Here is a 144,179-nt window from a genome sequence, read left to right as displayed (position 1 = left end):
GAGGAGACAGAAACACACCTGAGCAGAAAAACAGAGCTCCCATAGGTCTGTCTCCATCCCAGGCGACACACCGTGTCTGTGCCTACAACCTGCAGCCTGTAAAGCACTGGGCTGAAAGCAGAGAGGGAGCTCAGGTTTGGAGGTTGGGAGGGTCCTGGGCAGCTTGAATGTATGCAAAGTACTTTGTAACAAAGTGTGTTTTTACTGTGCTGCCATTTTGGAATACATACTTTAAGGTAAATGGAAAGCACTAGGCACTTACAATTTGTCTTTCTTCCAGACACTCCCAGAAAGCAAAGATTTTTTCTTCATTCCTCCTGAACAGAAGTGCCAAATGCTTTTTCCTAAAACAAGTAGTTATACTGAAGTGGCGTGGACATGCAACTAATCAGAATAAGGCTTAAATTCAAGATAAGATGAGATCCACTGGGATGCAATATCTGTATGGCACATATGCCTGTTCCCACTGGTGTCTGTGGCAAGATTTCTCTTAATTTCTGAAGTGCAATGATCCAACCCAGCCAGAGGATTCAAGCCCATTCAGATCCCAAAGCTAGAATTAAGGATACTCTAATTAGCTTACAAAATCGTGTGCTGCCTCTGCCTGCATAATGCACTGAATCACACTTGGCTGTTTCCCTCCAGGGCTTTAGGCAACGCTCCGCCGGGGCCCACTCAACCACATCCCTGTGGGCATTGTGGGTAGTCTTGGGTCGCAGTCCAGCAGGTTTGTGCTGGCTCAGCTTTCTATTTCTGACTAAATCACATCAGATTTTACTTACCTGATGACAGCAGCTTTCATTCCTGGCTAGAAAGTCCTCCACTGCAATTGGTAGTAAGTCCTGATAATTCCCTAAAGCCTTGCAAAGAAGCTAGCAAGAAGAACAAATAAATTGTGAATTGCTTCTAGGCATGTGAAACTTGGAGGTCTGAAAGTGTTAGGTTAGACGATCTCCCAGGATACATCATCTTAAACCCACATTTGAGCATATTACTTATTGGAATGAAGCTGGTGGAAGCAGAGGGAAGAAAGAGAGAGGGAAGAGATATTTAGCTATAGTAGGGGAGAAGGACCACAAAATAAACAAAGACAGCTTAGTAACTTGCATGCAATAGGAGTGCAGGTTCCTTGTCTTCATGCCCTCAGCTGTGTCAAACATTTCATTAGAAAATTAAAGATTTGGCTGAATGCAATTCCGCTTGGCAGTATCTGATTCAGAAAAATCACGCAGCCTTAGAAGACACAGCTGGGACAAAGGCTGCTGTTGGGGTCAACAGACACCACACATTGGGGGTTAAAGAAAGCATGCCACAGTTTGCTTTTTCTTATTCAGACTTTCATCATACTCAAAAAGTTTTTTTAAAAAAACCCCTTCCTGGAAAGCCAAGTACTCACACAGGCCTCTGCTTCATGGGGATTAATGATTCCCATTCAAAACTGCTGTATGCAGAGTAGCAGGGAAGACTATATCCTTTGTTGGCATGAAAGGGTGGGTCTCCTTTGACTTCAGCAGAGTTTTGCTTATTTATTCTAGCAGAGAATTTGGCCCTGAAATTATTAGTCACATTATAAGTACCTCCCTCTGCCAGAGCAGGATTATTCCCTCATTCGATGCATTTTGCAGTCTCACGTTAAACATGACATGTTAAACATTCCAAATAGCAGGGTTTTCCCTGTGCCTCTTGGGATGCTAACTCATTAAGGACTTTTCCTGATTGCTCAGGCCATGCTGATTTCTCTTTATTACCATCTTCCCCCAGCACTCCCAGCTCTACTCCATGGTATCACCTAAAGCAGTTCTCCATCCTTTCTCTGTGGTTCGCTATCATGTTGCAGGAAAAGGAAGGGTCTATTTTTCATAACACTAACCTATGCATATATGACTGTTTTGCAAAATGTTCAACATTTATTATTACAAGAGTTAAAAGTTAATTTAAAAAATAAGCAAAATGTCACCTTTGATCTTCCTCATGTGCTAAAGGGAGTACAAAAATTACTACTGAGCAGGTTGCCAGGAAAAAGAATGGGAAGAAGTACAACGTGCTTTAGTCCCTACATGTAGGTGAGTGGAGACTGCCAGATGCACTGGAGGCACTCTTTAAAAGGCAGCCACAAAGAAGGCGAATGAGGAGCCTCCTTCTTCTCCTCTGGAGCTGGAAGCGGCTCTGTACTCTCCCTGACGCTGTTACTAAATGCCAGAGACTGGGCCTTGCGTGTTGAGACAGATTAGACTAGGAGGACTCTAAGAAAGGCCAACAACTGTTTGGTTCACTTGCTTGGGACTCCCCAAGATTGTAGAGGTGGCCCTGGTTTCCAGTCTAATCTTGCTTTGATTATGTATTTTGAATAGTAATTTTCCGTTCAAGTATCCCTTCAGACTACGAGAAAGCTACTTATGAAGCACAGCTGTATTCCAGTGCCAATAAAGATGGCACACATAACGCTCTGAGCCTTCCTTTTTAAATTGTTAATATTAGGAAGCTCAGCAGGATTTTAGTCAGTAGACAGACTTTCAGACCATCCTGCATTGCAGAAGCTTGAAGTCCCGCTCAGCTCTTCAGAGTAACCTGAGCAGCCCTTTTCAGATGAAAATACACGCCTCATGCCCTCTTTTAATAGATCCATGCAAGCAAATATTTATATCCCTTGCAGGGCACTGCAGGCAGTTCCTCCTAGCACACTGTGAAGTATATCACACTGAGCACAGATCGATGCGTAGGATGAAACGGAGCTCTATAAAGTGAGTAGTCATAGCACTGTAGTTCTGGCCGTGGAGCCTCACCGACCTTCGGCAGCTAAAATGCTGGAGCCCGGGAGCAGGGCTGGTGCCAGACGTTTGTCGGCGCGCTCTCCCCGTGCAACGCGGGCCCAGCTGTGCCGGCACCCCCGGGACCGGGAAGGCGCCGCTCCTCCCAGCCTCCCGCCCCAGCGGGCCGCGGTGCAGGCAGCAGCTCTCGGCGGGAGGAAGCTCGCTGGTGTCCCCGCTGCCGGTTCTCCGCCTTCGAGGTGCTTCCTGCTGTGGTTCCTGACGGTCACCACCTGCGGCAGGTTTCTGCAGGATATGAGCATGGTTACGGAGCAGAGAACTCGTTTTTGTCTGGATGCCACAGAGGACGTGTTTCTCAAACACAGCCTCTCCTCGGCCTGCCCGCTGCACAGCCTACAATACAGAGACAGCAGAATATTCACTGCTTTTAGTAAAAACTAATTATTGTCACGGTGTACTCGTTGCTTAAATTAGGCAAGCCAACATAGAAATCCCTCTGTGTCTTTGGCATCTGAGCTTAGTTTCATTGGAAAACACAACAAAGCTCCTGAAAGTGTAGTCAGCTCTGGTTAAGGCATTCCGCTGATCTAATTAGCTTAAACCTTGAGGATTTACCCCTCCAGGCTCATTTCCATGAACAGTTCAAGGAAGGTACCGTCATTCAAGTAAAATGACACTTTTCAACTCATTGGAATGATTATTATGTGTAGAACAAGCAATAAATTATTCACAAATGGGGAGTGGAGCTGACCTGTTGGAGTTCAACAATTCCAGAAGGAAGAAAAGAGAGACAATAACTCGATAACAGTATGTGGAAATGCTAAATCTGCCAGTGTATGACAAACTGGGTGGTCTTCACTATCTATATGGTTCTATTTTTGGTAACAACGTATCTTGATTTTTTTTATCTAAATGGCACCTTTGTGCCAGTAGAAATCTGACACAATTGCTTTGCTGAGATAAACATATAAATTGAAATCTCATGTTTGAAAAATGTTTTTGTTCCATATTTTATGTTGACAATGGTTTGCTTAACTGATTTTGTAAGGCAGTGACAATCACTTGAAGGTTTCCAATCCCTGACGTGATACACTGGATCACTCCAACCCAAGACAGAGGCCAGCAGTAGAGTCCCACAATGAATTAGTGCAGAATAGTCTCCATACGATATCATGCTCATCCAGTTTCTGTTACAAACACACACACACACATACACACAAACAGCATTAAAAGAATGTTAGAGTTTCAGATTCAATCCCAAAATAGATAGGGAATGATAAAATAAAACTATTTGAACAACTCTAATTCCCTAGAATAGGTTTAAATTTCTAGAGTTATAAGGTCCTTTAGCCCTAATACAATGCTTTATAAGCCTGAAATGATGACCAAAATACAACTCAATAGCAGCAGAAGTCTCGCTGTCTCGAAAGACATATATCAGACAGAAGACAAAAATAAACCCATAAGAATATAAAGCTATGTAAGACAGAAAACAAACAGATAAAATGGCCCAAACAAGCAACATCCTCCCAACCGAACATCTGGACACTGCAAAATCTGAGTAAGTTACTGCATCAGAATCCAGTTTTTGCAGCTGTCTTCTAATGAGCTGAACCAAAACCTTGGATCTGACCATATTTGAATTTTAAAGATGTTTGGATTTGGACATGAATTTGCAGTTCTGGCCCAGTTATAATAAATGCAGTTTAGGTATGTGTGGGGCACTAAAATGACTGAGCTCTGTGAAAAACGGAACATTTAAAAATGTATTTTAAGAGATGCTTTACTATAGTAAGAAATTGGGGTAATTAGTTTTAAACTGTTCCTTATTCCACCTTTTAAGTTATAGAGAAGCAGTGTGGCTCATGAGCATTAAAGAGTACTCTGCATTTATGAGGCAGTTAAATGCTTTTTGTCATACTTAGTTTGCATATTGTATTCCTTAGCTGGATAAGCACAAAGCAGAGCCTGCTGAACTGATTAATTCTTTCTAGCATGGTTTCTCACACATCAGTCAGAATTCTTCACATTTTTTGTATGTCATTTCGAAATCTTGATGCTCTTTGGTATTCATGAGAATATTTTCAGTTGTAAGCTAAAAAGCATTTCTGTTTGAGTAGAAATATAAGTAAAGAACACTTCCTTATTTCCTTGTTTGTTTGCATACAGATTCATTCATTTTGGATCACAGATGGGTGAACTGTGGTTTCTTCAAATGCCATTGCTTTTAAAGCTAATAGTTTTGGTTAGAATGGTGGCATAAAGTACGTACTTACACAGAAAGCACCTGACAGTAGTTGTTCAGAAAATAACTATTGCAGGCCAGAGGTATACAAAGTCCGAGCCCCACTGCAATAACCATGAGACTTGTAGATGTATGAAGTCAAGGGAGACGAACCAAACACCTGTCAATGAAAACAAAAGTTTGAAAGGGTTAAGGTTTTGTCACAAAACAGGACTCAGCATCTGTTGATGCCAGTTGTTGCTGTTTCTCTCCCTCTCCCCTTCCCACCGGCATGCAGAAACCTTTGCCTGAGATTCTGCATCCGCTGCTTCTGTATCTTTGTTCAGGGAACAAGCCTGATTGACAAAACCCTGGGACCTGCCAAGTATTTTTGGTATCTGGAAGACGCTTGGTGTTCATCTCTGCCTTCAGAGGGAAATTCAGTGTGGAGGATCCACATAAGGACTAATGATGTTCAACATCTGCTGAAAACATACCCCCCTCCGCAGCGCTAAGTTTCCTCCCTGAGAAACTTCTGCAGGGCCCCATCCGACCCCTGCAGGACCAAATCCCACCCACACTGCAGAGATCAACTGCGAAGACTGGTCAGCTGTGGCTAGAAAACCCCATGGGCCTGTGTTTTTATAGGCTTCTTCACCGAGAAGGCTAAACAGCAGCAAGGTAACAAGAACGCCTCTGGCAGGCAAACTTTTTCTCTTAATGGAGAGTTCAGGGAAGCAGAATTTTGTTTTCTTTAGGATATGTTTTTGTCTTTCCTGCCTATTCAGAGAGACATGCATCAAACAGCACTGTTAACACTATGCAGTTTAAAGTCACGAGCTGCCACTCAAAAATAGAAGGCACTTAAAAATCATTAGGCTTTTACTGTGAGAGATGTCCTTTTTATTTGTCCCCAATTATCTGAGTCTTTAGGAAGCATCTGGGAAGTCTTAACAATAGTCTTAGCTTCTGTGTGGTCAAGAAACATACTTAAAAGGTTTCTCATTTAACCACTCACATCTAGGCTTTAAGAGCTTTTTAAATAAAACATAAGATATTTGAAGAAAGACTTACAAATAAACTTAGAAATTTGACAGGTCTGATCAAGAGAGCTGAAACAATGCCATGTAATGAACCACAAACATAATCTAACTTGTTTTCTTGCCTCTGTGGCTCATACTTAGGATTTAATGTCTATTGTCAGAGTAATTAGACAGAGGGCAAGTTTAAAACAGTGATTCAAAATAGGATCCTAAACACACTATTTCTCTGATTCATACACCCTTGCTCACCCATTTGTGAATTAGTTTTAAAAATAGCACTAAGAGGTTCAGTATTAGCATAGACTTATGCTTATATTGTCTGAAGTTTTGGTGTGAGCCAAGGTGTGCAAGAGAATTCACGGGTTTGGGACTAAGGAGGAGCAATGAATCAGTAATTTAGCTTCAAAGAGTCCTTCTACATTGTCCCTAGTGTTTTCAGTCAGACAGCAGAAAGAGATTGGACGATATCCACACTGCAAAGGAGATGGGACATCACTTTGCACTTTTTGCTCTGAAGCTTTGGTTACATGAGTGAAATCCAGATCCTCAGTAATCATGGTTAAAGCTAAGAGGATAACAGGCATCTGCACTGGTGGGGACCACCTCTCATTTGGCCATTGAAATAGTAAGTTAAACACATAGTTACTCATCTATAACTATCAGTTAAGTTGCTCTACAGTTCTACCTAGTTATGGCTTGTGAGAAACACAGGAACAGGAGAGGGGAGGAGAAGGAGAGTAAGGGAGACCATGTCTCCTTCACTTCCCATTTCTGCAATTGTTTAATTTACAAGAGGAATAAATGCTATTCAAACGAATCACAGATAACCTTTAAGAAAGCAGCAGGAATGAACTGTTTCAATTATATCCTATTAAAGACTGATATCTCACAAGCCTGGTAATAAGATATAGTTCTTCTTATAGCTAAACCAAAGTCCATTTCCTAAGCTATTGTAGCAATCAAATTTAATTGAAACCCATACTGGCAATTTAAGTTGAATGACTGAGGATTTAATGATACTCTTAGATATAACCCTAGAGCCTAGGGTTGCAGCATGTTAGTAAGACAATAATAAGTTTGCTTTAGAAGCATAGGATTGGAGAGGGCCAGAGAGGTTGTAAAGTCAAGTTCCTGGAATAAAAAGATGCTCTTTAAAAAAAGGCCCAGCTTAGAGGCCTGTCTACAGGATTTCTGTTCTGTATGCCACTTCTCAAAACTCTAATAAAAAGTTACGGACAAATGAAAAACATCCACAGCTATAAAGCAACACAGGAAGAGAGCAGAAAAGACGGAAGGTCTCACTAATCTTATAGTGCCTGGATCTACCCAGGGACCTGCTTATGAAGCTCCCAGTTGATCCTCACAAGCAAATCATGCCCTGCACCATGCAAGAGAGGAGAAAAATCATAATTTTTCTTCCAATTTGGTTTAAGGGAGAGATTACTTGCATATTCGAGATCTGGTAGTTGGTTAAATGGTGAGCATATTGTTTGATCACACCAGTCAAACACCTGATAAAACTTACCATCACTAAGCCATCATTGCTCTTTAGTGATGCCTGCCTTATTTTCAATGCAGTGATTCAGATTCAGATGCAGAGAAAGATGACAATGCTCAGCACCCGATCTTTTAAGTGCTCTTTCGGAGGTGCAGGAGGGAGGAAGAGAAGAAGGGAGGAGAAGAGAATCCTCTTTCCTTGGCAAGGAAATAAACCTCCATAGCAACCATCCAGGAACGCAAAGTACAAATTAATATAGCAAAGACAGACTGCAAACAAACAGTAATCCAGCCTCCTTTCAAACTCCTTTTGGAATTCGATGAACTGACATATCCAAAACTTTGTTTCTGATCTCCTAGGAATTCTCCTATTTAAACATACAACCCTGCCCACAAGTTTCTGAAACTCCATTTTAAAACAATTTGGGTTTCTTGCCCCTCTATCCTACTTCAAAGAGTATTACAGGATCTTGCCTCCTTCAGTGGTTACAAATACTGTTATAATAGTATTTCAGTTAGTGCATTAGCATTCAGTTAGTACTAATTTAGCCATAACTAATGTATAACTGCTTGAACATGCACTCTTATTATCCCTTAACATAAAAAGCTTTTCCTCTTCCTTGGATTCTTTGTTTTACAGATCCTCATAGTAGCCCTTCCATGCATCTGTTCCTGTTCCAACTCATTTTTCTTCAGTGTAGGTAATGACAGCTGTATGAAATATTATATTACTAGCACTTCCCTGACTTTATGAAAAATATCTTTTGACAGAATTATAAGAGGTTTTTGTAGTTACTATACGTTGGCTTCTCATAGACAAACTCCAACTGACTAGGAAACCAGGGTCTCTTTCTTCCTCAACTATCTCCAGTTACTGAGTTTCCCACTTGTAGCATATCATATCATTATTACTAGTGTCTAATTCCATGACTATACACTTGCACTATTAAATTCTACTCTATTTCTCTCTCCTTCCTGTCAACAGAATCATTTAACATCTCCCATTCTTATGTTCGGAGAGAAATTCCATGAGCACCCATAAAGTTGCTAGATATTTGCCTTAGGAAGCATAAAGAATGAGAAAAAAGAATCAAACCGCAATTCCAGACTCAAACTCAAGGTCAATTCTGATTCGGGTATTTTGGTCAGCTTGACGCTACGGCAGGACCCAGCATGACTCAAGAGACCCAGCTCTGGTTTGCGTCCTGCCACCAGGCCACTGAATGCTTTGGTTATTCAGACTCCCATGCCGAACTTGCAGCCCCACAAAAGCACTGCTGCTCTCTCTGGGGAACTGTAGGAGCTTGACTAATAGAGAGGCAACTAGGTAAAGAACATATAAAGGTCTGCTGGACTTTCATGTTGGCCCAGCGGTACTTGACTGTGACACGAGACACCGGGTACCAGTCTCACGTTGTTCAAAGCTGATACCAAATACAGCCAGGTGTTTAGCTCTCCCCTGCAGTACTACCCAAGCTGCACATGAAAATCTAAAACCAGTCTTTACGCAGCCCGTAAGCCCTCCAGAGCTAAGTGCTTCCAAGTGCTTTTGACCTGCTGAGGGAAGAAGGCCAATTTTGAACTAGCTCTGAGACTGAGCCTTCAAGAGTCATCTTCAGCAACTGGCAGCAGTCAGGAGTATAAAAATGTACCAGCCATAGGCTCATGCCAGCCGCTGTGAGAAGGGGAGACCCAAACCACAGGGGTGTTAGACGTAGCGGGGCCTTGCAGAAGTTAGTGAGCATTTGCTATTGACCTAGAAGGAGCAAGATGGAGTCCATCATAAGGAAATTCCCAAGCAGACTAATTAATGTCACTTCTTCACCACGTTAGCTTGTCAGAGTGGAAACATGGGTGACCTAAAGTTTGGTCTGAAATTTTGCAGTGTTTAAAATGTTGATCTTTGTGCATATATTTTATGTTGAAAGCACAGAAAGGTGGTCACACAAAATTCCTAATGGAGAACTGCCTTTGAAATAAATATGTAAATCTGGCATCTTTCTGACTGTAATCACACTAAGTAAATGGAAATTATTACTTCTCTCTGGATATTTATTACTCCAAAGAGGAAGAGGAGTTAAAGAAGGAGCAGAAACACACTGATAAAGCTGGACAATACCCTCTGTGCTAATCAACCCCATTTTAGAGGGATTCATTTCAAAGATTTACCTATTTATAATTATACCAATCCACTATGGAGCAATTTCTTTTAGGACGGTATTTTGAACATTCTATTAAGAGATAAATTGTTTGCAAGAGCAGTCAGAAAAAACAACTCTGAAAATCTTTCTTTTAAAGCATCTTTTTCTTACCAAGACCTCTTAATAGAATATTGTAAGGTTTGTACCAAACATCCCACTTGCAGTAGGAAACTTCCTGCCTTAAGTGACCACTTGAAAACATCCCTAAGTTTTCCAATACCGTTTTACTTGACCTCTAATTAAAACAACCACTGCTAGGCAACCAGTCTTTGCTGGTCTCTTGGGTAGTCACTTAAGACAGATTTTTTTTTTAATATTTATATGCGGAATAACTTAGTTGGCCCATCATTTTCTATATTTCCTTTGCTATTTATTATCTGGCATATTTGTGCTTGGATAAGAATATTTTTGCTGACAGCCATAATCCTGTATTTGTGACATAGCATTTTGTTGCCATAGAAATGAACGTAATGTCACAAATCCAGCATTACAGTAACTTAGACTGCTGGATGAAGTTGGAGGATGCTATAAACTGGAAAAGAGCAAAGCTTTTTAAGCTCAGTAATAGGTGAACAGGGCAAGAGTGCTTTCAGGAAGTGAATGACAAGTTTGTGAGTAGATTTGTTTATGAAGTTTAAAAAGTTGTAAGTTAACTGTGATTCTTCCTCCTTTTATAGCCTTGATCTTCTCATGGCAAAAATTCCTACTGATTTTGAAAAGGCAGAACCCAGACCTAACTGAAGACAAGTTCATAACCTAATATGAAAAAGGATTTGGAACGGATGCAGACAGTAGGATACCCACTGGCAGCTCTTTACACAAGACCTTTTCTTAGAAAATGATCTGTTTATTTCAGAAGCAGTTAGTTAGACAGTGTATATGTGTTGAAACTGACCCAAATATCTCTCATACATCCATAGTGAATCAACCTACAAGCTAATATGTAAAGGGCAGAAGCTTGGCAAGAAGCCTTGAAAGCTTTTTAAGTCATTTCTAGATTGAACTGATAGTGAATCCTAAGAAATATTACTTTGAGGTAAATTTTCTATTCTTGGCCTACCAGGAGTTCAAATCAGATGAGGCTGGGCCACCTTTATCAAGACAGTATAAAAAGAGGATTGGGGCTGTGATGAATTCTGAAGTGTTTTGAGCAGTCGGACACCCATGGTCGGCCCTTGGAGCACCGGATCCAGAAATCCTGCCCCATTTGGGCAGGCGACCCCGGCAGACGCAAGGGTGGGCACCTGCACCCACCGGGGGTCGAGGAGGCAGCAGACAGTGGAAAGCACGGGGATGTTGGGGAGGGGACAAGTCCAAAATGAGAACAAGAGCACCCAAAACAGCCAAATTAAAGGAGCACCAGAGGTGAAAACACTTACATTTCACTGGGTTTGAAGGAAGAAGGTAGATGCTGAAAAATAAAGGGATATTATTTGCAGAGGATTTGAGAGTTTTTGTTTTGGGGTTTTTTTTTAGGAAGTGGCATTCCAGAGGACTGAGACTGTTAGTATCTGTCTGGCTTGTCCTGACTTTCCTGCATTTGCATTGCCTCTTCTCACTCCAGGAAGCTTTGCAACCTAGGTTCCTTTCCTAGGGCAATAGCTGAATCATAATTCTTCCCTAGCTTTTTTCAAACTGCCCTATACACCACACAGCCTTCCACAAAGAAGCCATTTGCACATGATATCTTCATTTATATTGGTGAAGAAATGGGAAAACAAAGGAGACAATAGACAATATTAGTAAATGAGCCCATCCATTAGGTATACCACTAAGTGAATATTGCCTGAAAACAGGCATGTTTGATAAGGTTTGATAAGGCACTTTTCACTATTAGGTTTCAAAGCACTTTATGTATGAGTAAAGTTTGCATGTAAATGTTTTTATCCTAAAGCTGAAAACCAGTGATGTGTCAATAGGCACCTCACAGGCCAAAGGAAAAGGTAGAAAACCAAAAGCCCCAACACATCTGTTTATCTTCTACACAATCTTGCTGAAGGGTAGTTTGAAATCATGAGAAAGGGAAAAAGTTGGGGGGAGGGAAGAAAAATCCTGATTCTCTGATAAGAAGAGGACTTCAAGAACCCTGGATTTGTTTCTGCAATATTTCAAGATGTTTTCACATAGCAAATGGTTGTCAGCCTAATCAGATACATTTCTACCCTTTAGTCCTGACACTAGCTAGTGCCTGTGGCACTGGCTGTGCTCCTACCTCTCCCCTTGGCCCCTGAGCTCCTGCAAACTCTTTAAACCCAATAGACAACAGGATGAAGTTACCAAAAAAAGTGCCAGTGAAGAACAACTGCAAGCTAAACTATTTCTAGGCAGTTGCAAAATCTCATGTTGAAGATGAGCAGCATAAATATATCTTCAAAGAGCTCCATAATCTATCATCTACTGAAATACAACAGCCAGGAAGCATTTTCCTTTAATTCATTGAAACATGGAATGTTTTCCATGCTATACTGGCTGAAGCATGAACAAAGTGGCATTTTACTTCATGTATTTGTGCTTGTACCTAACCAGGAGGAATGGTTATAAGCAGACTAAACAGGATTTTGACTAATAAATTCTGGGTAAAAGATACTTGTAGGAGTGTTTGAAGTATGTAGCTATCATAAGCCATTCTTGTTAAAGCTTCTGGAGGCGGAAGAGTTCCATTAGGTGACAGATCCAGTCATTAGATACAGGCTATTCTATCTGGGCCACTAAAATCCGTTTGACTCTCAGCACAACAAACATGCTTAGAATTATGTCAGTAAGTGCTGTGGTAACTACCACATGGGCAGCTGTGTTTAACGAAGTCAGCAATACCAATGATATTTGATTAACAAGTGCTCCTGAGGTACCCAGAGAATATACATTTTGCTCAGGTGCGCAGAATGAATCAAACCAAAGCTAGATACAAATCACAAATTTTATACCTCATAAATTTGAAATTAATTGGGCCATGTAGAAAGGTAATATTCAATATTTTGCACTAGGGAATCCAGAGTCACCTAAGGATCTGTTAGAATCAATAAGAAAAAGAAGACATTGATTTTATTTTAAAAGAAAGTATTATTTGCATGAAGTTGAATTCTGGTGCTAAAATGTTTAGAATACAGTGGTAAAACTCAAAAGTCATTTGAAGTGATAGACAGTAAAGAAACTTTGCATGGCTACTGTAATGTAGGCTCTAATAGACAGTTTAGTGTAGCCATTAAACCAGATAAGATGTTCTGGACATTATTTTCCTCCTCAGCTCTATCAGCGTCTCAGTACCTGAGACTGTGCTCCAGCCTTTCTGACTCAAATTTACCTTTTCATGAGCCACTTCTGAGACCCTTGGAAGAGAAATGCTGAGTTCAAAGTATTAATGATAAAGTAAACAAAACTCCGTAATAGCTGTTTTCTGAGAACAAACGAAAAATGAAGCAACCTATTGAACACTTTCAAATGCAAACAGTATTTCCCTCTTCATCACTGAGATTCTTCTAAGACAGTTTGACTGGATGGTATGCAAGCCTTTCTCACTGCTCTAAAGGTATTTGTAGGTATCCATTTCTTTCTGCGTTGGCCCGGTGCCGATTGCTCAGAGTTGTTGAAGCTCTGAAAGTAAGACAAAGCCTTCCTAGTTTTGCATGAAAATGAGCCCACAGTCCATTTGCGAAAAGATTTCTCCTTGTCATCTATCAGTTTATTTTGTGTATTTTTAGCCCAAAGCCTGTACGAGCCTTACGTGATATGCTTTAACCACTTAAGTGATCTCAAGATGATGTTTGCCATATTTCGAAGGTCACTCAATTATTATTATAAATATATTTTTTTTACTGTATGAGGAATTCATTTCTTTCCCTAGGTACATCGAAAAAGAACTAGGACAATGCAGCTTCTTTTGCAAGCTGAAAATATGCAGAGAATCCAGAGGTGTGCTAATAATGCTTGACATTAGGAATGTATTTTTTAAAATTGGAAAGAAAAAGCACTTGTACACAAGTGCAAGGCAGAGATTTCAAATGTGATAACATTTCTATTTCACGGTGCACATCTAACCTGCAGTTACAAGCATCCAAATAGAGTAGCTGAACATACTTCAGGGCTACTTAGGGCTAAAGCATCCATTAAAAACTTTGAAATCACCCAACATGTATGTAAATTAACTTGCTTTCCATGTACTAAGGAAACCCAAATTCTTAAATTAATACCAGGTCAGGTAAATTTTCAGTATAGGGATTATGAGTGTAAAATGCTGGAGTGTTTGACTCCATAATGCAAAATGGAATGATTTACATAGCTATCCCTGCTAGAAACATCATTTTATTATCTTTTTAAAACATTTAAGTGTGAATCTCCATCTTCTAAGAATACTAGAAAAGGGCAGGTATGAGAAAAGAGGAACTGGCTATAAATTCCCTAGGAATGGACATGCCTAAATCTAAAAGTTTTAGGGAAATATTTCTGTTTAGTCTTTGGGTAAAACTTAATTTTTATTTTCAATATCAGTCAGAACAGAACATTCTTTCAGAATACGAATTTTGCATAGTTACTGTTAACTATAGTTACAAAAAAATAGATCGTAAGCATTAACAACAGCTCAGTCATTCTCCACAGTTCTCTGCTTGTTCCAAGCATTTGAGTAAAGACTGCTGGTTGTAGTGAGTCAGGTCACATTAAACTATTGCAGGCAACTATGTAGTTAAAAACCCATTACATGCCTATTTTCTTGAAACTTATTTGAACTGGAATCGCAATTTACAATAATACTTTAAATATTGCCATATTTTCATAGTTCCAAAGTGCATTCTTTCAATATACCATATTTTCTCTGCACTTCAGCACCATTAAAGACTGGTTTTGAAGTGAGCTACTATAATAAAAGACTAGGATATTTAGCAGCTTTTTGACAGCATACCAGAGATACAAAATGTGAGTTTTTCAAATCCATTTCAATATTTACCCTTCAGCTGAGGCTGACTTGTTGGTCTGACTTGTTGGCAGTCTGGGACGGTGACCCGTTCAGGATCCCTTTTTGAAGACAGAGGAATTTAGAGAGCAATCTTTGGAAAAGGAATCCCTTAAAACATTATTTACATCATTACAGACAAAACTCTGTATTAATAAATTATTGGTGTTCCTCATTTAACCAAGACAAAGTCACTACCGTGATGTTGCTCTGCCTTCCCCTAAGTCCCCTCTTCTTTGAAGGCTTGGTGCTTTCTTCCTTTACTGTCCATTTTCCTTAGTTTCTTCACTATCAGCATCTTGCCTTTCAGATTTGTAGGGGCATTAGTCATCTAATTAAACCAGCCACAGAATTTCAACCAATTACCATTCAGTAACTGACCCATGAGTTGTGCTTTATTACGCTATACCTTTTGAAAGGGACACAGCTGATGTGAATCCATCTCTTCCCTTGGTGTTTTGGCCAAAATCCTCTCTCCACTATACTTCAGAGCTCTTCAGTAGACCCTGTATGTTTGATATTGATACCACTTATACCAATACATATAATTTTATACCAAAATTAAGTCATTTCTGTTTTCTCATTAAGCTAAAGGGGGATTGGGTCTTGGCAGGATGCTTCCCCAGCCTTCAAACCATTAGCAAATATTTTCCCACATTTCCATTTTTCAGATTCTTTGTAAGTAGTGATATTAGATCTGTATGTCTCATATCAGTATGTCTCATATCAGTTTCACAGACACCACATATTAGACTAAAATCACTTCTTTGCATCTACTGATTACTGGTCTCTTTATATATCTTACCAAGTTAGTGGAAACATTATTCAGAGGGTAGTGTAGCATTTCTTTTGCACTGTTGGAAGCAACTGAAGAGGTGGCAAATTCATTGCAAATTAGTGAATTAGACAATACATCAGCTATTAGATGCTAGCATTTGCAACCAAGGCCTTATTTTGAACACTCCTCCCAGATGACACTTAATGACGATATCGCAGCAGATGATACCGTCAGCTTCTCACCATGTGTTCTTGTGTAAAAGTTTGTGACTTTGCCTTTATATCCATATTCTACTGTTGATATCTGTGCTGTTATCTGTGTGATATCTGTACTGTTGATACCTGATATCTGTCACCTCAGATTACAGTTATTACACTGATATTTATGCTCTGTTTATCAGCCTGTAACAGCAGCCCAGGACAAAAACCACAGTTTTGAATGGGGCAAACTCCTCAGTTCTTTTCCTGGGCCAACAGATCACTGTCATAATACGTAGAGGTGAAGAGTAGAGATACCATAAGATGGGGGAAGAAACCTCATAAGTCTTCTGACATTTCTGATAGCCCATGTGGGTGTGCAGGAATGGAGTTCTGATTACTTCTTAAAGCACAACCTCAGGTTATCACTATTAATTCCTATAATTAAATGCCAGATGACTGCACAGAATTATTGGGAAAGGTTTCTGGATTTATACAGCCATAACACAAGCGAAGCTAGTCAGAAAATGTAGCCATTCTCTTTTAATGAAGTAAATTTTACAAAAATAAAAGCACCCATATCTTCTCAAAGTGGTTATCTATGCTAAGTCTTTTTCAAGACTGTCAGAGACTACGTTAAGCATACAAAACACAGAAGCTCACACAAAATATTTGGACTGGTAAATCAACACTTTTTTGTTTTGTGGAAAGGTTTCGCTTTCTTGCTCTTAACTGGAAATAATGAAAGAAGAAACTATGAGATGTTCACACAAAAAAATGTTTTCAGGTTTGATGTGAAGGGAAGGAGACATCCTGGTGCTTCTCCTCTCCTTCCTCCAAGAGGACAGTGTTCGGTCAGAAGTTTCTTGCCTCCCTTATTTCCTTTTGTCAAGCCAAGCAGGGGCCATGGGTGCCATCCTGCTTGATGCCCCCTGGTCATGAATTTCCAATTATCTCAGAGTTTCCCAGCAGACCCTGAGCCTGATGCATCCCAGTCCCTCTGCCCCGGTGCCAAGGTGTGCAGACGCCCCATCTGGCCCCACAAGCTGCTGCCTGTCCATGGGATGCTACCCCAAGGACATGAACTCCACGGGGTCTGCTGTTCCTAAACTTTGCTGCTGAAAAATACTTAGCTTGTTTTGTTTTCTCTGTAACTGCATGTGAGCTGCAGCATCTGAAGGCTGTCATTATGATCTAGGTTGTCATTGCAACCCTTAGTGCTGGAGATCTTTAAAAACTAGTCTGAAGTGTGGTCTAATAAGTGTAGCTGAGACCATCTTGAGAAACGATTGATTCCTAGATGGTGTCTTGAAGTTTCTCTGTCTGTATGAGTTTGTGAATATTATGATTATTGCTACCCCAGAAGGTAAGTTTAGAAAATCTCAGCAGTTAAGGGCTAGACTATACCACGTATAGCTTTCACAAAACAATGCTGAGAATGGTTTTCCCTTTCTGTTCTAAATGCTGTAGAAATAGAGTGAAATCAGGTGATCAGTTGCCTAGGCATGGAACCAAAATAGTTGAAAACTGGGGAGACAGAGCTGTCCCGTGGCAGTGCACATGTAAGTGCATGTAGGCGGTGCAATGTTTACAGCAAGTGTAGGAGAGAGGTGTGATGATAGAAAAAATGAAAGAAAGAACAAGAATCTTGATAGCAGAGAGTCAGAAATTGCAATTATCTTCATCAAAATTACCTTTTTACACACAAACTTCTGAACAAGTAGACAGGTATCCTCTATACAAACAAAAAGTGTCCTCCATAGAAACAAAACAAAACAAAACAAACCGAAAGCAAAGGCTGTTGCCTCCATCTGTAGGATGAAAAACTGGTAGAGGGGCAGGGCATGGTAGAAGTTGTGCAGTAATTTTGCATATTAAACTTCAGTATCTATAGACTATCTTACATAACACTCACTACATCCTAATCCTGGGCTAAGTAGGCTTTCTGTAGCTAGGTGATTTCTCTCAGTTACAGAGATGCTCAAGAGCTGCTCATTGAGTATTGTTTGCCAGCACTTCTTTTTGTCAAAAAAAATGTTACGGAATTTTAATTAGAAATTGTTTCCAGTGACCTTTTTCCTAGAATAGCTACTCAGAAGAGAATAGCTGGGAAATACATGTTTAAATGTTTCATATATCTTTTTCAAAGCTAGAAAGACTCCCATATTATTTCAGCTTTTTATTTTATATCCTTTCTTTTCTACTTAAAGCCTGGATAAAACATGGCATATAAAAATGTAAAAGAGAGAGAAAGTAGCTGTCTTTTTACTTGTAAGTGTAGCACTTAGAAAGCAGAACATTAAGCCTTTTCACTTTTCATGTTGGGTGAAAAGTAAGAACTTACAGAAAAAGAAGTTAAAAATTTTTTTTCTAATGGTGGTACTTTTATAGAAAATATTTTAGCAGTTAGAGGTGGTTATAGGTCCCTCTCCAAAAAATAAGAAAATATTTTGAAGTAAAATTACTTACATCTTTTGATGAAAAAGTAATGGTTATTGGGAGAAGAGGAGCACCAGATAACCCGACACAGTTGTGTTTGATTTATTAAGTAAACAGAAAGAGGGATAGCCTGTGTCAGATAAAAGCTTTGCACTTGTGCACACACACACACACACACAGAGCTAACATATACATGCTAGCTGTATATATGTGTGGTATATATATATATATATATATATATGTCATATATACGATACCTGCCCCAACTACCACTCCAGCAAGTCAAGCCTGGGTGTCAGATATCCATGCATCAGCGTTTCCCCCGCAAATCTCTATTGCTGGGGAGTTGTATAGCCAGACATCGGCTCAGGTTGCCAGTCAGATCAGACCACGGTACCATGCTGTGCCTTTCCAGCAGTCTCAGGTGTTGCCGTGCTGTCACTTGTTGATCTGTGGCTGGTACCAAGGCTCAACGCACTTTGCTCCTGTTCGCACTGTCCTGTCGGCCACGGCTCATTGTGTCAATTACTCACACTTCACCAGGGCAAGGGCTGTGGTGCTCCCATGACAGATAAAGAAGATTTTGAGACAAAAAACATCGAATTAAATAGTTGAAAAGTAATGAAGGATAAAACATTTAATGAAAAGCATATCACAAGATTCAGCCATCACAAGAAAGTTTCTCATCTGTACAGCCCAGAAATTTTAGAAATTCGCCACAACACAGAACATTCAAATAATTTGTAGCTGAGACTGCCTAGCCCTTAGAAACCCAGTGATTAGTAATCCTGATGTGCATAACCTCTAGGAAATCCCTGAGGTCTCCAGGATCAGAGCCCTGCCTGAAGAAGTGTTGTCAGCAGTGAGGCTTCAAAAGGACCAGGAATAAAGATAGCAACACTGGTTGCTGGAAGGCATTTTCCTGAGCTTGTCAACAAAGCCTTTGTACTTTCCACCTTTAAGATCCTTGTGAGAAATGTGCTGACACTGTCATGCTTGCAGCATAACTTGTACGCCTTTCTTGTGCTGTTGCTGTCCAGGTGGAAGCAGAAGTACACATCTGTGGAGCTTTTTCTCCACACCCATGTTCTTTGCCTATATGTCTATTCTAATTAGGCCTTTCTGTCAGCCTCTTGCATTTTCCCCTCAACTGCTTATAGGAGGTCAAAATGACAGCTAGAGACTGAGAACGTCTCAGACATCGATGTTGCCGTGATGCTGAGCAAAGTGCCCTGATATTCCTCGCCCATCACAGCAAAGCCACAGCAAGTGCGTGGCATACAGCTGCCCCTGCCCCACCTCTCTTCCAGGTTTGGGCTCACTGCCGCACTCAGGCCTCAAAATATCTCTTCTCTTTTTTACCCTTCCCCAGTTCGGTAACTTAACACAGTAATGTTGAACCCTCTCGGAGCCTGGAAATATATGCATTTTAGAAAGTACTGTTGTTGTTGATGGTGTCAGCCCAGATTCCTGGTGGTACCAAACAGGGCACCTATGGCAGGGGTCTGCTGTCACTGCTCCTGTCCCACTGACACCATAATTCTTCAGGTTATCCCCTTGTCCCGCATGCTGTTTCTTCTTGTTTGTGTACATGAGGGTTTTCTAACAAGCTGTTTTTGAGGATGATTTTAAGACTGCACAATGAAGAGTTCTTTTTTTTCAATATTTTAACAGGACCTCGTTTGCTTAGCTGTTTACCCACATGAATAACTTTTGGAATGTCTTTTGAGAACCTCTCTTCACTCCTGAAAACACTTTCCTGGTGTTTATTCTGGTGTTTCTGGTTCTTATTGCTAATTAAATGCTGAGACACTGCTAGTTTCCCCAAGCTTACTGAAGCACAGCTAGGCACTGAAACAAACTACTTCAGGTACACTTTGGAAAAGGTTTGTGTTAATTACTCATGCCTCGAGGGCCCGTTTGTAAAATGGGTATACTAAAAGATTCTACTACAAGAAGGAACTCAATTAATATACATGAAGTATTTGGGGAACTTCAGATGAAGGGTTCTATGAACTGTCAAAACATCCACATTATAATATCTTCCCTGAAACAGTTTGGCTCAAAATAAGTGCAAATCTCCTTCCAGCTAAAGGCTGACAGGTGTATTTCATGATGAATTGTTTGTGCGTGAACGAACATTTTCAGAAGCTATTCTGATTTTTTTTCATGTTTCTGAAGGTGAGCATCTGCAATTTTATTATTATACAGGGGCAGAGAGGGAGGGGAGAAAAAGATACATCCAAGCATGTGTGACTGAAATTATAAAGCTCTGTGCTATGAAATTATAAAGCTTTTTGCTGGAAGGATCTGTAGCTAGCAGACAGCTAAAAATAACTTTATTCAGGACAGATGGATGATGTGATTGTGTGGGTGCTATTCAACTGTTTTAATGGACTTTTCAACCCCTAGATGGATTTCGTTAAGCCGTTCTGAAGATCCGCATTAAAAAAATTCTTACATTACACAAAGATACACACAATTGCACAAAGATTACACACAACGTATGAAAGTAGGTTGGATGAGCTCTGACAGTTTTCATACTTTTTTTTTTAATTTAAATATTCAGGTTTGGGGGGAAATGAGAAAGTGTGTTTTCTGGCCTTTTCACAGTTAACTTTGCGCAATAGCCCTTAGCTGTAGGAACCTCTGCTTTTGTTAACAGTATCTTTTAAAACTTTAAATTTCATAAAGAAAACATACTATTTAAAGCTAACAATATTAAAATAAAGTGCCAGAGTGCCCTCTGCTGGTTCACAGGATCCAGACTGAACAAAACCAAAATTCAAGTATTTGTAACTGGGCAGGAGTCATGGGCCAAAATATAACACAAGATTGTCAGCTGCATTTGATTTAAAGCATGCTGGACTTGTTAAAAACAGATTAGGGTCCCTCCCACACGTATTGAATGGGTGGTGGCAGCATATGTTGTAGGCAGCTTGAAGAAATTGACTGGCTTCTCCAGTGGCTGCTGCATGCACGGTGGAGTAAACCACACCAATATTGCAAAAAAGAGGCTGAGACGTTATGCAGCACCAATTGAAAACATGCTTTCCAGGGTGTGAAAATAGAAACAAAGCATGTCCTATTACATTTTATGTAGCTCCTGGGAGTTTACAAGCTCAGCAGGGACTGTGAAATTCTGGCTTTCGCAGGAATTTCCTCCCTGCTGGAGGTCCCCCCAGGAGCAATGACAAAAGGGGGCTTCTGGCCTGCATTAAGTTTGGGAAAGGGATTGATATTTGCACACCATAAGGAGGGAGCTCTTCACCTCAGACACCAGGTTGAGGGGCCTCGTGCACGAACTGGAAATACTTGTGTGGATGCGGCAGCAGGTGACCACTGACCTTTAGAGAGGGGTGTCCCATGCAGGGGGGACACAAGGCGCTTGAAGACCTGGCTGTGGTTCCAGTTTTGTCTCGTGGAAATCTTTAGAAGTGCATGCACGATGTTACAAGCCAGCTCAGCAGGCTCCTTTCTTCCCATCCCTTCTTGCCACAATATTGCGGAGGGAGGGCAGCAGAGAGCGTGAACTTACTGGGCTCTTTTCTTTACTGGGCACAGGGAACTGGGAGCAACTGGCAGTTCCAGGAACTCTCTTTAGACATAAATAAAAAAAGGAAAAAGCTAATGGGATTATTTCTTACTTGTGCAGACCAAGGAGATGAACAAAGAGAGCTACTGTTGCCAGTGTTTGTGCGGTTATTTGGTAGGCACTCTGACATGAAGGTGCAGAGGAGCACATCTGCAGGTAACTTCGTAGTTTAGTGACTTGCTGAAGTCATAATCTCCAGATATCTATCTATGAAACTGCAGCATATTAAAATCTCTTCTTGCTAAACATCATCCAATATTCACTGGAGGATACCTTCAGCTTAATTCCATTTTCAGACTGGAGGTTAGAGCATTAACGCTTAGTTAATAATGTTCTTAAAACAGGCTGAGGTAAAACTTCAGATTCTTAGGTTTCTGGCTTTTGGTAAATGTAGAAGTTTTGACTTGGCTGGATTAATATAATGGCTGTACAGAGCAAACTGAATAGATTTTTTTCTTCAAGGCCACAGTATCAAGTCTACAGCTTTGGCAGCCCAGTCTAAGAGCTTTATGCACATTAATGCATATTCTCAATAGCTCTATGAAACAGTGAATTACTATCAACCCAGTTGTACAGTTGGACAACTAAAACTAAATGCACTGCCCAGTTTCTGGCAACAAATCTGTGACAGCACTGGAAATAAAATCAATGCAGAGCTGCGTCCTGGGACTGTAGACAGAAGGTCTCCATGCAGCCAGGAAGCTGTGGTGTGGTGGGACTCTGGTGGCAGGGGAAACCTGCGAGACCCTCTGCTAGACCTCCAGGCCCAACAAAACAGTGATTTCACATTGCTCCACAGTGAAAGCAGGGAAAAGTTTCTGGGAGAGGAGTATCTCACAGACTGTGAAGTGACCTACAGTGTCTCATACCTCTATAACCTTCCCATTTTAGCGATTTACACGGCTATTTTAGTGTTTAGCACAGCTGCACATGCTACTGCTACTATTCCTTTTTGTAGCGCAGGCTGTGAGTTATAAGCGATTCCTCTGTTGTGTGCCAGCCTCTTTATGCTTCAGCTGAGCAGAACTAAAATCCTTCCCCATGTCCGCTCATCACACAGAAACTGAGTACAACACTCAGTCAGAAGGTCACCGTAATGTTGGATGAAGCACCTGCAGTTTCCTTCAGGTATCATCACTGATGTGTGCAGAAGTCCTTCATGTGTTCTGTCTCTTTCCCTGATGGTTCAAGTTTGCATTATGGCAACTGTGAAATGGTAGTGAGCTGCTTCTGCCTACTACAAGGGGATTTCTGTCACAGGCCACCTCATTCTCCCATGTAGAAGTAAAGTATGTTTGAAAAGCTTTTTATTTGCGTGTCTGTTTTCTTCTTCATATCAGTCTTTGTTTTAGAACTGAGGGAAGCAGCTCTGATCATATTTAATTTACAGGTTAAAATCAGGGAAATTCCAGGAATGCGAGTCCCATATCTGCTAACAAGAGCAGAAGATAAATAAAAATTTCCTCCTCCTTTATTTATTTATTTTTTTCTGAGTACTCTCCTGTTCCCCGGTGGGTTAGCAAGTACTTATTACCCAGCACCATCTGAAGAGGTAGAAGAGAACGACTGTGGCTCTGAAGCATCCCACCAGCAGATTCAGCACCCTTTCCACTGCTCCTAGAGTAGAATACCTGGGCTGAAGCTGCAGACATGTGATGTCTTCTGCATTACTGGAGGAGCTTATGGGCTTGCTGCTGTTCCCTAGCTTCTTGGGGAGCTGCTGCAGGGCCCAGATGGAAGGGGATAAAAAGTGTCTGGTTCGAATTAGTGCTACACTTTTTGTTGAGAGTGCTTAAAAATCAAATCACCCAGCAGGCCCTGATATAAACTGAGAAAAATCTGAAACTGCACACTGGTCTGAGTTCTGCCTGCAGTGCTGGCAGAGGATTATCTAACTAGTCAGTTGCAAAGGGTCACAGATGAGTTTTGCCAAGACTTCAGTGCTTATGGATAAGAAATGTAGACACTTGAGGAACCTTACAAACAAAATATGTTATCAGCACCAGGCTAAGTGGCAACTCATTGGGCACTTAGAGAAACCAAACCTTAGACATAGCCACTTTCAGTGGATGTAAACTCCTTGAATCCCAGCCAAGGTATCTGTGGAATTCACCTTATGCAAATAACTCAGTGTAATCACGCAAGGTATGTATTATCATTTCCACCATTAGGTGCCTCAGCACCTCACAAGTGCTTCCTGCTGTCAGCCATCACGACCTTAGCTGTTACACAGAGTCGTAACTAAATGGTGTCCGTCTCACTACACCTATCATCCAAGCTTTGGAGGGAGCCACTGCAGCAGGCACTAAAGGTCTCTGGACATTTGTGTATTTTGCTATAGCAGCTACTAGCTAATTTTTACAGTATTGTAACCACTAATTTCTGCAGAAACTAAGGATGCTCTACCACTCTGCCAAAAAACTTCGTGGGATCTTCAGCCTTGGAGGTGTTCAAAACTCAGCTGGACACAGCCCTGAGCAGTATGATATAGTCAGATCTCCTTCGAGCAGAGGGTTGGCCTAGACCTTCAGAGGTCTCTCCCAACATAAGATTTTTTGGCTCAGTGAAAACTTGTTTTCACTTGTTTCACAAACTAACATGGAGATGGATGCCAGGCTTCCCTAAATTTAAGAATCTGGCCATTGATAGCCAGACAGTTTAGGAGAACATGGTCAGCTCTATATAAAGACAAATGCTACCAAAACAGATAATTATGCCGAGAATCCAGACCTTCCTCTGTGGTATCCAGCAGTGGCCGTTTTGAGGGACAAGATACTAGATTAAATAAATAATAATTCTATTCTTAGCAGAAAGAAAGAAGATGAGTCATTCAGAGGTTAGAAAGCTCACTCCTCAAACACCAATATGTTATTTAACAGGATTTGAACATGAAAGATGTAATAATAGTTTTTAAGAGTTTTTAACATACACAGCAGATGAAGTTTCCATTTCTTCTGAACTATAAAGATTTGCTTTAGATGCTGGACTGCATATGGTGCACATTGTCACAGACCATTGTATAAAATGCTATTCAGTCGTGCCCTGCTATTAGAGTTTTTTGACTAGATAAAAATATACACTGATTTATAATATGAAGAAAACCATTGTAAAATGTACTTACTGGTAGTTTTAAGTTCTGCGGAAAATCAAGATCAGATGCAGAGTCAAAATATCCAGTTAAGAACAACACAGTATAGACTTTCTACAGACCTAAAAATCTAGTGTATTAGCTTATGCAATCAACACAGTGTAACGATATGCTCACCAGGAAAAGACTGTCAGATCTCTGTTTCTGCCAGCAAAACAACAGTGTCAAGGTCGCAGCCACTGCAGCTGCAACCACCAACTTTCGCCTTTGCCGGGAGCTTTTCCACAAGGGGACAATCAGGGATCCCCTGCTCCCTGCCACAAGCATGTCCTCACTCGCGGGGTCTTCCTTTTGCCGGGTGGGGGGCCCAGTACTGCTTTCTCAGATGACGGCTGGCTGAGGAGCCGGAGTGGGTCACCGCACAGAGGGACTCCTGGAGCTGGCCTGCGCCACTCAACCAGGAATTTAAAGCCAGAGGGAGATGTCCCAATGCCTGAGAGAGATGGCGTGCCACTGCAGCGGGAATGGCCCCCAAGCCGGTCCTCAGCCAGGAGCCAGCGCGCAGGAAGGGGGTCCACAGCTCTGCTGCATCACAGCCCTCCAAGGGGCTTCAGCAGAGCAGCCACCTGCAGCCCGGGTGGCAATAAGGTGGCCTTGTCCTCCCAGCTGGGAAGAGTCACCTGGGGAGCACGGTGCACCACCCAAGGAGGAGCAGGTGGACAGCTTGCATGCTCATAGCAGCAAGGCCTGGGCTGTGACCCCCTGTGAGCCTTCACCTCACTGTGCTCTTCCTCCTGGTGTAAATGGGGGGGGGTGTCCTACCACAGAATGGTTCAGGTGGGAAGGGACCTCTGGGGATCATCTCGTCCGACCTCCCCGCTCAAGCAGGGTCACCTAGAGCACGTTGTCTAGGACCCTAACCAGACAGCAATTTCCAAGGATGGAAACTCCACAACTTCTTTGGGCAACCTGTGCTCAGTCATCCTCACAGTTTAAAGAATTTTTTTTCTTACGTCCAGGTGGAATTTCCTGTGCTTCAGTTTGTGCCCATTGCCTCTTGTCCTGTCACTGGGTACCACTGAAGAGAGTCTCTTTGCACCCTCCCTTCAGATATTCACACACTTTAATAAGGTCTCCCCTCAGTCTTCTCTTCTCCAGGCTGAACAGCCCGAGCTCTCTCAGCCTTTCCTCATATGAGAGCTGCTCCAGGACCTTCATCATTTTAGTGGCCCTTTACTGCACTCGCTCCAGTAGCCCCATGTCTCTCCTGTATTGGGGAGCCCAGAACTGGACACAGCACTCCAGACTGGCCTCACCAGGGCCGAGCAGAGGTGGAGGATCACCTCCCTCCACCCGCTGGCAATGCTTTTCTTAATGTACTCCAGGATACCGTTGGCTTCCTTGGCCACAAGGGCACATTGCTGACTCATGGTCACGCTGGTGTCCACCAGGACACCCAGGTCCTTCTCTGCAGGGCTGCTTTTCTCTTTCCTCAGGGTCTTTTCAGACAAAGTCTTGACATAAGCATTTCATGTTTATCCCTGATCACCCCCCCTCTTTTAAGTCAAATGAGCCAAGCAGTAAATTCACATCATGACAACAGTTGAGAATCATCCCAAGTGGTGTTTAAGCAAACCTCAAGAACAAGGAAAGTCAACTACGACTAAAGAAATTATGTTAATAATATCTCCTTTGGGAAGAGAAGTAATCAGCAGAACTTGGGAGCAGGTAGAAGACGACAAGAAACAGCATCTTACACTGTGCCTACTGTGGGACCTGGCAACATGCCCCAATTTGTTGCTTCATTTGCCCAAACACACTCTGCTTTTATCCTGGGTAGAAGACCTACTGGCACGCCGTGCCCCTACCGCCCGCTCTCTGCTCTTTCAAATCTAGCCACTTTCGTTTGCCTATGCAGTTTTGCTTGCCTGTGCAAGTGGCCAGCCCGGGACGTGTCCTGGAGCAAACTACTGCTCAGTTCGGGTGCAGCTGCAAAGATTAGAGAGACCTGAAAATGTCAGACTGGGCAAAAAGTTTTCCTAGCAGTTCTCAGGTCCTGGCCATGCAGTAGATGTGGGAAAAGCCTATGTAATTATCTGTAGGGGGGAGAGTTGTCTGTATGATCAGGGAGCCAGGAATTAAACACAAAATCTGAGTGTGACTACCACCTCCTTTCTTACTTTCTGGGGGAAGTAGGTATTTTAAAACAGAAAAAAGCCTTATTTAGTGCAGACTGCAATGGCTTCTTTTATTTAAATCCAGCACTGTTCAGGAGACAGGGCTTTTTGCTGTGTTTTTCAGAGTTTCACTTTACAATAGAAGAGAAAGCATAAGAAGGTAAAAGCTCCATGTATTCTCAGGGTTTAATGAAAAAATAGATACATTCTGCAGCTGATAGCTCAGTGCTGGAAGACTTAAATTTCCTCTTCAAGGAGCACCATACATTGCAGTTCTACAGCCAAATTTGGTAATTAGGTACCAGTATCACCTTTTTTAAATGTTTCTGAAAATTGAATACACTTGAGAAAGCAGGATAGCAGAAACTGCAGGTCCGCCAGTGACAACAGGATGTTGCCTGCACCAATAAAACACCATATATTCTTCTGGAAGTGAGCAGTTGCATGGCTCCATAAGCAGAGCTTTGAACTACTGGAGATGCGACATTGAGCAGCGCCTTGCTTTCTTTTGGCCCCGGGGCCACTGCCCTCTCACCCTGTCAGTGAAGCCGTGGGTGCAAACATTAGCTGTCCTGAGATCCTCTGAAACCGTGTCTTGGCCAAAGCAGGTTTTGACCTTACTGCCTAAGGAATAAAGTGTTCCTCAGGATTTGCCTCCCTGAGACAGAAAACAGAGGAACACTGAACGGCCAAGAATCAAGCAAATTGTTAAGCCCAGGCCCATACCATCAAATACAGGCATATGACAGATATTATGTAGACTACTCTGTGTAGTCTCTCTGGCTTCTTTTATTGGAAGATTCAGCATTTCCCTATTCCTTATAAAAAACATGTCTTGGCAGCGCAGGGTAAGGGGACAGCACTGCACAGCAATTATGCTTTTGCTTTAAATCATATAAAAAGGTGCCCAAGATAACTGCCACATATTTGTATCCCTTCAACAAACGTTACAAAAAAAGTACTCTCACAAAATAGGAGTGTACCAGATCAGAAATTTGTCTCTAACTTCCACTGGCATTACTTGTGATTGTCAGGCCCTGTCAAACACGGTTTTACCTTCAGTGTGTCAGCAATAATTCATCTTTTGAAGTTTCATGGTCATCTAGGTTTGAAATAGATTAATTTCAGTCATGGACAGAAACTTATTTAGAGGCCAAGCCTGGGATTTATGCCAGAATTGGAACGAGAAGGAAAAGTAATGGGAGTTGTATATGAGACTTAATTTCTTGTCAGGTTCTTTGTCAACATGCATAGGGATATCTCTCAGATATGTAACCAGTAAAGACTATTACAAATGGAACTTCATGAAATAAGATGTTGTGTCATACGAAACAAAATAGAAATTTTAAGTAACCATGTCTTTAAGCTTTACTAGCTGGGTTGTGAATTCCAGAATTCTTTAATGAGAAGTACTATGTCTCCCCAGGATTGCATATGCATACCGGCCATTATGACATTAATTTAACATGCTCCAGTGTTCAGTTTACTCTGTTTATTGTGCATGGGATTTGACTGATAGAATCAAATCTGGCTATGATAATGTTAAGAAAAAGAACGTATTTTCCACATCTGCAGTTCAGGTTTGAGGGAAGTATTTTCTGAAAAAAAACTGTTAGTTGAAGCTACCATAGCTGATTTGAAAGCAACAAAATAATAATTCACAACACTATTCTAGTTATCCCGTCATCATTATTTATTTGAAATATCAATACTTTCCAAGATATAGTTTATACATTAAGCAGTAGGGAATTGTCTTTATTTCACGTCATCCAGTACTGAAGTGGCACATCCGAAGCAGCACATTAAACCTCTGAAAGAGTCTGTACAATTTAGATAAATAGAACTCTGGATAACTAAACTAAGGGAACTTTTACAATTGTTACCAAAAGAATGCTGAGAAGCTGAGCACAGCACCGTACACACAAAATGCAGGAAGGAGGAAAATAAAAGAACTAAACATACGGGAAACGTTTTTGCGTATACAGCCACATGTCTTTAATTGCTCAACACAAAAAGAAATAAATTTTATTTAGTCCTCATTGAGGGCAGAATATGCACAAATGATGTTCGAAGAACACGTGGTAGACAGAAATAAAAGAAGTGAGGGCTGTGTTTGGTAGCTTATTTTCTTCCCCAGTGAATGTGTTTACAATTAATATCTGGTGTTTAGGGAGCGTGACTTTGTGCCAGAACTTGTCAAGAAACAGGTAACATTTATGCTAGTTTTATTCCCTGACCTGCTCTCCCGCCGGCCTTTTGTTAATCATGCTCAGAGACCCTGAAGGGGAAATTCATGTGGTTGTAGTCCAAGCTTTTTACTATAGGAATCTCCTTTTTATGGTTTACAATTAATCTACAGATGGAAACAGGCCTTTTAATAATAATAAAGAATATAAAAATGAGCAGAGATCAGCAGGACACACAGTACAGCGGTTCACTTTCTGAGAAAGCAGAGACCCTACATTTACACTGTCTCTGAGACCACCGCAGGCTTCCAAGCTGCTTTGGCCAGAAGACACAACACTGGTTAGGCAATATTAGACCTGTGTGAACCGTATCATCGGGAAGGGAAAGGTGGAATGGCAAGAACTTTTCCCTCTTTTTACAGAGAACTAAGACTGAAAAGTAATACAGTGGTGATAGGCATTATCTTCCCAATATCGCCATCACTTCCGACTACTTCACCATAAGTTCTGCTTGCCATCATCTTTCCAACCTCACATCAGCAATGGCTCTGGTTACCACCAGGCTGGTGTGGCCACACGAGCTAACGCACGTTGCGGTGGCTCAGAAGATACCACGCATCACCACTACGTAGTATGACAACACGTAAACCAAAGATGCTCAGTGGGACTCGATGACTCTAACCACTGCAGCTCGCACTTGTGAGGTGTAAGAAGCAGCATTTTGAAAGCAGTGGTACTGACACAACTATCTGGGTCAGAGAGGTGGTGAATCAGCCATCCTAATTGGGCAAAGGAACTAGAATATCGACATAATTGATGGGGAAGAAACCCGACTGGCCATTAAGCATGCCTTCATACCAATTTTCATCAATCTGGTTAGTGAGGGTAATGATATCACCCTCTTTAAATCCTAGCTCCCCTTCATTTTCTGGTTCAAAGTCATAAAGAGCTCGGCAGCATGGCTGATCCATGTGAGCACCTACAGAGAAGAAACACAAAGAAACGATATGCTTAAAAATCTCAACAATTACAGTTTCCTTCTTATTGTTATATCTACCGCAGGTTTTGCTGTTTCTGTTATAATTCAAATGGCTATTACAGTCCTTTAATAAGATCTAAATTTGTACTGCTAAATTGCATTAGAATATAGCTACCAGCTATTCATAGCTTCAAATTTTGTTATGTGACTGCCTATAAATGTCTGAGAATCCCAAAAGCACCAAGCCACAGTCAAGTCCTCACTTAAAAGCAGGGCTACAATCAACTTGGGATCTCATGTTTATCTATTAAGTTTACAAAACACATAAAATGAAGCAAAAACTCTAAGCACAGAGATGCTTTGCTTGTGTATCTCATGTCAGTAGTGTAAGGGGCATCTTAATAGTGAAGTCCTAACTGTGTTGCTGTTTGGAAACGTTACCCATAAATAGGCCTAAATGCTCATAATCTTCTTTTTTTCTTAATATGGGGTTTCCGGAGACCTTCCGTCCCCTTTAACACAAAACACTTGATGATTGCAGGGGGCACTAGGATGGACTCTGAACGAGGTTTAAATTGAAAGCTTTCCAATATAGGCCAATAGGCCAGTAAGGCTAGTTCACGAAAGTCTGACAGTAAGCATCTGGATGGGTACTGAACATTAATGTAAGTCGTAAGTATCTAGCAGACTTCCTAGTTAATATGAAATTAACAAATATTTTCTCCTACAACATATCTCTATAGTCTCAAGCCTACCAAAAGCAAAATTATTACTGGTTGAGCTGTTTTGGAAAGATGTCAATAGGGCAAGTTTTTCAAATACTAGAATTAATTTCTAAAATTCTGTAGTGAATCCTTCTTTCTTTTTTTTTTTACAAATCAGGCACAGTTTGTTTTGCTGGAGGAATCAAAACAAAGAGAAAAGAGAGGACATACCTTATGTGCCATGGAAACTCTTTTGCTAGCATCACCAAACCCTAAGAAGCCTCTTTGGTCTTCCCATTACTATAAACTGAAGCTCAGATGACTTAATTATGAAAAGTAAGTCTTGGTAAGCTAAGTGTAAAGAAGTCATAATGGCTAGAGAATATATGAGCTTTGAATGAACCAGCCCCAAACTGTAACTAATAAATTTTCAAAGAAGGAAGAGTTTCTCAGGAACCAATGAGCACTTTTCACAAGAAAAAAAAATACTGAAGAAAATGCCAAATCCTGGTCTCTCTGAGGAGGAAAACATGAGTGCTTAAGAGATGTAGGAACATCAGTGTCTATTGCCACTGGCCTATCGACCAATGTTCATGACACCACAGAAAAGGAGTGAAGAAGAAAATTGCTGGTGGCATGACAGTGAGAGCTTTAACATGCAAGTCACGAGCTATGCTCATGCAGAAGGAATACTCACTGTATCCCCCTCATCCCCTCCCCATTCCTGTGGTGAGGAGGCTGTTCAGCATTTACAAGGCTACACAAGACAGTTTCCAGCTGCAGGTGCCAAAAGCCAAATGGAGATACTGTTGCAATCTACATCTCCGAAAATGTCTAGCATGCACATCAGGAGGTGATGGGAAGGAAGGAAATCCTGATTAAAGAGCTAGTGAAAAACATTTAATCCTGCAAGGTGCAGTGTGCTAGGAATTGTCACTGAGGTCAACTGGAGCACGCGATGACAGGGTCCACAGCAAGGAAAGCCCTTACCATAACGTGGGATAAAAGACCATGACTGTGAGAAACAAATGATAAGGCTTTCTTAATATGTGCTGATATGAAATAAACACATCTTTAAGTGACTAATTATGTATGGTCATATATGTGTTTCACCTTCCTTATACCTCTCTCCTTTGCCTTCATTTTTGTTTTTACTTGTTTTTACTTTCAGGCTGTTGGTGTTGTAATATCTGTTTTTAAAAGGCAGGATAACATCATTGGGTTTGGGGGGGATGTCAGGGCTCTACATTTTCATGGAAAGCATTCAGTTGGTCTTTGGGCTTTTAAATACCTGTTTTGCCAAGATCTATATTTCAAGATGAATTTAGCAGCATCTCTTTGAGCTTCTAGGACTGAACGAATTGCTGACCCAAAGCCAAAGTTTTATAACAGCACATGATCCATCCATGTTCGCATACCTTCGGATCTGAACACTTACAAAAAATGCTGTAATGTGCTTTGCTGCTGGACCACTGCAATTGATACGGTTAGTTTAAACATTTCTCACCTATACTGTCCTCATGCTCATTTTCCCTCACTGTGGAAAAACTCACCTCTAAGAGGGAGTGCTGAATTTCTCTATTGCAGCAAAGCTTCAGATAGACTTCTTTTAATTTGGTCATGTTGCGTTACATTTACCTGATGGTTTGGGTGTTGTGGCATGGGATATTCCTCCATTGTGCTGAGTATTGTCGCCAGTAGTGAAATCCAGGCTCATACGGGGTTTGGGCTGGTATTCTCTCCTGGGCTGAGATGATGCCTCTTTTATTCTGCCAAAACATGAAGAAAGTTAAATGTCAAGTGTTACTTCCTGGTCAATGGATGAGACGCACTAAACACCTTTATTTCTAAAGCTGAAGTTCATGTCCACCAATCAGACAGACTGAACAAGTTTTGGCATTTGGAGAAATTTCTATCTGCAAGGTTAGTTTAAATTACCAAAAAACCCACAAAAACCAGCAAAAGGCCTTGACTGTGCCATGAGGTTACTCATTTTTCTTTCTTCCTAGGAATTAGCATTTTGGCTGGTTTCTTTTTGTCTAATAATAACGAAGAGCTTCTAATGGAGAAAAACCTGTGACGTGATTTTAGCAATGCTTGGAGAAGGGCTGTACAAACATCTCTACCTCCATTTTTAGCTTGATTGCAACCTGCTATTTTACTGCTATCCATGACAAGCCTTAACTGAACACTGATTCCAATTGCTGTCATTTTGTGAGCAGACTGTGTGGGAAGGTATTGATTTTCAGTTGCAGACTTAGTTTATTTGGAGCACTTATTTTATAAAAGCGCACAGCTCCAGTTTTCTTGACTCTCAAACTAAAAATATTATGCATCATTCTTCCAAATTTATTTTCCTAATTGTGAAATCTAAAATTTCTAGGAAGAGCTACATTTTCAGATTCCAGAGAAAAATCCAGACAGCAGAAATAGAATGAGAGTAGCTTATATTCAGCAACTTCCACATATATTTCTATCAACACACCAGGAAGAATACATGATTAATGACCTCAGTGTTTTAAGAAAAGGTTATCTTCTCTAACTTGCTCTAGACTGGCCCCAAACTTGCTGTTGGTAGCACAAAGTATCTATTTTGATTTGATCTACTGAGAAGATCTGCTTCTAACTTAAGTGGTTTTGGTCCTGATAACAAGTGTTTCCTCACCATCCAAGATATGATTAGTATTAGTTATTTAGACCTTAGGGATTGCTAGTCTTCTTAAAAAACAAAAACATAAACATATTAAAAAAACAAACAAATGGAGGTGGCGAAAGAAATTTAAATGAAAAGGCTTTGTTGGCTTCTATTATACATAATGCTCTTGCAAAGTAAATGCCATTTTTCACAGATTATGCACTTGAAGCAGACAGTTTTAATTACCCAAAAGCTCAGCATGAGCCTTTTCTAAAGTCCTAGTTCCTGGAATCACAGCATTTTAAAGAAGTTTCAGCTTTTCATTAATGAACAGAAAAAAAACCTGTATTTTCAGCACTTGCAGTTCCTGAACAGAGTTTTAAAGCCTAATCTAAGGGCTCAGAAAGAATAGAAGAATCCAAAATATTTGTAAATTTCTCAAGGTTTTTGTGGCTTAACTCACATATTTTTTAATTCTTTAGGTGAAACTTTACATGGGAGAGCTTTAGGAATCGGGAGAAACTGGCCATGTCAAACAACAGTATGAACAAGTTCCATTCACACCTTTTTAAAAAGTATGTGTAAAACTGGCAGCCTGGGCTGTACAGGTCTCTGAGCGTGAACAATATCATATTTTGTCAGCTTAAAAATAAAGATTTATTTACCTTCTGGTCCGTATTGCCAAAAAAATCCAAAGCCCAGGACAACGCATTCTTCGTTGTGAGCACATTACCACCACAAAAACACAAGTTCAAATTCTGCACTCAGTAACAGCTGTAGATCCGTACTTAACCCCTAGTGTGAACATATCGCAATGCCCTAATCTGTGTCCACTGGGGTGGACAAGGGATGACATAGTCAACACACTCTTTACAATTAGGGATGCACAGTAGCTTTCTGCAGTAAATTTATTCCAGCCGATCTATAAAAGTGGACTGATACAAGGTTCTTGAAAAGCTAAAAGTATGGTGATCTGCAATTTACACAAAGTGAAAATATTGGCAATTTAGCAGAAGTTTCAAATGGGCAAAGGATGATCTGAATTGAGTCAAAGCTAACTGTGAACATTACAGAAAGGGAAATCTGTAGCAGAGAGACATGCTCACTTTATGGCATAACTTCTGGACTAGCATACAATCCACCTGCTCCTCAGGTTTTTTTAATGCTTCTGTATAGTAAGTGAATTGCAGTATTCACTTGGAAAGCTCTGACAATCACTCTCTGTTAGGTCCTTAGGTTGTACTGCAAACTTCAGCCAAAAACAGCTTGCTGGACAGCCTACCTGCCAAAACAAGTGCTGTTCCCTAGGACAGAGAAGTTTAAAAGTTAAAACTGAATGGGTCTTAAAGCCTGTGTGCTCAGAGAAAATAAACACTCAAAGACCAGCAGTTCCAGAAACTAGACCTATACTAATGACATCAGAAAATACTAAACAAATATATGCAATTAAAATGTTGCCTTTACATTCATTCTACACAATATATGAACATTGACTGTTGTAGGAAATCATGACCAGTTTTTAGGAGAAGTCATCCAGAACTATGCGGAATAAAGAAATCTTTCCTTTATGCTATTTTTCTTCAAAAAGGACATGTGTGTGTGGGAGGCTGATAAACTTTTTAAAAACATTATCTTCCTCATTTCAAGAGGATTCAATCTGTTTCATGTTGATGGAAACAACATTTCTTAAGATTAAAAAGACACTGCATTAATTCTGAGACAGCATGCAGAGCTACAGAAGAGGGGATGGAAGAGGTAAACTCCGTTAAGCCTTTTATCAAAATTGACCTGATAATAAAGCTGAAAAGAGGAGTATTTAGTCTGTTAGCAAACAGTGGGAGAGTCTGACTATCTGACCAAGGGAGGTTCCCTGCAGGGGGAAGAGAACACAACAAGATCTTCTGTCTTCAATAGCAGTCATTAACAACGTCTCTCAGAAAGACTATTTTAGAATTAATGCAGGAATGGTACAGAAAAACAAAGTCTTAAGTCCTATCAATTTATAGTGTTTGTAAGTACATACTTTCAATTAAAAACACATTTAACAGCCTTACTGGGCTGAGACACTTTCCTGAACTCGGTCCTCATTCAGTCATGGTCACAACTATATGCATATGCATCTCCAAAACAGACGAACCTCTATTTGCAGTTGCTTAAAAAGATGGCCCTTGTTTTCATAACCACGAACTTAAAAAGTTCCAAAAGGTAACTTTTCCATTCACTAATCATAGTTTTCAGCCTCTGCAAAACATAAAAAACAATTCGACAAACTTACAAAAAGAGAGTATTACCTATCTTCCAGCTTAGAAGTAACTCGCTGCAGGATCTGCGCGGCCTGCTTGTGGTACTCCAGCTGGGCTTGTACAAGAGCAGAAAGCTGGCTCACTTGTTCAATCTGAGGATTGACATTAAAACATCGCATTTTAGGTCAGTGCTAACAGCTGAGCAATAGCATTGCGTAAAGAACGCCATCACACTAACACTGCAAAGGCAGCTTTACATATTTCTCTGAAAAGTTGGTTCACCTTTGTAGTTTGTAAATTGTTACGTTTCAATTAGGCTTTCTGTGTTAATTACCAGGTCCGGTTATGACCAGACCTGAGGTTGTAACTGCAGCTCTTCTCAGCTCATCACATCCACAGGCTATTTGCACAAAGAACAGCCTAAAAATCTACTTCATTCAGAAAATAGGGAAGTGAAAATGAGCTTGTAATTAGAGTTTAATATACCTCTTCTTCCATCTGAGGCATACAAAACTGTACAGACTATGGTTATGCTTTTATTGTATTGTGGTCAGTGGAGTGGACCAAAACAGGAAGATATAATGCACTCTTGGATGCAGCATATTTGTAGTGAATGCAGACACCATTCTACTTCATGACGGAAAATCACCCAAATCTCCTGTGGGGTCAATGCATTTTCCAGCAGCTTCTACGATCTGCAGTGCCACAGTGGCGTAATGCAGGCCTGGACCATCTGGCTACATGGGGCTGGATGTTACTATAAGCATTAAAGCTGTAAACTTATTCTGCTTGTTCCATTTCAGCACAGCTATATCTCATTTCTAATATGCAAATATTTTCAGTTGGACTATGGCCCCCTTACAACACCGGCAGAAAAATGAGGTATTAAATTAGGTGTAAATTTAGGCTCTAAATAAATCTACTCATTTACTTCAACTGAAGCATTTATACTGTAGTGTCCTTTGATTTTATAAGATAGACTTCAGCTGAAAGGATTGTTTTTTCCTCCAACAGAAGTAATTTTTCCCTATTGTTTGATTTTACAGTTTCGACCTTACAAATTGTCAAAAAAGATCTAATAGGTTTGGTTTCAACCCTGCAGGCTTACAGTGAGATACTAAAACCTAAGCTAATCTGTAGGTAGAACTTAAGCAGCAGAGTCATGTTTGAGCAGTCACATTAACTTTGGCTTTTCTAGTCATTATTGCATCTGGTTAGGACAGAGACCTGGGGGTTGTGAAATTCATTTTTGATCTTTACTGATCCTCCCAGCAGCTTACACACTTGAACAAAAGCCTCAAACCAAACCCCAAAACCACAGCTAAGTAAAAATTATGACTTCCATTTATAAATTCTAAGCAGGAAGATGTTTTGTCTTTGCCTACAAATAACTTGACACAGTTAGGAAGCACACTGCTATGCAGGATTTAAAAAGGCTTTTAAGTTTTAGATTACTGCCTTCACCACTGCACCAGTGTCTTTCTAATTTTAAGGCTCAGCTCAAGGCACAAACAAGGGATTTCTCACATCCATCTCCAGAAGGTTGAACATGCTTGATTCAGCAATCTCTTTTGATTCATCAAATTTCTCCAGAGCTTGGCGAAGTTCTTCATCAGGGAGTTTGCCCTGTCTTTTCTTTTTGTAATCAAAATCCAGGCGTCGACCCTCCATTTTCTTTAAATGATGCTGAAAAACAGAAAGGCAAATGCAAGCACAGAACGAAGACCACTTCCAAACTCTCCTTTCTTTGCCTTAAGACTGCATTATAACTAGGCAGCCCACGTGCATTTATAAATATGTGCTGTCTCTTTGCAATATATCACCTCTTCCTCCAGGGGAAAAAACACACAGCAATGAGGTGATTTTACATTTCATCTAAGACACCATTTTGCATTGCCATCTGAATACAATGCACCTTTAACATTAAAAAAAGCCACCCGGAATGGAAAACTGCAGTTAACACCTGCACAGAAGATAGAAGAATTCCTAACTTTTAAAATCTGATTTGGAATTATCTGCACACTGTGGTTTTCCCCTAGAATTCAAAGGGAAAACTCCATTAAAAGCACAAGTTAGTATATTTTTGCTTATGTCAGAGTTTTGATGAACAAGGCAACACAGGAAATATTTTTTTTCATTTTCACCAGACCACTAAAGGATCTTAATTTTTGAAATTATCTTTTTAAGATTTTTTAGTTTATTAACTGACATAACGCTCCTGTCACTTAACCTGTTTAGCAGCTGCCATGTCAAGCTGGACAAAAGCTAATGCTACCAGCACTGGCAGAGTGCTTTAGGTGCTTAATTTCACTCAGAAGAATCAATTTGTCATCTATCATGATCTACGTAACTTCAAGCGTCAGCATCATAAAATTTATCAAGCTGCCTAAGGACACCCTTCCTCCACTCACATTTAACCATGTGAAAGCCTTACTGAGTCAGAAGAATAGTTACTCATACAGATAGGCATTCATTGAATTCACTTTTACCTCCACAATTGTAAAATTAGTTGTGTCCACGGAAGTATGTGTGCACATAATTTTCCTCTATAAATGACGGGTGGTATTTGGATAACTAACTACACATTTCATGCAAGCAAATGGTATTTGTGTTCTCAATTCCTGGGAATGTTTTGGGCACAGATTTCATACAGACAAAAGAGTAATGCCAGTCTCAAGTCAACTATCAACCCCCCCCCGGCATGTCATACGTTACAAAACTGAATGTAAATGCCTATTCATCTATTCAGATAGTGAAAAGAGTTTTCAAATGGCAGAATTAGAACAGTGTTCATGCCTGCAAAATAATGAGGTTTTCAAACTTGACTATGCGACTGTCAAAAAATGTTAGTATTTTGATTTTTCTCCTTCCAAATCATCAATGACAGAGACAGAACTGAAAAGTAAAACTCAAATCAGAAGAGACTAAAATCAGATCATCTATGAATCTGAAAGGTATCTTTTAAGCTACACAATCAAAATAAGTTTTGGAAATACACACAATCTATATATTCCGTGTTACTAAAATGTCACATGGATGGCTATACCTGTATCTCTCTCAGATCTTTGTCGTGGAGATTCTGAAGTGGGTCAATGAAGTTTTGTTTCACTTCCATGTCTAAGGAGTCTTTGACCTCAGAAAGTTCCTTCATAGCTTCTCCCACATCAGCAAGTGCTGGTCCTGAAAGAAAAGATGCCCAGTTTATTTTAAAATAGCATAGTTCCACATTACTGTAGAATGAAGCTGAGTCAAGGAAATTTTAGTTAACATTTCATTTTCAGCCTCAAGGAAGGAAACAGGATATGATGCACCACATGAAAGGATAACACTTATTTTTCACTTCTGCAGCCCCCAGAGTTTACACTTTCTAACACAGCTGAACCTGAGAATCCTCGCTGCGTCAAAACAGCCAGTCCCCACACCTCATTGTCTGCTTATTCCTCACTCTGGTGAAACAAACCTTCCAGAAAAGCATCACCTGTATTCACTGCAGTGTTGCCACCAAAATACCCACAATAGAAGTCCAGGTCTCTCTATTTGCATCAATGTGACTGTTTCAAAAGTAAAAATTGTTAATATTTTCACTAATGATTTTTTTGAAGAAAGTGTCAAGTTTATACACTTAGTGCACAGTCATACCCTTGGAAACAAAACCTCAATAAGAATTAGCTGTGTTTCTGAGATTCTCTCCAAGCCTCACTTGAAGTCCACAAAAACTATGATTCTGTTTTTCTCAGCATGGAGACAAAAGCAGGAAGCTCAAAAATACTTTTCAGGTTTGCGACTTGTGATGGCAGAAGAAAGTCTACTTTCAAAGAATACAAAGGGTCTGAAAACCTAAAAATGTGAAAAAGCACAAGAAACCTTAGCTCTATCTCCCAAGCAGGGAGCAACTTACTGCAAAACTAGAGAGCCTACAAGACCCGGATGAAAGGTAACAGACAACCATACCAGCTACTATTAGTTTAGAATGTGAAAATAACTGCCCTATCTATTCTGCTGTGTGCCAGTGCAATCATCAGGGAATATGCAGCAATTTGTACAAACTGAATTTTATTACTTCTTCATTTTCCATTTAAAAAGAGATTCGAAATTTAGCAAGTTAGAGGCAAGCAATTAGAAAAAACAATTCAGTTATCTTTAGTAATCAGTCTGTATCTGCCAAAGTAATAAGTCAATTACATACAACAAACAGGAAAGTACCTTTTCCACTGCAGATGTCTTTATGCTCAAAACAACATTTTATGAAGATTCAGATAGGAAACAGAATTTTCAAGGTCTTATTTGAGTGTCCTGAGTATTACTCTATAAAAATGGCTGCAGAGATGTCTACACAAATAGGATGCAGAGACAAAAGATCCTGCTCTGCATGTGATCTTTTCTAGTTAGAACTCTACTGTTTTCTCTAAGAACTGAATGAAGAACATCTCTAATTCAGGCAGCTGCAAATCCATTTGGGGCAGAGAGGAAGAGAGGTTACAGATAAGACAAGAGTACTCGCTTGTGCCTTAAAATGTGGAAGTTGGCCAGAAAAAAGGCCAAACAGAGTGCAAGGAAACAGCATTTTCAATATTGGATTTTAAAAATTCTATTAACCTTTATTTCATGCCTGCAGTGAAGACAGAAACATTAATTATAAAGATTCTAAGAACGGATATGTTTTATTGTACACACACACAGAAAATAATACGTCTTCCAAACGTACACCTTTTAGCACAACATATCCCCAGTAATATAATCTATGAGAGAGAGAGCACAAAGCCTATATGGACGTGGTTCCAAATGGAAACAACTTGACTTTCACTCATCGGAAAAAAATCTCTGGTCCAAATCTCCAAAAGATACTGGATCCATATCATGAAAACAGCCCTAGACCAACCTTAAGAGAAGAAGTCTGATGAAGCTGAACTCTGAAATTTTTTGCAGAACCTCTTCCTTTATAGGATTAGTTACAATTAATTATATTAAATTTTAATTACAAATTTTATTTAATTATAATTGAAAGGGAAACAATCAAGTTACCAAAGTTGCATTCTTCTCCAAGTTCTCGACCAAATTTCAGCATCGCATCTGCCAGCAAGGCTTCAGCCTGAGGATAACCTGGTCCCTTTTCCTGACCTCGAATTTTCGACATAGTGTTGATCATGCTGAGTTTAGCTCTGGAAGCTGAAACAGGCCAGGGACAGAGTTACGAACACACCATAGCTACGAGTAAACCAACAGGAATGATCCACTTCACCTGAAATGTTGAAGCAGAATAAAAAACTAAACTACCCAAATTTAAGATCAAGCCCTGATTTTCAGAAATGATTTTCAGAGTGAGGACATGAAATGTTGTTGGTCACTGACTTTTGCAGAAGTTTTCTTTTGCTGGTAGGTCAGAGAGGAGGCTCAGTCCTGAACTCCAAGCTAAAACCTGCCTTGAAAAGACCAGAAACACTCTCAGGACAGCATATCTGACACGGGTTAAAACTCAGGAAGAAAAATCTTTAACCCATCTCCATATTCTCAATCTTAAGATTTGTGCACACCAGATAGAAAGCAGACTGAACCACCTTTGCTCCCAAGGACAAGTCCAGAGCAGACACTAATGTAGTGTCCCATATTTTTTAAATGTTTGGAAGATTTTCTACTGTAGAATAGAAAAAAAAAAAAGAACTATGTTCCCAAACAGGATGGTAAACAGCCCTTAAAGTAATTCTTATTTTTTATGAGGATTTGGAGAAACTCTTAATTCAATATGTTTTTCGACTGTACTTTAGCTTACTTTTATTTCAGATATACAACTGCAGATCAGAAGAAAGCACACATAATTATCATAACTGACAAAAACAAAGTCAGAAGAAATAAAAGAATTAACTTGTTTGATGATGTGTTTACATCAAATTTTTGCAACTACAGAATGCAAATGGCCTTCAGAGAATGAATTAAGCATTTTACTTCAAATTTTGCCAGCCAAATCCTACTGCAGCAGACTGGCTCAGAGTGGATGCTCCTACCTACACTACTCTGTGTGCTACAGGAAGGCAGCTATGAATGGCTCTACTTTCCTCACTGCAAAAGACGCTACCTCGGTAGTTTCTCTGATGAGTTAGCATTTCCATGGATAAAACATCAGTAACTTAGGCTGATGGATGCCAGTGTCATTGGTCAAAACTCAACCTTGCACACATTTCTGCAACAAAGCAAAACATTAGCTGACTAGAGTCAATAACGTTTCGCTCTGAATTTACTTTTGAAGACCATACATCATGAGATGGCTCCTGTTGCTGAACATATTTCATTTTGTGGCACACATATGTATGGACAGACACAGACACACAAACAGACACAGGAAAATCAGGAAACTGTCGTAATACATATTTTGCCTGAGAAGCAGCTTATGAAAGGGCAACGTATTTTTAACATACAGTAATTATGTTTTTGTAAGCTTTCTCACTACCCTTTGGTGTCACCAGATCATTCTTTTCTGCATGTGAATTTGTTGATGCCTTCTGTTCCAGTGTGCTACAAAACTAAAGACAACAGGCTGGCTGACTGTTCAGTATAAGAAACTGCATTTTAATGAAGTGTCTGGCCTTTAAAAATGGCATCGAAGGGGAGCTATTCCTAATACTGCACAAGGAGAAGCTGTTAGATGTGTTGCTCTCCTAGGGCAAAAACCTACTGAATTCAAAACCACTGAAATCAGCACAAGACTCCTATTGACGCTGACATGCATGATATGAGAAAGAAGACACAATTAGCCCTTATGCTACCATTTGGGGAATGATGCTGAGATGTATAAGGAGATGGAAAGAGAGAAAAGAGCTCAGACAGTTGAGCAAAAGCAAAGAGTAGGGGAGGACACACAGAAGCACAAAAAGAAACTAAGGCACAAATAAAATGAAGGGGACAGGAAATGAAAACAAAGAAATGGGAATAGGGGCAGCAAGCTGAAAGTTTCAGGAGTGAAAGCCAAAGCATAAGACAGAATATAAAAAAAGGAAATGGCTATATTCTGGACAGATAGGAAAGAGTAGAAAGAAAAAGGTACAGGAAAGAATGAAAGGGAGGAAAAGATAATAAGGGAAAGGCAAGAAATAAATGAGAAACAGTATGATAAGCATGAAAAGTTAATCTAATCGTAAGTACCAAATCTGGTTTCTACAGTCAATTTTATTTCCTGGTGGCAATCTCACACCCCAGGTAATCTTGTTTTAGAAGGGCATTTTAGCAGGCGTTCAGCAGTGGCCTCATTCCACTGTTCTTGCAAAGCTGATTGCGTTAGTGTCCACGGGAGCAGAGGTAAGCTTGTGCGGAGTCCGTCTGGAAATCCGACCCCTAGTCGTTTGAGTTCTGTTGCTTTATTCTATTAGTGCCACGTAGTTACTTCTCTAAATTATGTTTGAACCTGAGCAAGGACAGGCAGAAATGTACAAAACACCACACGAAAGCGATGTGAATGCCTGATTCTTTTCCCAGTTGCATGCTCTCTCCTTTACATTGCCTTTACTGGTGTCGCTAATGATTCACCTTACCATCACGGGTTAACAGAGTCATAGTGAATCATAAGAACAGCCACCACAAGAGAGTTTGAAGCAAACTTCAGCATTGCTCATTCTTTATACTTTCAATCATGTTCATCCTGCATCTGTTTTTCTTTAAATCATGGTTGTGCACATCTGTATGAAAAGCTCTGAGCCTTCACCATGTTCAGTTTTAGCTATTCTCAGCTGTGCCCCAGGTTTTTTCATGATTGGGAAGTTGACAAGGGTTTTTTTTTTCATTTGTGCTAACCTCAACCCAACACCCTGCCAATAAATTCACCTCTCTTTGTCATTAATATACTTTTCTTTCCAGCTTTAGTTCATTAATTGTTTAGTAAAGTCAGACAATACTGCATGCCTCATCTATTGATTCCAAAAATACCATGAAGCCAAATGATCTCTAGCGCTGCCGTCCTCTGTAACCCAAGCATCCTGCTCTTGTCAGAGAACATCCTGCATATCTCGTAATGTGCATTGCATCTCAAACCCTTTTCTTCCTACTAAAAAGAGATAAACTTTTAAGGAAAGTATTCTGTTAAATGTTTGTTAAGGAAAATCTGTTTAATATTAATATTTCTATTTTTTATTTCTATTAATATTTCTATATTTCTATTAGTATTTCTGTGTTTTAGAAAATGAGAAAACAAACAGGAAATACTGGAAACCTGTATTTTTGATGCCTCTGTTAAAAAGCAATACAGTTGTAGGGAGAATTTTAGAGAAGAATTTCTTTCATTTTCCAAGCAATTCTTATCACTATGGGCATCTTTTTGCAATTTCACAACTGGCCTAAACCAATCTAAGACCATGCAGGAGCTGAAAGAGGCAATCCTACTTTCCCCTTACTCTACCTGCCACTTTTGCCCATCTGTGGGATGAACAACACGATCTCACTGAATATCAGAAAAAATAAATATTCCTCATTCTTACTACCAGTTTAATTTTCTGATCCTTCTCACATGCTCGGCAAGCAGACAAAAGATGTAGAGCTGAGGTATAGAGACTGCTCTTTTCTGCATCAGGACAAACTCGTATCAGCCTCAGGTGACGGAAACCACACCCTGAGCTACTTCCAGAAATTTTGCTCACTGCTGCTAGCGTGAGCCTCTTTTGCGATTCACAGCAATCATAATCACTCAGATGTGTCAGGCAGGCAGCCAGAGCAGCACGAAAGAGCCAAAGCTTATTACTCAGTCTATGCCATGTGGCACAACAGCAGCTTGACGGTAGTTAACAATTTTATCACTAGCCCCATAGTGTTTGTCAAGCCTTGCTTTTCCTGCAGAGTGCTTCTTGATGATGAGCCATGAAGCTCTGGACCCCAGTCATAAACAGTATTCCATCTGTTGACACAGAAACCATTTTAGTCATTGATATTTTCTCTTTAACACTTCTTGAACTTGTAAATATTCTTTCTCCTTTTTTTTCATCCATTGGCAGCAGCATCAAATTATCCGTTCTCCCTTTGTGGTCTAACTTACAAATATCACCAATTAAGCTATACCAGCACCATTCTCTCATCTGTCACACTGGAGACAAAATATTTCCCACCAGTTCAAATCTGCTGCTAGCTGAATTCCAGCAAATGTTGACTGTTCCTCCTGAATTTTGACTGTTCTTCCATGTAACTCTAAGATATTAGTCACAGGGCCTAATTTTACTTTTGTGCTCATTTTGCACTTGCTTAGCTCCATTGACTTCATCAGTGAAGCTAACATTGATTTATGCTAGTATAAAAACTCTTCCATTCTCAGTTTATTATGGAAACCACTAAGTGGCTTGATCTAACGGTTCACTAGTAACCACATCCCATCACGATCCTTCTAAGGACCGTTCGGCAAGAGAGGCACATGCAGCTCTCCACAAGCCCAACCATAAAGCCCTTCTTCTCGTGCAAACCAGACATTTAAATCTGTTTTGAAGGTTTAATTTAGTCACCTCTGATTAGGGCTCCAGTCTACCCTGCTCCCCAGTTCACCATCATCAGGTCTTTTGCAGTAGCTCTACTGAGGACAGGAAACTGCCCGAGCGTGAGGTGAGTGGTGTGGACATTGCCTCTTCCTTGTACACTGCAGAAAGCTGGTTTAGACCTTTTTCCACCTTTCAGTGATCTGCAAAAGGGCTGCCTAACCCTCCTCGCTCACACAGGGAAAAGGCAGGGCCACAGGAGCAAAGCAAGGTCTTATGCACATTTTCATCAGTCCTTTCAGGTGCTAAGGAGACTCCACTGGTTGGTTTAGTGTCTAATGGCTTATTAATCAAGGTCAGCGCGTCAGTAGCACATCTACAATAATTGGGCTGTATTTCTTCCAGGTTTTCATACCATTGCAGTGCCAGTCCTACGTATTTCCAGAACAACCTACAAGAAAGGAATTTTTTTATCCTGCCTATCTCTCAGAATTTTGTCAAAAATGGACAAAATAGGAAAGGGAAAAAGGGAAAAACAGCACCGGGAACTTCCCAACTCCACCTGAGTAGCAGCCCTGTTTTTATTTTGTGTTATGGCAGGCATGCGTGGATCTCTGCAGGCACAGCCCCTGGCTGCCCTGCTCCCTCACGGGCGGTGGGACTGGCCCTGCTGTCCCCCGACACAGCAGCCCTGGGACCTGCCAGCCTGCTCGGTGCCCTGGCACTCAGCTCCTTGCTACTAAACACACTATTTCTAAGCACATGGTGCCCCTTTACTTAAAGTAAAGACATAAGAAAGAAAAACAGGTCCCCCCCAAAGCTAGCCTCCATTCTCCTGACTGCCTAACAGACAAGCCTGTACTCGTCTCAAGTCTTTTCACTTCATAACAACTTCACTGGCTTTGTTTTAATCTTAACTACACCAGTAAGGGTGAGCTCTGTCAGACTGCACATGGCTGAAGAAGAAAAACATGTTTTAACAAAGCACTGCAAGTGTTGTGAGACTGTGAAATTGTATTACCTGGATTGGGCTGAAGATACTCTATTGTCTTGGCCATTATTTCCATAACTGCTCTGCTGGTGACATCCACTTTCTAAAGGAGAGAGAATTAAACAAAAAGAAACATGGAAAGAGATGTTAGACAAAAGGAAAATTCTTTTTCCTCTCTTCTTTTATTCTTAAAAATTCTTTTAATTCTTCTTATTATTTTCTTTTTCTGTCCCTAAGAACTGCTGTTGACTAAATCCAGCACTGGTGCCAGAATGGTGAGAATGCAACATGCCTGAAAAACTACTAAAATCACGAGCCCACTGTTCAACCTGTAACAGAACCACTCTTAAATGAGGCCATTATTCAAGCAAGCAAAGGTAAAAGAATAGAAGTATAGAGTAATTCAGGTTGCATGGGGAATTTCATACAGTTCACTGTACTGTACTGATTAAGATATACACTACCTCGAGATATGCCCACAAAAGGGAAAACTTTTGCCTAGAAAAGGTCACTGAAAACTATTTGAAGTATTAGTACTCTTTGGTCTCCTATTAACCGGGAAAGCAAAGAGAAAGCAGTTGTCAATCAAAACAACCCACTAAAGACAAAAGGAGCTGTCTGTTTCCTTCAAGGTAAAATTGGGATAGGGAAGAATAGGTCTCCCTCAGCATCCAACCTCAAGAAACCTGCCACCATGGAAGTGCTGACCACTGATTTCCTTGGGCTGAATCAATAAAGAACTACTTTATATTTAGGAATTTAAAATAAGGGTGACTATTCTGAACTGAAGATCGGTATTTCCTTCTGCTGTAATAGGAACTCTTTGCTTTCCTAAGAGGTTTTCTGCATCAGCTTTCTAAGTTACATATACTGAAGTACGCAACTATTCTGCATTCAACAAACTGCTTAGTATCCATAAAACTTAAGAGAAACAGTTTGCAATCATTGTTCATCCAAGAGATTCTGAGCACCATCTGCATCCACAGACTCTGTTGGGAGCTGCAAGATTTATGCATCTTCCAGCAGATAATCCAACCCCTCCTAGAATCAGGCCTCAAAGAAAGAGGTTTACCTCTTCACTTCTGCAGATCCAGGGGGTTTCCTGTAACCTCTCCCACACTCTGCATTCGTGAAGACACACTGCATTTCTCTGCCAGGTACCTCGTGTCCCACAGAGCGAACTCCTTTGCAACAAAAGTGAGCTCCTATTTTCAAAGCGAGCACCTGAGATGAGCTGGTTACAGCACGCTGCGCTTGACCTCCTTCCTGTTTTCCGCTGCCATTGCCATCTGCCAGGTCTTGCTCTCCGCTTCACACAAAGCAGCAGAAGAGGACTGGCAGCCGAGGGTAAAGAAATAGCTGAACTGCCCGGTGGGGAGCCCAGAAAGGGCTGAAAGGCTGCAGAGGAGAGCGGGGGCGAGGGAGCAGATGGCCGGGGACAGGAAACAGGGACGCATCCACTGCGGAGGGAAGAGCTGACAAGGGACGCGGGGGCACGGGGCCAGGTGGGAGAGGGGAGGTAACCCACGAGCCTGCTCCCTTCTCCTCCCTCGTCCCCAGGCGCCATCCTGTGCCGCCCGCAAGCCCTGCATGGGACTCACCCCCGGCTCTGCACTGTCCTATTTTCCACTCTAAACCTTGCATCGTTTTTCTAAATCTTCTTTAGTAACTTCCAGTTTTGATGGTAATTTCTATACTTGCATCCACTTCAAAGGGAACACAGGGGGAGGGGGAGAAATCAGCTCCGCAGTGCTTGCATTGCAGGAAGCAAGGAAGATCCTGATATGCACTTTTATTTTATTTTCCATCCAAACTTTTTCCCAATCTCCCTACACAAATACACAGAAAAATAGCATCTGCTTCTCCGCACCAGGGACACATATCAGATACATATCCTACAAATTACTTAGCAGCAGCTTGTCTTACGAGATTTGCTGGTGACTTTCAAAGTCGAAGCCAGAAAAATAACTGCCACCGCTGACCTTTTCAGCTGGCACATTCACACCACCACGCACAGCGAGCATAATTTTTTTCCACAAAACAGTCACTGTTGCTGCTGCTGGCCTCCCCCAGCATTCAGTGGGGGAAGCTGCCCCCATGTCCCCGTGGGACTTGGCCAGCGAAGACTGCCTGGGGGGGACCCGAACCCGTGAACGAATATCCGGGGGCCTTGCTCTGCTGGGCTGATGCTCAGGGAGCGTCCCGGAGGAGTCACGGGCACCTTCCGACACCAAAACGACCACCCTTTTATACAGAGTCTCTGTTCCCAGGGATCCTCTGCACTTACCTGAAGCTAATTTGTAGCTGGCATTAGTCTCTCACACTGAAATATTGGCATTTTACAGAGTGCATATATATTATCTACTCCTTGGTCAGAGAATGCAAAGGGACAAGGAACTGAGAGCTCAATCCTGCTGAAAAAAAAGAGCTGAGTCTTTCAAAATTACTTGAGTGGTTTGGGGAGAAAGGCTTAGAAAATCCTGTCCTGGAAAGGAAAATAAACAGTAATAACGGCTATACATACCTGTATTCAGACTTACCCTTTCCATTTCTTTGAAGTCATCATCTAGCTTGGTTCCTTCTGCACCTCCTACTTTCTCACTCACTTTCTGCAGTTACCAAAAAAAAAAAAAAAAAGCACACAGATTCAGCAATAACTGAAAATCTAACTTTCATGGGGAAGTGTTTTTCTGTAAGTTTCACAACACTCAGATGTACTATTCTTTATTTTTGAAAAACACACGTTATTTCAGGTTAAACACTAAGAAAATATAGATCAGTGTTTAATTCTCAGAGACCCAATCTTCTGCTGGTGTCAGAAGAGTGACATACTGCCATGTCTTTGCAGGATCACACCCTTGCTTCTTTGTGTAATCTATCTTCTTTGTGTAATCCATCTTTGTGTATCTATCTACACCTTGAACTTATCAAGCCATTAATCAACAATAACAAAACTGTCTTTGGCAGACACAAATATCCATGGTCAAAAAGGAGGTGCCTTGATGGAGTCAACTGGCCAAAGGAGTCAAGAAACCAAGTCCTTATCGGATGTAAAAAAATGCTCTTAGCTGCGCTGCCCAGAACATTTTAACGCAACACCAAGGATAATAATCATATCTAAGTATAGAGTAGGAAGATGCTCCCAAGATCTGACTCTAAACCACCCAGAAGGCAACAGGCACCAACATCCCACAGCTGAAAACCCTCAGATACTTATTTACTCAAGCCAAAACCAGACCAGCATCATTAAAAATTAAGTTTATATATAAAAATGATACATACAAATACTACATTCAAACCATGCAAGAGCTTGAGAGCCACGTGGTTTTTATATAAAACACCTAGCTGACAGTTCAAATAAAAACAAAAAAGAGTGAACTTCAGTATCATGTCTTTGGCAATTTGCCATTTTTTGTAAAGCACTGTTTGAAAGAAAATTAGGAAATGGTTCTGTGTTACCATTTGATTTTTCTGATTCATGCTAGAACACACTGAACTAAGTTTCCCATTACTGTCAGTAAAAGTGACAATAACAGATTCAACTGCTGACTGCTATGCAGTACTAGTCAAAACGGATTTTTAGCAATTGCACTGTTAGTCACGAAGTGTTTTACTGCTGTAACTCCACAAGTCAGTCAGATGCACATGACCCAGTGAATGTAGTAATCTTTCTCTGCACTGGTATTTGTCGCAGGAAATTTATCAGACACATGACTTGCTGTTTTCTCTTCATTTTCAGCATTTTATATTGAACATTATTTAATTTTACATACTTTTCTAGGTGTCTCTGAATCCTCTTTACACTATTTTAACTAAGTGTAACTGCTGATTTCAGTAAAGTGACTCCTGCATTACATGAACTGAAATGAAAGAAAAAATGAACTTTTTTCCCTCTTGGCTTCAACCACTGTGTTAACATTTTTACCACTTCCTTTTAGTATAAAGAGAAGAAAGACACATAGGCAATCACTCCCCTTCCGTGAATAAAATCCAGACATTCGGTTAATTTCAAATTTGTTCACTTCTATAAAACCACAATTGCAGTACAGCCAGACCATTACTAATGCAGACCATTATTGCCTCTACAATGGGAAACAGCTATCACCTCTCTTGTTTTCTGTCAACTTCTCACTAACCAGAATGCTGCATTAATGAAACAATGCTTATTCAGCTACATTAATGAGACAGCAATCCTAGGGAACTTCCTGAGAAAACAACGGAAGGACTTTACTTATCCCTTTTTTCTTATACAGAACGCATTTATAAATCTCTGCAAACACTCCCCTGTCATCACTCTGGATGCAGATGAGTTTGTGTCCATATCACTGAACTTGTGCCTGACAGAGATCAGTGAAGTGCAATAAAAATTCCTAGATTTGAAACTATTACAAACAATTCTGCCACGGACAAGGGATGGACTGAATGTCCTAAAAACTGCTATTCACCTGCAGTTTCTGTGAAACCTGGTAACAAAGGAAGAATAAGAGACCAGTCAGAATCTTTCTTCATCAGTCCATGAATGAATCTTTTCATGGATCTCCTACTATAGTTGAGATGGCAAAATCTGCACAGGAGCTTTCTACCACAAAGATTTCAAGTCCCCCCAAAGGACAAGAAACAAACATAATACTACTTAAATATTCAAAACACATTTTGAATAACTGAAGTTGAACTCTAAAGATATAAAGTACTCAACGGTCACCAATGTTCCAGCTCTTTTATCTGTATCTTTACATTTTTTATATTTTTAGCTTCTTGGGTCTCTTCATAGTTGATGAGGATTTATAAAGACATGGCTCATCATCCCCACAGAGCCCTAAAGATCCCATCTCACATCTACAAACATTTGCAATTGCTCTTTCCCTCGTATTCATCATTCTTCTTGCTGAGGAATGTAGGAGACTCTTATTTAGAGAGGAGACTCTTATTTGGCTGCCCCATAGCCAGCAGGAGTGGTTACTGCTAAGTCAACAAGGCAAAGCATCCCTCTCTTTTTTTCTCAGCATGCTGTCCATTTTTTAAAAAAATCCTCATCCTGTCCGTATTAGTCTCACATCCAGTTTTATGACTCCCTGCTTTAACGTATCAAATGAAAAAAACTATGACTCACTGATTTAAGATAACAAATGAAAGAACATCCATGTCCGAGGCAAAAATTTCATTTGTAAAGCTCTTGGTCAAGTACTGCTAAAGGCAACAGAGAGGTGAGTAATAGTAGAAAGATGAGCCATGAAGTCTTTAGCTCTTCTCCAACTGGGCAGCTCTTCTCCTGGGGTCACCTGCATCACGCGCCTTCAGAGCAGCACCTTCACCACCACCATCCAAGCTAAAATCTAGCTCGGAAAAGTGCTGACAGACCACAGGAAAAGAGCAGCTGAACCACAATCCTCCCTGAAAACTTCATAATTATTTTTTCTTGAAAGCCACAGGCACTCACCAGTCAGAGCAGCGAAATCAAAGTAAAGATTCAAACTTAAGAGTAAAAAATCCTCAAGAGTTAAATCCATTCCTAAGGCAGAAGGGGGAAATCTACTCAGAGGAGGATATTAAGCTGCCCATTGGAAGGCCATAAGCTAAAGTGGTTCTGAGGGAGCTGTGGGCCTGACAAACGCATGTGCAGCAAATGCATAAGCATATTTAACTGCTGTATATCCAGGCTTCCAATCAACTGTTAAAGTACTTAATTAAAGGCTGCTATTCCACAATCCTCTCTCTGAGATTCTCAGATTCGGTTATGATAGGTCATGAAGCTATGTCAGCTTACATCAGCTGAGGATCTGCTCTCATCTGCTCTCAGAAGCAGCCTGAAAAATTCTCAGCAAACAAATACAGCTAGCTAGAAAACAAAAGCCTCCTCTGCCCTATCATATAGGAGAGGGTTTCAACATTTTGCTTCTTGTTTTACAGCCAAATAAAAATTGGACCCTTTAAGTTGTTTTCAAAATGGTAATAGTACATCTCCTGCTAGTTCAGTGGGCATGTACAAGAGCTAAGACCTAATCTTGTGTCTCCAGCAACAGGTATCAGGGCCAAAATTACTTAGCTATTTTAGATCACATCTTCTCTTTCTAATGTTGATTAACTATTCCATCCTGCCTCCCAAAACCTTCACAATAAAAATTACCATAAAAATATCAACATATATTTTTAAAAAGAAATTTGAACAAACAAGCATTTTCTAGGTGGGGGAAATACGTAATGAAAAGGTTTGTTGCTCATCAAAAATTTGCAGATTTTTTTCTACACCTAATAACATCATGTTCTAAAGTCTTGATCCCATATATTATACAACTGAAAACAAGCACTGTATGCCTTAGAGCAAAGTCCAGTTGCATAAGGATCTTGTTTCCACTCATGCAGAATATTAGCTTAACATCTGCTGGTCAAAATGGTTTCAGTGGACACCACAAAGGTGGCAGGAATCCTACTTTTAGCGTGGAAAAGAAACTCTGCTTTTTCCTGTCAGAAAATTGTAAAAATAGTTTTTGGTAGAAGCTGACAGGATTTGGAATATGAGACAGAACGCCAGGAAGGTAGTTTGGTAGATGGAGCGGATGTGAAACAGCAAAACTTGGGTCTTAGTTATGGAGCTTTTGGTTCCATTTTTTATGCAGTTGTGCAATCTCCCTTTTTGTTGTTGCTAATTCATTGGCGATATCTTGCACAGGCCAAAAAAATGCCTCTGCAGTCACTATGGATACACTGAAAATGCCAATTGCCTTACACAGAATATACTGATGATCACTTTTACTGTTTCCCATAAAGCAGTCTTCTAATTAATGGTAATACAAATCTGACACTGTCATCTGTCACTGCTCACAAGACCTTAATGCAAATCAAATGTGCATTAAGTAGCTACTCCACAGGAATTACGCTCTTCTGTACTATGACACTAAATCTTATTAGACTGCTTTCTGAACAATTCATGGTTCAAACAATTACCTACCAAATCCCCTCCTACTATCAAAAAAAAACTTGTACAGTATGATAAGCCACTACCTGAACTTGAAAATACAGCAAGATCAGCATCAAACTACAATAGTTATTCAGGTCACCTGAGTCTTCAGCTCTACTCATTTTGTGAAACAGTGGTTTGGCAGCATATGTACAGTGCAGCTTTGCTTCTATTTAGGTGTAGAAAACCAGCTCTGGAGGTTTCGCCACTACCGTACATTGACTTTGGCTATGAGGCAAGCTGAACATCATCTTCACAAGGCAGCTACACCAGTGACAGTCTCTCTCTGTGGCATTCATGGCCCCAGAGAGAGAGCACTGCAACACTTTTAATCATACCCGGCACATTGCTAACTCTAATCTAGTGCCCTTCGCCCTTCCGAATGCCCTGTGTCACTACTGCCATCCCAGACTCATTTCCCATTTGGGTATTTTGGACATCAGTCCTTCCACACCGACTCCTACCTGCAGCGCAGTTCAGTTCACATGGAGTAATTTCTGAACCCCTAAAAAGGAAGGCTATTTACACCGCATTTCTATCAAATTGCCACTCCAACAGTCGCGTAAGGGGTGGTAAGAACCAAGATTTATTAACATGAAGGGCTACGGGGAGCAGCAGTGAAGGAAGCTTACAAACCTCCGATGGGGAAAAATAATGTCCTCTACAGTTCGCGCCCATTTCTGTTAAATACAAGTTACCCTGCGATGTCTCACTCCTGATCTCTAAGTATCTGTTCCACAGATTTTTATAGTTCTTCCATGCAGCTTTTGCCTTTTTGACTTTTACCTGTCACTGTAAGATTTCATGCTCTGGAGGTAGGGTGACAGCAGCAAGCATCCTCAGGTTAGGATCAGGCTCCAAAACGCTGTGCTACTTTGTTAGCATTGCAAACACAAGAAAGACATAGATGGCTTCCAAAAGAGAGTGAGAAATATACATTTTAATGAGAAGAATTCTGTGTACACATGGTGAAGGTTTGCCAACACTGTAGGCTTCTCAGAAAGAGTAAACATTTGAAAAAGAACATTTATATAAAGCACAGTCTCTAGTCAAGACTTTTTTTGTTCCCTCTGTCACTTCACATGCTAGAATAAGACAAAACTGCCACTTGCAGGCTAGTTTTTCCATCTGTTTGATGCTGTACAGTTTGGTACTTGAGATATCAGAATTTGTTACCACAGAAAACAGGTGCTGTCTGCTATTCAAATTTATGATTATGACCTTGATTCTCTGCAGTCAACTGGGCACAAGTCTTGTGGCAAATCACACTTTCAGCAGTAACAGTAAGCAATAGAGATCTTCTGGTAACCTCAGATAAATTACAATATGAAATAAAAGAGAAAAAACACCTCAAAAGTCTAAGTAAATTAGCTGTATATGGGACTTCTCCTCTTGACATTAAAATACAAGAGACATTTTTTCTAGGTTAGTTTGGTGACAACTCATCTTTGGAAAACCTAACAGGCTGTAGTAAATCCACTGTAGGTTTACAGCACGTTATTCTGTATCACAAGGGAAACTAACATCTGATTTAACTGAGGTAGAGTGATCTTGCTCAAGCTTTCTGGGATTATGTGTGTAGGTGAGGGAAGTTCTGACTTACAAGCCAAAAGATCCAAAATCATTCGTCTTGGAAAGCTTCAAGAAACTCTGCAGGCTGTGACATAACCTCATTGAAACTTTCAATTAACATAAGACTTCACAAGACAGGAACACTCATCGCCCTTTCCCTTTCATTTAATATTCTCTATATTTTATTCTATTTTTCTTTTAAGTTGCAAACATACTGTATAAAATATGGACTGTGAATAGCACATGAAATGGCACAGGAATGCGGGACAAGCTACTTCAGCAGGAAGACTTAAACAGGATCCTGAATTAACATACATATAAGGTTCAGAAAGACAGTGATGTCCAGTTACATTTCTCTAATGAATTTCTCCTCCTGAGCTGTGTGAGCTGGAGGAGCAGCCCGTAACGCCAGCTGGGGGCCATCAGCAGAGCTGTGTAAGGTGGGATCCTTCCCTTGCAGCAACAAGGACCGCGGTGACTCCACTGCCTATAGCAGAAGCAATAAAGGGTCATGAAGACAGTTAAGGAAAAACAAAAGGGAGAGGCCAGAGATCCCAGAGTCTCTGGGGGACTCCAGCATTTCACTCAAGTGTTTACACTGAGACTTTGATTACGCCACTGAGGCTTTGTTTTCTCCTTGGCAAAATGAAGAAAAACACTTGCCTACCACATGGGAAAATTGTGAGCATTAATTTGCACCTGCTACTGCTTGCCACCGGGAGCATATCCAACAGAAATTTCAGTGATGTAGTTAAGGTAAGCATCTGCCAGACAAGTCATATCATTTCTTTTTCCTCGCTGTCGTTCAACAGATATATTAAATCAGAAAATAATACACTCCCTACCTACTACTTTCCCTGATAGCACTGCAATCACTGGTTTGTTCCACCTCAGCACACCAGCCAGAGCTTGCTAAGTCTATCCAAAGCTGACCTAGGCTGTGCTAAAGGTGTTATCACACAGGCTGCCCTGGAAGACCCCCCCACCTCGACCCCGCAGTCGTGGGACGAAGAATGACAGCAATATAGTGCACTGTTCAAGATCAGGGGGTGAACTGAGTTTGGGACGCTCAAGAGAAAAGGGAAGGGTGAGACTGGATCAGTAGGAGGACTACAGACAGCTTGCCTCTATTTCTTGTAAAACATCCTCTAAATATACAATAGCTTGGCCTTGCTAGTCCTCACAGCTGCTACAATTAAGGCCCATAGCCCTGTTAAAAGCTTTACTGACAGCCTGGGGGCAGGTTGGAAAGCCTGGGAAGTTGGCCACAGAAATGACGAATGTGTTTGTAAGGCTTGTGACACACAGAAAATAGGACTTGGCGACGCTAAAGGCAAGCCACTGCTAAAGCTCGTAGAGTCACGAAGGAAAATCTTGTGGGACAGATTCTCACCTCAGTGATGCTGGTGTTAGTCTGCAGCAAAGGCAAAACGGCTCAGTGAAACCATTTCTCCCCAAGAACGATAAGAGAGACCAGGATCCCAAACTCTAGCGTTGTCACAGTACAAGAAATACCCCTCCGAGAACCTGTCCCACGTTCCTACTCTCATTATTTAGAGTCAGACTCTAATTTGCCTTTTTCCATTTTGAGCTAAAGCTCAAGGGGAAGGGCGGGGGAGATGCCTGGATCAGTCATTTCCCTGCTTTGCTTTCAGCCTGCTAGCAAGGACCATGCTGCAGAGTTGTTGCAGCTCCAGCATCACACAGGGAGCCGCTCGGACGCAGCAGCCTCTCCACAGGCTGCTGCACTGAGAGCAGTCACTGCAGAGCCGCTGCTGCAATGCCACTGTCCACCGGTGAGGGAAACACAGCAGAGTGAGAGCAGGCAAACTGCAGCTGAGAAAGTGCTGGTGCAGTAGTGCCCTGCACCGTATCTCTGCAGGGCAAGTCTCTGCGTAGAAGCACCCTCCAAGAGGGATGAAGTAAGTACTGCCATAGGGCAGACACAAAACTAAGTCCGTACTGCACATGTGCACTCACAGAGGTGTGCTGACAAATGCGATGCTGCACTACAACCACGACAGCCAACAGAACCCATTTCTTGTAGGTGTTTAACTCAGTCAGGACCTGGGTGCTCTGCTGTGCAAAAAGTCAGTGTTCAGCCAGGAAGCTGGTCACAGCCCCAGCACCTCTGCAGCTTACAGTGGTCTCCGAAACTGGCACAGGAAAGTTATTGGCAAGAACTGTCAAAGAGCTGAGGGCAGTCAGAACCCCTGTTCTTTTCCACACTACCTCTGCATCCCCAGCACGCCACCAGTGCTAGCAGCAGAGAAGAAACTGGCATAAAAAAGCTGGATATATCAGCTAGAAGATGTGCCAGTCTTCTCCTCTTTCACAGTAAGGAAGAGGAACAGAGGATCTATTCCCTTATGGTATTTCTGCTTTTGATGATAATTGTATGATGACACAGTCCCTCCAGTGGGCCTGTGGGCAATAAATGCACACAGATCTTTTATACCTGTGCAATGCGATCTGAATCCAGATCCACAGTTCCTATGAGCTCTCACACAGGCGCACTGGGAGCCCCATGCTGCACTGTCACAGAGAAAGTGGACATCCGTGCTCTGTTTCCCAGCGTGCCAAACAGTTCAGCAGCAGCCTGAGTGCTTCTTCAAAGTGGATCACTTTGAAGAAAGTGTCTGGGTGGCAATAAGGAAACTCTGAGGGACGAGCAAAAGCTATACAAGAGTACCACCAATTTGGGAGGGGTGCTCACATATCTTGCTTGGATAGGTAAGCAGCACCAGCTTCCTCATCAGAAATTTTTTCAGTTGCCAGTGAAATACATCTCCAGCTGCTGACCATCACTCTCTGTTACCATAAATAAATGATGCTTTTATATTTTGGAAGGAGAGTATAAAGTATGAAACTATATGTTCACTCAAACTTTTATACTTTTCGAAAGTTTCCAAAGCAATTCTGATGAAGCTTTAAGGGGAAGATGCTTCTTATCAAATTCCTTGTAGGTACATTCTGGAATTTTGGACTCAAATTTTGTAGCTACACTTTCAGGCAGGTGAGTTCTGGATCTTTAAATGATTTAGAGGTATATGCCAGTGCACAGAGTGAAAAAGAAGCAAAGAGAGCACAGACCATTTAACCATCCAGTTAAGGTCCTATTTAAGGAGCTCAGGTACAACACGGTAACGGATCATGATCCATCTTATTTATCCTATATACACTAACACCTGCTTGGTCCATCCACACAGCTTCTACGCTCAGCAGAAACAAGGATCAAGAGATCATTGTTTTCCCACACTGCTCCACTAGCAAATACTGATTTTCTTAGCTTATTTCAGCAAAAAATTATACAAGTTTGTTTTCTGCATCAGGTAAGCTACCAGCCAAGGAGCACAGTTCACCTTCACTCCTTATGAAGCTGAACCTTTAGTCTTGGCTATCGACCCAGCTAATTTGCACACACTAAACTTCAGCCTTGCAAAACACTAGAGTATTTCACGTGCAGACGTAACACGAAGATGCCAGTGCAGACGCTACACCCTGCCAAGATCCCCACATAGGACGGAGTCCAAATGCCCCATCAACATTATGCAGGCAGTGACACAAAGGTATTGTTGATTGGTAAAGCCGAGTCTAATACATATGACTTTGTTAGGCAATTCAACTTCTCCTCATTTTTACAGATTAATAAAGCTTTGGGGGCTTTGTAATTTTCTCTCTCAGTACAGGAATGAATTAAAGTCTAGCAGAAATAAACAGGAGATGTTCAGGCCTAATAAAAGCAAAATAACAGCGGGAGAAATTTAGAGCAATTAAATCCCCTTTAAGGCATATTTTGTAGCTCTACATGATGCACCTCAGTCCACAGGCCTTTTGCTGGCTAAAATTCAGCCTAGTCCTTAACATCTGGAAATGTGAGAATGCCAGGAACATTCAGAAGCTGTTAAAGGCCAAAAGAATGAAATATGGCTTAAATATGATTTACTGATTAAACAGCCATACCAGCTCCTATTGTGAAGCTGTCCTCTCTACCTATTAAAGTGCATTTGCTGGAGTGAATTAATAGTTATCTGCCAAGACATGAAGCTAGAGTTTGGGAAGGAAAGCACATCTACAAGCTGTTGCTGGCATTAAGCCACATTTCATTTCTAACGTTCTTATTGCCACAATGTCTAGATGGCTGCAGAGTGTGTAGAGCACGACACGGTGCCAATCCAGAATATTTGTGTATTTTTTTTATCCTGTTGGCAGTGTTGATAATTTATTAACTACAGAGCAATCCAAATCCCCAAAGCCAACCACCACTTTCTGGCTAATAATGGCACATTTAGAGAACGCTGTTATCTGCCTAAAGCTTTAACTTTTTTACATGAGCACTACCATCAATTAAGCTGAACGTCCCTTCTTCACGGGAAGGCTGCACGGGGCAACGGCCGGGAGGAGACGCCAGTGCCCTTCTGCGGCTGCAGCACAGCTCAGCAAGGGGGTCTGCCAGAGCCGCTGCTGGGGCAGGCAACCGCCCTTCTTACCTACATTAACCCACAGTCACAACCCTCGTGGCATTACTGCTTTAATTCAGAAGTGACCATTTTTTCCCCTTTCACCACTGCGTGTACCAGCTAGCAGTGACAAACTAAGGACATTATAAAATTTAAGGAAATAAAACCTGTATAATGAACAGAAGCCTCAAGACTCAGTTCTGACCTAAACATTACTGTAATTCACTAGTTTCACCTCCAAAGTCCACGCAGTTACACAAACATATTTGAACTAAGCAAAAGCAGAGCTGAGCCTGCTGTTCTCCGATACTTATTTGGAAAACCTAAGGGGTACCCAAAACAGAGAAGAACGACCACAAAACTCCTCCGAGAAACAAACTGAATGCTGCAGCAGTGATCTCACCGAGTGCTTCATAACCACCAGAAAGATAGATCATAACACAACACAGATTAAAACAACAAACTGTGCTTTAGATTTAGCTACCATATGTGTTTATGGTTCTAGCTGCTACTAGAGAAACCGACACTGTAGGAAAGCTGGCTTGCTAAAGCGGAATGAAAACCTGCAATTTACAAAATAGTTTCTTATTAGTAGGAGGGATATAGAGCTCTTTGAGATATAATAATGAAATAGGCAGTTCTTGCTAATGTTCTCTTGCAATTTATTTGAACGAAGGAATTCAGATGAAAATATAATAAACAAGAATGATGGGCTTGGTAAAAGGCCATGGGGCCAACTAAAAAAATTTGAATTACTTACACTTCCAAATATTTCAAGATATTTACAGTCTTTTACAGTCAGTCTTTCAGTCTTATGCAACAGCGGAGATTCTGAGCCACTGTGGATGAATTATGTACGTACCTAGAGTTTCACAGGAAAGGAAGAGTGCAAATTCAGTTGCTGCTTTTTGCTCAGTTATATGTTCTGTAACTTTAACATCATATAAGAATACACTACTGCAATGAATATGTTCGGTTTTATAAAGCTGTTAGATTCAGTTCACATCCCCATTACAATGTCTTCATAAACTGGCTGTGTAGACTCATCTACAACCTTTCAAAAGATGCAAAAGTGGAACTGCTTGCATTTCTTACTAAATACAAAGATGTAAAAAGTGACAATATATTCTCTTCTGAATTGCGTCCATGAGAGAATTAATCCATTGCTACCTCTCTCTTTGCCTTCACTGTCTGGGAATGCACCTTTGCAAGTCCACTATGCACAGTGGAAATATGTTAACACTGCACTGGCCCATGCAAAAACTGAACAGGCAAGGTAGATCCCCAAATTATAACTTCTTATGTTCAAAGAATAACACAAATGCGCATGCTTATAAATGTAGTAGAGTACTTTCAGAAATTAAGGAAGTCTGAAAAAAACTGAAATACCCATGGGAAACAAAGGAAAGACTGCCTTGTTGCTGAAATGTTGTCCTTCCAAAACCATACCATAGGCATGTCCCATCACAAAGATGGACAACCACCTTTTAAACATAAAGTGCACTAAGAAACAGAAATGCAGCTACATGAAGGCAGCAATATTCACAGCTCAGAGTGCAGAAATACATGCCTGAGAATATACCTACTATCACTGAAGCCCAACATGATTCAGAGGACCTTTTCAGAAAGGGAGCTGCACAGAGCTATCAAGTCTGGGTAGATTGCAATCTCTTCAACATGCCTCATGGCAGCTACAGGGACCATGGCTGTGCCTGCCAGGCCAGGAGACTCAGCCCCAGGACCCGCTCCAGCAGACCCTGCCTGCACCTCGCAGCCGACTCACCAACACCTATGTCCTCTGGACTAGGTCCACTCCGCGGTGCGTGGCACCTCAGCCGTGCCACACAGTCCATGCCGCACGCACTCGTATACAGCGCTGCCAGGTGCTGAGCTGTTCTGTGCCGGGTCCTATCCCAAGGGGTATCCCACTGCATTTCAGCAAAGTATGTCTGTACATTTTACAGAATGGGATGTAAGGGAAATGTAAAATAACGCTTTTAAACTATGGTGCATTTCTCCTGCATTTGAAAAAAATTAATGGCAAATGTTTTTAAGGACAATCACCTTGCATTGCAAGAAAAAAATAAAGCTTTCTCTTCCTTATTCTTCCCTCTCTCCTTCCCATTTTTCCCATCCAAGCAAATCTTAAAAATCATCTTGGATTTTAGCATATAAATATCCCGCAGGCTGCACAGAATTTTAAAGCATGTATGATTCTTCATGGCAATCTAATTACATTTAGTAGATGGATAATCAATATAAAATTTACCGCAAATTATTCTGTGATGATGTAAAAGCAAAGAAATAACATAAAATACAGACCAGGTGAGATTTTCAAATGTCAAAGTTCAAACATCACAACCATAAATAAACATACAGCATTAGCCTCTTCATGTAATCAGATAATTAGCCTAACCACCCATGTGTGCAGGGTTACTGTCTGTTGTGCAGGTAATTACTCAACTCACGTGTTCATTATACATATGCAGTTATATCTTTGGGGGGAAAAACAAGTTAGGTTCTGAATTCTCTCATAGCCTTCAGACCTGGAGTTTGTCGTAAGAGAAGAAACATACAGACATAAGAATATTAAATACTTTATTGCCTTACTCTGCCTTAGAAGCTGCTTAGCAGTGTAACTCAATCTGAGGAAAAACAAAATTCTCAGATATCCTAAACTCTGACTGTCTTTTACACTGCCCATCTCTTGCTTTATAACACTGGGTTTGTAGTAGTTTCCAAAGGCAGCGCACAAGCACAAATCACATCCTCAGGTGATCAGTTTGGAACGTATAAATATGCTTTGCTCGTCTTGAGCTGTCTTAACACAACTTCCAATCCAGAAAAGATCCTAGATTAACCAGGACAGAAAGGTCAGTGCCAGGTAGAAACTCCTGGCGTCCATCACAGTACCCCTTGCAGGTTTATCGAGACACTGAGAAACACAAGTTTTTCACTGTAACCTGCTTAGCATGCTGCCTGACATTTAAGTAGTATTTGAAATACACAAAAGTAGTTTATCTTCATAGCCTCTTAGAAAGAAAGCAAAGGAGCTGTGAGTTACAACTGGTAGCATGCCCCCATAGTCAAGCTCCAGACGTCACCTCTGCTCATGCGTGGTCTCTATTATTCGGCTGGCATCACGACTTTTTTCCAGTAAGTATCCTGTTGACTGTGTGTGACCTATGCCAAGTCATTCAATCTACCTGTGATCAGATTTCGGCATATTTGTATTCTTCCCTACGCCACATCAGGGTGATGTGACAAAAAGGATTAATTTAGCTTTTAATTAATTAGCTTTAATTAGCTAATACCCCAGTTTTCACTAGGTATCGGAGTTAGAATGTTTACAAAGTAGAATTTTACTTAAAAGAAAGGTAGTAAAACTTGTTTCTTAGCATACATACAGTAACTCTAAGAGCTGGTGATTTATCACAGAAAACAGTAGCAAAATGCCCACTGATCTTACTGACATGGGATCAAGCAAAGCAATAGAAGTGACTGGGTTTCAAATATAACAAATACTGCATTCAGCTTATTAGTAGTCCCATTTTTTAAGTTAGTATTATCAATGTCTAGATTCTTCTCATAACTCACAGAAAATTAAAATACTTCTTCCATGAGTCCTTGAGACATAACTTAAAAATCACAGGTATTGGCAACATTGTACTTACCAGATTTCAGAAATACTGGCACAAAGGGGAACAGAAATTTTAAAGATTTTTAAAGAGAAACTTTTACACAAATTTTGACTTTGTAACAGTTTTGCATTTAATTGGTATTTAACAGTTGTTGTTCGATAAAATATAATACAGTCAATATTTAACAACTGTAGTACTACAATCCACTGTTAAAGCCATTACTTCCATTTTGATTGATCAATAAGAATACATAAAAGCTTTGCCCACTCTGGGGAGTCTTTTGCAAAAAAATCTCTTCTATGGCTCAAAGCACACTGGCTCCAGTAACTATCCAAACCAGGTGACCTACCTAAACCTGGACTACAGTCAGCAGAAGTAGAAATGAACCAATTTAACATTTCTCTACTGCTAGACAACATATTGCAGGGACAACTTCAGTTTGTAGCAAGCACAACTTTTTGAAGGTGGCTGATGGAAGTTAAAACGTAAATATATAATTGTCTAAAATAGTGATATGCTGAACTTATCTCCAGTTCCACAGGTGGAAGGTGGGGAAGAAGGAATGAGTGAAAATAGAGAATAGTTTTTAACTACAAACTTGCTGAAGATGGCTATGAAAGCATTTTGACCTTCTACATTAAATGCAAATGTGGAAGGTCAGAAATTACTTACACAAGTTCCAGTGCACACAAGCACCGTGACAGCATGCCACCTCTTTCCCAGGTGACTCCTCCTCAGTACTTAGCTCCATAGGCTAATGATACTGCAGCATCCAAAAAAGACAATCTGCTCCTTCTCCTTAACAATACGGCACCGTTGTCTCTAGAGCTTCTATATAGCCAGTAACAATCTGGTGTGAGATTTGCAGTGTGATTGTTCGTCCTGCATTCACATTCTAATATGGGCATTATGCTACACATGCTTACAGGTGAAGTCTTAAAATGTACAGGGTTTAAAAAGTGTATGGGAAATGCAGACACGTAAGTGCTAGCATCTATCTCTTTCACCATTAGCTAACAGTAGTGCAAAAGCTAGGATTTTAATGGTGGAAAGATACCTGGAACAGAAGCTAGCGAACGTGTAGAAAGAGAAATCATACTGTTTTTTCAATATTTTGTTTTTCATATTTCATTTATGTTGAACACGTCACTCACTTTGAAGCTGGGTAGGCTGGCAGACAATAAATAAGCCTTTCTGTGAATATGCACAACACTGCGAATATCTTTTTCTCTTTGTCCCAGTTCGTTAGCTACTGTGCAAAATAACGCCCAGAAGAATAAACCATTTCTATATCTTCTCCTTAAAGAAAGTGTGCACAAGGTGTGATGAGATCTACAAATCAGTTATGTTCTGCCTTCTAATTATGATCTGCTAAAGTCATCTGCTAGCCACCCTATACTAATATAAGCATGAACAAACACTAAACAACAACAGCCATGAAAAAGAGAAGATTCTTGACAAAAATTTAGCAGCACCTTTCAAAAGCCACCCATTAGCAATGCTATGAAAATAAGCTTGGTACACGCATTCTGACAAATCACGGCAGATAAACATAACTGCTATGGGTGCATTTACCAATGGTGCTCTCTCAAGACTTACTATCTGCATCTTAATTTTCTTGCCTGCAGTCCTCCATTATTGATATGCGCACCATGAGAAGGTTTTTACCCCTTGCACTCTGCCTGTGTTAGGGCTTTCTAAAAAGCCACATGGCAAGGCAAGCTGCGGTCTCAGGAGTAATGGGGAGTCAGGAGCCTGGAGGACCCTAATGGTGCCTTCCAGCACCAGAGAAATGTTCTGTAAGACAACTGGTATGGCCACTTCTTCTGTAGGGGGAATTAGGAAAGAAAACAGGAAAAACAATGCCAACAGCAACTGCTCTCAAGGAAGAATAAAATGCACCTGCCAGGGTATCTTCTTCCCAAGGGAAGACAGGAGCCCTAGGTACACACCATTTCCTGCTCTTCATCAAACTGGAAGGTCCACGAGCATGAAGTGGAGCCTGGTGGAGAAGATGTCAGAAAAAGCACTGCCAGCTCACGTGAAGGCCAGAGAGACCAGCTGGCCACCCAACCATCTGCTTTTCTCTCAGACCACCCAGTATCACACCAGAACCTGTCCACACATCAGTTCTTTCACAAGCCTCCCTGCCTTAGTATTTTTATGGTTTTAGCATCCATACAACAGAAGTCCTTCCCTGAGATAACCCAGCAGCGCACTCCTTTCTCATTGCCACCCAGCTCTTTCAGTTAGCAGAAAGGTAAGAAAATGAGAAGCCTTTGCTGCTGTACAGTTTCCATTACCCTTTCAAGCCTGTCTCATCACAGCACAGCCACTCTGAAGGCTAATACTACTTTAAATTACCGAGGAAATTGAAGAAAGAATTACTGTGCTCAGTGCAAAATAGCATGTAATTCGCCCTTGTAACAAACATTGTCCTTATCTTTAGCAATAGCCGACAAGTTTACAATTCCAATTTGCTGTATGACATTCTTTTATGCGGCTTTTTTTTCCAGCTTCAACATAAGCAGTTGCTTCTGTCAAAAAGAGCAAAGTGAACTTTAGAACTGCAAATGACTGCTTCCTTTTCCTATGCTATATAGATACCAGCATAAAACTGGTTGAAAATAAGGACATTTTAATACAATTATCATACGCTGATTAGCTATTTAATATCAATAATAAAATTTATTATTACTAATTTTATTATTATCAGTAATAAGTTTTACAATCCTTACAAAAGTTGCAATTGGTAAAACAAACCAAAATAAAATAAATAAAGGTTCTGATTTTGCTGTCCTGACACAGGAAAAATTCCCATTTAAAATCCAGCAAAATTTTTCCTCTCCTGGACTGCAGGATTGGGACCAGCCACACCAATCATACAAGCTGACAGAGTAATTTTCTTACGTCATAGTTCTTTGTGGGAGAAGTATTATCTCCTTTTTCCACAACTTTTATCATTTGCCTATTTGAGCTGTAGGAAAGTGTTGACTATCTGAACACAGTGCATGCACACCGTCGTGCTGGTTCAGTCTATTGAGATCATGGGCTCAACACTACCTAGGTACTAGTACGGAGGACAGTGACAAGCTGCCCAAGGTAACTGGTAGAGTCTAAAAACTAGAAAGCTCTCACATTCCTCATTATGCGCGTGCTTTATTACCTCCCCCAAGCTGCAGACAAAAGCAATAAAGCCGAAAGTGTTATGACACCAGGCATCTCATGGAAGACGACCAGTAAATGAGTGATCCAAGCTCTGTTTAAACAGCTCAAATGATACCAAATGATGATGGCTTTAAACTCTTTCTTGGGATCTCTTCTATGTAATAGCTTGATGATTCAGATGCCCTTTGTAAAGGCCGCTGGGAATCTAAAAGATCAATAGGCTTCATAACTGCACCAGGATTTTTATGTTGTAGAGCACATCAACAGTAGCAAAAGAAACAGTAACTCTGCCAGTACACTATAGACAAAGATGCTTAGAGATACTTAGGAATTTCTCCAACAGCTTGATAGAAAATATTAATTGGCCAAAAAGACTTTTTTGACAGGATTTTACCAGTTTCCATATGACTTGAGAAAAGCTTTCTCTATCCCAGAACAAAAACTCTGGTCAAAACCTGACTGAACAAGTGACTCTCCAAGCTCACTCGAGTGAGGGACATTCAAACCCTCATACGACCGGTTTCAGAGAAGAGACTAAAATGTGCATCTCCAATATCTCACATTCTTAGTTGTTTAGTAAAAAAGCTAAGCGAGCCCAAAAAAACATTTGGAGGTGAGGGAGAGGGAAAAGAAGTAGCTCACACAAAGTGGAGGAACTCCAGAAGAAGCGATTAAGATCATCCAGTTCACAGGAGGTATCTGAGCCAACAGAACAGGATATATTTAGGCAGGCTGCTCTCAGCCTTTTCAGTAAAAATTCCTCTGCTACCTCAAAACTGTTTTCAGCTTCATGGAAGTCAGGCAATCTTCTGAAATGCCAAAAAAGTTTCACAGGGCAAGCAAATCATATTCTTCTTCCTTTGATGAACTGGTACCTACCAGACACTGTGGAAGGCACCTTGCACTGAAGGTCTATAACAAGTTAGTTCACCAGCCACATTTCTGTCAGGACACTGACAGCACTGAGAACTGTGACAACAGTTGATGTGTGCTGGGTACGAGGTAAGGTAAGTAGGTAAGAAGACAGCATTATAAACGAGAAAGTGCTAATCCATGCATATATATAGATCAAAAACACAAAAGGCCTGGTTTGTCCTACTGCTACGTGAGTGAGATTTAATTCAGCTGATTCCTGCTTAAAAGGGTACGAGAAAGAGCTACACTAACTATGTACACAAACGAAAATCAACCTTTTACACAGCAAAAATATGCAGAAAAATTCTTTCTGATATGGGAACTCAATGACGTCACATTTGTTAATATAACAACTTATTAAAAGTTGATTCACCTATAAGTCTTGGAAAGTTAAATGATCGGCTCTGCTTATCCAGGCAAGGCACTCTGGCACTCATTACACTGTTAGCTTCTGCTTAAAAATAGCAAATATTCCTTTTTTCCATAGGTAACCACAAGTTATAAACTATGCACTTTGACAGCACCGTAATGAGTTGTTTGAGCTATTTCATGGTAGCCTGCTGCACCTAATAAAAGGTTTTACTGCATCAACTTTGCCAAATGATAAAATAAGTGCCAATTATTCACAGTGGAATGATGACTTTCCATTACTTTTGTCAGTCTTTCCAATGGAGAAGAGCCAGACATGTTTTGCTGCTTTGCGGATTTTTTAGACAAAGGCACCGATGTAATATGTAGCATTATTATTTATCCCCCAGGAAGTATATGTCAAATTTTTTAAGGTCTACGTCAGTGAGTGAGAAGTACAGTGGTGTCTAGACATCCCACTCTCATGCCTTATCTTCAGTTCTATATGCCTAAGTACCTCATGGATGGACATACTTGGACCAAACAGATGCAACAAAATTTGCCAAGGAAGTTGACAACGTTGACCAAGTTGCAAAATCTGTGTTTACTACAAAACACCTTCTATTTGACACTGCTGAGTCACATGAGTATGTCTGTACTGCATAAATGCAGCTCCACATCAAAGACATCCAGCTACCTCTAGGGAAGCTGATTCATTAGCTACAGCATAGTGCAACGCAATGTAGAGCAGATGACCTTGGCTTGTTCAGGAAACTGGCAGGTAGGGTCCCATGGGAGGCAGTAAAGGACAGCAAAGGTGTGCAGCAGGCCTGGCAGGTCTTGAAGGACAACCACCTCCAAGCACAAGAATGGTCCCTGCGGATATTCAGGAAAACAGGAAGATGTATCAGGAGACTGGCTTGGCTAAACAGGGTACTCACAACTGAGCTTCAGTACGAAAAGATGTATACAGGAGGCAGAAGCAATGAGAAGCTACAAGGAAGCACTATAGAAGGAATACAGGAATATGTCCTCGGGCATGCAGGGACAATGTTTGGAAATCCGTAGCTCAGCTAGAGTTAGAACTGGCAAGGGATACAAAGACCTGTGTGGCAAGTTTGTACCACTGTATTTGAAGAACAAACACGGAAACTGTGGGGCCATTGTTGAATGAGGCACAATTTATTGACGGTGGGCGCAGAAAAGGCTGAGATACTCAATGCTTTCACTGCTTTGGTCTTCACCAGCAAGATCTCCCACATCTTTTTGCCTAGGACCAGGGTTCAAGGAGCTACTGGTCAGCTAGAGGGAGAAGAAGAGCTGCTGGGAGTGGAAGACAACTGATTCAGGGATCTCTTGAGAAATCTCTGTTCCTGTGAGTCCATGCAACCAGATGGACCATGCATGCTGTATGATGTCTTAGCAAGGCTGCACCCTATCACCCTGGAAGGGTCATGGAGATCAGGGGAGAATCTCTTGATGCCTGGAAAAATGCAAATAATGCACCCATCTTCAGAAAGGGCTGGAAGGTAGATCCAGGGAAATGCGGCATCATTTCAGTCCTTACGAAAACTGTGAGGCAAGTCCCCTCAGAAGCTATGGGCTCATGAAGAAGGTGACTGGAAACAGCCAGCATGGATTTACCAAGGCTAATCCAACCTGATTTCCGTCTGTGGAGCAATGAAAAGATCTGTGGATGAGGAAAGAGCAGTGGATGCCAACTACCTCAATTTTACCAAGGCTTTTGATGTGGTCTCCTGCAGCATCCCTGTATTCAGGTTGGCATGCTACAGTCCGGGGTAAACGGACAAGTAGATGAGTGAAAAACTGGCTGGATCGTCCGGCTCAAAGGGTTGTGCCTAATGGCTCATACTCTACCTGGAGACTGGTAACAACAGGAAGTCCTCCATCGTCTATTCCAGGACCTGCCCTGTTTCTCATCTTTATCAGTGACCTAGAGAAGGGGATGGTGGGCACTCTGGAGTCTGCAGATGACACCGAACGGGGGGGAACCATTCAATATGCTGGAAGGTAGCCACTGTTCAGACAGATCTCGTCAGGTGGGAGGAAGGGGCCAACAGAAACCTTCTGAAATTCATCCATGACAAAGGCCCAGCTGTGCCTGGGTCAGCAGAGCCCAGCAGTGCCACAGGCCGGGCCGGGGCCAGGGGCAGTTCTGCGGAGTATTTATGAAGTAGGTATGATGAAGTACTGGTTTTGTACATCCTACCAGACTGGGATGCACTAGATGATCTCTTCCTAAAACAAGAATAGGCTGCATTAGCATTAGAAGAAACTTCAGGGAAATTTAAGAATCTTTTGGTAAAGAAAGCAAACAGGAAAGATCAGAATTCTGATCATGAGTGTGAGTTTGAAAAACAACAGGGAGAACACCCATCTTACAGACTTTTTTAACTTAAAACAGCTTTTCAAGAAATATTGAGGAACAATTGAAAGCTTTAAAAAATTATCAGGAAACAGGTCAAGCCTTTTTCCTCCAGAAACAAAATTTTCGTCAGTATAATTAACTGGTAAGCTATGAAGGCAATAGCAGTTTGTGGCGAACTGTCACAAAATATATCAGCACAGATGGACAGACGGTTAATGACACAAGCATGCTGACTGTTGTAGAAAACATACCACAAATTTGTCATTAGACTTCAGTCTGTGTTCCCAGTAAAGAATCCAGTTGAACACTATGTACAGAAATGCAGAGTATTAAATCATAGACAGAATTATTTCTTATTGCTGTAGCAATCACTCACAACTTTCCCTTGGTTTATAGTGTCCTTCCATGTAAAACAACAAATTATGCAAAAATTCACCTATTCCCTTAGACCATCCCCTTTTACTACTATGGCTCATTTGTCTACTAAAAAAAATTGATCATTAAAGAGATGAAGGATAATATTTTCACTGTGTTAAACTAACTTATAATCACTTTCTGCTATAGGCAACTGCCATATGACACACCGATTTGAGTGTTGGCTATCTCTTGACAGGCAAGCTGCTGTTGCATGCAAGTAATGCAAAAAAAGACTTCAGACTCACAGAATGGTTGAGGTGGAAGGGACATCTGAAGATCATATGGTCGAACCCCCTGCTCCAGGAAGGTCACCTAGAGCAGGTGGCTCAGGACCCTGTCCTGAGATCTAACTTACTGTCTCCAGTCTCATTAAGCTGACTTCCGCATTAGGCCAATTTCAGTAGGAATTTCAGTAGTACAGGTTTCCTAAATTAGCTCAGCTCAGATTAAATATTTAGAGAAGAAAAGCTTTTAAGGCAGCAGGGCATTACTAGGCCATGCAGAGCTACATAATTGTCTTCTCAAAATACATGCACAAAAGGAAATCTGCTGGCTTCAAGGCAGATAATCATGTTGGTTAATTTAAGGGTTCAGAAGCACAAAAAATCATCTTGAACTGATTTATAAACTGTGAATTTTCTTCTCTTAAAAAAAATCAAAAGAAAATGCTGGGATCCAAAATTACACACATTTTTTGAAAAATAAATACTTTTTTAAAGCAGTGCTCTCCAACAGTGATACCTATTGAAAAGACTGGGAAATAGCACAGGTGTCACAATTCAAAGAAGAGTGAACATTTTTGTTGTTTTTTTAAATAGAACTAACTATTCCAAGAAATGGCTAATTCAGGCCAAATAAGGCCACTAAGTCATGTAAACATACTCATTCAGGCCAAGCAACGGACATACGCTTTACTTTAAGAATCTACATAAGTATCACTGATTTCACATAGAGAAAACACTTGTTTGCTAGGTCTAAATTAGGATTGCATAGAAATAAAACAGTATCCATCATAGAGAGATTTGTATAGCATCTTTAATAACCATTATTGCACAGAAAACATAGATATATGCTTACTGCAATGACTCAGAAGTAAAATTTGTCTTCCATTTGAAATTCTTGATGGAGAGGTTTTCATTATAATTGTACAATTGTAGGCATTGTAACAATTTCTCTCTCCAAAAAGAAAACCACTAACAAAATAGCTGCACAACCCAAACCCACAACATCCACAATTTAGTTCTCTTTTTTGCAAGCACTTTTGATGGCAGCTATATTAGAATATGCTTAGCATCTAAATTTGCTGTAAAAAGTGAATCTCTGTCAAAATCTTCTATCAGTTCATCATTGTGATTATGCTGTGGAACTCCACACCACACTAACCATAGTAAATATGTTAGTTATCTTGCTATCCATAATATGAAATGCATGAAGGAAATGCTCTCTCTCTTAAGGTCATAATACATTGTTTGTTTTGGTTAATTGTCTCTGACTGTTTGATTTGTGTTCTGACTTTCGAACAAGTATTTCACACTCTGTAATGATTCTTCCAATTAAGTATGAATTTCAGGTTTCAAGTTCTGAATGCCTAATGAACGTCACGACAGTACTACAGCAGGCAGTATCAATGAAAGAAAAAGTGAGTCGAGTATCAGCTGTTAGACTCCCTAAGCTGTAACATATCTAAAGAAGGGAATAAGCCATTGCAGTGCAACCATTATACATTACAGTATTGTTGTTTTTCTGTAGATGACAAAAAGGTTAAGTGCATAAACCCTGTGGAAGAGGTTTAGAGAGCACTTCCAGATTTACTTGATAACAAGGACCACTGCAGACCATAAGGCACAGGTGAAAGGGGGCATAAAGAGCAGAAAAGTCTCAGGAATACAATCAGACAAATACTCACCTCAGCTTGCTTTCTCCTCAATGTTTGGACTTTGGGGGCATTCTTTGAGGTACCACCCTTCAGTCTTAGGCAAACTGTCTAGCCCTCACCTTGCACATCAGCAGTATTTGTTACTAGCTTGCTCAATTTATTACTGGCTACCACTGTTTCAGTTTTGTTTAGGAGGATGTCAGATGAGCCAAGTCACAAGCGAGACATTCTGCAGTGCTATGAACAAAAATAACAACCTGCAAGGAGAAAGAAAGAGAAAAGACCAAACCTCTCTGTGGATAACTTTTAAAGCATCTTCAGATAGTCCCAACCCTGATACAAAATGAATCTCAATTTGGCGTTTGTACGGTAATTTGCTTCCTGGTTACCGTTAAGGTAATTGCTGCCCAAGCCCTTCCTATCCCAGCTTGGAAGCACAGGCTATTTTCTAAAAAGGTGTCTGTGTAAAATGCAAGATGGCCAGAATTAAGAGTATTTGACACTCAGCTCTGTTCAGGCAGAGAATTTTTAGCTATTGGTAACTCCCTTTTCCGTCTTTATTGTACCACTACCTACAGAAAACAGTAATTAAATGTCCAATGACTGCTGAGCTCTATTCTTCACCCTGAGTGTCCTCTGCAGCTTTCAATCCTGTCCAGAGGTTGCCCAGTGCTCTTCAAAACCCAGCCATTACATGTGCTTCCACTTCCCTTCCTCAAAACCCACCATTTCCAGTTCTCTGTACTTCAAATGCTTCCCTCCCACCACTCTTACAGGTCTTCCTCCCTTAATTATCTGTAGAAAACTGAAGAACTATCTGCCAATAATTCCAACCACTGAAATATTTTACTAGTTATACTTCACTGGTTAACAATCCATGTGCAGCAGGAACGACATTAAAGAAACAGAAACCACAAACACTGAAGCTCAACAGGAAACAAATTAAGGTTCCCCACACATAAAATGTGCAATTTGCTATTCTGGTGAGAAAAGGATGCACTGGAAGCCTCAGATTGTTTTGCTGCATGTTTCGCTCATATTTACACATTACTCCTGTCATATATAAAGTTGTATAGGCACACGAGATTATGCTTTTTATCAAATCAGAACTCAATAAAGACATATCTTTCATAGAAAAGGAAGAAAAAATTAACATGCATACATGTTCAATGTTATCTCTGAAACTTTTGTATGTGCAAGAGACAAAAAATATACCTCAACCAGCAACCTTACCTAACTATTCTTTGTCACTATAATTGTTTGCCTAACACTACTGCAAAGCAACAATGGAAAATGTGAGTGTCTTCCTCTAATCTCTGCTGGTCACCAGTGCTGCAATTTTTTGGGCACCTTAACCTGTCTGTGCCTTAGTTTCTCAGAGAAAGGGGAATACTACTACCCTTCTTTGTAAAGCATCCACATATGTATACATATATAAGTCCACTTGTTCCTTGATAAGTTCCTTGATCCGGGACTCCTATTTACACTTAAAGATCAAAAACTTGTTTTTTTGATGTTCAGAATTTTACCTAACCGTTTCTTCATGATACCAAAATTTCAGTAGGAATATTCACTGCAAATAAATTCCTTTTAACACTGGGATTTGACATGTTTTTTTCACCCTTCTTTACTGGAGCACCATTACCAGGACTTTGCACTGCAGCTAGTTCCCTAAAATAACTCTGTGTTGATTAAACTTTAAATCACATAATTAGGGTATACAGACTGTTACTGCTGTTGTCAATTTACCCAGCTACTATCTAAAGCAGGTATATCTCTTGACTTTGATACTCAAGATATTGCTATTGAAGACCTTATTTTCTTTGAGAATGAGTATGTTAAACTCTACACTGGTTATTTTGCAGGCATACAGCATACTGTGCTGTTGCCTGCTGCAGCTATTAGAGACATTTTACAAGGTGCTGTGTCTGCCTGAAGACTGCTCTTGATGAACCATGTCCTAGCTTCACTTTGCAAGATGCTGTATTTGTACTTGAGCAGACCTAATGCTTCATTTGAAAGATTATAAAATATATTTTGAAATGAAGGTTAGCTTCACCTGTGTCAGCTATAGGAACAGAGCTATGACTCAGTGAATGCTATCTTTGACTGGGTCTCATAACCAGGACACAGCTCTCTCCTCATTACTGATTGTGACTTTTTTCTTCTCTTGGACATGCCACAGATCTATTGCAAGCTTATCACACTGCTGATGTCTAATGATGTCTAAAATGAAAGGGTTTCTAGAAATTTGAAGAGGTTTATGAAGATTCTTCAGAGAGTAGTTATGAAATAAAAATTAAAAACAGCAGTAGTTTCTTACTGATTCATTCTGTGACAGGCAATATTAAAGGCTTTGTTCATGAAAACACTTCTCCCTGGGTTCAGCTTTTACAGTGAGTTGGTGTGTGTTTATATTACACTTTCACTTCAGTGCTTAGTTTCCAGTTCTGCTTAGCTCTACAGAAGAAAATGTGCTAAGTTTCAACCTCACTGTTTGCGACCACCTCCTCATATCATGAAATCACTATCCAGCGTTAGTTATCTCTGCCCAGGAAACGACAGAGAACGGCTGCAGCGCATGAGGAGCTTTGGTGGAGAGACTGCTGCTGCTGGTCATAACCCAGTGCCATCAGTCACACGCCACTGCAAACGGGGAATTCAGCAGGCTCTGACTAATACTCTCAGCGTCCTTGACAGTAGCACAGGTACTGTGATCCGAAAGGTCAAAGGTTTAGAGGTTTTCAGGTCACTGTAACCAACAGCTGAGCTGCTGGACATTTTACACTTTTCCTACATGGGAGTCCTTAAAAAAACAGAGAGAGAAGGAAACAGTGGAAGTGAAATGCAGAAAGTCATCTTGAAGGTGCAAGGGGCACAGAGCCACCAGGGAGCTGAAGCGGATCAGGAAAGAGCCAGGTCAGAGTCTCAGGTGCAGAACGAAACCAAGCATGTACGCCTTTGTGTGGTCAAAGCAGGTCACTGTAACATCCTCTCTCTCCTCGGCTGCATCATTACAAAACTGTTAAGCATCATCATTGTCAGCTCTCTAAGCAGTATCTCAAGCTAGGTTAAAGGACTATTCTACAGTATTTCTGATATCCATAATCTGATTTTACAAATGCAAAATTGCCAATAAAGTTGCTGATAAAAGTATTTCCAAGAAATACAAGTTAAAATGTTACCTTTTCAGCCTTCTGGACGGAAAGAGATAGGTACTAAAAAACAGGAGTAAAAAAGGCAGAGAACAGATGAACTCTAAAGGCAGTGAAAAAAATACTCAAAGCTGGGAAGAAAAGGTAAGAAGAGCAATGAGCACCAAACTAATAAGTGGTGAAAATGAAACAGTGTAGAAATAGAAGATGGAAGAAAAATCCTAGAAGCAAGAATAAAACAACTAAAATGCTCATATGGAGCTCAAGAAATGCCAATGCAATGAGAGATTTTTCAGCTACCCACCATCGAAGACGGAAAAGATTGCCTGGAAAAAGCAATATAAGCATGGGGCTGTCCAGCTCAAATTCACCAACACCACAAATGCCAGCCCAGATGGTTTGAACACGATGGAGGAGGGTCCCACAGGGACTGAAAAATGATAGTCTACAGATGGCTTGCAGGTAGGGAGGGGATACAAGCATAGATGTCACATAGATGTCACATAGATTGAGACAATATGCGCAACTACCATATCCTGTGGCGTTCATTTCAGCTGTGGTCTGGGATGCAGCTAAGCCAAATAGGAGGGAAAAGTTCTAGTACTTTCATTTCAAAGAGACTGGACCAAATTCTTTATGGGACCAAATATGTCCATATTCCACACAAACTTCTACACAGAGCCAAATTAATCTCTGCAACAGGCACCAGAATGCTTCAGGTACTGAAAAAGCATTAGTTTGAATTTGGCTAGCTCAAAGACAGCACTAGGTTTTACCCGCCTGCCTATACTCGCCGAGCTTTGCAGCACCAAGGACATGACGCAGTGATGCCTCCCAGCAGAAGGACGCCTTGCCCCATCCCCTTAGCAGGATCTTTGTGATTAACAGTGGTGGTGCAGCACTCCCAAAGCTGGGGGAAGGTCTTCTGCAGGGCTGAATCCTCCACATGCTCCAGACTAGTTTTCATTTTGTGACTCAGTTATGGTTTCCATATAGATAACGGCTAAAGTAAAATAATTCTATTACATAGGAACTAGATGAGAAAGGGATGTGTTGCCACAGACCTAGAAGTATTTTTATCATAAAAAATCCTGAGGGCTCTAGATAGGGATCATGATCCTTTTGTGCTATTACAATGGTCACGTGTAGCAAAGTGTTTGTTGGAACAGTAGCAATTATTTATTTTTTAACTTGGATCTAAAAGGAGTAAATATACTTATTAAGTGACTTATCTAACCCCTAACTGAACTCTTCCCTCTCTCTGATAACCATCTAAAAGAACTTTCAAGTAATTATTTTTCCTCAGTCTCACATAGATTTAAAGCATTTTTTTTTAACTAAGCAGTAGCTAAAGCTACTAAACAAGGATTACATCCCAAACAAAATATTCAATATCCTGAGTGGATTCAACTTCTGCTTCCATTTCACATTAATCCTTCTGTGTACTAGCTGGCTGTGTTACAGCAACAAAAGATGTGATTCATTATAACTCTCTCATTCTTTAGTGCAGTACAAATGTTAGGACTACCAAATGTGAAGAGAAATTAGATAACAAAAATAAAAGCTGTAGTTGCACAGGAAACCAGCTCAAGTAAACCATTAGGTAAGACACTTCTCCTTCTTTACAGCATCCGTTAAGCTCTTCTTCACTCAGCAAAATGTTTGCTGTATTTATTTTTATGATGGAAGAGATCTGGCAACAAAGAGAAAGCTGAAGTGTTCAGTTCCTTGAAGTGGAAGAGCACTTTAACATTTGCAGTCTCATTTTCAGCTAAGTGCTCTGTGATGTTCTCCGCAACACGATCTGACTGTTTTTGTTTCACAGACCTCCTAGAAGAGGAGCATTTTCACTCATACCTGTTATTCTTGTGTGCAATGAATCTGGGATTCTATGGGTGACAGAAACAGCTATATCTATCATAACCTAGTAACAGACTAAGTTGTGCAAGAATCCTCAAAAATAATAGCCACAGTTGGCTCAAAGCATAAGGAAGACCTCCTTCAATGCGGCTGGTATAGAGACAGCTAGAAACCAGGGTGTCCAGGGAAGGGGAGGGAGGTGATATACTAACACACACAAGACAGTTTTGCACTGCACACATAGTGCATGTGAAGTGGTATTATTACTTGGAGTACTTTTGATCCTTTAGACATATCCTTCTAAAAATTTCAAATCTCAGGAAGTGCCACAGAGTCCCACAATCTCCTTGAAACATCTCCTATTAAGTTTTCACTCTGGTCCATCCCCAAATACTCTTCTCCTTACATCCCACAGCAACTGCTATACCCCCGCAGGCAGTAACCTCCTTCAGTTAGCAAGGTGTTACGGGTAAGATTTACTTCCCTTAAGTCATCTTGGGTTTTGCACCAAGGATAAATGGTCTAATCATTCACCTTTCATGGCCTTAGCAAGTGGGTGATTCAGTGTGTTCCCTACAAGGTTACAGGGTTCCTCTGCCCATTACTGTTCCTCTGGCCCTTCCCTGAGCCTTGCTGGGTTTTCAAATGTCAGATTAAGGGTTGCTTATCTGGATACATGTATTTCCTCCCAAATGAAGAGAGCTGCACATAACTCATGAGTAAAACTGAAAAAACGCCAACCTAAAGTCTACTAGCTCAAAAAGCCTCCCCCACATCTTTCTCCATGACACACCAGAAATCTCACAACCAAGTTTATTACTAGACTGAAGTTTTTGGAGTATTTTCAATCCCAGGGTAAGTTAGAAAGAGCCCTGGGGTAATGCCAGTGTCCAACTGCAGCTCACTGCCAACCCACTAAATAAGTGCCAGGCCTCACCTCTCGGCAGCACCCCACACCGGACAGCTTTACAAAACCTGAGGACTGCTGGGGTCACGCCTGCCACAGGCAGGACACATCGCACAACGCGCCCTGCAGAAAACGGCTGCAAACTCTGGACCACTTCGTAAATCCATAGGTTTTCAGTTCTGGCTGCAGCACTTAAGCACTGCTGTTCTGCTTAACTACACAAATGCAGAAGAGTGACAGGAAAGCCAAGGTCACCACAACACTCCTTTACATTGTGATAGGTAAAAAGATGCCTCTGTAACAAAATGATATAGTACCTCTGCACATCACAGTTACCTGCACCATCAGAAAATTCACTCACAGTTCTCTCACGGCATTCTGCACCAATTCGCTGCTACTGAGCAAGTCTCCAACAACATCTCATTATTCAACGCTGAATAGCTTCAGTTTTAGGGGCACTGAACGTCATGGACTTTTTATATGCATTGAGGTTAAAATTTGTTTGAGTATTTAGATAACTATATATCCAAGTTGCTTTTATTTGCCTAAATCCTATCCTCTAACGTGAATTAATTAGGTGTCTAGTTGCAAGAATTGCCTATACAATCAAAACGCTAATTTGGAATTTTTGATCCGAAATTTTGCTATTCCCACAAACAAGACCATGAAAACCTACTCAGATGAATGAACAGTGTAGGACTGTTCTCCAAATCCCCAAATACATACAATTGGAATCAAATAATGGAATAAAAGAAATATGAAACTAATTGTCCTATGTAATCAGATTATTGAAATGAAAATTAGTATAGTTCTTTACACTTCCCCTATAATGCTTAGTGATTGCAGGCTTGCATACCAACTAATTAATGCAAGGCCCATTCTACCAACAGGTAGAAACACCAGAAGGTCTACACAGAACAAGTGAATAATATGTTCTGAATGGTGCAGTGTAAACAAAAAACCAGGAAAAGCTTCTCGACAATACCAATCCATTTGAATAAGAAAGAAACCTAGAATTTACCAGCAAACTACTAATTATAAAAAGAAAAAGCCAAGTTCACCATTTTGTTTTATGAAACTGGCCCATTGGGAACAAAACTTAGAAAAATACAGTTCTGTCATTCTGTAAGTGTTGAATCAGGACACTGAAATACTTGTACACTGATGGAAGCATATCACACACCTAAATCTATGTCACAAGCAGCAAATGGGCCAGAAAATTATATTATATCACAAGTTTCAATTTCTAAACACGCACAGGCAAAAACCTGGCAGGAGACACTGAACTGAATCCTGACACTGCAGCCACAGCAGACCATACAATCCAAAGGATGCTGTCAAAGGCACCCATTGTTCTTGGCACTTTGTTCTTTTTTAACCAGAGAGAGATAAGAGTCAAATAAACAGTCAAAGGGACTCAAATAAACTGTCACATAGACAGTGTCTCACCTTTATTGGGGGAAAAAAAAAATCACAAATAAATCTGTAGATATATCCAGGCTAATAACAGTAGAAGCTTGTTTATAAGCTATCTCTTCCTATGTTCACAGCAACACTCCTGGAGCTAGAAGACTAGTTAATTCTCTACACACTGTCAGCTTTGTTCCACCATTTTTCTGACTAGTTTAGTGCAGGGAAGGAGAATGCTTTGAGACAGACCAAGGGCATCATTACTTTTAGCTCAACTCACCCAACTCATCTCAACGCAAGCTGGTGACTTAAAGATCAAAAATTCCTTTACCTCATTACCGGTGTTGAGATACTTAACCACTTTTAGACAGGTCAGTTAAGAGTCTTAATAAAACACACAAAAACATACTCATAGATCTTACGCTATCCTAAGCTACAAGATTTGGTTCTGTGTCTGTCTACCTGTTACTTCAGGGAATGCAGAATCATCCTTGGTGCTCAGCTCTTCTGAAGTAATTTCTTCAAATACCTAAGCATCAGTTCAGTTCAAGGACTGATCTTCCATACTGTATTCTACACGTAATTTATAGTATTTCACATTAGTTTTGCAGTGTTGTAAGAATTAGAAACATTAGCTTTCTTAAAGCAGGGAAGCCCAAATGCAACTCAAACTTCTTCCTACCATTATCCACAAAGCAGAAATAACTTTATGATTACACTCTAGGCAGAATGTCCTCTGCCTACAGATACCCAGTATGACAACTGATGACATAAAAGCCAAAACCAAATCTTTTCTGTTTCTTTATACTTCAGACATTTGGTCTTAAATCCTCTTTTCTTTATAGCAAACAGAAGTTTGCTCCAGGAAACTAAAAGTTCTTGTTCTGACCATACAAAACACTTTTGACTGAGATAAGAATAATACAGTATTCAACCCTGAAGAGTCTTTGTATTTTGCTTTGTTTTTTGGAGGAAGTATTGCTTTTTCATAGCCTCTCTAAGGTAGCACTGAACAAAACGCTTTAATCACTTGCGGAGTGCTTCAAGACTGAGGTGCCTATTTGGCAGGAAAGACCTGAGATACTAATATAATGCTTTTGCTCTATCTCAGGTTCACTGCTGCAATTCATTACTTGCAAGGCTCAGAGTGACCTCCGTAAGCTCCAACCACATAGAGTACAGCTCATCAGTTTCTCACTGGGCCCAGTGGGTCAGCCCTGTTTTTCTCTCTCTCCTGTTGAAGTTCTGAATTTAAGACTAACATGTTGTCTTGTAAGATTATCAGTGTTTGAGGTACCAGATCTGCCTTAAGACTTTATATGGCTCACAGGAGTCATACCTGCATCAAGAAAACACCATACCTGAAGGAACTTACATGTCCCCACTAAGCCCTGACAACTCTCCCTCTAGAGCTCCGTACGCTGCAAAAACAAACTGAGACCACGGAGGTCAGAATTAATACCCCGGGCCTGAGTCTATGCTGCATGTCCCATGCAGCACAGCCCTGCACAACAGTAATGGAGCTATGGCAAAAAATTGGTCATTATGTGTCTTCAAAGCAAATCATGTCCAAGGACAGAAGCTTCCTGCCTTCAAAATCTGTGAGAAAGCAGGCAGAGACAACTAGAAGAGGATCTTCAGTTTTAGTTAGCCTTATTTTATCAGCAGTTTTCCATTAATTTTTAGATAAAGCACAATTTGAAAAAGTCATTTTCACAGGCAATTTTACCTGAACAGTTCAGAATAGATCAGCTGCAATATACATAGGATTGGTAGGTCTGTCACTTTGCACATCTCTATAAAGATATGTAATGATGAAACTTTCACGTTATCAGTTTTGCCATCACAAAGTTTATTGATTTTAAATAGGCAGTGTTTACCTCTTGATTAATAAACCGTCTGTTTTACAAACACTATATGGTTGTGTCATGAGCGCTCAATGAGGTGAAGGCTGACAAAAAGATTTCAGAGAGTTACAAAACATATGTAAATTCTTCCAGGGTTACAAAGTAAGTGATTCTCAAGCAGCTATAGACCATAAAAAAATGTTGACAATTCCATTCTGCATTAAGAACCACAGGATAATTCGCCTGATCATGTCAAAGCCATTAGAAGGAGAGTACACTGATTTCCAGTCAATAATTGCAATTTAACTGTGAGTGCCTTTTTTCAGTGTTGTACCCTGACGTCAGTTATAGACCATTTAATGAGCTTCCACACTAAAAAACTTTGAGAAACGTTAGTGCATCTTGTGCAGTTCAACAAATTAGCTGAAAAAATACTTCCTGAAACACTAAGCTGTTCCTTTCAAGGAATAATTAAACTGCTAACACCACAAGGCATAACATCTCAATATACTCTTGTACTTGTTCCTTTCATGTTTTTGCTCTCCGATTACATACACTTTCTTACAGTATGAAACAGATTTCTTTTACACTGGTGGAGCATTTCTCTAATTGAGTACACTAAATCACAGGCAGGATTTTTACCTCGGTTAGTCCCCCTCTGGTAGACGTCAATTTTTATCCTTGGCAGACCCCAATTTCGTTGGGCTTACAGCGAAATCGGCACCAACAGCCCTCAGCCCATGCCAGGGTAAGAGCCAGGCTGTCCTCCAGGCTGCTTCTACCTGTTTTTTCCCTGCAAGGGGTAACCTAAAATGCCGCGAGCAAACCTCAGGCTTTCCCAAATTCTCCTTTCCCTGGCAGGAGGCTCCCAGGGTTTGGCTGAGCTCCACGGAAGGACTCTGCAGGGGCAGAGATGTGTGCACCTCTAGGGATACACACACAAGTGAGCTGTGTATTAACTATGAGTAAATTCCCCACATGCCAGAATTACAGATTGATGAAGAGTGTACAAAGAAATTGGCTTATATGAGATGTTCTTCATTGCTCAGAAAAGGATTTTACACTGAGCAAGCAGCACTTAGAAGCTCTAAAATTATTAAAATCCTGTTGCCCAGATGGATTTTTTTCCTATCTCATTCCCAGCCCACTCTAAAACTATAATCTACATCAGCTTTTCTCTTACTGTTCAACTGAAAAGTAAAAATTCCTTAAACTGCAGAGAAGTAATCAAGTAATTCTCCTTGGACAGGAGTTATTTATTCTCTGTGTGCATATGTATATAAAATTTATAAATTAATTTTTATAATTCAATTATGTTTATTTAACCACAATGAATTCTATCAATATTTATAAATTGTTCATCATTGCTGATTTATAATTTGTATTTATTTACAAAAATACTATTTATATGTATTTGCATTTTACAGATATAAGAAGAGAGAAATTAATTGCACAGAAAATTATTTTTAAAGATAATGAAGGATGTATAGACATATTCAAAAATCACAAGAAAAGACACAACTTAAAACACCATGTAACATTAATTTGGCTCTTTGTCTATATGCAGTATGATATATAATAATTTACTAGTTCTGCAGTAATTTCACCTCCTCATAATTTTCCTCATGAACTGTACAGAATGGACAATACTCAACAAACAACTGTTTTTTATTTTGTTTTAGCCCTACTATGGAATCTATGGACAATTGTCTTAGTAGTAAGGCCCACTCCTGCATAAAGACTGAATTCTTCATAGTGGTTCTTTCTCAATTGCATTCATTAATGCATAAACTGGGTGCTTAAAAACCATGGATTAATCTATTTTCATAACAATGCTACAAGACTAAGAAAAATCTTACTTTTTTACATTTCTTAATTACACTTCCTAATTGATTTATTTTTCTTCTTTAAAAGACAAAAAAGTTATTCAGTGTATTATTCTGCAAGTATTTTGCTTTTACCTTAAGGAATGGGGCCATTTTCTTCTATCTTGGGCATAAGGGCTCATCTGTACTCAAGAATGACTAGTCTTGGGAATTTCTCCTTGCTGAAACTGCCAAATTCAGAGCCTTCACCACATCTTAACAAAGTGTGTAAAACTTGCTACTCACTACAGCAAATGAAGTGTGTGACTCCACCCTAGCACTTGACCTGATTTAGCCTTCAACTCTTTGATCAATTCACATTTCTTCTTAATGATAACAACAGGTTACACAAAGTTAGTTCTGATTTTAAAATCCGGGAGTTTGATTCCCAGCTGAAACCCAGTGAACTCATTTAAGCTATACCACTTCTGAATTTCTAGTTATCTAGCACCTGGAGAGCACCTAAATCCACTTTCTGGTTAGGAGTGCTACTATATATGCTGGATTTGTTCTTTGTTCCTTGCTGAAGCTACCCTGTTCCTCTTACCTGCCGAGGATCTGGCCAGCAGAACAACGAGTAAAGGACGGGTAGATGTGTTTCTGTATTTCTTATTTTTTAAGTATGAAAGCAAAGGTCAAGTCCTTTCTTGTCTTTCACTACGTGCAGTGAGCTTTCCAAATGAACTTCAAAAGGATTATCTAGCTGTAAGAAATGGCCTGTCTACCACAAGCAGGTGCACTACTGCAACACGTCACATGATTTTAAACCAACCTAGTTAAAATTATATAAACCAAACTGAATCAAACCGTGTGTAAACAAAGGCACGTTCCAGAAACTTCGTGATTTTGCTCATACAGTTTTAAAATATTCTTAAAATCAAACAAATTCAAATATGGCTTGCAGCAAATGTTGTAAGAATTATGCTTATTTATACCAAAGTACAGCCACAAAACCCCAGTCCCAGAATTAGATTAGCACATGGTGCTAGACACGTGTAACAAAAACATTATCCATTATCTTTGCTAGGAAGACTTCAAACAGAAGCACTGAAACACCAGACAGACACACATGAAAAGAAAAAGGTTCAAACTTTAAGCGGCAAACCTACCACTTTGGGTGAACAGGTGGTGAATTGTGTCAGATGTGCCACACAAATTTTGGCCCAGCTGTACTTATGTGGTGGTGAAGATACCTTCAGTCAGAAGCTCTCTCAAACAAGTAAATCTACTTGTTTGACTTTACAGAAAGGCCTATCAGAACCATCTAAATTCAGAGCTAGAGGACTAAAAAGTCAGCTACACTTCTGAATATTGAAGGTGTAATCTGAGGATGTGATATGCTTTTTAAAGACATTTTATTGTTGCTTTTTATCAATGTTTCCTTTCTTGGTCTGTAATTTTAAATTTAGGGGAAAATTCCCCTAAGCACAAAAGATACACAGCACCAAAGGCACACAAAATAAAGATGCAGTGACGCTCACCTTCTTTGTGGTCTATGACTTTGGGCATTTAATATCTCAACGAATGATAATTTTCACATATTTTCATTTCTGATGAAGATGAGGCAGTTACTTAGTATGTCAGGAGTGCAAAATGTCAATAAGCATCTAGCTTTACATTGACTAGCTTTAATGTGAGCTGACCTTGCAAATGATCCCAATATTAACAGCAAAGCAGAATCCCAAGGGCTAACTTCTGCTGGGACTTCTAACTTTAGATGGAGGCAAAAGGTACAAAGTAAAACTTATTTTGACCTCTAGGGGTCTGCACAATCTCAACAGCACCCTTGCCAGTTACTGCCAAAAGGAAAAACTCACTCTTGAAAAAACATGCAATGGAACAAAAAACACCAACCCATGACTTGTTACTGAAAACCCCTATGGGAATAAGAAAGAAGAAACTGTCACATTTCAGAGAATATCTAAATTTTAGTCTGTAATTTAAAACGTTTCTCCTCAATTTAGAATTTAAATAAGATATATTTTTGGAACTGTAATATGAAGAGATGACTTCCTAAGGTATTTACAACAGCAGAGCACGATTCAAAGTCTCTGCACACGGACAGTCCGGTATTTTTTGAGGGTTCTAAGTAATTCTTTAAAGAACTATTCTTGTCAGTTTCATTCTAAAATGATGAACACTTTTATTAAAAGCAGGCAGTTAAGGGCTAAGCCCATCTTCTTTGTTTCTTAACAAAATCAATATCCACTTAAATTCCTATGCAGGTTGGATGTATTGGCAATACACTCATCATCTGGCCAAAATGGTAGCCATAGGGAAAATATGCTTCAGGTCTTAATACCTATAATCTCCTGGCGAATAGACAAGCCAATATACCAAAGACTTACATAACTGCATGTACAATCTGTTAGTGAAAAACAACACTGCCTACTAAAGAAGGGCATTACATGGTTTCACAGAAGTGTTCATGCAAAAAGTGGAAGCGGAGTAATTATGGTAAGTGCTCCACAACTATTTTCAAGATCTGCATCAGTTCCTTACTCTTTTTCCTAAATGTCTGATATCTCACCTGCATGACAGATCAGTAGTTTTTCTACTGTATTTGAACAAAATCTTGGATAAGGCATGACAGAGCACAGTGAGTATGTGAAAGCTGAGCACCGACTATACTGCAGTTACTTTAAAATCCCAGAGGCTGAAGTAGGTCTTTGATTTTATTCTTGAACTGTGACAGATGTGTTGCAACCACTCTGTTCCTTTCCATTCTGCAAGATTATACAGCTACAAGTTCGTGTCACTCCCTGTGCAACTCTGTACATGGTGGAGCTATCACTTCCAATGCTAAATTTTATCAGGACTACTGACTTTTTGTTGTGTTTTTTCTGAAATCATTTTGTTAAAGCACTAGTAAGAGGTAAAGTCCAAGACGATGCTTTTAACCTTCAAAGATCTGTATTAATTGAAACACGCTCAAAAGACTGTAACACTTCCCCCTCTCCATGATTGATTACGGAACCATAATCATGGGAAGGAGCTGCTGATGAACCATCATCTGGGATCACCTTTTGGCATTTGCTTCTCCATCGGTGCAAACAGCCGTTGCGACTAGTGCAAGGGCATGCAAAGTAAATGTAAGGATTACTCACTAAGATTATGCAGCACAGAAAGTGAGTGAGTGAAGGGCTACTGCAGGAGGAGGACAGCAGAGAAGCTGAATCCCCCTGGGAATACTGAGATAGTAACTCAGACTTCCTGTCTTCAGGCCCATCTTCACTGCAGAGTTAATCTTGGCATTTGTAATATGAGTATTCAACTTCACCTAGCTCTAGTGAGAGCATCTTCATTATGCAGCCATATTAGGCAGTCTGGCCCGGTGCTATCCATAAGGTGCTGTATGAGGCACCAAGTCCCGTCCCACACATCCTACTGCTGCATTATTAGCTATACTTAGCTGCTCTGTGAAGCTGATAAGAACACATCAACACAAAAAAATTGGGACTCTCAGGATTTAGGAGGGTTCGATCTACAGCTCCCCTATGAAATATCAAGCATCCCACTTGCAAAGAAGTGAGCACTATCAATCATACTACTCGCATAAATATGTAAGCACATTTACGTGAGTGCACACTCGAAGCTAAACTCACACCTTCTGGGCGCGAAGCTAACTCAGATGTGTAGCATTAGCATGCTTTATGGTAAAGCTTTGGGTATGAAAGGAACATAGGTAATTCACACGGTAATTCTGTAATGAAGATCAATCCTTGCAATTTGTCATGATCAGTCCATTTGGTCATAATTTCTGAAAAAGGTAAACACTGGCAAAAGTGAGGAAAAAAAAGAAAGGAATTCAAAGACACCACTTCAAAGTCCAGTCTTGCACCCTAATCTGTGCTCTGGTCAGTCTGTACTCAAGTTAATTCATTTCAAATGTCTCCTTTAGTTCCACGTCTTAAAAGTTGGAGCATGCCAAATTTTACCTTCTGCCACATATTTTCAATAAACAAACCATTTTATTTACACAAGTTATCGGCTCAGCATTAATTGTACTGTGCTATTTCCTGCTGCAGATGCAGAAATTATAGGGACAGGATAGTAAATTGCCTTATCTAAATTATCACCTGCGTACTTGTAATAGTCATTACGTATATTGCTGCCACCCCAGTGGGGGATTCTGCAGACATATACCACACACATATCTGACATACCCATATACCTCATTTCACTAGCATATATTCCTAATTCTCAGAAGATTAATAATACTCCTTAAAACTCTAATTCTAGAAGATGTCACCCTTCTGCAAGATATTAGAAACTTATAAGCATCACACAACAGATATAAGGAATATGGGTCTTAATTAGTCATGAAAGGTTCTGAAGAGGAAACACAGTCAGCAAAATAGTACTTTTTATAAATATAGTTAATCAGTAAAAAGAAGGTGCCAATTCACACCTGCCATAATTGCTGTAAAACTGTGTGTGGGTCTGAACTTCGCTCATGAGCCCCACATGTTCCTTTTACGTACACTGCTGCAGTGTTTTCCATTAGCAATGCCCAAAGATGCAACTCGGATGAGCTGTCTCAGAAAGGTATTGTTTGGGCCACGGTCATTTTCCTCATTAAAGGGAAAAATCCCTCTCCAAAGCAAAGCAGGGCAACAGCAGGCACTTGCTGCCAGGAGCAGGGATGCTGCCAGGCAGAGTCGCCTAGCAACTCGCAGCCCGGGGAAATCGGCTGGCCTCAAAATTTAACTACAGTCAGCTTCCAGGACGCTGACTACTGCTTGGCTTCGTTTTCACACCGTCAGCCATTTGAAATAGATATTAAAATGGTTCCCAGCAATCCGTGAAGCCATCTGCACCCCACGGGCCCAGGGGACTGCACCTTGTGGCTGCAGGGGGATGCGCTAAGTCAGCCCTCGCCCCTGCACAGGGTGCGATTGCCAGCATCTGCTTTCTGCAACAAACACCGGGGAATGAGGTCAGCGCCGTGCAACGAGGTCAGCGACGTGCAATGTGCGCAAGTCACATCCTGGCAGGAGAAAGGGGTAGGTGAAGGGGGAGAGAAAAAACAAACAACAGGTTTGAAATGTCCCCTTGCTTCTGCTGTTCCTCCTCACAGCAAGAGAGTAAGGGCTTTAAAATGGTAGGTTGACAGAGAAGGGGTGATGTGTGTATAAAGCCCTTCTCTTGATTCTGACAGTAATAAATCTGTCCATACCTATAGCTACTATATGCCAAACTCCATTCAACCTGAGCAGTACATGTCACAGTGAAATCAGGTATCATTGCCATGATCAAGATTGCACTTTCACACAGAATTAAAATACACTACATATGTACACATCTTCACATACAGGGAACATTACTTATGCATAGGCCACCTTTGTACATAGACAGAGGATGTTAAACAAAGTATAATGTTGCAATTTCCTTTTACCCACATCTCAGGCTTTCCCACTCTAAGGATTTCAAAATCTTCTTTATTCTTGAGGCATTCATTGTTTCTAAGTCTTCTGTTTTTCAAACCAACTCAGCTTTCCAGAGCAAACTCACTCCTAAAAAAAAAACCTGATCAGTACCTCTTGCTGCCCTCTTATTTCCATATGAAAACCCATTAAACAAGTAAAGCAATTCAAATTTCATTTGTGAAAATTTTCAGGATAAAATAGCTAAAATAGTACTGGTATGCACCTCGCTATAGCAAATTTGGAGAGTTCATATTCCAGTCTGTAAGTTGGAGAAACAAAAAAAGTCAGTCATAGTAACTGCCTTTTAAAAAAAATACTGTATTTTTACAGACAGCAATAACCCAAACACCACTGTAACCTGGTAAGGTTACAGTCTTACAGCACGGTTATAGAATGGGGTCATATCGTTTTGTAAAAGCAGGCTGAACATCAGTCTCCTGAAACCAGTCTCCCGCTGTGTGGAGATCCCTCCCAGAAGGTCTCCCACGGGAAGCGGGACTTGGTGTGTCCCAGAGACGGAGAGACCAGCGATGCGAAGAAGAGGCAGGTCGCAGTGTTGCTCTCTTTGCCTCCGCTCTGAGCTCGTGCCAGAGCACCAACTGGAGCCACTGCACTGCAGTGCTGCAAGATGCAGATGCGAGTGGGGACGGAGACTTGTGTTCATTAAAGTGTCATGGAACAAGAACGGTAACACTGATGATAATCTGGTGATCACAGTCTGTCTTCAGCATCAGCAGATGCCACACTTTTCATTCCCTAACCCAAATATTTATTGTGATACACTACAGAACAATTTGATTTAGTTCACTGCCAACTGGGTGTCTTTGGCAACATATTTACAATGAGCACTTTGATTAGCTGGGTTGAAAAATGATATATCAAGTGGCAGCTCATCAGACCAGCAGGCCTGTCTGAGAGATAACCCATGGACCTGTATGTGCCACAATAAAAACGTGTTTTGGTTTATAATTTCCCTGTCATGATTTAGCTTCCAAGGACGCCTCACTCAGTCTGAAAAACAAGTATGTTATATCTGAGGTCAACCTCTCCTCCCTGACGGATTAGTGACCAAATATGAAGTTATCTGCTCCTTAGTTATTTTTCCTTAATACATAACTGTGGCTGCATACAGAAATATGTCATCCACTGTATTAGCAGCAGTAATGGAATCCAGTGCTGGAACTTCAAATATAATTCACCTACAAAATAATGCACAATGCAGTTCACTCCTCCTCTATTTTATACACATCAGAAAATACAACATAATAAAAATGCAATACTTAACCCTGTCATACACAGGAAAAAAAAAAAAAGCTGTGCATACAGCATGAGAGCAGATGTTCTTTTTGTACCTGTTTACCCACATTTTAAGGACAGGGTAAAATACACTTTAAAAATCTCCCATACGAATGTTCAAAGTTTCTTTTACTCTAGAGTAACACTATCAAGAGATGCCGTACTGGAATAATGAACATCCCTAAGGACACACAGCCTTAGAACAGAAGGTGAAAACACACACCTACTAGTCTGCAATATTTTTCAGAAGATGTATATTTTAATTTTTCCTTGAAATAAAACAGATGCAAACTTTTTCCTCCTATAGTTGCAAAGAAATAAAACTGTTCAAGGTTCCTTGCCCATGTAACATCAACTGTATAGCACATTCTCTTGCAATATTCCATGTACTGAAGTTATATAAAAGACTATTTGGAATATTCAGTCTTTAAAAAATCAAGTAAAAATAAGTTAATTGTTGCTGTGAAGTACTGATATGGTTAGCTGGATAACTCACTTTCACTGAGTCATATGAATAAACTTAGACACGGTCTTTAATTACATAGTACTGTGTCTCCATCATAAAGTAACCCCTATGATCATGATCTTTTGTGGCCATATTTGATTGGCACAAAGAAATCTCTTATGGGGGGAAAATCATTAATGTTTAATTTTCCACAGACTGCTTTCTTAATGAGTTCTTAGTGCAATCAATTAGTTAATTTAAAATTTACTGTTACAGTGGAAGATCATAAAGGGAAAATAAAAGAAAAGAGCCAGAGGTCCTTCTGGTACTTGTTGAATGATTATTTTTAGAAAGTCTTAAAATATGAAACCACCTCTTAAGAAGCCGTAAGTATTATAAAGGATGATCAGAGCTAGAGATGATTTACTGCTTCCATTTGTTATAGATGATATGTGAATAATTAAATACAAGGTCAAGTACTCGTAGACTTTCTTTTTTAAACAAGATAGGGTGACACTTGGATATCAGGAGTTATTCACTGCTCTGGGTCAGTCACTGATTTGTAGTTTTACAAAGCACATTTCATTCTGGGAAGGCACTTACGAGGATTATATTCACCAAGTGTTTAAGAGAAATAAATGTGAAAAGTAATTCGGCTTTTAATTAGGAGATTGATGTTCTTAACACAAGCTGTTTGCTTACACACATGGTCTGTTTATCTGGAAGGGGAGCAAGTGCGTCTGAATAGTTCACAGCGGATTTTAACTAATGCAGATGTAAGTAGCTGTGTACTAATCACACCTCCACTTTTATCCTTATGTCTCTGTCCTATTCCTCTGCAAATAGATTCTATCATGCCAACAACAGTCTTTAAATAAAACTTCTGCTAAAGTGATCCTGCCTGGTGTTAAGTCTGTATAGCTTAACTGAAAAAATGATAAATGTGCAGGAGTCCATTTAGTTAGGAAATGTGACTGTGACAATAGGAATACTATTAAAAATACTATAGGAAAAGTGTTAAAATGGACAAGTTCAATTTTGTAAGAAAACCAAGAATTGGGGTCTCTCCCTTTCTCCTTCCCAAAATGTTCTCTCATAAAACTAAATGCTGGAACATTAGTAACAACATCTTTTTCTCTGTTAAGACTCCACAAGCCTAGGATTCATGTGCTAGCAACCTGTATGTCATGACTTGTTCTGCTTTTTAGCTCTACAGATGAGGCTGTAAAGACACTGAAGTGTTTAAGGAAGTTCTTCTCTGCCTGCACATCAATAGCAATGACATTTTCATCAGGCAAACTGTGCTTATTAAGGTTTATACTTCCTACATGCACATAAGTGAATCTGAAGAACGCTGTATCCGAAATCCTGAAGGAGCTCTTCAGGATCTAGACCAGCCCCCAATGAAATCAATAACAAAACAGCCCTTGATTTCATTAATGTAAGATGCAAGCGTCACACGAATGATATTTACAAGGGAGAGCTGTCTCACAATTTGACCTAGGTAAGTTGTCCCATCCCATTCCCTCAGTTTCCTTACCTATGAAACAAATATGGATCTTTCAGATGCTACAATGGAGGACACTGTAAATGCAGAGTTATTGTTGGATGAATGAGGATTTGTTCGGGCCAATTTTCCAGTATTTTATGAGGCCCTTCCCTTTCTACATGCTTTCCCCTTTTTGAAAACAGCTTATATAAAAATCCTTGTATGTGGTTTCTAGAACTTAGCATCCACAACTATTCATGGGAACAGTGGAAATTACAGGCAGCTTTGGGGTGAAACGCAAAATTTGGGTCAAGTCAGACTCAACAGATACTATGCTACGGACCCTCCTTTAAGAAAAAGGCAAACAGCTGTTGATTTCTGTTTTGTGGGGCCTAGCTCCACTGGGATGATAAAGAGCATAGGATCGGGTATGTAAAGTTTTTCCTTGACTGTATCTGAGAAACAGTTGGGGTATCTTTTTGGTCACAATATCTGGATATGTTTTTTCTCATTTTGTAAAATCCCTTCCCTCCCAGCCCCCACCACCTTCCTTCTATACTGCAGATGTCTCCAAAACCTATTTGAACTGACTGCTCTAAACTCACAGGGCTTGTTGCAACCAGTTGGCCCAGGACACAGTAGCCATTTAAAAACCCTGTCAGAAAGCCAAAACATTAGACTTTTTTTCTTTTTTTACTGCAGTTGGTGTTAAAAACATGTTTTGCTCCTACAGATGCTAGCAGGTTCTGGTGTCCTGCGGAATAACTTTGATGATGTTTTGCTGAAAAGGAAAATGTACCAATCTCATCTGGAGACAATTTACTCTGCAGTTCCACTAACACACACGTGCATGACAGTGAGCTTGTTTTTCTTCACATTTTTAACCTTCTATTTACAGCCAGAAATCTGCTCCATTAGCAGTTCCAAGCCCTCAGAGAATGGTTAAGGGAAAGAGGTAGAGAAAAATACTTTCAGTAACTACACTTTGCTGTGACTTCAGTAACCTTTTTATTACAACACTAACATTTAAGACTTTTTGGAGAGTCTTGGTTAGCATCAAACAACAACTGGGTATACAGAAAATGACACAGCAGTAAAATGGTCTAAACAAAGGTGTTACCAAGGTTGACTCCCTGCCCTTCCCCTGTTCCTTGGCCAGAGATCTTCCAAAACCTGTATGATCAAACTAGGTAGAGGATCAGAACACCTTACAGCCATGTTCCCATTCACCCTAAGAATCCAACATCCATTTGTTAGATCTGTTTCTGGAATATGGTGTAATATTCCCAAACAGGCTAAAGTTGAATGACTGGAGCATTTGTATGAAAAACAGTATTCGGGAGATTGAATCCTGGGAGCCTTAAGAAGAAATCTCCCATTTTCTGGAGTTTTTATTAGATCTGGACTACCGCTTATAAGAGAAGTGGCGCAACAAATGCACTACAAAAAGAGATGATCATGCCTACAACTGAGTGTGGGACTAAATCTTCTTACTGCACGGAAGGCATAAAGCATTGACCTCTTTAGGGAAGGCAGAGAGAAGAACATCAAGCTTCTTAATCCCAGTTCTTCTGAGGTATAAGCAAGGTGCTGAGCTGCTGAATTACGTAAAGGCTAAGATTCAGCTGGTTATCTGTAGAAACAGAAATAAAGCCACTGGGAGATTTTAAGAGCCAGTAGAAGTTTGGTGGTTGCATTCTGGGCTAGGCAGAAGCTGAACAGGGTTTTTAAGGATTTCAAATATGGAATTTCAAAGACAGATTTCAGCTAAAGCCTATTCTAGCAATCTAAATCTGCTTTCAAATCCAGCTGCAAGGTCCAATATTACCATTTGTGCTGGAGGAGAGAATCTACCTGATTTATAGTTCTCTTGTTAAGCTTGAAGCTTGACATTTGTAAGTAGAAAAAATCATTGCATTTAATATGTCAAAAGAGACAAAGAAGTCATAAAAGGCACTTCTGGGCAGCTTCCAAAGCAGAGCTACACTTGCATATGCTGGGATCCTGTAACTGAAGACTGTGAAAGAATGGAACTGCAAGGTAAACATCTCATAACACTGAAATGCAGCACCTCCACAAAACTTTGTTAGTCCTAGGAAGTCCAACTACATAGAGATTTTCAAGATCTTCTCCTAGATTCAGAGACTAGTACACCTATGCAGGGATGTAAGCTTGCTTATTAGCTAGAGATCTGCCTTCTCTGATGTGCCCCAAATAAAAAAATCCCAAACAGACAACAGTTTCATTCCTGGTTTTGATTGCTGTCATTGCCTGAACACAAAGCTCTTCAGTCAAAGAAAATAAGACAGGCCCACAGAAGTACACAGTCAACTGACAGAGAACTGTGACTGCTAGCCCAGTTCGAAGGAGTAAAAGTTGCAGGATTCCACCCAAAAGAAGCAATGATTTACTGTCCAAGACCAGTGCAGACTTCATCCAAAGAGACCATGAAGAATTAGAGGGGAAATCAGCCTGGTGACTGAGATGAACATTTTCTGTTCTCATTTCTTAGCATCGCAACACAATGCCTTTTCAGCACTGTTGTATGTATCCACCATTTCAAGTCATATTGGATTTACATTATAAATGGCTGTGTAACAATCTGTGTATATGACTGTGTAACTGTGCAATTTCTCTGAAACACAAAATTTTAGTCAAACTTGATGATTAAGCAGATGGGGTGCTCCTTGTAAACTGTTCACAAGCATGCTTTATACCATCAGAAAAAGGGTCGCATGCATTAAATAGCTACCCCTTGAAGTGACAAAACACTTTAAGAAGTTTCATTGATAAGAAGCCATGATAACGTATCTTTAAGAAAGAAAATCAGACTGAAGTAAACGTTGGTATAATAAGCACATGAATGCCATATTTACCAATGACTAGGTGAGACTTTTATTTTAGGTAACACAAAGGTAAACATAATTAGAATGAATCATTAAGAACACATGACTGCACATCTATTACGAGCCTAGCTAACAGCTGTTGACTGCTTAATTTAGCAGCTAACAAGAAAACTTGAGAATTTGTAAGAGACAATGATCTATTGTGATTTTCGACCTTTTATTAAATTTACATTGCATTCACTCAAATACTACAGTCAGCCTGGCAAAAACCTCTACTTTACTTTATGTACCAGATAATTTTATTTACCTTTATATTTATATTTTCATTGATAAGATTTTGGAAAAGTTTAAAAGTCTCAGAAATGCACTTTGTCTTAGTCCACAAAAATTCAGCCATTACATGACACATGATTGATGCGCTGGTGGAACCTAAAGCACGGCAGCCTCTTTATCTTTCTCCTCTCCTTTCCCTTATATCAGATAATAGAATAACTATTGCAAGACATTTCTTATTCTAGAGCATAGAGATCTGTTCTGGAATATTTATAATGTTTTAAATTCGCTTCTCCATCTCCTTAACTCAAAATAAACTTTTAGTGAAGTCTTTAGGGGCTAAAAAGTCAGAACTTCAGAGAAGCCTAGATGCGACAGTATTGGAAGATGATGGTAGGACAAAATGTATTTGTTAACTTCACACCACTGCAATAAAAATATATAGTTCTGCCTGACTTTTTAACTGTGAATTTTGTTTGAACAAAAAGCCTATGGAAGAGTGTTCCTTCAAACAATCTCTTTAAAAATCAAATTTTCTAAAAATTCTGTACAAAAAAAAGGCTCTTCCGTAGTTCACAGGAGATATGGGGAAGCTTGGGCTGGCTACACTTAGCAAGTAATTACTTAACTAACATACTGCATACACTCTGGTGACCAGTTTCACAGCATCACCACATGACATTATGCAGTAAATAATTTCATTAGCATTTCATATTGTTTATGTATTTCTCAGTACAAAGTGGTAACAGACCTGTTTTGGGGGCACAGTAGAAAGTATCAAAATAACAATAAAAGCAGGCAAATTGAGGGAAAAGATCAATGATTTGTTTTGCTCTTGGATATACAAGTCAGCAGCATGCCATTAACAGATTCTCTATTATCTTCTAAGTATTAAATGAAAATCTTACTCATTACCCGGGTTGCCTTGTTATGTAGAGTGTGTAAAACAACAGAGATATGTAGCTTGTGTGATATATGGTATATAGCCACGGGAATTTGGGCACTTAGAATAACCTTGTATTCAAAAGTACCACTACATTCTTTCAAAATATCCATGCTCCAACACCACATATTTCAAAGGAGCAGAATACTGTCCATGTAAGCATGAAAATACTGAGGCAACAACGTATTTTGTGACTTCTTCTGGTTAACTCAAAATTAGCATGGAATAAAATGGGCTAGCGAGTCTTTGACTTAGTCCATATTTCCTCTTTATCCAAAAACATTTACTGTGTAAAGAATAAGGGCAGAAATAATAAGATGGTAGTCACTGAAAGATGAGTGAATGACATGCTGTTTTAACAGCTATTGTGTAGTAGGAAAGCACAGCTGATAGGAACATCACTTGCATGTGTAAGCTCAGAAGCAAATCAGCAGCGAGAAAGTAAAATACAGGTAAATTACTGTATCTCACAAGCAGTGTCTCCACTACTCCAGCAGTTAATGTTTTCCCCAAAACCTGTCTCCCACCCCAGTACAACATCCACAGTTTTGCTGTTACTTGTCAGGCAAAGCCTTACGGAAGCCAACGATATATTTCTTGTGTAAGGACTGAATAAAGGCAACAAGATTTACAACACAAAGATTTCAAACATTTCATTAGTACTTAAAGTCAAAAGACTGCCTGAAGAAGTATCACTTATGTAATAATCTTTCCAGGCATCTTCTTCATCTCTCTCACATTCAACAAAACTAGTAGGCTTGCCCAATGAAGCTTGTCTTATTGTCTGATAACCACCCCTTCAGCAAATTATTCTTAATACTTACAACTGCAAAGTCAAAGCACATTCTCTTTACCCATGCTCCACCCTTTGCTAGGTTGAAAAACATGATTCAGAAATGGCGTTAAGGACCCCTTAAGAATTATAATCTAAAAGCCTGCTAGAGCCCAGTCTTCTCTAGAAATTAGGCTATTTAGGTCATGCAGCCCAGAGCATACCAGATCATCAGCCTTTTTGCATCTCTGTAAACCAGGCTGACAGCTCAGCCCATATATGGTCCAAACCACAAAGAATATATCTCCCAAGCATAGGATAACATTTCCTAATCATACTTTTCTGGATTTAATATAGAAGTCAATATTTTACATAAACAGCTGATAGTTTTTGTGAAAGTGAAATTAACTTGAAAATGTGATTTTTATTAAAAACTAAAAATGAACAAAAAATGAGTTATAATGAAAACATTTTAAACCAGCCTGTTTACTCCCATGTATCATCTCTGCTGAAGGTGTGCTGACTGAAGTTTATCACTGTATCATTCAAGCTATGCTGCAATCACAGCAGCAAAATCCTGAAACGTATCAGATGCAGATGTTTTAACTAGGCAACATCCACATACCAAACTCCATGATCACTCTGTATGCTGATGAAGTAAAGACTGCCAACTATTGCCATAGCAGAAATTAAAGGATTGTATTAGTGTCAAGTGACAACCCTGTAAGGGTCAAACTCCTCCTCAGCTTATGGCTTTAACTGAGGTCAAAATCCTCTCCAGGTCACAGATAAAGGGAAAACATCCTCTTAGGGCCTTTAGTCATAGGCAAGCTATAAATTAAATCGGAGAACAGAAAGTCAGGGAGTTTTTTGTTCAAAAGTCATCACTAGCTGACACAGAATTGACAAAGAATCCACGTAGCTCCTGTCATGAAACAAAATCTTAAAATGTAGTCTACAAAGCAAAGTGACAAGTGGGAATAATCCTTATAAACACTTTCAAGAAACTGACATATAAAGGCTTTGGAAGACTATGAAAACCATTCAAATACATTGTAGTACTTAAAATAATAGTTTTAATTTACATATATCCATTTTGATAAGTGGAGGAATGTTTTAGGTATAGATACTGTAGATTTTTCAGATACATTAAAAACCAAAGATAACGTTAATATATTCTTTTTTAAATCTAAGGATTGTGTGAAATTATTCCAAAGTTGTGGACTGCTCTGTTCCCCAGAATCTGTTTTAACTTAAAAACAATTCACGGAAATCCTTCAGAGTGCACACTACTGGTGGCATCTCGCAACACTGATACCTTGTTGACACTGAGAACCAGCGATATAGGGTTTAAGATGTCAGTTCTCCAGGGATTTTGCTAACTGAACTATCAAGATTTCAAAAGAAGTTAACTTTTTTTAGAAATTAGCTCCGATTTGGGAGGCTTTGCTTCGCATACACTTTGCTGAAGGTTCAAAAATAACAGCCATTATTTCTGCTGATTTCCATCAGCTTCACTAAGAGTTATGAATGTTTATTTCCTCAAAAAAATGTGACTAAGAACCTATAAAGACCAGACATCTAAGGACAAGGTCTCAAGATAATGACATAATCATATGACAAAACTGGAATGCAGTTGAATCAACCTTAAATATTTGGCCCAGAGCATCAGACTGCAATTTATCCAGTACTCTTGGGCACGTATCAAAGTTTCAGAATGTCCTATTCATTGAAATGGATAATCTCCAGGAAGCTTCTGCCGAACACATGCTTATTTCAGAAGCTGCAGCAGTTAAGTAACAGGCTAAGACAGCTGGGTTCAATTTAGGTTGCAGATTACTCACTCACTCAAAAAGATAACCACTGCTAGCCTGGTGAAAGCCAGCACTGCTACTATTACTTAATTCAGCTGCCATGTCCAGCTTCCTCTCTGTCTAGGACATTAAGGAAATATTTCTAAAAGCCTACTTAAAAAAAACAGCAAACAGGTCTTAATTCCAAACAGTAACAATTCTCTCAGAAATAACTACTCTCGCTAACACCCCAGGTTAGTATAAATTAAAGAGGTTAGTCACAGTGACATTTGAAATTTTTAATTTTTTTTTGAGAACACTTTGTGCACAATCCTCTCCTGTATTTTTACTGTGTAATTAATTTTCTCTCTTCTTTACAAAACCTTTGTACATGGGGAAAAAGACAGTTATAGATAACACTAAAAATATTCTTTCTTGTATCGCTTATAAATGTGTTATAGAAAATAACAGACTGATGCAAGCATGAGCGTATCATCTGAATCTATATATATTTTTTCTTCTGTCTAGACTTCCATTTGTATCTACTCCTTATCAAAATTCTCAGTTGGTTGTATATGAGTTTGCATAAGCAAGGACCCTAACAGACTCTCTGCCACATTTTCCATGGGATATTCAGAGAAACCTCTATTCAAAATACATGTCCTGGGATTTCATTTGGTTCTACAGAGGCTCAAAAGCAAAATCTCTGTCTAGCTTTCAGTAATCAATTACTCATTTCTGATTTTAATATGTTAATGAATCTTTATCAAAATTTTTTCATTTTCCATGAGGAAATTAAAATGACATTGGCCTGGAAAGATAATGTTGTTAACAGCATCCACATAACTAAAGTCATCAACTCTCAAATTTTTCAAAACAGGGCATTCTCTTATATTTATATATACAGAAGCAGGCATATTCATGATGAAATAATAAGCAGTTAAAGTCGCACTAGAAAAGCAGAGAGGCAAGCCCTCAAAGATAAGTAACTCCACATCCATTAAATTATTGCGTTTACCCAACACAGGTTAGCATTATGGTCATCAGCACTTTTGCAGTCACAATCTGATGAAAAAAATCTACTAAATGTGAGAGCTTTCAAGATTTTTTTCATCATCTTTAAATAATTACAGAAGGTCCACAGCTCTGTCCTTGTTTATAAACGCAATGGAAATAACCCCAGGGGAAGTGCAGTTTGCTGTCCATGACTACCAGTAACAGCTCTGTTACAGTGCTATGCCCTCAGATCCACAGTACTCACACCAGAAGCAGATCCATCTCTGAAGCACCACTTTCTATTAGATTAGGAAGCGGAAGAGAAAACTCAGGTGAGCAGGAAGAGCGCACATTTTAAGATGACATTCTCAAGGTGGATAAATTTAATCCTAAATGGTTTGTAAATTCCTTGTTTTGTACTGCCAGTGCAGTGGTGCTTCATCACAATGTGTAGTATGTAAGAAAAGCATACTTTAGAAAAACCCTGTTTTGCAAATAGGCCTGTATAGGCCAGCATATACCAAGTTGGATACCAAGTTGGAGAAAAAAAAATAAGAAAACAGGATTCATATACAAGCTTCTCACAGGAAAAATGCCTTTAAACATCACAGAAGTAACAAAAAAAAGCCCTCAGTAAGCACCTTTCGATTCCCATTTCTCTCATTTATTTAAGCGCAAGTTTTGCAGGCAGTATTAGAAAATTTAAAACATAAATACCGCAGCTGCCTTAGAAAACAGTGTTTCATAAAGGAAATGGGACACACAAACTAGAAAAGAGACACAAAGTTCATAAACACCTGCAGCACTAAGTTTTGAGTTCATTATTACTAAGAGGACTCCTAAACATTGAACAGCAGTGCCCATAAAGCCCAACAAAAATCCTTTCACGATTAAATTCTAATGATGACCTTCAAGTCACGCACCTAGGAACTGAAGAGCGTGTTGCTTATTGGATTAGATTAGCTTTTGGTAACAATTGTGGTTTTAAATACTTTTTAATTACAGGGGAGATTATTAACATTTAAGCAAACAGAGCTGGAGGTGTTCCAAGCAAAATCCAAGCCTCACCAAGGTAAAGTTCAGAAAATGGCGAAATATCGGCAACAGCCCCTTCACAATAGCATCCTGGCAACCACTTTCAAAACAGTGCAAATTTTTCATGTGGGCAGCAACGTAAATTAAAAAAAAAAAAAAAAAAAAAAAAGATTTCATTCACTCAGTCGATCCCAGGCCTGCGTGTCTCCTGACACTGTAATCACAGCGTTACGTAAGCGCTGTAATACTCTTAAATCAACCGGAGAAGGCCAGGCCGGGGCGGGGGGGGTAAAACACACGGCGAGGGGCCCCCTCCCACTCGCTGCGGCCCGTGACCGCCCTCCAAAGCCATGAGCGGAGGCCCGCCCCCGCCGCCATCTCGCCCCGCCCCTGCCGCCATCTCGCACCGCCCAACCGTCCCAACACCCCCCGGCGGCGGGGCCGTCGCAACGGAAAACGGCACACGCCGCTTCAGGTGTCAAAGGCGCCTTACACAAGGGGTTTTGTTTTGCTTTCCTTTAAATTCTCCTAACGACTGCTGAAACTAAAGGTATTGCTCATAGTGTTCAATTCTGCACCAAAAGAAAAAAAAAAAAAGAGGGCTGCAAACAGCCGACGGTGTTCTTCAAAGAGGAGGTTTAGAGGGCTCGAGGTCTAACATGGCTTCATCCAGGCCCAGCAGGAGAAAGTGTGTTAATTAGTATGGCTGACACAGCTGCAGCGGCATATTTGACAACTGGGAGGCTAAGATGACGACAGACCCTCTACCGCAAAAACACACTCTAAAGCCAGCTCATCAGGAACAGAACGACTTAGATCTCTTCAAAAAATAATAGAGGATTTTTTCGGCTGTCATTTTCCCACAGTTTGTCCTTGTTGAAGTAACTACCCACAAAATGAGTACAGCCTTTTCCAATGGCACAGACAGACTGATTCAGCTGTGATCCACCAATGACACTCCCTTTTTTCAGAAAAATTTTAATTTCAAGATACAGTGTTTGACTGTGAAGTTCATTCGCATACAGCCGGAAGTGCAACAAGAAGCAAAGTAATACTGCAGAGATGTCCTCTGTCCTTGATGAACCCCTGCAGGAGCCAGTCTTTTTGGCTAGACTGATTGCAAGTTTCCAAGTGCTTCTGCTTCCAAACTACCAATAGTGAGAAACTGAAGGAACAGGAAACATAAGAAATGGCAACTGTATCTTCTGTACCCCAAAAATGATGCATCTGTACAGGGAAGTGGCTGAATAAACATTATATTCTTTTGCACAAGCGTGAGGTGGAAATGAAAAATAATACTGAACAAATACATTTACACTGGTGATGTTACCATCCCTTTTGGGCAGTCTCAATTTACATTAGTATGCAAAATGCTACCCACTCTTTTCATCAGCACAGAGAATATACCATAAATTAGGATACCTTTTTTAATGTAATTAAATCCCAGTTCAATGGTCTTTTGTCCCTAAGCTATTTGCAGGCTGCAGTGGACATTCAGATCCCCTCAGTCTGAGCCTACTTTACTGGGCTTTCAAGTTACAGTAGAGACAGGCCATGCAATGAGATCACTGGGGAAGCTGATAATGAAATACAAATTCCTTCATTTCTAACCACCACACACACAGTCTAACCACGACTGATCTCACTGTCCTGAAGTCAATTGCAAATTTCCCACTGCCTCCAATTATAGCAGGAGTCCAGCTCTGAATGACAGTAACAACGTCATTTCCATTTCCTAGCTACTGTCACATGCAAGAAATCAATTGATGATCCCATATTACTTTGTTCCATGCATGGATTGAAATGACAACTGACATGTTGCTGACATCCCGGACACAGAGGTTAGGGACTGAGGGCTCAAAGTTATTCTGAATTACAGCCCAGATGAAAGTCTGCATTATCCTAAAATACCATGCATGGTTGTGCTGAGTCAAGTGAGCACCTTCCCAGAGGCCATCTACAAAAACCTGCACTGATACCTCGCACAAGGTGTGTGAATATGGGATGTGAACCTTTGACAAATGAGAAATTCTCACTGGTATCTCTTATCACTTCAAACCATCAATAGTCTAAAATCCATTTCAGCTACAAACAGACAGCTGGTCAGGATATTTTATAAGCCCTAAAGATAAGTTATCCCTATTGGAGAGAATTTAGCAGTATTTAGAAGGGCAGGGGCACTCCTGCTACTGAGAACACACAATTTGCCATAAATACCAGAGCAGACTTCCAGCAAGGAAATCCTGGGATATCCTTCCAACGTATCACTGTTCCTAGCTCACACATCAGCTAGCTGCCACAGTCTGCATCAGGCAGCAAGGGACAGAACAGGTTTTGTAAACTCTTTAATTCCCTTTGAACTACTGGCAGCTGTCTGCTTTGTCAACTGACTGACTGTACATAAATTACAGCCACTCAGAATAGCCTTTTGCATTTGATCAAGGCAGAGTTCCAAATCTTTCTAGTGAAAGACAATGCAAATAGCTAAACCACGTTGTTGCTGTTGCAAGAAACTCTGTCAGGCCTTTGCAATGCTATTGCAGATGTTCTTCCCAGCTTCTGCCTCTCCCAGCATTTACATTCCAGACCAGGCAAAATAGAGAATAAACAGTACACAAATATCTGCTTCAATATTTTTTCCCCTTTTTTTAGTATGCAAAAAGATTTTTGCCGACACTCTGGATTTCCCCACTGAAACAAGTGTTTGTCATCTTTGGGAATACTGGTCATTGAATCATATATAGTTGATCTAATAGACAACTGATGGTGTTATTTAAAAAAAAATCTTTCAGTGGACTGACTTTATTTTATTGGTGATATACAGGTTAATATACAATGAATTCCTAAGTGTCATTCAATGACATGAATTCTGCTGAAAATGATGACTATTTTTCTTCAATAGCACAGGTTAGCTGAGTCAGTCTGTTTTGTTGTTAAAAGTACACAGTTCTTCTGTGTACTTGTTTTATAAGAAATCTACATGATTCTACCAAAAGTGAAAATGAGCTATATAGGTGGTACTATAAAAACTTCAGAATTGAACAGTGAAGGCCAAGTTGACAGAAGAGATTTTAGTTTCTATTAAATTTTGTTGAACTTCACCAACATGGCAAGATTAATCTTAAACAATACTACTACTATTACATAATGTAACCATCACCAGCTTATTCCAACAAGGTCACTACTATACATTCTTAGAGAAAACAAATGTCATATTGCTGTTTCCATGAACACCCTAATTTTCCATATGCTTTAGAGAAACTTCTATCTTCAAACACCACAAAACTGGGCATATGAATAGAGTCAAATTTGTATTCCACCAGCTTACTGCAACACAATTATGCCAAGATGCCCTTCTCAAAAAGTTAAGCATCTTTTCTTCTCCTAGCATTTGGTGTTAATTCCCTGCAGGTTAGTATTTTTTCCAATACCTCTTCATGGCTAGCATCAGGAGAGTTACAAAGAATATAACAAAGAAGAACAAGCAAGATTTCCTTCAGATTCCCTTCTGTAGTGCATATATAAAACAATAATTGTGAATGGAAAAAAGATCTAAACTAAACAGTGTTCAGATGGGAAAAAAGGTAAGAGTAGACTACAGACAAGGTTTCCCACAGAGGGCTTTTTCTTAGGCTGAAATAAAATAAAAGCAAGATCCAAGATCACAGACAGCTTCCCTATCAGAGAGGCCACATAGGAGCAATATGCTCTGGGATACCACCACATACAGCACTTTGTGCTGGAAGCCACAGATTTGATTAAAGTGCTCCCAGCCAAAACCAGCGTCATTGTTTCAATGTCACTGATCTCTGCAAAATGAGCAGCGAGGAATGAAGAGTGGTAGGCTCCATTTTCAAGCCTAGAAGTGTGACCTTGTTCATCCCATACACAGGCACCATTAACACACTACTGTTAATTTAAGGTCAGTGCTGGCTTTTGTTTTCAGCTGACCATCTTCTTATGTGAATCTTGAATTGCCAAAGCTCAAAATAAATGCATATACATCGTCTTATCCATAAAGCCAACCAATTGACTTATTTTTTTATTGACTTGTTTGAAAACTTTCTTGATGAATGGAACCACCTATTATTTTTTTGCAGCTACAAACTACAATAAACCAGACCTTGTTGAACTCTTAGTCCACCTATGATTAATCATGTTAAGATAGGAAATTCCCTGAAGCATGTGTAGCCTGGTTTTGGTATTCTACACATGACCAAAATATCAAAGACGTTTCTACATAATGTTAAATTACAGAACTATCATTTTATTGACACCGTTGAACTTCTGAAATACTCTGCAAGTTGTCTACCTTTCTGCCTTAATCAAACATACTGTTCCCACAAAACACAATTATCTTGAATCTTTCATACAGATAAGCTTTTTTTTCTTTTTTTTTAGATTCCCTACACAGGTCTGCATATAGTTTGGGGAAAAAAAGGCAGAGAAAAGGTGAGCTTAAAATCCTTGAACAATGAACTATCCCTTCTACAGAGCTGTATGAGTTTAGTGATCAAATGCAGTTTAAAACTGTTTATTAAACTAAGTCAAATGTGTTAGTGTTTGCTGCAGACTAAAGGCGCACAATACAAAAGTTACCATGGCTTTACTGCTTTCTGGCACTTTGATAAAAACATTGAATATATCAAAGCCTAAAATGTGTTAGCACTTTAGCCATCCTCATCTAACAAAGACTCATCCACTCAAAACATGACAAAAAGACCGGTTGTTTTAGGTATCATCTGGACAGTACAAAACATTTGTGTATTACCATGCATAAATTATTTTTGAATGAAGTGATTTTCACCAGTTTTATGAAATTATTTGTGAGAATGTGAAAGTGGTGATTTTGGTGTGTCAGCATTTCCCTCAAGGACTGCATCCCCATGCAGAAACATGCATCGCCATTTTTGCTGCTTCAAAACAATTCTAAAAAAGTCTATTTTTTTACCCAAATGTTTGTTGGAACATTTATGTTTTCTCCTTCTTTGGAAGACTTAAATCTTCAGACATCTCTCTTTTCTGTCCCTATGAAAAAGACATTATTTAAGGTAAAAGAGCTTACTCAAGGTCCCTTATTGAAGAAAATTAAATCCGAAGTTCTCTCTTATTTGAACAGCTAGTGAGGTTTCACAGGAGGTCCCAAGAAAAAGGATAATATATTTGGTTTCAAATTCCAGTAAGGCTGTTTTTACCAATTCCCCCACTACTCCTCATTGTTGCACTCTTCCCCAATCTACCTATTTACCCCGAACACGATAACTTGCAGAGTGGTGTTTCACCAAGGCCTACTGGTGGACTCTCCAACAGAGCCGAGGAACTACAGGAACCCTGCTGCCACTTGCCTCCCTTACGCTGACAGCGTCTCACTTAACTGAATCGAACCTGACGCTGCTCACCAAGGCAGCATCAGGGCTTCAGGGAGGGGGTCAGAGGACGTGTCCCCACTGCCAACACAAAAGGAAGGATGTGATTTGTTTTCGGGTAAGCTCCCTCAACTCTTACAACACTACACCATGCTTAGCCATAAGTAGGCTGTGGTTTGTGCTGTCACGGGATGTGTTTCTTGCTTTCAGAGCCCTTAATTTCTAAACAACTTCTTCATTGTAAATAAGGATACTTAAGAAAGAACAGCAGACATTCACTGAAACACTGTCTTAAATGCCTGCAAATGCAAACCTAAACTACTGCTCCCCCATCCAATGCATATAAAGTGCAAGGACAGCTTTTCCACTTACATCCTCTGCATCCCAACGATTAATGTTGAAGGCTACCAACACTTGATGAATATGTGAAAATCTGCAGTTCTCAAAAGCTTGCTCTGTTCAATAGCTGCGATTAAAGTATTACTCCTGTTGTACTATGTCCCTGACTATTGCCAGAAGAAGTGAGGTATATCATGTGATTACCTATCAGCAAGAACCATCTCCACAGGACAAATCAGCTAGTGCCTTTACCACAGGCAAGGTTTAACACAGAATTTGGAATTTATCAGAATCAGAGAGGAAAAATCAGGAACAGAAGGGCATTGTAAGGTACAAAGCTAGGTATATTTTTATATATTTGATTTATTCATACAGAGAATACTTACTCCTATGCAAGTATCAGTTTTGGCTTTAAATACATCACAAACCAAACCAGGCCCTAACTGGTGTTCTACTATTGTTTTTTATTAGTGAGAAAAGATACCATAACTCTCTCTGTTAGACTTATTTCTCACCTAAGAACTACAGACACATGCTCTCACAACTACTTCAGTAGTTGGTGTAGTCACTGGATATATTTTCCATGTACTCTCCAAACTGGTATGTATGTGTGCGGTTTGAGGGGATTTTTTGTTTATTTGTTTTGAATGTACTTTGTCCACATATCAGGAGTACCTTGAAGAAATACTATTTATTTGAGAATTCAAGTTGAAAGAAAATCACTATGCAGGAATTGAAATAAAAAAACAATCTATCTTCTTTCCTGAAATAAGCAGACTAAAAATTCCATAATAAATTACAACAAAGTAATATTAAACAATAGTATTTTAAGAGCTTATGAATTTCCATATAATTCTTGTAGTTGGAATGAAGTAACCTACAGAAAGTATCTATATAAACATGTGGAAATCCTACCTTTCCCCAATTTAAAAAGCATATACATATATGTAAAAAACATTATGTACACACACACACACCCCTCTTTATCAAAAGTTCCTGTTTATTTCCGATGTATCAAAATCTCTCTTCCTAGCCTTAAATCAAAACTCAGAGCCTAAACAAAAAGTTTAAAAGTACAACTGCATTGTTCAGGAATCACGAAATGTGCACCCCCACCCCCACCCCACCCCCCCGCAATGCCTGATGCCCAGGCCCTGCATTCTCTAGGCACCTGGGATCTGGGTTGATCTCTACAGCACAAGTAATCACTGTAACCCTGTGCAGCCTTTTGCAGCCTGGTCTGTCCCCCAGGCTAGACATAATTCATTAGTGCTTCAGGCTCTTCAGCTGGTGTGAATTTGCATGTCATGAGCATCCTCCCTACCCTCCTCTGCCACTGCAGGCAGATCTGGACCGCACGCTTCCCCTGACACAACTATCTAACCAAGGACAGGGAACTGTCTTGACCATGACCCATACACCTGTGCAAAGAGAAGCTGTTTGCACAGAGTGGCAAAGCTATTTTCCTCCTATGGTTTGTTTTTCTGCTATAGGCTTCATAGTGGGTTTAATGGCTTTATAGCTTGTGAGGATGGTATTGTTAATACATCAATCACATTGTGACTATTTGCCAGGGTCATAAACTAATTTTTCCATATTGGTACAGTGATCCTAGTTTAGATAGCGCCTTTCTTTCCCACTGCCACAGATCCAGCCCCTGTAGCCTGGGTGTCAGACATGCAGGCTCATGTTGTAAAACTTTTCTGGAGCTTGCTCCCTCTACCCAGTGCAGCAAATGTTTGCAATCCTGCTGTGTTTCTGGCTTTTATTATAAAACTATTCAAGTGGCGCCACAATTACACTCAGCATAGACGAGTGATTTCTGTAGTTTATTCACAGGGAGTCAATGCACAAGGGAGTACTGAAGGAGGAGAAGGGAGATTTAAAGCACACTTTATAGGGCACTTGAGAATTTTCTTGACGATCTTAACAATAGGTCAAAGAAATTTCTGGCTCTGCTGGTATGAAGATAAATAGTAAAAAACATATTACGCAATGGAGAGGATGTGTAGTACCTACTTAAAAACTCCACTACCCATCATTCTTCCCCCCCAGAAAAATCCTTTCAGGATGAATCCTATCCCAGCAACCACAAGGGAAACAAATGACCATACTATCCCTGCTCTTTGAGAAAATTCATTTTGTTAATTTGGAAGTTCTGACTTTCCATTGTTTTGAAAACTTGCAATTTTATTTGGTATTTTCCTAAAAGCTCCAGATGCTGGAAGCAAAAGACTGTCTGAAAACATCTGCTTCATAGACTCTTAAAGTAAGCATTCGAGAAGCAAGCAATTGTTGGGACGGTTTGAAAACATGAACCCAAAGGTTCGAATCATTAACAATGCAAAAGAAGTCCAAAAGTATTCTTTAAAAACTCTTACTTTTAACCCAGTCTCACAGTATTATAATGGTCCACCTCATGATTTTTAAATGTTCAAAACTGACTATACTATGTATCAAAAATAATACTGCTTGTCTCACTGAATAGCCATAATTTACAACTTGCATATGTGACATAAGAAATTAATCACCACTTCAGAAGCCATTTTCATCCTTTAGTTTGCTAAGGTCTGCTCCCAAAAGTTTGCTAATGACCTTTCTGTTGGTTTCCACATTTTGCCCTTTGTTTGTGTATTTGTTTTTGCAGTGCACACACACAAATGGAACGACCACTTTTCCACAAAATTAGTTAATATACTGCATCACATGTCAGATACTTCATGCTGATCAGACAGTAGTTTGTCTTTTTCCCACACCTACCACTTCATTCCAAAGTCTGCCCAAAGAGGTACTGCAGACTCCTAGAGCTGAGATGTGTGTATCTAAAGGCCTCCTATGCTGCCACATGAAAAACTGGACATGTACACAAAAGCACGCATCTCTTTGAATATAATGTGCTCATCCTTATGGCTGGGAGTTCTTGATACATAATCTCATACAGAGCTGTGAGCAGGGGATATATTGCAGTAATTTCACTGCTCGTTCCACAAGGACAAGTAAAACAGAGGAACTTGAAATGAAAGACGCTTGCACATCCACAGGGAGACGCTAATTGGATTCCAGAATTTTAAATGTCTCCAAATGCAGAGAAGCAGAGCGTGAGTCACAGGCATCTCCACACAGCATGCAGAGGTGAAATTAGCTGTGAAGATGAGGGGTATGTGGGCAGAAGAGCTGGTATAAAAACAAACACATTTGTAGTGCAAAAAAACCAAGCACAAGTGATGTATCTGTACGGCTCCTAAGAGCCTCATAGCTCCTAAGAGAGGACAAGGACCCAGAACAGAAGAGCTGTAGTACAGTAATTGCCACATACAGCATCATCCTAAAAGTAGCAAACTGCCAAGGCATCTGAAGGTAGGCAAGGCTGGGTCAGTCTCACTGGCACAGCTGCTTTGCATGATGTCACTCGAACAACCCAGCCATAAGATCATGGAAACTGGCCCAGCAGTGTACAAAAGGAGTGTCTAGTCAGTTGTGTCAGACCGCTTTGCGTGCTAAGGGTGGCACAGACACAGAGAGATGACAGTGTGTATACACTGGGTGCCACTGGGATATACCTATCTTTAAGGTTATTTGCAGCATGATGTACAGCAGTCTGAAATGTAAATCAAGCTTTGTGTCCTTACCCAGAAACACATCGTCCTGGACATCTGCTCTGTGCAGATCACTTGAACACCATCTCTAAATACAACACAGACTTTTGGACTTTGGGTGTTCCAGTGCCTGATCAATTTAAGATTGCTTTAAATGTGCTCAATGATGCCATTAAGTCTTCAGTCCAGAAAATTGCAAGAGTTCAAAAAACCACAAGTAAACAGAAGGAATGTAGCTCTTATCAATGCTAGTTAAATAGGCCCAGATTAGCATCCTTTTTGCAGCATGACAGCAAAATAAGCATAGCACAGAGCTGGCACTTGATTAAAAAAAAGATTTAAAGCAAAAAAAAAAAAAAAAAAAAAAAAAAAAAAAAAGCCTTTCCAGTTTACATGAATGCACTCCATAACAGAAAGGGCCTGATGACATCCACATGCTCCTACTGAGCATGACTGCAGAGGTAATGACTCTTTAAAATCGGACAGACATATAATAAGAGATTTACAGTAAGACAGTGTAATTCCTGCAGTTATTCCTATGCACTGTATTGCCATCTTCTACAGGGATACAAATGTCCCACAGCATAAATAAAAGAAATTAGAGCACAGTTAATGGTTTCTTCAACCCATTTATCAACAGGTTCACATGTCAACACATGCTGAACTCTGGGAGTCAGCAACACCAACAATAAATACAGGTTAAACCAACCACAACGTATCTAATTGTTCTAGGTAAAGTATTAACTATGAGTGTATCTTATTGGCATGCCTGTACCATCCTATTGCCATGCCCCAGAGCAAGCAGGAAAGCCACATCATTAAAACTTAATCAGTTCTCTCTAAGGACCACAGAAGTGAAAGGAAATTGACCAAGAACAACAGCATGGCTCTAACATTACGCAGCAAAGCGTGAGGGGAAGCTTTAATCCTTTTGGTGCAGTATAGCACATTGCACTTTTTTTTTTTTTTTTTAACTTCAACTTCTTCAGAAAAGTTGAGCACTGAGGGAGTACTACAAAAGACAGAAGAAAAATTAACTATAGCTTTTTTGCTCCCAAATTTAGCCTTTTCTGTTCTCATAATTATTTGCAGAGTGCCATTTATACCTTACTTGCATTAGAGGATTTTCTGACATTAATAATCATTTCATCTTCCTCACAATTCTGTAAAACAATTCATGATCAGAAAAGAAAAGGCTCCCAGAAAAATGCACGGTCAAAACAGACAACACTAAGTCTGTTCAGCTGCCCTCTCACAAGTGGGGTTTTCAAATCTTCCAGCATTCTCAGCTTCAGTTCAGAGATCTGGAACAAAACTAGGGGTAGGTACAACTGTTAAAACTGTACATATTAGCACTGCTTCCCCTATGCATCAGCATTTATCTCATTTGAACCACTATGGCCAGCACAGACATAGAAGAAATACGCTGATGCCTTCCCCTAGTTTCACTCCCCTAAGTGACCAAAGGCCTTTTGACAGTGCAAGTCAAGATAAGCTCAAAAGGTTATACATCAAAGAATGTTTTCTTCCTTTTACTCCAGAAAATACTGTTTGCTACAGCCTGACAACCTGGAGTTTCGCCATGTCCGACAGCTGACAGACAAACCTAGAGGTGCTCTGAGGCATTTCCCGCTCTCATAACTAGAACACACTTTTGCATGCTAGCTGATACGTTATGTAGCTTTTGCATGGATGCAACAGGAGATGTCCTGAAGTGTTCTCTTTCTTTAAGCCTGACAGACACATCCACATATCTCAGGGCCAAGTTCGCTCCTCCAATATATCCAGCAAATTAAGGAAGTCCACAAAGAAAAGGGAGAGCATCCCTGTGGAAAAGCCTTTAACCTCCATCTCTAGAACAACTCTAAGATGAAATCCAAGGTGCAACAATCTATTTAAACAGAGAATTATTTTCAGAACATATGTTAAAAGAAATACGCAATTCTTTCATGGATTAGAACCTTCCTTAGGAGAAGCAGCATTTACCACAAATCAGCAGCTTTCTGTGACATCACAGGAAAAGTGCAGCCAGACAGCCACTATTATAAAAAGTTGGTGAATTAAGATCAACCCGTTCTCAGTGCAGAAGAGTTTACCTCTCCCAATAATTTCTCTTCATCTAAATCCTCATCTCTATGAAAAGATTAAATACGAGGACTTAAAAAAGACAGAAGGGTACAGGGTATCCTCCTTTTTCTCCTACCATACACAGCTGATTTGCTGCAGTGCAAATGAAGGATGAAAAGCTAGTTAAAATTAATGCATCATACTCTTGGCACACGGGGGCAGTAACTTTCTGGCAGTCCTCTCTACTCTTCCTAGGGGGGACAGTCCAGGGACTTCTGCAGGGACTTCCTGAACCTAAAGTCCTCCTGCCACTACACAGAAACTTGCCTATCCAACGTAGATAAAATCAGTGAGGTCTTCCAGCCCCACTGAATACTGTATCAAAGGCAAATCTTGCCTTGCATTCTGTAGAGAAATAATAGGCTTATCTTTGGCTGAAATACAGTATTTTTAAAACAACATATTTCCAATCACTGACAAGAGACAGGTATGACAATATCCAGGCTCACTAGCATTGCATACTCCAGCAAGTCAGGAACTACATAGTAACCCCTTGCAGCAAGACCAACATTAAGGCACAACCATACTCCACTCTACTCAGAGGGCAAATGTTCCGGTTGCCTGAGATCAATGGCTCCTATCAAACAAAGACATACAGAATAGCAATGCAAATCAGTGTAGATGGGCATTTGCCCTCAAGGGCCACATTTACAATAGCCATCCTTCTTGGCTTATCCAGAGATCAAGAATTCGCAGCAAGCCTCCTCACTACCTTGCAGCTATTTTTTCAGTGCCAGATCTCTGGCATATTAACAAGACAAGAGCGATGCAAAACAGGGAGAACAATTCACAGCAAAGCTAGCACTGCCACTGGGGCTCCCTTAGCTATCACGAATAGCTATTACCCAGCCTTGATCTGGTGCACAGAAAAGGAGTGGTTCAGGATCCACGCTTGCCTGATCCAAACCCTGCAGATGTGAACAACCAGTGCTGCGAGTTGGCACCCAGTACATGATATCTGCTGAAGGCGATCCTCCTTGATGGTAACACAGCGGCATTGCCCTGAGCACTGGAGATCAGTGGGACACACTGCCTTTGAGTAGTCGGCAGCCTCTGAGTATTTCACAGCTCTGTAACAGTCCGCACATAAGCCTGTGCCTCTGAAGTTCTTTAAAATGCAGTCAAGATAGAAAAATCTGGTCTGCTACATCTGTTCACTTTTATACTATGTCTTAAAAAACAGCAGTCTTTGCCCTCAAATTCTTGATACTTCTTTTCCCTGTGGATGATGTTATTTTTCTTCTTTTATCTACTCACATCCTTCCTTACAAAGAAAGTTAGTAGTAGCCAAGCAATTTATTAGATTGAAAACTCAGTCAACCCATCAGCTGAACAGATTTTTTCATGGCTGTGTAAAGACTACACTTTAAATATTCACATGGCACTGAAAAGCCCTCCTGGACTGATATAATTTCCTTCAGTTTTCACGAGTATTTGGCTAGAGTATTTTAGATAATGCAAATAAATTAAGAGACACACTTATCAACTACCAGTTACCTTTTCCAGATTAAGGGTTCTTCTACATTAGCATTTTAGGGCAGATCAGGAATGTGGTTTATAAATATATTACCCTCATCCCACTTTGATTTACTTTGCAGAGCAGTCTTGGAGCATGTGAACTGGATTCCTTTTGAATCAAACTAAAGCAGAGTTTTCATTCCAAGACCTCATCTAAAGCGCTTCAACCATTAACAGGCATTCAGTCCACAGGACCGGACTACACCTAATCCAAAATAAAACTGTAAATAAACCATAAACCTCCTAAGGGGAACGCTGGGTTCTCCACACCAGCTGTTTTGCCCTACAGACCAATGCCTATTGCACTGTGTGGCTTTCCAGCCTAGGCACAGCCTCAGAAATTTGGGTCAGCTGGTGCATCATTCAATATGAAGGAAAGCAGCAGGGAGGAGTATAACCATCCCCCAGTCAAAGACCTGGCATGCATTTGAAACTAGAACAGCTCTCAAAGGAGGTAAGTTGTAAAGAGACAAAATGGCTCAGAGGAATTATTGCCGGGTCTTTGCCATAGCTGTCATCTGTCTCCTGATATTTGTTGTTTTTCCTTCTAAACTCTAAATCTCATAATCATGTGATTATAAGAAAACGTTAGCTTTTAACCTAAAAGAACTGAAAATTTAAACCCTGAGGTCAAGCAAATTTGGAAAAGAAGGAAAAAAGGAGACAGCATTATTAATTTTTAAAACATCTCGACTCTGTAATGTTTTCTTAATGTTTGGGATTCTGTGCTGCAGAAGCACATGATTAAAGAAAAAAAAAAGGTCTGTGAAAATGACTTCTAAACACTAAGATAACTAAGCAAAACACCCCTAATAAGCACAGTTTAGTCAGCAGAATATTTCTTGCTGCTGAGTAAAGGTATACAGCACATGCATTAATCAAAATCCCATCAACCAGGTCACCTCCACTGTCAGAGTGCAACAAACCTTCACAAGAGACAAAATTCTAGCGAAACTTTTGAAAGATTTGATTGTGCATTGGTTTGCTTTCAGGCACTTAGATATTACATTAAGGTAACCTCCTGCTTTTGTGTACCAATTTATTTAGCTATTAAACATTACATTTAAGAATTAAGAGCCATGCTATACAGTTTTATAATTTAGGGCAGTTGTTACAGAGAGCATCCTTGACACTGAATACAAAATAAGGTATTAGAACAAACTCCAACCTTTCCAGCCTATGAATCAAACATATTATTTCTGTAGAGTCAAGAGGACTCAATGAATTAATTGCTTCTCTTTGAGTCCTAGCTCACTGATAACATTAAGATAGTGCAGAAGGCAGGGAACGCAGGTGTACAGACCCTGCCAGAAATGCCTCAGATGCGCAAGGGATTGCACAATTAGAGGCAAAAGTCGCTGTCTTCTCCCTCCTGGTCGCTTTGTAGCACAGGCACGTCATGTGGGAAGGGAAATGGTTGCAGACAAATGCATTGCAGGGAAGTTTTCCCTGCTGGCACAGGACTTGGGCTTGTTTATCATGGAGGCAGGTTCATTTATGGTAGTACAGCATTAAGTTCCTATCCCTTTCCCTTGGGTCTTCCCACAGCTGAGCACGGGGCAGCCCAAGACATCTCTTACTTCCTTCCCCAATGTACACAAGGTAACCTCCAAGTGGAGCCCAAGCAAGTGAAAGTGGGACAACATCACTGCAAAGCACTCAGCTCTCATCTGGGAATAGTAACAGCACGAGGTGGCATTATCTCATTCATGTTTATTCACACCACTAAGTTTGAACATTGTACCTTGTAAATTCATAACCACAAAACCAGTCACTCTTGAGGGCAATTGTTTGGAGACTCTAGGCCAGAAAATGGATGCCCCAAGTTACTGCTCATCTCTAACACAGGTTCAGTCACAGTGTGTTGCCCTACCATGGATGCCTGCATGACTTAGTAGAGGACAAAAAACGTAATAAAGGAGCTACAGTCTTCTGTAGAAACTTCAGTGTATCATTAATAACCTTCCCAAAATGTAGCAGGTGAAGGCAAAGCCTGGTCCTACCCTTCCTTCTCACTGGCCATCTGCAGCCTGCTCTTTCACATGCTCTCAAAAGCTCTAGGACCCAAGAAGGATTTGCCTCTTAATCAGTGATGGCACAGGGTTATTTCTTACAGGGTTATTTCTTATAGTCCTGATCGAGCCTTCATTCTTTAACAAAAATCTCATTTGATACGTATGGCTTCTCTCCCAGCCATACATTACCTTCCCAAATTTAAATTTCCTGCAAGAAGATGAAAGAAGCACTTAAAGGAAAAACTATTCTTAGTAACAATTTTATAAAGGTTTGAAGAAGTTTCAGTAGGAAATCACGAAAAAAGTCTACAGCAGTGAATCTGCTTAAGTTTGTGTAAATGAAGAAGGTTCCCTTGACACAAGTGTAGTAAATCTGCAAAAACAAATGAGAAAAATATGGAAACAGAACAGCCTGTTTTATTGCAGCTTCATTAATTTTTCAAGTCTCTCTTGCTCCAATGCTCTGTGCAAGAAGAGAAAGAAAAAGCCCTTCACAAAATAAAAGTGAACAAGATACAGCAGCACCGCGTCAGCCTGTCTCTAGAGAATGTTCCAAATCTGCTTGGAAAGACTGACTGCTTTTCCTAAAAGTTGCTACAGATCCTATATAGTTGATTTTAATGTACTGTTTGGGAAGTGGTCTTGCTCTCAAGGATGAGAGGAGTAAATGAGCGAATCAGATACATGAGCCCATAATTATGGCAACAGGAGTGAGAGTAAGGCTAGTCCTCTGGATCACATTGAACTCTCTCTCCTATACTCTAGCAGGTATTTTCAGAGTTGAAGATCATCCACATTCTTTTTTTTTTTCCTTTTTTTTTTTTTTTTTTTTTTTTTAATCTTAGGAACTTACCTCATTAAAGTTGATTCTGCAGTAGTACCACTGGCCCCCACTCAGAAACTTGACATAAGCATGCTCAGCTGGTTTCTAAACTAGTACATCCACGATGTGCATCAAGAAACACAAGAGCCAAAACCCTAGCCCCTAGAGTTGAGGCTTTGTGGAGCTTAGGGCCACAACCAGTCATACATCCAGTGATTAATGGGGATACAGAGAAGGAGGCTATATAACTTACTTGTTTATGCTAGGCACTTAACAGCACACAACAGCAGAATAGCTCCTTTTCTAAAGACTTACTAAAACTTTTATTTTAGAGTCTGCACCAGAACTTTCTCAGATTCAGGTAACAGTATTCCCACTATGTCTGGGATACAAAGCAAGAAGAACTGGGGAAAAATTGTCTTCAGCCATGCAAAGCCATGCAGCTGCACAGCTGGTAAACCAGATGCAAAAGTGTTTTGCCTTTGCAGCTTAGCCAGGTATTTCCAGGTGCTGAGCCTCAGATACATGTAATGGCATTTCAGATAGCCCTGGGTATACACTAACAGAGCAGTTCAGCTTCTGTCTAGAATAATTTTGTAGTTCACCATTAATTATTTGAATGAGTCAAACATTTCAAACAGGTACTTGCTGATCAGAAAACCTGACAATCTTCATCAGTCAGTGCTGAGGAAAATTTTCACATACAAAACTTAGAGATTCTGTCAGCCTGCTCAGGACAGCAAGTACTCTCCAGTGGAAGGAGCAAACACTTAAGTCAAGCAGAGCTTATTTTCCAGTGATTATCAAACACCTTTTGTTAAAAAACTATCCCCAAATCAGTGAAAGAAACTCCCTACCCTTCTCCTTTTTAGTTCTCCATGTGAGACAGGAAATCTGCAATGGATGGGGTCATCTCAGAAACAAGGCAGGCTTTTCGTTCCTCAGTCACATTTGATTTCACACGCACTCCTGGAAATCTTTAATTCCATGGTGACCTCTTAAATCCACTGGTGTTAAGTCGTGTATGTTTTGGGGATACCTATGCTAGGACAACACACAGCATCACGGTTTCCAGAGCAGGAACTGAGGATCCTGGATATAATACACTGAGGTGGAAGGAAATGGCAAGTACTGGCCTCTTTCACTAATGCCTTCAGTCAGAGCTGTCCATACACACCCACAGAGGTAAGCCCAGCTCAACTTTCCAGGCTTCTTGTCATGGACTCCTGCACTGGTTCATCCGTGTTTCAGGTAACTTACTCCCATGCATCAGCCTAGGGCTTTACAGTTATACTAAAACTAGAAGACTCTGAGGGAAACATGAGAAGCTCTACAGCCTATTTGTAGCATCAGAGTTTTGAGCCATCAAAGTGCAGTCATTCTGAAACATGTCAATCCAGATGTCTACAGAGAGATTTGACATTCGTGAAAAATCACAGGTCCCAAATCACCCTGAATTAGTTTATTTTTAATTAAGACATTGCAAAACAAAACAAAGTTATGTGTCTTTTGACATCAGATATTTGTTGTTCTTGTTTTAATAACAGAAACCTATTCCTACCATACAAAGCCAAACTTTTGCTGTCAGATGCCCTTTTTGTAGTTCTTTACATATACAAGACAAACTGGACAATGCAGATGAAAGAAAAGAAATTCTTCTGCATAAAACAGTTAAAGATCTACATTATTTATTGCAGAACTATCTAAGTTTGCCTCTGCTTTCAGCTGGTATGTCTTCCTCTCTTCCAGAAATTCACATTTATCCTATTTAGCTAAGAGAGGCCAGATGCATGGCATATTAGAGAAAATATATGCCTACTGCCTGCAGCAGTTATGTCCACTTCTGCCAACAATAGATCTACCTTATATACAGTAAGATGTTTTTCAGCACTTTTGTGGAATGGGAAGGAGATTTCCCTGCAGCTTCAGAACAACATGGTCATGTTTTAAAAACAAATTTAGAACATCAATAAATAGAGGCTGCACGAGATCCAGCCATCCTTCCTGAGAGACAAACTTCCATTTGTTAATATTAGTGGAAGGCTTCTTGAATGATGAAGCCTTTATCAATAAGTCATGTACATATGCAGTTACCCCTGTAGGTCAAGACACATTTCGACCTCCAAACATTTTGATTCCTAAAAAAATATTTGCAAGTTTTTGAACCTTCCACACGCCTCAGCTCTGTTTTAAAAGAGATTATTTCCTTTTGTAACAACAGAAAGGAAAATCAAATCCCATCTGCTTCTGGCCAAAGCAGGAAATGGAATGGAAATAACCAACAGAAAAGGGACCTGCTCATGCATAAAAAAATCCTCCATTCTCTTCACCTGGAGCACGACTCAACTTTATCTAACTCCACTTGCATGCCAAGGACAGCATTCCTAAACAAACACAAATTCAGCTGGGGAATTAGTTGAGAAAAGTATAGCAACTGTTCATGCCTAATGCCCCTGACCACTCATATGCAAATACTCTCACTCAGATGGAAGGTGAGACTTGGTTTGTTTTCTTTAGATCCCTTTCCAAACCATATCAGTTAAGTAGAAAAGCTCCTTTTATACGGGCAGAGGAAAATCCATCCATCCTAGTTATACTTGTAAAACTGCAGCACTTTAAATTCAATCCTTAGCTTATGATGGCATAGCTTTCCAATACAGACAAGCTCTAAGTGACTCATCTAGAAAGACAAACACTATTTTTGACATTTATGTCTTATGAATTATTAACTGGTTTTCTGCATCTAGATAGATTTTGTATGAAAAGGAATTTTTGGCAGATACCTTGAGGGCTGAAAATTGTACAGACTGAAAAGAACTCAAGAAAATTATCTAGAAATAGTAATGGGCATATTGGCTACTGCTGTATAAAAGAGTAGGTCCTCCTGGTGTACGGAAAGTCATAAAAGTAGGCAGCAAGAACAGTTTTCAGGAGAGTTTTCTTTTTAGGAGAAAGAATGTCTCTCTTTCGGAACATGTTTTGTCATTGCACAATTTTGTTGTGGTAGTGCTTTTCCCCAGAGAAGCAGCAGAGAAATGATGTTCAACACTTGAATATATTTTAAACTGGAAAATAAGTGAAGTGGGTCCTCAATGCTACTGCACAACAGTAACTGATCTGTTAATAGAAAAGTGAAAACACTACGGAAGTGAGCAGTATTTCAAAATCTTTAGCTAAATTATTTTAACATTTAAAGACTTTTAGCAGCCAGTAAGAAGAACTGAAATTTAGGCAATCCAAATTCAACCGGATGTATGTATGCATATCAAAAAAATCAAACTGACACACAGAAGAAGATGAAAGAGGCAGAGGAGGGTGTAAACATTTTAGCACTGTGTGGTGTAAATAGCTTTTCTGCCAGCAGAGTAGGGGAAAAAAAGGGAATAAAGCAAACAATTTACTCTATTTTAAAACGTCTGCTCACAAAAGATTCAGCATAATATCCCAATTTGGGAGAGCGATTACAAATCCAAGGGAGCTATGACCAAAACACAGCCCAGTGGAAATCACATCAATATGATGCCAGCTGTTTTGTGGACAATGCATTCAGCTCACAATGCCTGTCCATATACAACCAGGAATTGTGGATCCACTTCACCAGCCACCCCAGAGCGATATGCCCATCAGCTGGGCCAGCAGCACCATTTCCCACTTTTTCAGGAGGCCCCTGACATCAGCTCGATTCACCTTTAACAGGCCAGCACTAGCCAGGCTAGGCAGCTGCTGTCTGCAACACCTGCGCCTGGGTCAAATAACACCCTTCTTGGGCAGCAGGGAAAGAATGCAAGCGCAAACCTCCACCGATCTGCGTGACCACAGCAAAGCAAGGTACAATGGCCAGGCCCACTTACAGTCCACAAAAAAGGGATTTTTTTTCCTCTGTGTGAAGACTATATAGTCATACACCATTCCCTGGGGTCCTCATCAGGGGCATGTCAGCATCATCAGAACCACATCGACTGTGGCTCAGTGGGACAAACCCAGGAACCACCTTATCTAGGATTGCCACAGTGGTTGCCATTTATAGCCAGATTAAAGTTATGAGGAACATTAAGCAGCCCTTGTTTTTTATTTTCTCCAACGCTGCATGTGTTTACTTTCACTCATGGGAATACTTTTAATAGGTTTGGGGGCACTTTAGCATCATTTTGACGACGGGTTTGTTATGGGCATCAGTGGTCCAAAGGATGTGGAGTTGAGCACATTCCTGAGGGAGAGCTACATCAGCACCATATGAATCAGACTGGTTATCACACCCCTAAAGACACACACCTTCATTAATGCCTGTTTCTCCAAACATGTTCATAACCCCCCCCCCCCCAAAAAAGCATCTTTAGGTAATTTATGTCAGTGTTTAACCCTGTAGTCTTTGCCCAAACTGTGGGGGTGACCTGGTCTGTGTTTCCCCAAACCTCATCTGTCAGGAAAGATCCTTCTACATAATTCATTCGAACAGAAAGTTGTTACAGTTTCATCACTGATGGATAGAGGATGAAGTCTCCATAGAAGAAATGCTTTTGAAAACTGGTAGTATAATAAATGTGAACTTCACTCCTTTTTCCCCTTCTTCAGGAAAAAAGTTATTTTTATTCCTATCACTTTTGTGACAGGACAAAGTCATCTGACATCTGCTACAACCTCAGGTTTAAAAAAAGTCTTGGAATAGAAACAGTAGCTTTAAGTACAAAATTAGACAAGCAATGGAAGGCTAGGTAATTCTGCTGTGGCAAAGACCACAGTAAAAATACTGAACTTTAGCACCATTTTCTTTCCCCTGTGTATCTATATGTATATATAATTTAAGGGGGGGAGGGATCAGCACTATCAATGTCCAACAGGGGCTGGTAATAGAGAAGAAAACAGGGATCCAGAGTCACAGCAGCTGCCAGAGGGAAGCACAAAGTAAAAGCTTCATCTAGGGGAAAAGGACTTTGGAGGGAAGCTTCAGTTGCCTCTGTGGGGGTCCTACAGACCTTTGCTGAGACAAGGGCCAGGGCTCCCTGATCCGTGCATTTTCTGCTGAGCACTGGCCATGCATGCTGTCTCTTCAGCCCTCTTCACAGAGCTGAGGAGAGCTGTCTGTATCAGCTCCTGACAACCTGCAATACGGATTTCCAGTGCTTTCCCTTCTGGTGGGCTTTTCAAGCCAAAGGCTACACCACGAGGTCATGACTGTCCATGTTTGAGCTCCTCTAGCCTCCTTCCCCCATGACAAAAAGAGAAAGCCCACCCAGCACCTCTGTCATGTTTGCACTCCAGAGCTACATAAAGCCACTGGATCTTCTGCCCAGTAACCTCTGCAGAGTCCGCTTCTGTTAAACCTGTTTACGCTGCTTCAGCATTTTTGTGAAATACCATTAGCATGCTAGTCCCAAGGGCACATTTAAGTCTTAAAGACACTGTTGTGCATGAATGACCAAGAGTAGTCAGTTCTGCCTGTTTTCTTGCTGTGTAATACTTCCAGTGGAGATGACAGTTTAGATGTAAAATAAGACTCTGATGCAGGTTATGTTTTGAGCATAGCATTCTTTATTTTTTGTCTCCACAGATAACTGGGAGAGAAGCTAGACATGGGTGTCAACCAGTGCCCCACTTTTGTAGATACAGAGGTGGTAACTGCATGAATCAAAAGATACTGCAGTGATAATTTTTAAGAGCATTTCTCAAGAATCTATCTTTTGCACACAAAGCAGCTGTTCCTACAATTTGATTTGGAGACAGGGTTGGAAACCGGAGCAGACTTAAAGCCATCAACAACTCAGAAGGGTTACACGATATCCAAGTAAAGGGCAATTTAGATTAAGGTCATTTTTTGCCCTTTCAATTACATAATATCAATAAAAGGACACAGGAACCATGTCAAATGTGGATATTGTATCTGGCAACCAACCTGAAATGCACAAAGAGAAGGCACTTTCCTACCTGCAGTGGAAATAATCCCCTTCATAGATAAAGAAATACCTTTTCCAAAAATAGTCTTTATTCCTGGATCAAAAGACACTCACTTCTCCTGACCACAAAATACACCACTTCGCAGTGGGGACACACACACCCCTTGGTGGTACCAGCCCTCCAAGATAGGTTTTTAACAACTAGTTTGGGCAGTACCCTCAGCTGGCTCCATAGTGCCATCACTGAAGAGCCACACCACCTTGCAGACAGCTCTTTTTCCACTTTCCTCCATCTGCTCAGCAGTTTCCACCCCCACAGGAGGAGGGGGATCATCAAGTCCAACATAAGCAACACAAAGCGCAGCAGCCACCCTTGGAAAAAATATTGCACTGGATGAGTTCCCAAACTAACTCACCTACCTTGTGGCAGTACATGTGTACCAACTACAGTTTGGGGGATGTGGGCAAAAGAAAATAAGGAATGAGACAGGCAGATGGTATGAGCTCCAGTATTTAAGGGAAGTATTTAAGTGAAACAACTATTGGTCTAGGTTGCTAAGCATGCACAGGTCTCACTTAAGTTAGTGGGACAGCCAGGAATATGAGATGGATACAGATTTGGAAAAATACTGGTATCACTATCACTAGCCACATTCTCCGTCAGTAAGACGAAAATAACAATCTGTTAGCTGTATTTTGAGAATTCAGCAAGTGCAGAAAGTGTATAAAGGAATATTACTTTTTTTTTTTACAGGAGGGTAAAGTAAAGAACATAAAAAGAAATTTTACATTCTTCTACAAATGTGTAGTAAGAACACCTGCAGAAGACCTGCTGAGGAGTCAGTGACTGGTAGAGTATGTGGTAGCAGCCCCAGCGTGTGAAACTACACACACTGACCAAATTCCCATGAGGGCCAGGCAGGCATATTCTGTTTTATTAACAGTGTCTAGCTGCTTCCCAGGCAGTAGATACTCAAGATTAGCACAGCTGAGATAAGGAAATAGTTCTAGTAGATTTAAGGCGCCCTTAGGATACAGTGAGTTGAGTCCTGCCTGGGTACCCAACATGCATCTGACTCAGGCCTCCAGCAACCCTCCATCAGCAACCCCTCATGAACCTGGAGTGTGTCTCCACACTGGTATCTGACCCTCTCTTGCCCACCTGGTGGTCACACACAGCAACTTAAGCAATACTTGGCTAGATGAATGATAATCTAGAAAAGCATGTGATCAAGAGATCATACTTCAATCATACTTACATTCCCACCAATTCCAGTGAAACTGCTCACAAGTTTATGGTGACGCACACACTCAGGGGCTTTCCCAAATCCTGCTCCTCAGCAGACTCTTTAAGGACACTTTCAATACATTACATATACAAACACCCATTGTTTTCAACCTCTGCCTCATCACTAATGCATTCTTCTTGCAAATGAACCTATGTAGACAGAAAGACTTGAACCAGCATAGAAACCCTTTGAAGCCTTGAGGATTTGGGGCTATCTGGGTAATAGCATAGCAGGACCGGAGCCTTATTTGTTTCTTATTAAAGACTAGGGTCATTCTTTTAATCTCTTACTGCGTACTTCACAGGTTGCCTTGTGAAAGAGGAAAGCACTTTACTTTCCATCTAGAAGGCTTGGCATGTAACAATCTCCTGACAACACACTGGAAGTCTTTTCTTTAGCTGTTTCTTCCAGTAACAATCTGTTTTTTCCATAAAAATACATATGCAGTTGACTTCTACCTTGGTTAAGACCAGTTAAATTAAATCCTGTTGTATCATAAAAGCAAAATACAAAGGTAGAAAATAAATGGAATTCTTTTGAGTCAAATCATTCCATGCAGACTGCTATTTAAATGTCAGTCACTGGTTCCCTGGGGAATCCCAGTCATGGCTATTCCCAAGGTTTTTGTTCATTTCTTTCACTATAGAATCACTGCTTTGTAAAAGCTTAGTTTTGACCCTGCCTCACAAATGCCATATTATGTGATGAATGAAGTCACATGGAAACACAGTTCATGTCATTTCAAAACAACTCTCTCCAAATGCCAATTTCCAAGTTTGACTGTCAAATCCATACCACCCAGAGCCATTCAAGTGTTCTTAAAACTGCACACAAACCTGTAGAAATAGTTCCCAACTTCCCCTGACTTCTGCAAAGTCAAAAATACTTCTTTTGAGCTTTATGGCACTGCACCAAGGTAAAGCCATTAGTGTTTTTTCTGAATGACAAAAGGTGAATGCTCCACTCACTCTAGAAGAAGCAGAGTTTCCTCCTGCTTTTCTGTGACTTCTTGCTATTGTCGCTGGTGTAAGGAATTGACAAACTTGAACTTCCCGTTCTGCAACATAACTTCTAGTTAGAGAGAATAGCAGTATTAAATACTGCCAGAAATCCCTATTTTAACTGGAATTGCATTTTGTAATAACATTATGTACTGATAATCATGAAGTCTCTGTGTAAGGCATACTAATGTTACCAGAATAACAGCATTAACGATAGAAACTAAACCAAGGTCTGCAGAAGGCTAAACTGGACTAAACAACACAACAACCTCAGAAATAACTTGAAATTGTCCCCAGTATAATTTAGGGCTACATTATGACACACCGGTTGGAGTTTTAATGTGAAGAACTAAGGGAATGACTCAGTTTTTAAAACTTTGAATCAGTTCTTCAGTCTTATCTGAAAAGCTTCACTTACACTGGCAACATCAATCCACATTCCACCTAGGGATTGATCCCCAGTCATGAGGATTACTCCCTAGACTACGGTCAGCAGGACTGAGCCCTTGATTTCTCACTCATACTGAAAACAAGCCAATGAGCAGGCCAGTCTTGCAACCCTACTCGTGAGTCATTTACATACATGAATGTGTCTTCATGGCCTGCATACAAATAATCTGTGAAAGTCCAGGCTGGGCCCAAAAATCCCTAGGTCATGCAATGTCAGGCTGCTAAATTTGGCCTCAGAACCTTACAGTTTTGGTTCCAACCAGTTAAACTCTTCCTCCTTCCAAATGACAGTACTGCTGCTAAGATGAGTCCTGGCAGTCAGTGTGAGATGTCATCTAAAGGATAGAGCAGTACACACAGATCTTTTACACTATGCTCTCTCCAGGAAGAGAATTTACCCCTGCTGCACTGGAGGCATACTTCTTCCCCTTTATTGTAAGTTTTTGAGTAGCTGCTATTAAAAAAAGTGAACTTCAGTTTGCCTACTTCTTAAACATGGCTGACAGACACTGCAATTCTTATTTTAGGTACCAGATCAATGCAGCAGTGATGACTCCTTGGCTTCTAACAGCACTAGAGAGCACAGGGAAAAATAACAAGCAAGTTAGCAGCAGCTGGACACTGCAGTATGGACCCAGGTGCCCTGACTGCACCTTACAGCATGCGTCACGCATGGCAGGTTTCTGTGAAGGACATTTAACCAACAATGCAGCACAGGGTGATGTGAAAGGTGAGACACCATGTCATCGGATGCACACATATGCCCATGAGGGACCTGATGTATCCCACTGCACTCACGGTTATAATGGCTGTTGGTATAACTATATGGCAGGGAGAACTGCAATTTCTGCTCATTCTTGTATTATGGATTCTTCTATTAGGAATTCTTGCCCCAGTCCAGCAGTAGATGAGATGGATGAGAAAGGGAGAAGTACAGGTATTGAGAAGCATAACCTACAGCCCATTTACAGAGACCTAGACTGTTACCTGAGGAAGCTTACAGTGAAGATTAACAGAAAATAACCGATATTTTCATATTCATTTTGCAAACACACTCCCATCTCAAATCTCTGAATTTGAAGGAATTCCCTCAACTTCTGTGAAACCATTTTAGACTTATCCACAAAGCGCATTGAGTCAGAACCCAATCCAGAAGTTACACCTTTACGAACTATCACATACAAGATTTTGTTTTACGAAACAAATCGGAGCCTGGTGAAACCTCCACCCTGACCTTCCTGCAATAACAAACAGCACCTAAAGCAACATGAACAAGCGTCATTAGTGAGATTTTGGCTGTATTTGGGGGGGGAGGAGGAGAGGGAGGTGATATTTATTGCTGATTTTCAAAGCCAGTCTAAGCCCTCAGCACAGGAGTCCACGGCCCGAGTGGGGTATTTGCCTGGCAGCCGCCCCCCTGCTGCAGGGTCCCCACACACACCGGCGGGGCCCCCACGGGGCAGCCCTGGTGCTCCCACACACACCCCTGCAGGAGGGGGCAGGCAGGGAGAAAGGAGCCAGGGACCTGCACACCCGTGCACACTCTTGCACCACGCACACTCGTGCGCCACACACACCGGTGCACCCCCATGCACACTCACACACCACGCATACCCATGCACCGTGCACCCCATGCCTAGCCACGCACATACACGCACACCCGGGCACACTCACGCATACCCTCACATCCCCACACCGGGCACACTCGCACAGACCCACAGACCCCCAAGCATGTCCACGCACCCTACACACGCGTGCACAGCCGCGCACACTCATGCATGCCCGCGCACACCCGTGCTCACCCATGCTCACCCACGCACCCGCCCCGCCGCGCTGCGGGGTACCTGGGTCGCCTTGTGGAACTGCTTCTTCAGCCCGGCCACCGACATGGCGAGGGCGGCGCGCTGCAGAAGAGAAGAGCCGAGCCGAGCCGAGCCGCAGCGTGCGGTGCGGTACGCGATGCCCCCGCGCGCGCCTCCCCCCGCCGCCGCGCGCCCGCGGAGCCTCTCAGGCACCGGCCGCGGTGCGGGGCGCCGTGACGTCAGGGCCGGCCGCGCGCCCTTTTAACGGGAGAGCGGGGGCGGCCCCGCCCCCCGGCCGCCCCGCGCCCCTCCCCCAGCGCCGGGTGCCGCGCCGCCGGCCGTTAGGCGTTCTCGCCCGCGCGGGCTGTTAGCGCTAACAGCAGTGGTTGGGAGTTACTGGGTGCTGCCAGCAAAAGCCGAGACGGCGTGGGCGATGGGACCCACATGTTCTCTGCAGGCTGGACCTGTCCCTGCACACGTGTCGCCGTTACCGGGTAGAGGCGTGCGCTTGCATGCAGCCCGTCGCTTAGCCGGCCGAAAGAAGCCGTGCTATGCTGGCTTTGCAGCCTTGCCACAAGAAACGTTCAGCACAAGCTAGTTTTAGGCAGAAAAAGCGTTTTCAGAAGTACCCAAAGGTGTTTCTAAGCCATAGGTGGGCACCGCGGTGTGCCTCATGCTCGCCCCAGTGCCTGGCGCCTGGCGGAGGGCCCACGCGTTGCCCCGGCGCTGTGCGGTGTGGTGAAGCAGCTGGGCCGCATGTCTGTGTCCAGGGGCAGAGCGGTGCCTCCCCACCTCGGAGCTGGAGTGTCTTGCTGCTCTTCTTACAAGCGTCTTACCGCGAGGGGTGGGATCCCGGACACCAAAGTCACTTCAGCGCTTGGGCATCATTACTGGGGGCTTCATCGGGAGGAAAGACGAACCAAGGATATCCCTCAGCTCATCGCAGAACGTGGGATAAAGGCCTTAGAAAAGCCTTGCCGGGGGCAAGCAGGCACCACCTTCTGGCCCAGTCCCAAACCCACACAGAGCGGAAGAAGCACTTCCATTCACTTTAGCGTTAATGTTATTTTAAAGGTTGAAAAGCGAGACCATATGGAGTCTCCAGGCCAGGACTGGGAGTTTCTAGTGCGAGCCAGTGTGCATTTAACAGAAAACTCACATAGTCTTGGGGAAGGGCTCTGTAGTCTGCAAGCAAGAGGTAGGAAATAGACCTATAAAGACTGGAAATGTTGTAATTCTATTTATTTATACCAAATGAACATATGAAATGGACAATATTTTTCTTCTGTTACATGATAACTGAAATAAAATGGTTATATTTCAAGATCTGGAGGTTGCCGGTGGTATCGCAGAAGAGTACTTTCCTCTTTGATAAAGATTTTGTGTGATAAATGAGTGAGAGACTAAATAACAGACAATATGGGCCTATAAAAGGTCCACCACATTCAGTTTTCATGTGATAAGCTGGAGATACGGAGCCTCATTTTCAAAGGTGTTACGCCCCTGCAGCTCACACTGAATGTTGATTTGAATTACTAGTAGGCTGCCTGTCTAAAAATCAGCCCAAATAGTAGTGGGATGCCCTGACGCACTCTGTGGTAGTGGTTATGCACACACGGATTCTCACAGCCCAATCTAACACTTCTAATTGTGCTCATGCTCTTTTTTTTCTAGAGCATCTGTATTCCTGGGAGCTGAGTATTAAAACAAGATTTATATGTGTCAGTGTCAATGGAGTTACAACTGCTTTGACCAAATTAAATTGTGACACTTGTCAGCCACAGAAAAAGAATTTATTTTATATCTGCTCCTCAGTCCAGTATATCATTCACTTGTGACTTCTTTTCTTGGAGCAATCTACATGAATAATGCTTGGAATCAGCTTCAGGAGATGATTTGTGTTTTCAGTAAACCATAGTAAACAATAACAAATGATGTTTGTTTATAATGTACACTCTCACATTTTGTAAAATATATATATATTTGCACCATACATATACCATGCACAAATAAATGTAATAGGCTAAGCATTTCATTTTCTTATGCCAAATAAAAACTCAGACATTAAAAAACAACAAAGAGCATGTCATTGTTGCATATTCAAGGAATAACAAAATACAGTAAGTACTTCTGTAGTTGCAATCCTAGTCCTCTTTCCTGCATGTACCTTACAGTTTTTAGTTGTTAGTTACTCTTGTTCTTATATAACATAAGGTTCATTCTGTAAGTTTAGAACTGCATGCTACTTCTAGCAGTATTTTTATTTATTAGCATACATATATAAAATACATAATATATAGTAATTTATATTAATATATTTATATTTATTATTCATCATTATCTGATGATTTTAACATAAAAAAATCTTTATTAACTTAAACCTGTTGCGCAAGTACGGCGTGAAGTAACATACAGGAGATATCCCATATGTGTCAGAAATAATTGCTGTTTTGATTCATGAACAGTTGTAAATGATCTTGTAAATACTAATAGTTTGATAATTATTGTACAAAAGGCATTTTTATTAATCTTCATGATAATATCATTCTGAAGAATTTAGCATAACAGGATTCTTCACTGTTCCACCAGGTGCCCAGTCATGAACTAACAAACTATTCCTTAACTACTCTCTTCATTTAAAAAATAAAAATAAAAAAGCAAACAAGGGAAAAACAGCCCTCCCACTCCCTCTAAAATCCCCTACTAGATCCTCAAAGCAACAATTAATTCAGAGTAGTTTGGTAAGATCCTGATTCAAGATGTCTGATTTTCAGAAACATTAGCAAATAAACATAATCAGAGTTATTAGGATAGAACATTTCCGAAAAGTCTGCCTTGACTTGGTCATTTAGACTGCATTAATTCAGCAAAATGTGGTGGAAAAGTCTTTTGTGGCTATCCAGATGATAATATAACTTTATGTTATTGTAACAATTTGCACCCTGGTGCAGTGTTAATCTAAAGTCTGATAGCAGAACAAGTTTTCCACTAATTTTATGCACCATTTAAACCTGGCTGTAAACAACATTTTCTCTAACATACAGCCTAGGACTTATTCCTGTTCGGTTTGCACCTTGATTTCCGTCTAATGCTTCTGTTACTTCATCTAAGCAAAGACAAACTAAACATGCCTATTTGTTTTCTCGAAACCTTCATTTCCTTCTCTTACAGTGATGTTTCAATCATATTTTCTGGCCATTCTTAGATTAATTCTCAAGTTTTCCCTCATATTTTATTCAAAGGAGCTTATATCCATTTTGCGTAGAGGGAGTCAAGGGGCAATACAGCTAGATCATCTGTAGGAATTTGAGTTTTGATCTAATTTCCTTTGTCTAGAGATGAAAAGGCATAGTAGAGCTCTAGAAGACCTCAGCATTTACAGATAAAAGGTCTGTTAAGGTCTCATAGATAGGTATAAAATGTAGGGACCTTCCAGCAGGGACATGAGACTGAATAGCCCCCTGACTGTTGTAACTCCTTTCGTAAACGAGATGATATAAAAATGCAACTCTACTGCGCAAGACAGAGCTCTAAAGCCAGTAAGAACTGAATCTGCAGCAGCAGTCACTAACTCATACTGGAAAACTTCAGTCATGAGGAAGAATGCCACCATGTCTTCTGAGTTTGCTTTGTAAATCTCTCGTCCAAATTCTGAGCAAGTTGAATATCTCTTTAAGAAACCATATGTTATTACTGTGCAAGGTGGTACGGTTGGAAGGTCATTATGTGAAATACATGGAAAAATTATAATTACTCTCAGTAGATCCTGCAGAATTTGACCCATATGTTTTTGATACAAGCACCATTTCAGAAGGCTTTTTTTTAAAATTCAACTAGCTAATATTTTCAACAGTGCAAAGGGACATAAGGCATAGTAAAAATCCCGTAATAATCTACCCATGAAAGAATATGCCAAAAATAAAAGAAAAACATTAGGAAAAAGTGCTTGAGCCAGAGAATTCAGAATATGATTCTCCTGGTATTCTAGCTTCTTGCAAAATCCTCAGTGGAAGCAAAATACTCCGTTCAGCACTTAATATAAGCACATTAAAAAGCCTAAGGTCAATGTAATCAAAATAAAAAAAAAATCAGGCATTATGAATACTACTTTTTCTAAATAAGTAACTGAGAAAAACCAAAATGTACTTAAAATGTTCAATCTCCATTCACTGGGGAAGAATTTGGATATTTATAAAGGTAATTATGGTGCTATGGCAAGGACCTTATGAGAAACTTTGGTTGATTTTTATCCCCACAATACTTGTGTAAGACAAAAATAAATGAACCTTGCTAATGGGAATCCAAGGTCCAGGTCGGATTTAGTCAGTTGCCCATAGTTGCTCAGGAACTGTGTAGCTCAGCCAGAAACTGAGCCAGAAACTGGAACTTAGCTATCGAAGTCCGCATTCAGTATCTAGTCCACTGAGCTACTCTGCAACAGATGACCTAGCAAAGATGGGAGAATCAGCAGGCACAGAATAATCTTATGTACATAAACCAATGCTCAATTTTTAAATAAACCACTTCCACTGGTTTGAAGGAGCCATTTCTACACATACACACACACACACACACACACACACACACACACACACAGAGCTTTGTTCCTAGCGCTGAAGTGCTATTGTTCTTCTAAACACAATAGCAGAGAAAATAAATAGCTTAATTTTAGTGATTGTTTAAAGAATAATATAAATAATCCAGGTGAAGTTCCAACATGTTTAACCTCCTAAATCATCCATCTCTGACCTTATGGATTCACAGCTTTAATATTCTTTCTGGGTAGATGGCTGACAGCTAAAGTTTCCTATAAAATTAAAGATTTCTTCTTTATAAACTGTACAAAGCTTAACTGGATACAGTACCACTCTTCTGAGGGTAAACTCCCCCAACATATGTTTTTTCAATCACTGCAGGCTTTTTGTCACAATGCTCAACAGAAACCAAGGTATCTGTTCTTTCCATAGTACCTTGCTAACAAGCATTTTTTGTCTGTCTTAGCTGATGAGAGCCGTTTCTGACAGCATGTTTTTGTTAAGGTTGTGGCTGAGCACTGTTGTTTCTGTTCTCACAGATACTTCTGTAGCTCCTTTCCATGAGGTCTTTGAATGAGGTCTTCTCTTAATCCTGCTCTTCTGCACGTAATCTTGCCTTGTTTATATCAATTCGGTGTTTGAAAAATGCAGGGCAATGCAGTCATGACTCTTGTCATTGTAGGTTACCACCAGTAGTAAGCTAGTATGTTTGTGTGGATCCCTCCACTGGTTATTAGCGATAGCACAGATTAATTCTTTCTAATCTTTAAGTCTCCTTTAATTTCAGCTTTACCAGAAGTTAAATATGTAGTTGAATCCCTCATTCACTGGATGCTCATTAGTCTGGACAATAAATAGAACTCTGAGATCCACAAAATTTATTTTCAATAGGTAAATTAATTTATTAATGAAGAAATAAATTAATGCATAAATAAATTCTTAGATAATACAATAAATTAGTGAATAAATAATAATTCATATATAAATACATTCATTTATTGACTGACAGGTTTTAGCTGTGTTTTGCAGCAACAGCTGTTTCATGATAATGGCTAAGGAGTATCAGAAAAATGCATGCAGACAAGACAGAGTCTTGTGGCCAGTACATCTAACAGCAGCTCTTAACCAGGACAGCTAGCTCCCCAGAATTACCTAGCTTGATTTTAGGGGTGCTGGAGCATCTTTCACAGCTGCTCTGCTCATATGCTTGCTGCATTGTCTAGACATAGGGGTCTTAGTAGGCCAGAAGTCCTAGAAGTGGCACTTCAGATACCTTCAGATTTTTCCTTGTACGAAGAAGCAGTATGCACATGCATACATGTGTGTGTGCAGTAAAGTGAGAAACCTGGGTTAGGTCCAGCTACTTTGGATTTTTGAATCTTTGCTGATGTATTCCAGATTTAATCCACAAAATAGTGAGATTTAATTTCTCATATTTTCTCACTTGCCTATTAACAACAGACCATCAGCTACTAAGCTGAGCAAGTCTTAACACATCCATGTCACCCACTGCCAGGATGTAGAGCACAGTAAAAAGGTAAGCATCATCTATTCTTGCCAAAATTAGTGAGTGCTCCTCATGATCTGTGTGTTGGTGGGCAGTCCCTTAAACACGGCACTATCAGCAAGCCTATCGTGAAGGGCATGCTACGGCAGTATAGTCTTATTTCTGATAACATGAATGAATTATATAATCCATGCATAATGAGGTATTCCAGCTGTTTGGTTTGTTACAGATTACATTATACACAGATAAATAAAGATCTATTCAGACAGAGTGTACACAGACTGGGAACTCGTCAGGATTGCTTACATGCATCAATATACATTCACATGCTGAAAAATTCTTATTCAGTTTTCCATTTCTGTGATTATATTTCTGGTTGTATCTAGGTGACCATTTTATTTTTACATTTATTTTTATTCAGTTTGGGATTTTTTAAAGTGTTTTAACCTTTAAAAAAATCTTTTCTTATTATCCTTGTGCCTCATTTGCCACACACTCGGAGCTGATTCAAACTAGAGCAGACCTTCCACAGAAACTTCTCTCTGTTCATACTGCGAGACATAAGAATTGGCCACTTTTTCCGAACTGTCTGTTCATATTTCAAATTTATCTTCTTTTGTAGAAGAATAGATGGGTTAATGGAGGACCAAATAGTCCAGACAGGTGAGCTTGGGGAGAATTACATGAACTGTGGTTAGCACTGTGGAACCTGCAAGGTACTCTATACAGGGACTTTATTAAGGTGAAAACATCTTTAGAGATTCAAATTACTGGTGCATGAAACAGTATGAAACAGCTGAAGTTTCACAGGAAATGCTATTAGACTATAAGGTTCAAAGAACAAAGCTTTTCCAGCCTTGCAGCAATAGTCAAAGCAGTTAATTCTGGTCTGGTGCTGGGTCATTAGCTCTCAACCTCGGTCAGAACAAAACACACAGTTTCTTATCCATGTATCTGTGTTTCACAGTATTGCTACAAAGCTGTGTGAGATTTTGGACACAGACTGGTCCTTCTGTACTGTTGAGCCTCCCGTAATAACTAATCAGACAACATTAAAATCATTTTGTATCCAATTGTTCATACTCTTGTCTGCAGGTTAATAGGCTATCCCATCTGTGCCTATCTGATGTACTGAGAAGAATTATCTACCACGCCAATGCAGATTAGTAATAAAGTTCACACATGTTATGGCCTATTCCCAGCACTCCTTAATGCAAGAAAGATGTCAAGTTATTAATGCAAGCATTTGTCTGGAGCAAATAGGCAAGACAAGGGACAACACAGGCAATGAAAGAGCAATTGGCATATTCAAATGCTTTAGCTGAGATAAGGTCATCCTGATTCTGACCTGTTGTTTTGGACAGTTAGCGGTAGCATTGTGAATGAAACACCCAGATCTCTTTCTCTCCCCCACAAGCTTGTTTCTTTAACGCTCACCAGATACATCAGGATCACGAGCTCCAGTACGAAGTTTGCACTAGCCATCACCTAGGAATGCCATGCGCTGTACCATGCAACAGATCCCCACTGAGGTCTGGGCCGGGGACCTCAATGCACAAACACCTGGAGTCCTCTAGCCTAGATCTTCAAGCTGGGAAGAAAGAGGCCTTTGCAGGGCAGCATACACCATGTCCCCGCCGGGTTGAATGTTCCCACACTTACTGGGTTGGGTGCTATGAAAGGATATGTCTTAATAGGAGTCTAGGGTGCCCCAGGCTCTAGGTCCTGTGCTACCCTCACCTTTATGAGCACACACAGAGAGCAAGGTGTCAGTAAGAGAAGCTGGAAGAGAGAGAGCATCCAAACCAGAGCTTGGCATCAGCCACGCTGTTTTCACTTTATAGATTCCTGTCTATTAAATAACCAGTACACCTCTCCCAGCTACTGAGATGATTAATGTTGCCTCCTCTCCCTGCACTCAGAATTCTGCTATGGGATTTTTTTTCATCCTGTTTCTATGATTGCACTCCAGTTATAACTGGGTTTGTACAGAAAGGGAAGAACTGACCTCCAATGCATCTCCAGTGGCTAAGTTATGAAATTGGCCTATTTGATTGATTAAGAACCACAGTTTGAACTAACCTCAAGGCTTAAACTAGAGAGAGAGGAGAAGCAGCAAATTTTGCTGCCTCTTCAAAAACAGAAAACAAACAAGTCCTCCACCTCCATCCACCACAAAAAACAAGAAACATTGCTTGACTTATGCCTTGGAAACAAAGATCTACTTTTCTCTTCCCTGCAGCCTCTACTACATTGCTGTGGGGCTTCTCAGACGTTCACCACAAAAAGCAGACACAATTTAACTCACCAAAATGTTGTGAGATTATCAGGGGGTAATTTTATATAACCTTTTCTGTCCCTGCGTGAGAGAATCAATGCAATCTCAGCAGGCAAGGTGAAACACGCAGGGTTCCTGAATGCCTCTTCTGAGCTTGCTTTGTATTGTAGAGGAGACAGAGCCTCATACGGGCAGGCAATAGACCTGCCAGAGCACAACATTTTTAAAAGGGGTCCAATATTCAGTTTCACTGACCCCAGGAGTGCAAGAATGTAGATGGCAATGCAAGTACTCAGGGCTTCTTGAAAATGAATCTAAATGCTCCACAAGAAGTGGGAGCTGAAACTAAATGAGAAAAGAGTGAATCTTAAACAACATGCAGACTTCTCAACCCACCCTTCCCTGGGCAGCATGAGGCGCTTGTGAACATTGCTTAACCCATGTTTTATCTTACAATGTCATCGCTGGGATTCACCATGGTGCATGGTCTCTTTGAAGCACAGGCTATCTTGTTTCATTCCTTTCTGTCTGGATTATAGTCAAAAGTTAACGTTTTGTGTTCCCTCTCCCACCTCCTGCATATAAAAAAACAACAAATATCTTTACCCCACAGTACAAAAGAGATGCTGTTGAGGAAGACACAGAAAGTAGCTAGTTGTAAAGAACCTGCTTCTGATTAATATTTAGTTTAATATCCAACTGTAGCAGGGATGCTCAACTATTTCCACCTGTAATTTCAGAACCATGTATTTTCTTCCCATGACCTATAATCACATTTCTCTATTACTGTATAATCATCTACATAAGATTTGAAGCAATGCTCCACACACAGAAGAAGTGTTCTAGGCAAAGCAGTGTCTTCTACTACTGCTCTGTGAGTAAAGCAGTCCAAAGACACTATATTTAGCAAAGTCCAAAGTACCTTCCCAGCTTTCCCAATGGGCTAGTTACAGGGTGGTTTCACAAGGCTAAAGCCACTCAGTGCTGTGAGCACAACTTGGAGTTGTATGGAGGTGCTGCAGTACTGGCGGCTACAGAAGCAGGTAAGGTAGAAGGAAATATACTTCTAAAATCTTTTAAGCAAGGGAAAAAAAAGACATCATAAACATTTAGAGATGCATGCATGTGGGGGTGGGGGTGTGTGTACGTGTGTTTGTATATGTCAGTGAGTCTAGGGAAGGATTTTCTTCTTGAACACATGCTGGTAGCACATGTTTTAATGCAGTTACTGATAATCCACTGAAATATAGGTGATGCTCTAAGTACCCTATGAAACAGACTATTATAAGGAGTAACTGGGCCATGGGATGGACAAGACTCAGTTAGAAGATTCTAGATCAGTCTAAACAAGGTAAAAGCCTTGATTAGTAAAATGAAGGCATATTTGCTTGTTATTTTTAACACTGCTACCACAGTGAGGTTGGCCAAAAACCTGCTTAGGGACGAAGGTGAAGGGAAGGCATCAAGGAAGAGAGTGTGTTTACTGTATTAAAAAGACTAAAGATATGCAGAAGGCAGATTTTCAGATAGTATAGATAAAAGATAGGTTTCCAGTTATTGCTAGCTAGAAGTTGTAGGCTTAAGCTGCCTGCTGACACTCACAATATCTGACAATGGTAGGCTCTCAAAATAATGGATACAGATAGCGCTTCACAATTTACCTGAGAAGTCCCCTGAAATTCCTTCCCTAGAGAGCCTCTGCAAGCTATTACACAGAGCTTATTTAATTCATTACAAAAATAATCCTAAAACCTCAGAATGATGGTGTGGGAAAGGATAAAGTGAAGAACTAATAAGAGAAATAGAGACAGGAGCATTTTTATTTGTGTTGCCTTCATAATATTTGGGGTAATCTCATAATTTGAAAGTTCCTCCTCACTTAAAGAACTTTTTTCTTTAATTTGTAACTATTCTAGATACTCTCCAGTCTGATTTACCTCTTAAAAACTCCAGTTTCTTGTGGAAAAACTGATTTAATTCTTTTTTAGAAAGTTGTAAGTGATCTATAGTTCCTGCCTGATTACAAGTTTAAACTTCTGCCTGTCAAGTCTTATGCTCCAGGCTGCTTACGCCATTAACGGAAAAAAGTTTCTTGAGATAAAACAATTGACAACTTAAGGATGTATTAGCTCTTTGCAAGCAAAAATCTCTTTCTAAGTGTGTCTTTCCTATATGGCCTGGAAGAAACATCATTCATGGTTTTCTATTCACTGCAACATATTTATGTGCTTTTTGCCAGTAATGCTGCATTCACTGCTGACCTGTAAACTTGGCAGCAGCTTGCTTGCAACTCGTCTTATACATAGCTCTGATTTACATTGAGGTTCTTCTACACTGCCAAAATGATACCTCAGAATCATTAAGAACCAGTTCTAATTTTGCAGTGTTATAAGCATTCAAAGTTCTTAAATAATATTTTTGCTGGAAGGTGTTTCCCTTTTTTGAAGGAAATATTAGGCAGGAATGAGACAGAAAGACTGCAGACTGCTGATGCTTTGGCGGAGCAGGTGCGTTAACAAAAGGAGAAAGAGATCTGCTTAAGATGATAGAAAGTGGATGTTGTTTCCTATCCCAGTTAAACAGGGGTGCATATGCTTTGCTGAAGTCCCAGTGAGACTTCTGTAAGTGACAAATACTGTCTTTGTAAACAGCAAAAGATGTGATCTGAACTTAATTGAGTACACATGGTATTTTTTGAAATGTGCACAGGTCCTGTTTTACAGGTAGGTTATTAGAACAACTGATTCATCTGGAAAAATCAGGCAGGCTTTTTGGTACATTTAGAAGGCTGGATGACTTATTTTCCCAACAATGCTAGTTTGGCTATGTAATAAAAGATATTTTCTTTACCTGCATACTTCAGGAACCTTCTAAAAGATGGGTTTAACTTTGAGGGTTTGAGTCCTTGGCTCAGCAGCATTAAATAAAATGTGAACCTGCATTCTGCCATGAATTCTGGTTCTATTATTGCTTGGCCTATGCTTCTTAAATTAGTGGATCAGATTAAAAGTAAAACCTACTTTCGGTCTCCATAATTTTCTGCACACTTTGTTTTGGGAACCAAACTTTGAGCTTAGTGAGAAACTGAGCCTTGCTGTAAAGGAGTTTGAATCTGTTGAGATTTCAGGATTCCATTTGGGTTCCTGAGGTTAGATGTCAAAAAAGGCAGAGTCTCCAATGAATTAATCTGAACAGTAAAAACTATTTCTTTATTTTCTTCTTCTCAAGAATAATGACTTGCCTTAGGCCTCCTCTGAAGAGAAATGCTTAAGATGCTCCTTTCCATCTGTTGTTTGGTCTCTCAGAGCCCATTAAGGTTTCTAGAACTGCTCAAAGTGGTACTGCCCTGCACTTATCTCTACTGCAACACTTTCAAATTAGTGCTGGCAACTGACCTTGGACCATGGGTAATGCAGCTCTGTGCTGTCATCAGACTGTGCTTACTAATGTCATTTTAAATACTCTGTCAACATGAGTGCATACGTGACAAAGGGGTCCTGCTGCTCCCAGATGTTGATGCACTGCCAAGAGTCCAAGCTGATAGAGTCAGAAATGAACAACTGAAAGAAGCACTTACTGCTTTCCCATTCAACATCCAAGACTTCAGGCAATGCCAGACTGTAAAAATCTTCAGCTCAAGTTTCTTAAGGTCAGTGAACTAACACGATCATTAATACATTAAACTCTCACATCATCACAATCAGTGGACCTGCTTATAAAGCAGAGAAGAAGTGTAGAATAACTGTGATTTAAAAATTAAATCTTTCAGTTCTTTATTATGATTCTGTGTTCAAAATAAATAGGCTAAATGTTTTGTAGCTTTTTTCTTCCACCTCTCAAGATCTCTTTTAGAGGCCTTCCAAAATCTTGGCATTGTGCTTTCTTGAGTTATTTGTAGCATGTGGGAAAGGGCCAAAAGCAATTGTTGTTCTAAGGAGTCCTCATAAAAAAAAAAAGAAACCCCAAATCTAAATCTTCCCAATTCCTATTCAATGTGATGTCTTCATTATGTTGCTTTTATCTTATTTGTTTAGGTAGTTCCAGTTACTTTGTAAGAAAAAGAAGCTGAAGAAGTACAGTATATCAGATTGGATTAGATGCCTAATTTGTATTAATTATTCAAAGACCAATCTTTCAAATAAATTTCCAAAGCCATCATTGACAAACTCACAGCCATGAAAGTTGTCTTTTCTTGCATATTTCCTCCTGTGCCTCACCGACTGAACAAACCATTTTCTTTTTTCTTTTTCTTCTCATGCTTTCACAATCATTGCGGGATATTTTATCTTCTGGGGTGCCATGTTATTTGTACTTTTCTTTTGATTTCTCTTCTTGGCAGCTTTTTTGCTCTCCAGTTCACATTCCGGACCCATCTGCTTCTGTAACCCATCTTTGCACTTTGGTCTCCCCAGTTCTTTCCCTTCAACCACAGCAATGCGGTAGGAAGTTACCTGCATGGCATGGGGGTGTTTCATTCCTTATCACAGCTGAAAGAAAGGAAAGTAGAAAAACTAATGCCAAAATCTTTGCCCAAACTTGCTTAAAAGTAAAACTAATCAGTAAATTAGTAAAACTAATGCCTACGGGTTCCTTCAGAAGTAAAGCTGGGCAATTAGTCAGTCCAAATACATTTTCATCTTAAAGCTGACTGTGTTCAGTTTCAGTCAACCCACTAATAAGATTTTCATATGTATACTCCTGTCAAGTAATGGTTACCAATTTATGTGTTCATATGAAATATAAAAAGTAGTGTATGGAGAGATGTGAGACTTAGGTTTATACATTGCCTTACTCAGTAGATGACAGGAAGATCAGTGAGAGATTTTAATTACTGGGAAATGGATTTGTCAAATACAAGAAATACCACATTATCTGTGCAAAAGGGATACAGTCATTTCCAAAGGGGAATCAAAAACCCAGGGTGATTTCCAAGGCCGTCTCCTCTTTGATGAGTGCAGTGTTCTGAATCTGAATGGAGTTTCCGAAACTGCAAACACCAGCAAGAATGATTTGCCAGCTGTTCTTTGAATTTACTCTGATCGAGTCCTTTTCAGTGCATATGATTTTCACCAGGAAACAGAGAAGGAGAGAGGACTTTTGCATTTGTCTTTTAAAATAAAATGAAGCCATTGCTTTCCTTCCTTTTTATTCTCTGTGTCTTTACAAATTGCTTAGCAGTACCCTGTGTTTGAATTTCAAATAAAAAATACCTGGTTTGAGTTAAGAGTGATTTCAACATAACTAGCTAACCTCAAGGCACTCCCCTTCCTGCAGGGTGGTCTTTACAATGGGGGACTGTGACTGCTTGTACAGATGCCGGCACTCTAATATCTTTCTCCAAAAAAACCCAGATGCACAGCTACTTAGGTGTTTTGAGAACCGTCAGTACAAGTATCTGGAAGGAAGAAAAGCTTTTCAGACACCAACAATTTTCATTCACTGTGGCAGAGTAAAACGAGTTGAATTTCAGTATCTTAAAGGAGTTTTGAACCTTTCTGTAACAACAGTTTACTTGTTTTTTTTAAATAAGGCTGGGCACTTGCTATTTTACTGCCTACAATGCCTTCATTAGCTGTTGAAATCAGGCTTTAGGTGCTACTTAACCCAAAACTTCCTGGAGTCAGGAATCTTTCCGTTGGTCTTAAGACCAGTTTGTTCCTTTGTGAATGTTTCTGCTAGTATTTAGGACCTCACGGGACACTTCTACAGAAAAGTAAATTTGCAGGAGGCACCTGCAACGTTCCACAGTGCCGCTACTAAGCTGTTTCCATTGCAAGGCTGTGAGGTAATTGCTACCAGACTCTGTAGTGTAGACATATATCCAGAATTAAAACTATCTGCATACCTAATGGTTAGGTTGAGGACTGTGTTCATAAAGCTCAGTGTTTTAGGTACAGAACTACCCTGTTTGCCCATCCTACTTTGCCAGCACTACTTTGCCCGTAGCGTATAAAACTATGTGGTTTCCTCCAGGTTCCAGTCAGTTCTCCCTTTGGGATCATCTCCAACCTCAGCACTCTCAGTTTGCTTAAACAGATTGAAAGATATGTTTAGCACACAGCAACCCATAAGAACCAGTTTGATCCCCATCTTCCCAAAAGTGAAACCTTGATTCCATTTAAATCCCTGGGAGGTCTGATACCTGATGCCTACAGAACCCAACCTGCGTCGTCAACCTTGCTGCACAGGAGCATCGGTGTTCAATGGCACGGCTTTACCTCTGAGTCTGGACAGGGTGCCTTGTTATGCAAAGCCTGCTGCAGCTCTTCACAGAATAAGCAGATCTCTTGCAAGAAGCCTAAGGCATGAGGATAAGGTCCTGTCACTTCTTCCTCTTCCCCAGCCTTGTATTTCTCCCCGATCCCACCGTGCTGTGACCAGCTGGATTTCTGCAGCTCTACAGCAAGCTGGGCGAGGAAACCCAGACAGCTGAAAAGTAACCCAAGGAAAAAGTGGAACTGCAAAAATATTAAACACCGTGTTTACTTTATAAGAATGATACCAACAGAAAAGGAGACAGTAGTTGTTTTTGAAGTATACGATGAATTTCATGTCTTTTAATTAAATTGGGCAACAGACACTTAATTCCATGAAACTGGGGAAAACAGCACTCCATGTAGAGTGAAATGTAGGAAAACAACTTTATTTTAAACAAAGTGCAAAAGGAAAATGAAACTAGAGAGGAGCGTGTGGATAATCTCATCCAAAAAAAAAAAAAAAAGTCTTAAAATTTTGGCGGGCTTGTCACCTACAGGGAGAGCAGATTAGGAGCGGGCTCTGGGACAAAAAGCTCAGAACAAGTACAGGGAACAGGGATCCACAATGAATCCCTGACAGAACAGTATGAATTTGTCCAGGAAAGGAAGTAACACACTTTGTTACAAAGCCAAGCAAGAGTTCACAGCACTCTGTAACTAAGCATCCAAAAACTGCAAAAAACTACAACCAAGGAACCTTACCTAATCTTTATTAGATAGGTAAAAGTTGCATATAATAAGAAAAAGTGGAGATGGGAAAACATGGACTAGGCAATGTTTAATATACAAGAAAAATAGGCAAGAAATAAATTTCAGGAGTTTGCAAACATCAGCAAAGCATGTTCACGATGCAAAAATGAGAAGAGCTGCATGCTCGGATGAATTCTTCTTCTGGCAATGGAATAAGGTTGGAAGATTGTGGCACTTATGCATCAGACACTGGAGCCAAAAATAGTGTCACAACAAAACAGAATACTGTGGTGGAGTAGGTGAATAAGATTCAGAGTGATGAGCTTATCCTGATTTAATAATGTAGCCAGAATTTAAATAAATTCATTCGCTTCTGCACTACTTCCCTTTCAGCCACCATCAGTATCCAAACCATGTTCCAAATCAACCTCATTCATGGACTAACCACCCAGGAAGGTATCTTGACCAATATTCTTTCATCATAATTTGTTGCCCAAAGTCAAAGATCTCAGCCTTATCCTGTTCTCAGAGTCGACTCCAGCATTTATCCTGTGACTTGAGTGTGATTAGGAACGAACACGTAATGCATAGTGCTCTTCATTAAAGACTGTGACTTTTTTCTGACTATATTTTCTTGATTTTTTTGTTAGGGTATACATTTATAATATAAATTATTATTAATTAATAATTAATAAGCTGATCAGAATAATTATGGTCAAATAATTTTCTCTAAGAAAATGTTCTTTCATCAATGACACCTGAATTTTTTTCAGAAGCAGAATTAGGGTGGGTAGCTTGGATGCACAAATCTATGAAGCCTGGAGCAGAACTGCTTTCTTATACCAACTTTAACTCACAGCAATTATCAAATGGTTTCTATTTTTCCTTTTGGCTTAAGGTGGTTGTTATAGCAAATGAAGGCTGCAAAAAAAAGAGCTCATTAGGAAGAGTCAAGGGCAGATAAGGGAGAACACACACACACACACACACACACACACACACACACACACACACGCACGCACACACACACACACACACACACATGTATATTTCATTAAGCCAATAAAAATGATATATAAAGCAGTGTAATGTCAGAAGCAATTTACTGCCACTGAAGATTAAACTCTAATAAAAATTTCATGAGCATTGATCAGGATTATTTTGTGGGACCATCTATAGACATTTTGCAATTGATTTATTCTTCTCTCTGCATTTTGATAGCCTGCTGTGTAACCTCCTTAAAGTAAGTGCCATTGGATATTTCACAAGGAGGGAGGTTTGTTTATCCGTCCACACTTCCTTTTAAACCAAGTCATTGATTACTTAGGGGACATCAGCATCTGTTGAAAACATGAGGGTGTTTTCATTCAGTTGTTGGAAAGTCAATGTATTTTTAGTAGTTTTCCAGGATTTATGGCTCCAACCTGCAGACCATAACAAGAGGCATATTCTTTTTAGTTTATGTGTGTAGCGTGTCACACATTAGCGACAAACAGCGTGCAATAAACCACACGCACAAACAATGAATCACTGCATTTTTGCATCCAGCAGATTTCAGATCTGTAGAGCTAAAAAATGAATTATTTTTTACCAGTTTTTGTCCCTGTCTTCTTTTAAGTTAGGTGGAATAGGGAGTGAAGGAGTGAGTCACTGATATCAGATTTTAATATTGAATAATATAAATGTTAGGTTAAAGCCATGCTGGGTTTGCATCTTAGTTTACTGGATATTTTGCTTACAATTAAAATCCTTCTTTTTTAAAAACGTTCTGTATTAGTACTTTTTTCCTTGGAATTATTTGTAAGAGACAGCATAATTACTAAAGATATACTTGACTATAATTACTAAAAAGCATTTCTCAGGTGTTACCTCCTTGCTGCAGAATTTCCACAGCCCTGTCACAGTATCTGCACACCGTGCTAGTCCTTCGAGTATAGATTCAAAAACAGAATCTCTAGTGATTTCAGTTCAGGTTTCTGAAGCAGGACTTAGTGGTATAGAATGCAGTGCAGCAAAACAGCAGGGCAGGAAGAGGACAAGGGAGCGAAAGCAGCATGGGTTTCCATCCTGGCTAACAGAAATAGGAGCTCCACAGAGAGTCATAGCCAGTTATGATCCACGTTCTGCTTGTTGCAGCACTGAGAAGCAGAGTCCTGATTTTTATGCCTGCCATGGGCCGTGGGTAGTTCATCCCACATCTCTGGATGGACCCGGTAATCTCCTTCCTAGATTTTCCATTCCTTCCACGTAAAGTGTTCCTCACATGTGAGATGGAAGTGATACTAGATGGCACATATCTTTATGTTAGCTTTTACCAACAAGTTTAAATATTAATTATCAGGCAGATGCTGGTTCTGCTCTGGTGCCAAATGCCACCACCATTTGTTACCCTGGGTAACTCACAGATCTCAACATTTCATGGGGAAAGGTGCTCCTTAGAAAGACTGAGGGTGTTAGAAATGGGCA

General features: G+C 40.3%; 1 protein-coding gene across 1 annotated transcript; it reads right to left on the bottom strand.

Moving 5' to 3' along the window:
- Positions 1–28,621: 28,621 nt before the first annotated feature.
- SH3GL2 (SH3 domain containing GRB2 like 2, endophilin A1) lies at positions 28,622–126,687 on the bottom strand. Its single transcript, XM_026097816.2, has 9 exons — positions 126,489–126,687; positions 48,668–48,736; positions 46,158–46,230; positions 40,722–40,865; positions 38,746–38,879; positions 37,227–37,385; positions 35,748–35,851; positions 32,460–32,590; positions 28,622–30,117 (listed from the first exon to the last, which is right to left on the bottom strand). The coding sequence occupies exons 1-9, from the start codon at positions 126,531–126,533 to the stop codon at positions 29,918–29,920; spliced, it is 1,059 nt and encodes a 352-aa protein (XP_025953601.1). The 5' UTR covers positions 126,534–126,687; the 3' UTR covers positions 28,622–29,917.
- Between the last annotated feature and the right edge of the window lie 17,492 nt (positions 126,688–144,179).

This window comes from Dromaius novaehollandiae, chromosome Z, assembly GCF_036370855.1.
Source record: "Dromaius novaehollandiae isolate bDroNov1 chromosome Z, bDroNov1.hap1, whole genome shotgun sequence".
In the NCBI taxonomy this organism is placed as follows: Eukaryota; Metazoa; Chordata; class Aves; order Casuariiformes; family Dromaiidae; genus Dromaius; species Dromaius novaehollandiae.
This window is presented reverse-complemented; position numbering and strand designations above follow the sequence as displayed.

Coding starts and splice junctions, on each gene's coding strand:
- SH3GL2 (XM_026097816.2), bottom strand. CDS start 126,533: ATGTCGGTGGCCGGGCTGAAGAAGCAGTTCCACAAGGCGACCCAG. Junction 37,386..38,745: donor AAGATCTGAGAGAGATACAG/GTATAGCCATCC, acceptor TCTGTTTTTCAG/CATCATTTAAAGAAAATGGA. Junction 32,591..35,747: donor ACTTCTAAGCTGGAAGATAG/GTAATACTCTCT, acceptor ATGTTTTGGCAG/AATAAAAGAGGCATCATCTC.